A 144,179-nucleotide genomic window follows, 5' to 3' on the forward strand; every position below is an offset into this window, starting at 1 on the left:
ATGTTGGATGAGGCAGTCTGGCACAGGATAGTTAGAGGCCCCTTGATCACATGGGGAATTGCATATTTTCTGTCAGTTTCACTTAAAATTTTTTCTTGTAGTGAGTGAGAGCTGGTAGATATGCATTATGTTGGAATTTGGCAAATTACACTTGTTTAAAATATATGGACATAGCCTCCTAGCTTACCATCTATTGAGACTTGCTTGGATTACTGCTGTAGGCTGCTAATTGGTCTCTCTATTCCATGTCTTGCTCTCTGGCAACCTTGTCTCTGCACTAAAGCCATAGGGAGCATTTGAAAATGCAAACTATGAATATGAATATCTTTCAGTGGCTTGCCAATATCTGAACTCTGTCATATGTGAGGGGCCTGTCATGACCTTGGCTTCTGCCTACATCTCAGCCAAACCTCTGAGATTAACTGAATTCATCCTCATGCTCTCCCATGATGCTCTGAAACAGTGCTGTCTGTTGCGTGTGGGTCACCGGCCAGCAGTGACCACGGAATGCTGTGGATGGCTCGACGATAAACACGCGAGAAAAAACATGCACAGAGACAAACTAGTTTCTGTGGAGAGTAGGGACGAAATGGCCACCCCTTCTAGTGAGGAGCGCGCCGATTTACAGCCCATACCTGCTTTTATTGGGGTCATTTTGCATAATAATTCAGGTTAAGTACAGTACTCATTAGGGGGAAGTAAGGAACCATAGAAAACAAAGAACTCTGCCGGTCTATTGAGTTGGGGGTCAAAGAGTTGTAAGACTGAGGAACAAAATAACTTCCTCCTAAGACCCTTCTCATTCAACTGAGAGCATTCTAAACAAAGAAGGTTTCACAGTAATTTACATATTCTTTCTTAGGCCTGATCACCCTGGGGAGTCCGCACTTCTCAGTACCGAGCTGCACCACCCTGTCATTGTTTCAGGCTTAGGTGGAGCAAGGGAACTAAGGCAACCGAGAGACAAGGAAGTTTTCTCCCAGACACTGAGAACTCAGGCTATGTCAAAGCCGAGGAGCGAGGGTCCATCACCCCCTTTTGCTGCAGCCCCCAAGTCCTTCTTTTGGGGGGCCTCCCAAAGTGATCATGCCTGTCTTAGGTCGTTCCCCCCGTGGGGAATCTTACCCGTCTTTGGCTAACCGACAAAGCTTTTTGGGGTTCAGTTATGAATAAAGCAGCAGAAGCAGCATTCCTGCCAGGAAGATAATCTTTTGTCTCCTTGCTGGCTTACAGTTCCAAGGGCGTTCCCTTAGCTTTAGCCTAGGCGGGGGTTTTAGCCTGTGATACCAGTCAGGGCGGTTCCCAACAGCTGTCTCTCCTGGTGTTTTCACAACCTATTTCTCAACCTGTAGCAATCACCACCACCCAGGCTGCTCTCCTGATTAATTACTTGCATGTTAGTCTTCATCAGAGTTCCATGGTCCTGAAGTCTGGGTTAGGAGCCTTCCCTGTGTCTCCTACACCAGCCCAAGAGCCCTCTGCTTCCTGTGGAACCTTGGTCATTGTACATTCAGCAGTTCTTTCTGCCCAGACGTTCCTCAAGGACAGGTACCATGTCCACTCTGTGTATAGTTATACTTCCAATACCTACTTCAGCAGCAGCAGTATTTGTGGCCAACTCAGTGACTTACTGGATGAGTATTTGGCAGAAAGCTGTCAGAAGCACAAAGACAAACAAGATGCTGTCCCAGGTCTCAGGAACATGAGCTAAGACACGCATGTCAGATAATATAGTGTAGAATGGGTCAGTGCCACAGAGTACTGTGGGAATTCAGAGAAGGGATGAAGTACAACTGTGGGCAATAGAAAGGGCTTCTAGGCAAAGGAAATTTTCCAATTGGTCTTTGGATGGCTTAAACTATTTTGAATGGGGAGGGAATGTATTTGAGGACATGGGAAATGAAAATAAGGCAGAAAGCTAGGGGCAGCAGCAATGTTTGGAGAGAAATGGAATAGAGTTCAGTCTGACCAAAACTTAAGGTGGGTGAAGGGGTTACTGGAGTACTTGCTGGGAAGGCAGGTCATATCAGTCTGTGGGGTTCAAGAGAGCTGGCTCACAAAGAACACAGAGTGTAAGCGGAGTTGGCGATGCTTATAAAAGAACATGGTCCTTCTTTGTTGTGCTGCATCCATCCCCATCATTTAATGACACCTGTGCATGTAAGCACCATTCTTGTTACTTTAACAGGAAGATTTTTAAAATGGTTACTATAGAACTGATGGAAATCATAAAGTTTTGTATTTCTGTTGGAATCATGCCTTGTATATTGCTGACCCATGGTGCATTTTAAATAATCTCACCCAAAATACTGTCCAGAATGAGGTGTAATATAAATAAATGAAATATTTCACATCATGCAATTACTGAATAATAAAAAGGTGAACATAGCTAGAACTTGTTGCTGATTTTTACAGTTAATCCTTGTCCATGGAATTATGGCCATTGAGCTTCTCTGTCTTACTCTACTACCCCCAGCTTCTTACCAGGGGCCTTCTTGCAGTTTGAAACTCTTCATCTGAAATCAGGTGCAGGGTGGAGAGTTGGATAATATTCAGAGAAAGCAGTAAAATGACTAATAACTTGAAAAACAAGACCTCAGAGGGATGTTTAAATAAACTGAGTATCTTAATTGATAGCAAAAGAATGGCTTAAGTGTTTTGAACCACAGGGCAGATGCTTTTATCTTCCTCTTCATGGTGAATATATGGAGAAGTAGTGGGTTTAACTTGCAGCAAGCAAATTCATATTAGACCAAACAGGAACTCCCCTCGACTCCCAAATACAAACATTAGCTTGATACTTGCAGGTACAGACTGAAGCTGTGGATTGGTCACTAGGAGTACAGCAGCAGTTGCCAGGGGTTTGGGGAGTGGACATGGGGAGATGTTGGTCAAAGAGTACACACTTCCAGGTATAAGATGAATCTATTCTAGGGCTCTAATGTGCAGCATTGTAGTTAACAACACTGTATTACATACTTGAAAGTTGCTAAGAGACTAGATTTTATATGTTCTCACCGTAAATAAGAAATGGTAATTATATGAAGCAATGAAAGTGTTAGCTAATGCTGTGGGGGTAATTATTTTATAGTATATAAATGTATCAAATCAACAAGTTGTGCACCTTGAATTTACACAATCATTTTTTAAAATTTAATCTTTATTGTATTTTTTCATTATCATTTAGTTCACTTATATCCCTCCCCCCAGCAATCACCACCCTGTTGCCCATGTCCATGAGTCGTTTTTCCTTTTTGCTTAATTCCTCCATCCCCTCACCTCCCCCACCCCAGCCATAATCCCGCTCTCCATCTATCCAGTCTTTCCCCATTTTCCTTGTTGGTTCAGTTGAGTTTGCAGAATCTTATATGTCAATTATATTTCAATAAAGCTAAGGAAGAAAAAGAATAGAGTAGGTGCCCGCCTGGAATGTTTTAGGCTAAATAACGAAGAACTGCCTTTCTGTTGACTCTTCTATCAGGGTTTGTTGTTATCATTTAATAATGTGAATCTTTTAAAGATTTATGTGCTGTAGTTTGGGTCTCTGGAAGAAGATGCTAGGCAGCTAGAAGTGTAAAGGATGTGTGTTTATTGGGGAGTAATCCTGTTAATGGGAATGAGAGGAATCAGGTTTGGGGAATGGTGTGTCCGTCTGCCACATCGACCTGGAGAAGCCTCTGGCAGCCCAGCAGACCCGCGGGAGCACAGCTTGCTTGATGGGGGGATACCATGGTGGGCGAGAATGGTTGGCCCTGTATCCCTGCTTTGTGCAGTTATTAGCTAGAAGCTTCTGAGACAAGAACTGATCTCAGCTACCACTGTCTGGTCAGTCCTTTGCCTGGGGCCACTCCACAAATGTGACCTGAGCTGGAAAGCTAAGGCAGACAGTCCCTGAAGGCTGACTAACTGGCTGGAGGCTGTGAGCCAGCCACACCCCTCCCCACCAGGCTGTGAGTCTTTTTGCAAGGGAATCTGCATGGTGCATCTCTGGCTCTGCCACATTGTGAATGACACACTTCTCTTTCACTGTAATTAAATACATATAAATAGACAGCTTTGTATGTGCAAATGTAATCACAAATTATTATTCAAATTTTCACTTTGTTTTGGACACAGAGTTACAAGAACTAACTAAACACACCTGAGCGTGGTTTCTGAGATTTACCTAATAAAAGACCACACAGCCTAGGAATAACAGTAGGCATTCAAAATGAGATATTCTTCCCATAATATTTATAACCTTCACAGCAACTTTGAAAGATAGGACTATGATTCACTAACTTGAGGAAGCTGTAGGTCACATTGTCTAGGTTCTTTTCTAGGACATGCAGCTAGTACAGAGAAGAGCTGAGATGTTAGATGTTTGTATTTATTCCTGAGGCACTTCGCATTTTACCAGGGTAACTGATGCAAAAAAAAATCACAGAAAAGTAATATGGCTCCCTAGCTTGTATTTTGTCAAAAATAACTCAATTCTTATGTACTCTGGTCAAGATTCTAGGGATGTTTGATATAGTCTTTATTGTATTAAAATAAACTATTATGGCTTTGGCATACATTCAACAGGGTGGAATTAACTTCTGACTGGCTTCTTTGTAATGCTTGGGTAGTTGTTTCCTGTATATGTTTATATGTTAACTCATCACATTTGCTGAGAGTTATGACTCCTTTCCATAGGACCTTGGGGTTTATAGATTCCCTTTTATTTCTAGCTTTATATATCATTTACCTAATCTATTTTAAAAACAAAATAATATCACAGTCAAAATATAAAGTTCAATAAGACTATGACATCAACTGTAAGAAATTTCTGAATATAAAAAATAATCCTCCCACCTATATCTTTTTCAGTATTTTATACACAAGAACATGTGGTAAGCATTTCCGTAATATTTTCCTTTTTTTTAACTGATGAAGTTCATTTCTCTCTCTGATTTAGAGGTCATTAAAATCAGTTGCATACTCAAACATCTACTTCTAAGGCCAAAAAATGATATTGCCTCTTGTTTAGCTATTTATTGATAGGTAAATTTGACACTGGGGCAGTTTGTCAACTCACACTTAGTTTATTCTGATTTCTGAGAATTAGCTTCAGATCAGGCTTGAATCTGGTTTATTAAATAAAGTAGCCACGGGAACAAGTTGAGAGAGGAATGCTATTTAATTTTTCATAGTTTATTTTTTCTTGTATTTTTTCCATTCCCATTTATCCTCCTTATCCCCTCTTTCACCTCCATTCCCCCTACAATCACCATATTTAATGTTTTAAAAGAACAAATGTTTTCAAAGAACTTTAATAAGTTAAGTTGCTTCACTAATGATGCAACTAAACAGCTGCCATTTTTTATTATGATGGAGAGACCATCTGTGAGATAATGAAACATACTTGTATTGGTCTCTGTCCCTGATTCCTGGCACAGAGCTCCTAAAACCCCTATGATTCCCTAAGGAACAAGAGCCCTAGGAGCAACTTTTGTTGTACTATTTGGTCTTTGACCTCTAATTCCTGATACAAGGCACTTAAATCATAAGTCCTTTGGAATTTCTTGAGTGATGAGAGTGTCTTTTGTTCTAATAAGGTGACTCTTGGTGGCCTCCTGGATGGTGGCTTGTCATCAGAAAGACCAAGCCATGACCAAAAGCTTGGAATTTTCAGCTTCACACCATTCTCCAGAAAAGGGAGAGGGGCTGCAAATGGTGTTGATTAATCACACCTATGTGAAAAATCCTCCATAAAAAATCTCAGCAGTATGGGGGAGTATGGGGTTTGGAGAGTTCCCTGGTTGGTACACACACCTGTGTACAGGGAGGGTGCTGCACCCCAACTTCACAGGACAGAAGCTCCTACAAGGGGGCTATCCTAGGCCTTGCCCTTTGCATCTCTTCATCTGGATGTTCATCTGCATACTTTTTGTGTTCTTCAATAAACTGATGAATTTAAGTGTTTCACTAAACTCTGAGAGCTGCTCTAGCAAATAATCAAATTATGGGAACCTTCAATTTAGAGCCGAGTTGGACAGAAGTTGTGGGCAACCCAGGGACCTACTAGTTACAGTTGATATTTGAAGTGAGAGGTGGTCTCATAGACCTGAGCTCTACACCTGTGGGATCTGACACTGTATCTCCAAATAGCATCAGAATTGAGTTAAACTGTAGGACACAGACCTAGTGTCACTGGGTTGCTTGGTGGGGGAAGTCCCTACATATCTGGTATCAGAAGTGTTGTGAGTGTGGTGGTCATGTGAGGGTAAAGGAGAAGCATGGGAGAAAGTGTGAGTGTTTCCCAGTTTATCACCACATATCTACCTAATTTAATTCAACCTTAGGAAGCAGAATTCAAAAACATTTGTCCCTGAAATAGTTTCCAAAAACCACTACAGTGTGTGTGTGCATATCTGTAAGCAATTCAGTGCACTGTTTTCATACTGATATTCCCTCATCTTTGGAACCAGTGAGAACTAGAGATGAGGCCTGTACTACACTCCCTTAGTACATCAGCTGTAATAGTTACCATACTCTGTTACTTCTTTAGTGAGCTGCATAGTGGTCCCAATAAGATAAGGTACCTCTGTTCTCTAAAAATGTGATCTCATTTGGAGACACTGTCTGTGCAGATGTTATTAAGGATCTTGAGATGAGATCATACTGGTTTTAGGGTGGGCTCTAAATCCAATGAATGATGCCATAATGAAGGAAGAAAAGGAAGCTTTGAGACACAGAGGGGAAGCTCAAGTGAAGACAGAGGCAGAGATTGGAGTGATTTGTCCACAAGACAAAGATTGCCAAGAATTGCCAGCAGCCGCCAAGAAACTAGGAGAGAGGTTTAGAATGGAATGTCCCTCAGTCTCCAGAAGGAACCAGTCCTGTTGGCACCTTGATTTTGGACTTCTAGCCTTCAGAACTGTGAGAGAATACATATCTGTTGTTTGAGTTATCAAGTTTGTGATCATTTATTTTAGTAGCACTAGTGTATCATCTCACTCTCCCTGTCTATTCTTAGTTGAGTGTGTTAGGTAAGAGAGACCATGAGATTTGAGGGCCAACAATTATTGTGAGGTCATGGTCCTATATGTTTCTCTTTGCTTCTCATACTTCCAATATTTTCCTACTAAAAATATAGGAAGTGAGAAATCAGGATATCTTCTGCCTGAAGGGAAGCATTTTAAGGACTCATTTTTGTAAGAAAAGTTCAATTATATATTTAACATTGCTTTCTAATATTCATTCATTCATTCATTCATTTATTCATATTGAACTATCAAATCTTAGTAGCACTATCTCTGCAGTTCAGAGTGTAAACATTTCTACATCATGTAGACATGACATAGAAATAAATGAGCACAAGAATTACTAAATGTGAGAGTCCTCTTGTGTCTCACTTCCTGGACTCAACAGGGTACATTAAGCTTGGAAAGTTCCAGAAGCCCAAGAATCCCCAGCCGTTGCCACAGAACTGGCAGTGAAAAAAGGGCTGCCCAGTCTGATAGGGGACTCAAGACTTGGAAAATTTTAGCTTAAGGTAAAAAGTTATAAGTCTAGCAAGTAATGTGTATGTTAAGCTTTTGTTTTAGAAACTACAGATAAGGCCCATCCAGGCTCCCTGGAAAACAGCCGACCTCCTGGGGCACTGATAGAAGATTACCTTGTGGGGACATCCAAACCTTTTTTCCAGGGAGAGCAGACAGCACCCTTCCCTGGGAACAGCTAACTGCTCAGGACAGGAATGTTATAGCTTCTGAATCTCAAAGCCCTCACCGCACCTTGTTTGTCCTCTCCCACTCCCTTATAAAAGATTTGACCAGGAAAGAGAAGGGAAGATGGTTTGTTAGGGTGTGAACCCGTCATCTTCTCGGATCGCCAGCCATCTGAATAAAGTGCCCATAAAGATTCAATCGCTGTCATTGCTTATTGGATTTGGTAGTGACAGACAACCCGAATGCCAGTGTCTTTTCTGGTTACAAGTCCAGGGCAGTCTTTCTCCCAGAGGATTCTGAATACAGTGAGGTGGCCTCTCATCATTTAGGCTGTGCTCTGATAAATAGTTTTGATTAATTTGACTGAGAAAATACAAGTGTTGAGGCTGGATCTGCTGAAAAAAAAAAAAGAAAGAAAGAAAGAGTACTACCTGAATGGTAAGATACAGGTTTTACAGTAGTTTCAGGTACTTGCAAGGAAATGACTGAGGAACTGCAGGGTAAAGATCAGTAGACCCCTAGGGACTGATGGAATCCCTTAGTATTAGGAGGGGTGTCATCAGCCTCTTTGTAGCCTGTTAGCATTGAACCACAGCTACATAAGGTCTAGCCATAAAAATAATGGCAAGAAATTTGTCATAACCTCAGGGGACTTGAAGGGAAGAAAAAGGTGATTCCCAGTGTGAATGTGTTTCTAGGCAATCCTGTGACCTTGGGATCGGGGAGCTCTGTTGAAGAGTGTCAATAGTGCTCCATGCTCCAGAATCATTCAGCCCAGCAGATTAGGTACATTTGCAAACTGTAATAAAAGTTGGCATGAGGATAAATACTCCACATATTCTCCTCAGTGCCACCCTAGTCAGGGAGCAAAGGTTTCCCTTGATGCCCTTTTCCTTACCCAGGGTAACTAAATCCTCTACCCTTTGCCCAGGAGGCTTATTGGTGTCTATCGCTCCTGAAAAGCAGTTTGGCCACTGGGGGCCCATGAATCGGCTGTGGGAGTGGTAGAGGTGTCCTCTCTCCCAGACACCTGTGGCTCTTTCACTTTGAGAGAGATGGTCCACCTTCTTCCTTCTCTGCCCATGACTATAAAACTGTCTTCCTTTCAGCAACCTTCTTACTTGTTTTTTTTCTCTCCCTTTCCTAGAGACCCAGTCTTTTCTAGAGTCTTTATGGAAAAAAACAACAACTCTGCAGCTCTGCTCCCATGGATGTTTGCTATAACTTTCTAACATCTGTTCTTGCTAGCTGCATACTCTATTTTGCGTGGATATGAATTTCTAACCTAGGCAGATAAGGCTCTGCTGAAGCTTTTCCCCTGCAGAATAAATCTTCGTTATGGAGCAAACTCTGGGTATATTTCAAAATAGTTACCTTTCCCCTCCCCTTGCCAGAGCCATGAAGAGCTCTTTCTTGGCTCTTGCCTGTGAGAAACTGGTGTGCTACTGAAGGAAAATGCCAAGAAAATGTGAAAGTTTCTCCAAGCCCCAGGAGTTACTCATTGTCATGCTAGTCTACACTTAGCCTTGGGCAGTTTGTCAAAATTACCATTTAGGTGTTCCTGTAACAGAGAGGTCTGGCCAGATTTCTGGGGAGCAGGGAAGGGAAACCCCAATCTGGCAGGAAAGGCTGAACTCCTCTGGAGAAGGGAGGGGACACAGAGGAGGCTGCAGACTCAAGCGACAGTAAGCAAGCTAGGAGGTCAGTGTGCATTGCCTCTGCAGCAGTGTGACCTGGCAGGAGAGGGGCAGAGAGACAGCACTGAGGGAGAACCTGTGCTCCAAAGAGGGACCCTTGAGAGGGGTTGGGAACTGCCCCGGATCAAAACCAGAGCAGAGGTGAGGCAACAGTAAACAACTAATGCAACTTGTGACAGCCCTTGCATAGAACCTACGTGGCCTGAGGGTACTGAAAAAGTCACAGCACATGTGTAAAACCCTCCTACCCCCTCCTGGATCATGGGGGCTGGAGGAGGGACAAAGACACTGTGTGAGCTAATGCACAGGGTGAACGCTGGCCCACAATTGGCTGGGCATTTGGACAGTACCATAGCACATTGGATTTGGGGGGAAAGATTTAAAACATAGAAGCTTCCTCTCTCTTCCTCACTGCTCACAGGACCTGGCAGATGCTGGTACACTAGAATACCCTTTTTTTGCATTCCCTTTACTTGTACAGTGAGGAGCCAGCCTGTGGAGGCTGAGTCCTGTGGGCAGGAAGTATGCCCCACCAGCAGCAGGCCCACAGGATGTGGGCCCTGCTGGCAGCTTTTGCCTTGTTCTGCTCTCAAGGTCTGTAGTGGGCTCACATGGGATGTGCATCTCACCAGTGGTAGGCTTGGGTGGGATGCTGTGGCCCTGCATTGCACTGCACAGCATAGGTCCTGTACAACTCCTATCCTCTTACCTTGAGAGTGGTGCACAGACTCAGGTGGAGAATGCTCCTCAGGCTGAGGGCACAAGCAGCCTTGGATGCCAGGCAGGTGGGGAGGTAGGGGCAGTACTCAGCCTACTGAGTCCCTTGCTTGACCAGCTGCAGTGTGTCCTGGCTTCAGGAGAGGAAGAAAGCTGCAGTGAAGCAATGGAGATGCTGACCTCATAAGTGCACCTCTGAGGGGGGGTGGGGGAGAGAGAGAGAGAGAGAGAGAGAGAGAGACTGGAGACTGGAGCTGGGAAAAATGGAGACCCATCCCTGCAGTAGCTTTGCGCTCCAAAAGCACAGACAAGAATGAAGGGAGTTCTATGGCACAGATTTGGATTTCAGTCTTTTGGAGAACAAGGACATTTCCATGCACAAGGGAATGGCTTGGAGCAGGGGAGATGCCAGCTCCCCCAAATGGGCACCTTGTTAGTAAAAGCCTTTTTCCTTCCCCACTAGTCTCTGTATTATGGCCGTGTGTGGTGACACGTGGCTGAATCCCATTCTGCCCTGTAACATCCTACCAGTTTATGGCCTCAGCAGCTTCTGATAGAGATCTTGGCTGTGATGTCTATATTCTCCTATGTCTCCATATTTCAGGGTAGCCCCTTGCCCTGTGACCTCAGTTGTCTGACATGTCCAGGAAAGGTCATCCCTTTGCAGGGGTATTTTTCCCCCATTTGTTCCTGTTGTTAGATGAGAGGGATGATGACCAAGCCCTTTACATGTTGGAGCTGAACCTGGAAGTCTACCCACAGTCTATTTTGACCACAACAGCCTGGAAAGTTTCTGTAATATGTAAGACAGGTCAAGTTGCTCCTCTGCTTCTAGCCTGTCTTTGAATTTTCGTTTCTGTATGGGATGAAGGAAAATTGCCCTAAAGGTGCATGTGAGAGAGAAGAGGGGACACACAGAGACTAAACTTCATGTTTCAAGATTTAAGCCTGATACACACAAAGGTAAATTGCTGCAGTCAGTTTGAATAGCCATCAGTACAGAATGTTTATAATTGCATGCCTTTAAGTACTCAAAATCTTTGGATTTATTTGCCTTAAATTGACCTGCTAATTGATTTAAATTAGATAATTTTAGTAAATCATATCAAACCTAGCCCCATTATGTAAGGATTTACAAAATCTACAATTTCTCCTATAATCTGTTTCTTTTTTAAGATTTTAATTTAAATGACTTTTCACCGGAAGATAGAATCTCAATGATTTGGCCTAGAGTTTCAGATTCTAAATATTTTTCTTTCTTCCCTCCCTTCCTGCTTTCTCTTTTTTTCTTACTTCATTTTGTCCATCCCTTCTCTTCATCATGCCTTTCTCCTCTTCTCTCTTTCTTTTTATTACCCATTGACATCATATTCATTTCAGATTTTTAAAAAGAAAATATTGACGAGCCATTTCTAACAAAACTGAAAACCTGATTTCATTCCCATTTGTCCTTCTTCACAGAGAAACACTATGTTTTGTTGCTTTTCTTTTTTTAATGTGTATTGATTTTAGATAGAGAGGAAGGGAGAGAGAAAAACATCAATGTGAGAAATATCAATTTGTTGCCTCCCATATGGGCCCTGACCGGGATTTGAACCCCCAAACTGTTTGTACAGGGGACAATGGACACTCCAACAACTGAGCCACACTAGCTAGGGCTTCTTGTTTTTCTAAGATGTATTTTATACAAATTCAAACAAATTTCCATTAGTTGTTCCCATAAATAACGTCATATTTTTGCGTGTTTTTGAAATTTACATGCACTTTAACACACTATACTAATGCTTTGCAAATTTTATTTTTAGTCAATGTTATATTTTTTAGATTTAGGTAAATTCAGTCTGTTTATTTTAGCTGTTTCATAGTGTTACATTTTATAAATATATTAAAATATCTCCTCTTAAATTTTAATATATTTGTGTTATTATTGTTTTATTTTCATAAACAATGTTTCACTTAATATTTTTTATTTCTTCTTGTATTCCTGTTGAGAGTTTTTAAAAGATATATAAACAGGAGCCAAATTGCTAGGTGTCAGGCAATGCGCATCTTCAGCCCTTCTAGACATTGCCAAACTGTGTTCCAGAGTAGTTCTTCCAGTTCCATCGGCAGTAAATGAGATTTCCTGCTGCATCACATCTGGCCAATAACAGGTATTTTCAGACTTAAAAACTTGTCAATTTAATAAATGTAAAATGATATATCATTGCTTTTCTTATTACTAATATGGTTAAAAATATTTTCACATATTAAGAGACCATTGGATTTCCTGTTTGGTGAATTGCCCATTTTTATGTTGGGTTATTGACTTCTGCATATGTTCTTTATATGTTCTAGATACTAATTCTCTTATCAGTTATATGTATTGCAAATATCTTCTCCCAGTATGAGGCTTATTTTTCCCTTATTTGTATTTTGTTTTGTTGTAAAAAAAATCTTAATTTTAATATAATGAATTCATTAATCTTCCATGTGTCATTGTGATTTTCTGTGTTTTTTTAAAAACTCCTTCCATACTTTAACATCTGTGGGAGGCCACTCTGTGTGGCGTGGGCCCAGATCCCCCTGGGAGATGCACAGGAGCCACGGCCATGGATAGGTTTTCCCATGGGGAATCAGGAATGTACCTAAGCCACTATGAGTCTTGCTTTTTACTAAAACTCTCTCACCCTGAATTGAGGACATTTACTGCAAAGCAATTTCCTAAAACCCATGCTAAACTTTCCAAGGATGACTGTAACCAGTCCAACTACTTTCGCCTTTTCATTTGCAAATATCCCTCTTCTGTGATGTGATTACCAGCATCCTCTCCTTTGTTTTCTGTATGAGGTAACCACCTAAAGCCAGCCTGTGCACAATTAATGAGGATCTTCTTGTAAAGTGCCCAGTAAGACAATAAAAGCTCATTGGAGCAAGGGCCAAGGCTTTTGCTCCCCTTGAGAGAAAAGCCATGCTGTCCCTTTTCCTCCACAGGACTGGGTAGTCCGTGTGACTTTGTCTCATATTTCATCCATAATGACGCGGACCCCACGAGCGGGGGTCCACATCAAACATCATTTAGTCTTCTTTATTTTTTCTAAAGTTTTGTTTTTCACATTTACGTTTTTAATCTCATTGGAATATTTTTAATGTTTATATAGTATAAAGTGGGGAATCACATGCATATCGTATTTTCCAGTCACCACTAATTTAGTAGCCCATCCTTTCTTCATTGTGATCACACCTCTGTCATATGTCAAGTGTCCACATATGTGGTTGTAATCTAGTTCCACAGATCTGTTTGTCTACCATACTCTCATTACTGTGACTAACGAATGGAGTCATTTTTCTGTATTACACTATTATTACTGGTACATAGATAGTTCATAGTTTTTGTATGATGAGCTTGTGTTTGCCGATCTTGCTGAACTTGCTGAACTCTTTCATTAATTGTTTTATTACTGACTTGAAGATGCCTAGAACCTACTCTCAACTCTTAACTAAAAAGTTCTGTGACTTTGGGAAAGTTACTATTGGCACAAAATTTCATTGTTCTCCCTGGAAAGAAACAGGCCATAATACCTAACTCACAAGGTTGAGTTTTTGTGAAGATAAAATAAGAAGTGGATGTTGACATCCTAACACAAAGGAGACCCCCAAAATGTTAGTTCTTTTAAAAAATTTTATTGTCTGACCAATAGTCTGACAATTAGTAGATGCCTAAAAAGTGAAATAAATGAAATTATACATATACACACAATATACACTTTGAGAACCCTTCTTGCCGTCTAACGCTCCTTTTTACATGAGAGCATTTCTGAAGTAATGAAGTCACAAGCTTCATTTGTGTTCTTCCTTTGAACAGGAACATACTACCCCTTTTATTAAACAAATCCAAAACATTAGTTTGGGGCTAAATATTCTGGGGAGATAACCACTTGGAGAACACAGTTATGTCTTGGTTTCAGGTAAGATATATGTGCTTTACATGATTCATTTTAGATATTAAATCTGTCAGAGAAAAAATGGCCATTACAATTATGTGACTTTAAAGTATTTTCCAAAAGAGCCGTATCTGTCATCAGTTATGAAAGCTGATCAAATGCGCATGCTGACAGACAGACAGCTGGTTCTCATTCACATTAAGTTCCTCTCAAGCAAAAGGAATGTTAAGGCAATCTGGTCTCATATTATGTTGATTCCAAAGTAATTATATTTGTTATTTCCAGGCAATGCAGTAAATCTAGCTGTGGCAAGTAAGTGGATATTTCACACAAAAAATAACTCGGAAAACCATTAAATATGATCATGTGTTGTTATAACCACCCTCCCCCCTTCAGCCTCAGGACAAATAATGTCCAGTCCAGGTTAGGGGGAGGGGAGAGAAAGGGACACATATTATTTCCTTTAGAAGAAAGGAAAACCATGCAGATGTAAAATTTATAAGAAACAAAGGAGTCCAGTTAAGACATGCAGGGGTCAAAAGGATGCCAAAATGTCCCTGTGCAAGAGATTTGTGATCTCTCTGTTCTCAGTCCAAAAGCTGCCTAGTCCAGCTGCTTCCCAGGCAGCCATGTACCTCCCCCAAATACACTTGCTATCCTGGCACTTTATTCTGGTTGGGAAGACTGGTCATTAATTAAAGTCTACAGCATAAAGGTTTATGACTCTTATGATTTCATTGTAGTTAGAAATTCTTTAGAGCTTTCTCTCATTCACATAAAGGCCAAATGCTTTTAGAATCCTTTAATAAACTGATTGCCTAAAGGCTAAATTCAGGAAGGAATCTAATATAGACACTAAGTGATAATTTTGTTGTCTAAAAGTCTCTGTTCACAATGGACATAATTTTTCATTTAGCTTGTGACCTGATCTTCTACTAATACCAGCTTCCTGACACGGTGTCACGATGCAAGAATAAAGAAAGCAAAAACCAACTCAACTTTAAGGGCACACTCACCTGAAACACAGATTTGCCTAAGAATAAAATTAAGACCCAATAACTCCAACACCTTTATCCTGTAGACATCAGAGATTTGGCTAGCAATTGCTCAATGCATGGTTTTTATGTCATTTATTTTATTTTATTTTTTTTCCATTACCATTTACCCCCCTTATACTCCTTCCCTCAATGATCACCACACTGGCTCCATGTATTTTAAAGAACTGGGGAATAAAATATCTGGAGTGCTTTGGAAAACTGTGTGGAGGGCCTAGGAAGAGATGACCTCTAGGAGACTGTCCCATCTCAGCACTGTTCCTTGAGAGAGCACACAAGGTGGATCCATGTGAAAGGCAGGAGAGGGAGCCTTGGCTCTTGACCCATTGAGGGTAGGTTAGTTTCAGCTGCCATGAAATATTACCCCAATGGTGAAGATTTTTACTTTAAATCTCTTCAGAGTAATTGGGCCTTTCATATTGGTTCTATGACATATTGGTTTAAGTTGACTAATGTTTGTCAGTTGTTGAGCTTACAGCCAATTGGATTTAATTCTGGTAACCTCACATAGAAAGTGACCTAAATATATGAGGAGGAAGAAAGGGAATTAGAATTACCAGTCAGGTGGGAAAAAAATTTCTTTTTACTTAGTTTTGCTCCATCCCCCTAATTCATTTACTTCATCTACATGTTACCATAGCAAATATGGGCTAGAGATAGCTTATTAGGGGAAGTTGGTTTTATTTTCCTTATTTTGGAGAGTATTTGAAATTCTAGAACATTCACTAGGTGAAATTAGTTTTAAAGGAAGATTATGTAAATGGAGAGAAAATAAGTATATTAATATGTATATATGGTGCATACAATGTATTATACATGTATGTAAGACAATTTATGCATTGTCTTTAGCAGATCCAGAATACAGATAATGTGGAAAGTTCTGGGGAAAGCAGAACAGTCTGCACAAAATGGCATGGAATGGTGGTGATAACCAGCAAGCACAGTTTTCTTAGTTTATTCATTTCTTTCTACTACTTTATATGTAAAGGTGTCACAAATGTCACAATCTATATTGAGGGTGTAACATCCTGCTCTATGGAACCCACACTCCCAGCCATGACTGGGCTGGATTCTGCATGCTCATTTCCTCATCCTGGGGAACATCATACTCATTGTCTGTGGCAGGAGCCTCAACTGCTCTGGGATCGAGAATCTTATGCTACTGAATTGCCTATGTGAACTTGGAGACTTCATTTCACCTCTTAACCCCCTGTTTCTCCATTTATTTGACATAAAATTAATTTACAGTACATTTTCATTAATTAAAGAATGAATTAATTTGAGTTTGAGTAGTATTTTGGAGACTTATGTCTCCCTTGCCTCATTCAACAATACTGTTAGCATTTTTCACTCCATTTCACTCTGTTACCATTTTTAGTGTCTTGGCTAACAAGATGGTATACAACTGGCAAACTGAGCTTTTTTCGGATATACCAAGAAAGATACCATTGAATATTAGTATGAAATCCTGAATTTACTAGATCTGGCCTTGGGATATTTAACTTTGGGAGTAATAACAAGAACTACTGGTTATTACCCATATGATAGCTTTGCACATTTTTCAAAATGATTTAAACAATGTACCTCTTCCCCCAGGATGATGTAGCCTTCCTCCAAGTACATGGTTTGGGAAGCACAGCACAGCACAGATTAGGTTTCAGACCCATAACATAACAGACCATTTTAACCATTTTTTAATACAATTCATTGACAATATGTGTATTCACAATGTTGTACAGCCATCACTACTACCCACTTCCAGAATATCTTCAATATTCCCAGAGAAACTCTGTGCCCATTAAACATGACTCCCCATTCCCCCCATCCCTCAGCTCATGGAAACCTCTATGCTACTTTCTATCTCTATGAATTTGCCTCTAATAGTACCTTATATAATTGGAATTATACAATAGTTACCCTTTTATTTCTGACTTATTACATTTAGCATAGTGTTTTTATGGTTCATTTATGTTGTGGCATGTATCACAATTTCATTCTTTTTCCCCACTCTATGGGTATACCACATTTGTTTATATATGCATCCACTGATGGACATTCGGGTTGTTTCTGTTTTTTGGCTATTGTGAATAATGCTTCTGTGGACATTGGAGTTCAATATCTGTTTTAGTCCTTGTTTTTACTTCTTTTTGAAGTAGAATTGCTGGATCATATGGTAATTTTATGTTTAACTTTTTGAGGAATGAACAGTTTTCATAGTGACCACCCCATTTTATACACCCACAAACAATGCATGTGTTTTAATATGTCTACATCTTTCCTAACACATTATTTTCTGTTTTTTCTTAAACAATAGTCAGCCTAATGGGTATGAAGTGATATCTCACTGTAGTCTTGATTTGCATTTTCCTAATGATTAGTGATGTTGAACATTTTTTAAAAAAGATTTTAATTATTTATTTTTGGAGTGCCAGGAAGAGAGGGAGAGAAACATCAATGTGTGATTGTCTCTCCCACCTACTGGGGACCTGGCCTGCAACCCAGGCATGTGCCCTGACTGGGAATCAAATTGGCAATCCTTTGGTTTGCATACTGGCACTCAACCTACTGAGCCACACCAACCAGAGGTGATGTTGAAAATTTTTTTATGTGCTTATTGGTCGCTTGTGTATCTTCTTTGGAGAAATATCTGTTCGAGTCTTTTGCCCATTTTGTCATTGTTTTTTGTTGTCGAGTTATAGGAGTTTTTATATATTCTAGATATTAATCCCTTATCAGATATATAATTTGTATATATTTTCTGTGAGTTGTCATTTTACTCTGTTGATAGTGTCCTTTATGCCCAAAAGTTTTCAAATTTTGATGGAGTTCAATTATCTATTTTTTTCTTTGTTGCTCATACAACTAATTTGAATATATGAATTAAAGGTGATAGTCACCCACCACTGGTCTATTTATCAGATGGGGTAGAAGCTATTTTGTAGAAAGAATAGGAGTTCCACAACGTGGAGAGTTGGCACTGATGTCCTCATGTGAATAATGCCAGTGTATTGCAATGCTTTGTGATTCAAGTATGCGCTTAAACATTCTTTTTTTTTGCATCCTGTTATTTATATTATGTACGTATTTTTATTTGTGTATTTTCACTTATATATTTACTAATTTAACCTCTACAATTATGGAACAAATGTGCAATAAAATATCTTGCACAGGAAATTCAAATACGGGACAAAACTAATAATGCCAGCCGAAGGTAATGATAAGAGCACAGTGGAGTTCACACTTCTACTCCTCATAATTTCTCTTTGTCAGCTATATTAAGAGGATCTGACAAGAAGTCAGTAAAATTCACAGATATCAATAAAACTATTTTACGATATGAATTTATCTCTACTGCCATTACTAACACAAATTCTAAGTATATATTGTGTTAACAGATTAGTCAATGGTAGTATGGAGGTATGAAAATTTGTAAGACTTTTAAAAAGATATATTTTGTGTTTATCATATCATTTAAAAATGATTGTATCCACAACATATTTTAGAGTAGATTTATATCCTATAAATACATAAATTAATATTTATAAAACCAACAATTATTGGGTATTGCTTCTCCAATTCTTTTTTCCCCTCCAGTTCTTTTTTATTTTAATGGGAGGGGAATTTCTTTAAAAGTTTTAAGGCTATTAGGTTTTATACAAAGAAATAAACTTATAGACATAATTGTTTGTTAGCTTTGGCAGTTAGGAAACTGGCACATTTTTTATGCCTAAAGGTTCTTCTCCTTTTAAAAATGTATCTTTGACCTGACTCCAATCTGTTTGGCAAAAGTTCACTGATAGGTCACTGAAAAGACAGCAAAGGATTAATACTTTTGGCTTCATTATTTATGTAAAAACATGTGTACCTTTTTTTTTGTCTGTTGGTACAGGGTTTGTGTATATGTAGTTGAGTAATCCTGGGGGCAACACAATGATAACCCCAGGAGGCTGATTTGATGCCAGAAGAAAATACCATAGCTGATATGGGTGATTAAAGTCTTTCTGGGCCTAAGTTGTGTTAACAGAGAAGATGACTTTTCAACAGCAAAATTGTGAATAATCAGTCACATTAAATCTGGGTTTCTCATTGTACCATTCTGTTATCCAAGCTTATAGGGTTGCTTATAGGTTTGTTTACCCAGACATTCTTCCACTGTGGCCCTTCTGCCCAGTTTACTGCTCATTAACATGTATCCATCAATGAGTAAACCAGCAAAGGGGTAGGAATTTTATCTAGTAGTTTTATTCCTTTGTCGTTTACATCAGCATGAAATTTTTGGGTTAGATTTGAGTTTTCTATGTCCATGTTCATTTTGACTTCACAACCATGGACAATCAACTTCAAATAAAATCTATTTTAAAGCAAACATCTTAAAACCAAGAGAAACTTTTATGGTTATGCTTTAGATGGCCATAGCTGTAAAGCCATTTATGAGAAAACCTGAAATTTTGATGTTGTTTTGAAAATAAGCTTGTGTACTTCTTTGAAAACAGAAGGGTGGCAAAGCCAGGCTAGAGGATGAAAATTTTTTTCAGATAAGACCAGCTGAAGTTAATAGAGGAGATAGCTTTCAGTTTGTAGTTACCCAGCCCAGCTAAAATCTGCAAGTTGGGCTGGATTTATGGAGCCATGGAGTAGGAAGGAATTTATAAAGGTACCGTATCTTACTTCCTCTCTGAGATTGTTGCTATTTGAAATCTACAGTAAAAGCTTCCTTTTCCAAAAGGATTGTTAACTCCCTTAACACAGCATTGCCTGCTACAACATCCCTAAGAGACTTCCATTTTCCCTTTTCCAGGTTCCATGTCTTCTTCAGTATTTCAGGTGATGTGGAAACTTCTACATCATGAAGTGGATCAGAAGCACTTTGAATTGCTCAAGTCCAGAACTGATCTTCAGTGGGCTGATTTCTTTCCTTATCACATCAGCATCCCTGGCTCTCTCATTCCTTAGTTGTTGCGCGTGGGTCACCGGCTAGCAGTGACCACGGCACACTGTGGATGGCTCGACAATACGCGAGAAAAAACACACATGCACAGAGACAAACCAGTTTCTGTGGGGAAGTAGGGACAGAATGGCCACCCCCCCTAGTGGGGAGCGCGCCGATCCACCGTCCATACCTGCTTTTATTAGGCTCATTTTGCATAATAACTCAGGTAACGTACAATACTCATTAGGGGAAGTAACAAAGAACTCTGCCGGTCTATTGAGTTGGGGGTCAAAGAGCTGTAAGGCTGAGGAACAAACTAGCTTCCTCCTAAGACCCTCCTCATTCAACTGAGAGCATTCTTGAACAAAGAAGGTTTCACAGTAATTTACATGTTCTTTCTTAGGCCTGATCACCCCGGGAAATCCGCACTTCCCAGTACCGAGCTGTACTTCCCCGTCATTGTTTCAGGCTTAGGTGGAGCGCGGGAACTAAGGCCACCGAGAGATAAGGAGATTTTCTTCCGGACGCTGAGAACTCAGACTTTGTCAAAGCCGAGGAGTGAGGGTCCATCACCCCCTTTTGCTGCAGCCCCCCCAAGTCCTTCTTTTGGGGGGCCTCCCAAAAGTGATCGTGCCTGGCTTGGGTTGTTCCCCCATGGGGAATCTTACCCGTCTTTGGCTAACCGACCAAGCTTTTTGGGGTTCGGCAGCAGAAACAGCATTACTGCCAGGGAGATAAGCTTTTGTCTCCTTGCCGGCTCACGGTTCCAAGGGCGTTCCCTTAGCCTTAGCTAGGCGGGGGTTTCAGCTTCTAATACCAGTCAGGGCGGTTCCCAACACTTAGTCCCAAGGAGTCTGTTCTTTGGCTTTACTGTACCTCTAGGTTTATGATTCTTCCATTTTTTCCAAAGCCTGTGAGCCATCTTCAGTTTCATATACTTCTCTGCTTAACCAAGGTCTCATAAACCATCATCTCATCTTCTCTCTTAACATCTGCTTCAACTTCCCTGATCCCTTTACTGAGTTTACCCTTAAGTTTTCCATGTTCTGTCCTGACCTCATTGAATGATCAGACCCCTGCTATCAGAGGATATTGTTCACTCATAGGCTCCAATAAGACAGATGCTTCTGTTCAACACGCAATCTAGCCCTTTGCCTATACCTCTGGGGACCCCTAGTCATTATCTGAAATCTTGGTCAGTGTGTGACATTGTCCCAAGATATAGCCTCAAAAAGTGAGGTATCTGGACTTTCAGTTTCTACTTGGGGATGTAGAGAGCTGGATAGAGTATTATTCCCATTCTTTCAACAACAAAAAATATAGCCAGGCAAATTTCAACTGCACTACTTTTATTGAACTCAACAGAAAGATGAGGTTTCTGGGCAATCAAGCAGTGTGACATATAGGAATAGACCTGCTCCTGTTAGGTGAGATAGGACATAAATACTTGCTTATCCTGGGGTAGAAACACTCAGATGTTGCTAAGAAGACTTTAGCTGGATTAATTAAGGAATTGTTGGGGGGTGAGTGTGGGCTGGCAAGAGAGTGTAGAATCTTGGGGGCTGCAAATAAGCAGGAGTTCACACACACTCTCCCAGGCTTCAATTCTATGTAGCCATCAAGTGCTCACTAACAAGAATGGAAAGAGCCCTGAAAAGTGTCCCTCATGTTGCAGTGCTCAGGGTTGGGAATAGCAGTCTCTACATGAGGAACGTAACCCTTCTCCTTCAACTCCTTTGTGGAAGAAAAGCCTTAATTCAGTGACAGTAAGAAGAGGTCACCAAACACTACTGTCCTGTTGAAATTCCTTTGCAGCTGGGGAAAGGGAACAGGAAAAACCCCTCTATCTGGGAAGGCCTGTGTACTAGGCCAAGACATTACTTGTGGAAGGGCATGAACGATGAGAAGGCCACACCCCCAAACCCAGGGGCTTGGTGCTTAAGACTGGGACTTAAGCAACTCTTTCCTCCAATCTTCAAGCCAATTAGCAAAAAATAACAAGAAATATTAAAATACACCTGGGAGAGTTTCAAGAGCATGAAGAGAGACTCACTCTGAGACATAGTGCAAAGGAAAAACCTGAAGTGAAAGGGAACAAGCATTGAGAAAAACTCCCTGTTGTACTAGCGCCTACCCTAAACTCAAAGTATTAACTCAACATAAACTCAAAGTATTACTAAGAGAATTTCAAGCCTGTTGTGCACTGAAGGTAACTGTGGCAACAGCAAACCTAAAACCTAGCCCAGGTTCTGACCACATTAACCCAACTCCTTGCACTGAAGACTGAGCAGAAAGACAGTTATGCTAGATCCAGTCATAAAAACTGTTTACCACAGTCTGTACTCTCTTCAATATAATGTCTGACTTTCAACAAAAATTAAAATTTTCTTTCTTGAAAGAAAGAGGTAAGCAAAGATATCACACTGCCAAGAAAGAAAGCAATCATCGGGGCCATACTCAGATGTGACACAGATACTATAACTCCTAAAGAGCACTGAAAATCATGATTAATGTGTTAAAGCCTTCATGATATAAAGACTGAAGAACTTTTTCCTCCAAAGGAATAGATAGTAAATATTTTGAGTTTTCTGGGCCACATATGATATCTGTTAAATATTCTTAAAAACTTTTAAAAACCTTTAAAAAAATAAGGACCATTCTAAATTGCACAGGGCATATATGACACAGGCCACTGGCTGGCTTTTGCCCAGAGGCCACAGTTTTGTGACTGTGACTTAAATAAAGGTGAACAACATGATAGATCAGATGTAGTAATTTTTCAGAGACATGGAAATTGTAAGAAAAAGTCAAATGAAATTATAAAAATAAGGAAAACCCCATAGTAACAGAGAGGAAGAATGCTTTTAATCGGCTTATCAGAAGTCATGACAAGCTCATGAAAGAATCCATGAACTTGAAGACAGGTCAATAGAAATTGTCCAAACTGTAACACAAAGAGAAAAATGAGTAAACAAAACACAAACAAGCAAAAACCAACCCCCACAACCAACCCACCAGTAGCCAAGATATGTAAGGTAATACCATACAGTCTAATGTGTGTAATTGCAATTTCAAAAAGAGAAAAGATAGAGAACAAGGCAGAAAAAGTATTTAAGGAGACAATGGCCAAGAATTTTCCCAATTTGCTAATTGATATGAAACAGATGCAAGAAGCTCAGAGAATACCACGCAGTATGAATATAAAACAAAAATCTCCATGCCTAGATTCAAATTGCTGAGGACCTCAGGGAGCTTACCCACTGCAATCTGTTGATAATTTGGGGAGAGAGCATACAGTATCTGCCCAAACTGGGCAGTGGGAAAGGAGGAGTGGAGTTTTCAAAGAAGGCAGTAGCACATTTAAAGAAAATATGTACTAACTAAGCCATCCTGAGACTTTTTCAGAATAGCTTGCTTAGGTTTCCGTAGGTCACCTAACAGAAAAACTGTGTTTATTATCTATCTAAATACTGAAAATGATGGCCAGACTTGGATGAAGAGTGATAGCATGTCAGAAATGCTGATGCAGGGTGCAAATGTTATGGAAACCCAGGATAAACAGCCACATGTGATGTTCTTCTCACACCCTGTCTCAAATACTTTTTGTTTGACCTAAAAGAGAAAGAGAAAACAAAACTTGAGAAGAACCCCAGAGCTAGGACATAAATCTTCCATAGTCATAACCAAACAGACTTTCTCTGTTTCCTGTTTAGAAGTCGGGCGCTGAGTCAGGAATCTGGCTTCCCAAGACCTGATCATCTTTAATGAATGTTTAGTGTACCTTCGATATAGACCAGACCCTGAGCTGGTTTTTCTTTCCCAGTGGAGGACTGAGCCTGCACTGTGGTTGATAAGAATTTCTCTCAGATGGCTTGTCAACAGGGATAACCCAGACTCCAGGCCAAGCGGGCAGTCTGCTCTTTCTGACCCTACACCAGGGCATCGGCACCCTGCATGACACTGCCCCTTACGTTGTGCGGTCTCCAGCCCAGCTGAACCAGAACACTGCCGGGTACTATTTTACTTGTTATTGTTCATCTTCCTCCACTTTTCTCACAGCACTTGTTCTAATCCTCAGTATCACTCAATTTTATGACTCCACTACATTCCCTTCACTTCACTCTAACAGATAATCTGTTCCACAGAAACCAGGGACCATTGCTGTTCAGATAATGATAAGTCATGTGTATGGTATTTCATGTACAAGATAGTGCTCTTATTCTTTTCACAATGGTCTCATTAATATTAACATCACCTTTTTGTAGACTTATTATTCCCTCCTTTCAAAAAGATATGAAGCCTTAGAGAGGGTTCAAATTTAGGTTTGAGGGACCACTGAGTCTCTGCTCTTTTTATTACTTTATGCTTCCTCTAGAAAAAAAAAACATTGTTTTTACAGGGAGGAAATTAATCCAAATTCCACTTTATTTCTGACCTGTTCTAGATATCTTTTAATGAGAAGAAAGAACTTAAAGTTTAGAAATCCTTTGACAAAGTAAACACTGAATAGAATTTGTACTCAGGTGTATCTGACATGGATATGTTTCTGCAGATTTTAATGAGAGGGAATGTGAAGGTGAGGACCAGGATGGGGAAAGAATGAGATGAAGAGAAGCTCATAAGAAGCCCCCAAAATGGGAAAAGAGGAAACTTGGGGTAACAAAATGCCAACATTGAGGCTTCATAATTTTACTTAGATTGGTTTTCAATGTGCAAAGCTACTTAGAGAAGAAGGGGGAAGAAAGAACCAAGGCATTGCCAAAAAAAATGCAGGTCTGGCTAGGTGGCTCATTGGTTGCAGCATCATCCATACACCAAAAGGCCGTGGACTCGATTTCCAGTCAGGCCACATACCTACCTAAGTTGTGGGTTTGATCCTCTGTTGGGGTGCATACAAGAGGCAACAAATTGATGTTTCTCTCTCCCTTTGATGCTTCTTTTTTTCTCTCTCTCATCCCCTCTCTCTAAAATCAATAAATATATCCTGTGGTGAAGATTAAAAAATAATTTATTTTTTAGACAGAGGGGAAGGGAGAGAGAGAGGGAGAAAAACATGAATGTGTGCCTCTTACGTGTCCCCTACTGGAGACCTGGCCCACAACCCAGGCATGTGCCCGGACTAGGAATCAAACTGGTGACCCTTTGGTTCACAGGCCAGTGCTCAATGCCCTGAGTCACACAAGCCAGGGCAAAAAAATTTTTTTTTTCTTTTTAAAAAAGAGCAATGGCAGAAAAGAGAATGACCATGTTAAAGGTAATATATTAAAGAGTATCTTAATTTTTCTGAATGTGGCCTGTCATCTCAATCAACATCTTTTCCCAAGACTTAGCTAAGATTTTATTATACCAACAAAACCTACCATTCAGTTATGGAACATGGTGGCAGCCACAGGGAGATACCCTCAGCTTTAGATGGCAGCTTGGCCAGATTTAAGAACAATACTGGTTTCCAGTGGAAGCATTCTCTCCCCACTTTTCCCCTCCTTTTTAATTTGATGAATTCTGGAACCATTTATTCTCTAGAAGTTCAACTAAGGAAAGCAAATTATATTTAAATAATATTTGACACCTGGATCACAAACTAATATAACCTGGAATCATTTTAAAACCCCCATTTTTTCTCAGGAGAAGAGGCATCTTTCTGTGGACCAGACCCAGGTTCAATTTCTCATTCAGTTCTTGACTTAAGGAAGTCCCTATTGTAGGTACACTGCTTGGCTGTGTGTCTCCTGGAATTGATCTCCAGGACATAATTGTTCTCAGTTAATGAGATGCCTTCTTGTTATTGCTTATAAGGCCACTAATACTTTTCTGAGAGTCTTGTTAAATTTATGTTAAGTGTGTATTCACCCATAGAATAACTTGAGTAGCTATTTTTCTCATTAAGGCAAGCTCTTACCTAATGTATTATAGTAGGCTTTATTCCAGAAGGTTACTTCTGGTCATTGGAAATCTTAACTTTTTCATATTTAATTTTATATAAACTAATTGGTCATTTATTATAAGTTTGTTTATAGGTTGCTTGTCCTACTAAGTTTAGCTCTAATTAGGAAATATATAAAATCAGTTGTCAGTGAGGTGTGAAATAGTAATTTAGCTCTTTGAGGAGTATAAAAATACAAGAAATGGAGATTTTTAGAGATAACTCTCCTGCTGTTCTCTCAGTAAACACCTGTTTTGCTTTGTGTGACTATTTCTCCTGGCCTTTGTGAAACACAGAACCAAAGCAGAGCAGACTGGAAGGGGCTCAGAGTTAACCCCGTGTCCAGGGAACTTAAGCTAATTGTTGCACCAAGGGTCTGAACTTGTATAAAACTTTCACCAAATGAGCTAACTAATAAGGAAGAAATCTGAGAGAAAAGTGACATCAAGTTCAAAGCAATACATGATATTATGTCACCTCAGCACAACTGTTTCTATTGTTAAAATTAACCAAAGGAAATTTGGAAACCATTTTTAGAAGTTTCTGATATACCTTACAAAGTTAGAAAAATTTTCAGGATTCAACAGCGTGAATTTGGTGTCATGACAGGCTCATAGGGAATGCTCTCTAGACTTAATGAATTAACCACCAGTACTTTCAAAACAAGAGGAAAAATTTCTTTTCTACTTATAGCCACAATGAGAAAATGTCACAAGATATTAAAACTATTATCATCATCATTCAGTTCCAGAAAGAAAGTGAGAATTGGTTTGAATTCCTTATGACTCATCATGTTGGGTATATCAGAAATGTATTATTTATTTATTCATTCACTCTTTTAATAAAAATACATACTGAGTTGCTTTTCTGTGATAGGAATTGTCATTGGGAATGGAATACAGAGATGACCAAGATGGACAAAGCTTTATTTCCACTGAGCCTATATTATAGAAAAGGAATACAGTAAAAAAACATATAAACAAGTGTTGTAAATGAGCAAGAATTGAATATTAAATGCTGATTGTACATGATTTCTCAGACTTCAAAAATACATTCTCCTAGAGGCACAAAGTGTTGAAAATTATAGGTAAGTTGCTGTGGGTGTGGTCTGTTGAATGGAGTGAGATGAAGCTCTCTATAATACCATGACTGAAATACTTGCAGCACTTCCAAAGTTTTTATTAAAGAGTTTGGCTTTGAAATCACACATACTTGCCTTTAATCCTAAATCCTCTGCCTGTTAGTGCTATGAATTTAGGAAAGTTTTAAAATTTTTTTGTCAGTTTCCTAGTCTGCCAAATGATGTAGCTTTGCTGTATTAAATAGTGTAAGTTAAACACATGGCATTTAGCAAGTACTTAGGAAATATTATTTTTCCCTTCTAGTGAAAAAAATGGTGTTCTCTGTTACAATAACCAGGCACAATTTATTTTGGCCATTAGGTATAAAAAGTGTAGAAATACAGCAAGAATTTGAACTATGTTACTTTGTAGAATGATATTATTAAAATACATATAATTCCCCCGATGACATTGTTGCCTTTAAACAAAGGAAGTTCCAATATAACCCTGCTTTTCAAGATAAAATGAACATTTGCTAAATCTCATTCAACTTTTCACGAGTGATTTACAACAGTCTTTCTGTGAAGATATTTTTCTTTCCACTTTTCAGGGTTGAGGAGCAGAGCGGACAATAGATAAGGGAGAACTGCATGCTTAGCCTCAGCATTTTCATCTTGGTGCTCTCATCTCAGCATTCCTTTTCCAGGTAGAGGTTTGGTATTTGAAAATCAGAGGAATCAAGTTTCTTGGCACTCTGTAGCCTGAAACATTTATCAAAATAAACCCCAGGAGCAGGGGGCCAGAATGAGCCTTTGGAGATTATAAGAATGTTGTGCATGTGGCAAGGGGTGTGAGAGAGGGGAGATGATTGTCCCTGAGGGAACTGCTTTCTGGAGGTTTCTAGGCTGCAGCCTGTCTGTCTCTCAAAAAGATTTGCCTTCCTCAGCCGAGGCATCTGGCTTCCTCTCCAGATGCTGCCTTGAGACCAGAGTAAAATGCAGAGGAACTATTGGGTGTTTTAGATCTGACAATACTTAGTATGGCAGTAATGATGATAATAGTAATAATTATATTAGTTATAAAGACAAATATTGTATATTTAATATTTATATATAACAAAATAAATAGTATAAACAATTATATTAAATACAACTATTTTTATAATTATTAATATAGAAATAATATTTTTGGTGTACTCACTGAGAACTTCACATACATTACCTTTTTGAAGCACCAACCCAATATTTTGACTCAGGTGCTATCATTTCCTGATTTCACAGAAGAGGAAACTGAGAAACAGTTACATGAAGTAACTTTCCCCCAAGTCTCCTGACAGGTAAATGAAGGAGCTGAGATATGAACCCAAAATGTAAAACCCTGAAGTTTAAGTTCTCTCTTATACACACTGACCAATCTACATTAAGCTACATTTCCTGTGATTGATTCAATGATGTTATGATCCAATGATATAAAATATCAGCAACACGATCAATTGTGATCAATGATCCCAGCATGGCAACGTATATCTTCCCCAGAAAAAACATAGAGAGAATGTACCTTTCCTTCATCCTAGCTGATGCTGCATGCTTGTATGAGGCTCCAATTGAATTAGCAAATGCAATAAATCAATTGAGTAAAAAGGAGGAAGCATTTGTAATTTAGAGAAAGAATTTATATCTTTAGCATGCTGAAGTCAAAATAGCTATGTTTTATTCTACTTTTTTGAAGTCAAGTCATGTTTTTGTCCCTGTTGTTTTTCCTTCTTTAGGTAAATGATTATTTCGCTTTTGTGCTTCTTGACCCAAAGCCCAGATAATTTCTGACATAACTTTCTCAATCTTTGGTTGTTTTCTTGGCCAATCAGTGAGCTCAACTCTGAAGAAGCCATTCAGGGTCATTTGCTACCAGACTCTGAGGTGAGAGTTTGCACCTTCTGTTTTTTGTTTACAAAAGTTACTTTCATCCAAAATAATGCCCTGTGTTCCAGAAAAACTAAGAGGGGGCTATTGTTTACTTCAAAGGACGGACACCAGGTGGAATTTTCTCCTGAGGTTACATGTAGAGGAAGAGTCGTCCAAAGCTAGTGCTGCTGGTCACCCACTTGGCAGCCTCTTTCGAAGATGTCACCTGAAGCAACAATAGCTTAGTGCTGCTTTTGAAAAAGCAGGACTATGAGGTCTCTTAACCATGAGGATAAATACCCCTCAGCCACCCTTTTTGGTTTATTGTCACCTTCTGTTGGTTTTAATGTATTTTCTACACTTGTTGTGAATCCGAAACTCTGGAAATTCAAAGTCCAAATTGAATTATTGGCTTAATATTTTGGAGTACTCCATGAGAAGAATAAAATCTGAAGTCTGTCCATCTTTACTGGCAGAACTGAAGCAGGAATTGAGGCAATTAAACAGGTGTGAAGACCTCTGACTTTTACACCTAGAATGCCATATTTTACCTCAGTTTTGAACATTAGAGATTAGTGGTGGCTTACTATAACTGAAATTCCCTTGGGGAAGACAAACCAAGACCTTTCCCATTATAATAAAAAGAGGTAATAAGTTTTATTTTGAAATATTAAAATTTTCAAATGTGGCATATTTTTCAAGTTTTTCTCTGGTGTCATTTTCTTGAACAATTCTTTTTTTCTTTCTTATTTAAAATATAGAACCTGATCTTTCCCAGTCACAAAATCTCAGCTTCTCTGAATAAACATGTGCTTATAAACATACATTTACTAATATATACATGGTGCTTATAGATACAGGTATATTAATATATATATGAACAAAATTTATGTACATATCTAAATATGCTTGCAACAGATATAGGAATAGCCTTTGATGTTACTTTAAGTAATTACTTTGAATTCCTTATATTAAAATGTTTTTCTTCTGACATAGGATCTCAGCTTTTAATCAGAATTTCAGTTCCACAGAGCAAGTAAGTTGTATTTTATAAATATGCTGGGAAACCAGGCTTATGAGAATCATAAACCTTCCCTATATCCATTATTGTTGTATATTTTATCTCTTTTAATAATAGAAAGATTTATGGTTATTTTTCCTAATGACTCTTCTCCGTCTTCCTGCTTTATTAATTAATAAATTTTAATTATTGATAATTGCAAAAGAATTAACCCCAATTGATATTCATTGAGCCATTACTGTGTGCCAGACATTCTCTTAGTCACAGTAATCTACAGTTGAGAGAAACCTAGATATTCTTCAGAAGCAGAGCCCAGTGTTTGTAGAAATCAACCACCTTAAATGATGCAGTAAGGAAGGATGGTATTTGCCCAGGCTTTAACAGCTTTGATTCAGTCATGGTAACAACAGAAAGAATTTTAAGAGAACTGCATCAAAAATTGGAAAACCAAACAAAATACATACCCCTTAAGCCTCTTAAGGTGATTTTAAATGAAAAGGAAACAGAGTTTATTTTCTGGTATCAATATAAAGGGGATTCTTCCTTAGGCACTATTAAGAATTTCCCATTTAATGTGGCAACCATTATCTCCTTTTACATATTTGAATTTGACTTATTTTTAAAATTTTATTTAATTATATTTATTTTTATGGAGGTAGCACTGGTTAACAACATTTTGTAAGTTTCTGGTATACAATATTATAATTTAATGTCTGTATACACCACAGCATGCTCACCACCAAAGTCTAGTTTCTATTTGCCACTGTGTATTTGAACCCTTTACCCATGTTGCCCTCCTCCCACCCTCTTCCCCTCTGGTAACCATCAATCTGTTGTCTGTATCTATAAGTCTTCTTTCATTTTTTTGTTTGTTTCTTTTTTGTTTTCTATTCTACATGTGGTGAAATCATGTGTTTTTTGTCCTTTTCTGTCTGACATATTTTACTTAGCATAATACCCTCAAGACTCATCCATGTTGTCACAATGCTAATATTTAATCTTTTTATGGTTGAGCAGTATTCCATTATATACATATACACCTATATACACATATACATACCTATACATATATGTGTATGTAGACATATATACATGTGTATGTGCATATATATACACATATATAGCACATCTTTATTCCTTTGTGCATCAATAGACACTTAGGTAGTTTCCATATCTTAGCTATTGTAAATAATGCTGCAATAAATATAAGGGTGCATATATCTTTTAAAATTGGAGTTTTCATATCCTTTGGATAAATAGCCAGAAGAAGAATTGCTAGGTCCTAGGGTAGTTCTGTTCCTAAATTTTTGAGGGAGCTCCATATTGTTTTCCACAGTGGCTGCACCAATTTACCATCCTACCAACAGTGTGTAAGGGTTCCCTTTCCTCCATGTCCTTGCCAAAACTTATTTCTTGTCTTTTTGATAATAGCCATTCCAGCAGGTGTGAGGTAATGTTTCATTGTGGTTTTGATTTGCATTTCCCTCATAACCAGCAATGGCCATCTTTTCACATGCCTGTTGCCCATCTGTTGTCTTCCTCAGAAAGTGTCTATTCAGATCCTCTGCCCATTTTTAATTGGGTTATTTTTTGTTGTTAGGTTGTATGAGTTTTTGATATATTTTGGATATTAACCTCCCTTATCAGAAATATCATTTGCAAGTATCTTCTCTCATTTGGTTGGTTGCCCTTCTGTTTTGTTGATGGTTTCTTTTATTTATTTTCTACATATGCTTCTGCTCTGGGGAATTAGCCTTTTCCTGCAGTTGTAGGAACACCCATCCTCATTATACATATAAATGTCAGGCTGAGAAGCTTGAGGGGGGCTGATCTTCAACACCCAAGTACTTAAATAGAATGTCTGGCAGCATTAACTAAACCTGTGTTAAGAACTTTCTGTGAATCATTCATAGATACTGTCTGAATCACTTGCAGAAGAATCTTTTTGGAAGAAATATGTAGCATTAATGGCAGTTGCGCCCTTCCTCATGTTAATACTCCCACAGAAACAATTTTACATCCTGCTGCAACCCAGGGGAGTAGAAAATATTCCCTTTCTCATATGTGTGCATGCACTTGGAAACTAAGTTTACTCTGAAATGGAATTTGCATGGAGTTGCCCTGGCTACATCAAAAGCATTTTCAATCAACTATTTGTGCAGTGTTGTTTTAGGCTTTATGAAGCAGTGTTTCTGTCCTCAAGAAGCTTACAATAGAAAACTTCAAATTAAAAACATCTACATATGGCTTCTGTGTGCTGTCAGATTTGGGAGAAAGCCCTGAGCTCCCCTGAATGCACGTGTGTTATCAATGTTTTCAACAGGAGCCACTTTAATTGTTTTTAAATTAGTCCATGAATTTTTCATGGACCAGACTAGTGCTTTGTAAGACTTTGTATCCCCTGTGGCTTTTAGTTCACATTTGTTGATTGATATTTAAGATCTTGGAGAAACTACTTTCCCTTCTCTGTGAATTGTTTTTCCATACTGTCCAGTGTCTTAGAAATTCTTTAAGAGAACAGATGTTTTTTCCTATATTATGGCACAATCCTTTAATAAGTGAGATATCAATTTTTAACCATAATTGATGGTGTGGCATTATCTAATTAAAGACTCTTAGGATGGAAATTAGTTTTGGAGAGTCATTAATTCATCCCTTGTTTTAAAGCATAAGTGTGACATGTTCCCACTTGTTGCCTATTCAAAAGGCTGGTGATATTTTGGTCATGTCTTCAAAAAAGAGCTGCAGAAGAAGGTGGTCTCAGACTTTACTATTCACTGTGGGAAGAGCTAAAGCAAAGATCTCTCTCTGTCAGGGATAAGTCTAAATAATCTGAGCTATTTAAGATTGCATGAACATGAGGGAACCACTCTGGCAAAGCAGTTCATATGAGTAGCCTTTAGTGTTCCAGAGTATCAACAGATGATAAGAAAATAGTAAAGAGAGGAGAGGGACACTGAGGAAAATAAGGAGGCTTAGAAATAAGTTGGAAACAGCCATGAACCAGGGGCCAAGTATCTTCTTGAACAATGGTCATATTTCCCTCCAAGTCCTCCTACCCCTAATTTTTATCTGTTTTCATGACTTCAGAAATGAATGCCAATAAGCTTTCACCATATCAATATTTTTCTATGGTAGGATTTAGGAAACTAGAGTCTCAGAATTAATTAAAAAATTATTTTTATTGTTGTTCAAGTACAGTTTTCTGTCTTTTTTCCACACCCCAGCCCAACACCCCAGCCCTCCCTACCTCCCTCCCCTATTTATACTCTCCTGCTGTTACTGTCCATGTGTCCTTTATAATTGTTCCTGTAAACCCTTCCCATTTTCCCCTGAAATTCCCTCCCCTCTCCCATCTGGTCACTGTCAGCCTGTTTTCAATTTCAGTGTCTTTGGCTATATTTTGCTTATTTGTTTGTTTTGTTGATTAGGTTCCTGTTAAAGGTGAAATCATATAGTATTTGTCTTTCATTACCTGGCTTATTTAACTTAGCATAATGCTTTCCAGTTCCATTCATGCTGTTGCAAAAGGTAGGAGCTCCTTCTTTCTTTCTGCTGCATAGAATTCCTTTGTATAAATGTACCATAGATTTTTGATCCATTCATTTACTGATGGGCATCTAGGTTGCTTCCAGCACTTGGCTATTGTAAATTGTGCTGCTATGAACATTGGGGTGCATAAATTTTTTTGGATTGGTGTTTCAGGATTCTTAGGATATAATCCTAGCAGTGGAATTTCAGAGTGTTGGGAACTGCCATGCCTGGTTTCAGGAGCTGTAACCGCCCCCCAGGGCTAAGGCTGAGTGAGCAACCTTTGGATCATAAGCCACTAAGGAGACAAAGCTTATCTCCCTGGCAGAAGCGCTGCTTCTGCTCCTTTTTTAATAACTGGCCCCCAATGCTTGATCAGTTAGCCAATGACAGCTAAGATTCCCCAAGAGGGGAATGATCTAAGACAGGCATCATCACGTGGAGGCCCCAGGGAAGGACTTGGGAGGCTACAGCAAAAGGAGGTGATTGCCCCTCACCCCTCAGCTTTGACAAAGCCTGAGTCCTCATTCTGCCAGTGAGAAGTCTCCTAATCTCTTGGCTGCCTTGCATCCTCTGCCTGACTTAAGCCTGAAGCAGTGACAAAGGGCGGTGCAGCCCTGAGCTAAAAATGTAAGCTCCCTGGGTGATCAGGCCTGAGAAAGGATATGTAAAATCCTGTGAAAACTGCTTTGCTGAGAATGCTCTTAAAAGGCCCGGGCAGCAAATGAATTTAGTCTCTTAAGTTTTGTAGCCTTTTAGGTGATAGACCCTGAATCAGAATGAGCCCTAATAGTTCTTTGTATGCTATCTATCATTTGATCCTTACTGCCTGACAATGATTAATGAGCTTTACCTGTATTCCTGTGCAAATTGATCCCAATAAAAACCTGTCAAAGGAAGGATCAGGGCACTCTCCTCTTGAGAGAGTTGCCAGGCAGCTCTGAGTCACCCTCCCCTTGAGAGGGTAGCTGTGCCATCCCTTTGCCTCAATCCGTGTGAATTTATCTCATGATTTATCCATAATGCCACAGACACTGTGGGCCAGTGTCTGCATCAGCAGGGTCAAAAGACATTTCCATTTTTAGTTTTCTGAGGAAATTCCATACTGTTTTGCATAGTGGTTGCACCAGTCTGCAATCCCATCCACAGTGCACTAGGGTCCCCTTTTCTCCACACCCTCTCCAGTACTTGTTGTATATTGCTTTGTTTATGATGGACATTCTGACTAGTGTGAAATGGTATCTCACTGTGGTTTTAATTTGCATCTCTCTGATAGCTAGCAATACTGAGCATCTTTTCATATGTTTCTGGACCCTCTGTATGTCCTCCTTGGAGAAGTATCTGTTCAAGTCCTCTGCCCATTTTTTAACTGAGTTGCTTGTCTTAAAGTGGAGTCATGTGAGTTCTTTATATATTTTGGAGATTAAACCCTTGTTTGAGATATCATTGGGAGATATGTTTTTCTTTATGGTTGGTTCTCTTTTTATTTTAATACTGTTTTCTCTAGCTGTGCAGAAGCTTTTTATTTTGATGAGATCCCATTTGTTTATTATTTTCTTTATGTCCCTTGATCTATGGGACATATCAGTGAAAATATTGCTATGTGGAATATCTGAGATTTTTCTGCCCATGTTCTCCTCTAGGACTTTAATGGTATCACAACTTATATTTAAATCTTTTATCCACTTTGAATTTGTTTTTGTGTATGGTGTAAGTTGGTACTCAAGTTTCATTTTGTTGCATGTAGCTGTCCAGCTCTCCCAACACCATTTCTTGAAGAGGCTATTTTTACTCCATTTTATGCTGCTGCCCCCTTTGTTGAAAATTAATTGACTGTAGAGACTTGGATTTATTTCTGGGCTCTCTGTTCCATTCCATTGGTCTATGTGCCTGTTTTTATGCTAGTATCAGGCTGTTTTGATTACAATGGCCTTGTAATAATACATTTTGGTCTGAGGTATTGTGATCCCTCCTGCTTTGTTCTTCTTTCTCAAAGTTGCAGCAGCTATTCAGGGTCATTTATGGTTCCATATACATTTTTGAAATGTTTGTTATATATCTATGAACTATGCTATTGGTACTTTAATAGGTATTGCATTGAATCTATAAATTGCTTTGGGTAGTATGGACATTTTGATGATGTTAATTCTTCTGATTCATGAACACAGTGTATGTTTCTATTTGTTTGTGTCTTCCTTAATTTCTTTCTTCAGTGTTGTGTAGTTTTCTGAGTACAGATCTTTTACCTCCTTGGTTAGGTTTATTCCTAGGTATTTTATTTTTTTGTTGCTATATCAAATGGGATTTTTTCCCTGATTTCTGCTTCTTGATGTTTCATTGTTGGTGTAGAAAAATGCCTTTGATTTCTGGATATTGACTTTGTATCCCGCTGTTTTGCCAAATTCATTTATTAGGTCGAGCAGTTTTTTTGTGGAGTCTATAGGATTTTCTATGTACACTATCATGTCATTTGCAAACAATGACAGTTTTGTTTCCTCCTTTCCAATTTGGATGCCTTTTATTTCCTTTTCTTGTTTGATTGCTGTGGGTGAAACTTCCAGTACTATGTTGAATAGAACTGGTGACAGTGGACAACCTTGTATTGTTCCTGATCTTAATGGAAAAGATTTTAGTTTTTGCCCATTGAGTATGATGTTGGTTGTAGGTCTCTCATATATGGCCTATATTATGCTGAGGAATGCTCCCTCTATTCCCACTTTGCTGAGTGTTTTTATCATGAATGGGTGCTGTACCTTATCAAATGCTTTGTCTGCTTCTATTGATATGATCATGTGATTTTTGTCTTTGATTTTGTTTATGTGATGTATTATATTTATTGATTTGCAAATATTGTACCATCTTTGCATCCCTGGAATAAATCCCACTTGGTCATGGTGTATGATCTTTTAAATGTATTGTTGGGTACAGTTCGCCAATAATTTGTTGAGGATTTTTGCATCTACACTCATCAGTGATATTGGCCTGAAGTTTTCTTTCTTTGTTGTGCCTTTATCTGGTTTTGGGATTAGGATGATGCTGGCTTCATAAAAAGAGTTTGGGAGTCCTCCATCATTTTGGATTTTTTGAAATAGTCTGTGAAAGATAGGAGTTAGCTGTTCCTTAAATGCTTTGTAGAATTCTCCTGTGAAACCATCTGGTCCAGGGCTTTCGTATGTTGGGAGTTTTTTGATTACTGCTTCAATTTCATCTGCTGTTATTGGTCTGTTCAGGCTTTCTGCTTCTTCTTCATTGACTTTTGGAAGATTATATTTTTCATTTGCCCATTTCACCTAGGTTTTCAAATTTCTTGGCATATAGTTCTTCATAGTAATTTCTTACAATCCTTTGTATTTTTGTGGTGTCAGTTGTAATCTCTCCTCTTTCATTTCTGATTGTGTTTATTTGCGTCCTCTCTCTTTTTCTTGATGAGCCTGCTTAAAGGCTTGTCTATTTTGTTTGCCCCTTCAACGAACCAGCTCCTGGATTCATTGATCCTTAGAATTGTATTTTTAGTTTCTATGTTATTTAATTCTGCTCTGATCTTGGTTATTTCCTTCCTTCTACTTGCTCTGGGTTGTCTTTGTTGTTGTTCCTTGAGTTCTTGTAGGCATAGGATTAGGTTGTTTATTTGAAATATTTCTATCTTTTTTAGGTAGGCCTGTATCACTATGAACTTCCCTCTCAGGACTGCCTTTGCTGTGTCCCATTAGTTTTGGGTTGTTGTGAGTTCATTTTCATTTGTTTTCATAGACTTTTTGATTTCTTCTTTAATTTCCTTCTTGACCCATTCATTGTTTAATAGCATGCTATTCAGTCTCCATGATTTTGAGTGTTTTGGGTTGTTTCCCTTGGGGTTGGTTTCTAGTTTCAGTTCTTTGTGGTCAGAGAAAACGCTTGATATGATTTCAATTCTCTTGAATTTGTTGAGGCTTGTTTTGTGTCCTATCATGTGGTCTATCTTTAAAAATGTTCCATGTGCATTTGAAAAGAATGTGTATTTTGCTTCTTTGGGATGAAGGGCTCTATATATATCAGTTAAGTCCATTTCATCTAGGGCCTTGTTCAATGCTGCAATATCTTTGTTGATATTTTGTTTGGAAGATCTATTTTTAACAGTGGGTTGTTAAAATCCCCTACTATAATTGTGTTGCTGTCAATATCTTTCTTGAAGTCCTCCACGATTTTCTTTATGTATTTGGGTGCTCCTATGTTGGGTGCATATATATTTACAATGTTTATGTCTTCTTGGTGGATTCTTCCCTTGAGTATTATGAAGTGACCTTCTGTGTCTCTCTTTAAGGCCCTTTTTTTGAAGTCTATTTGTCTGATATGAGTATTGCTATCCCAGCTTTTTTTTTTCTGTCCATGTTCTTGGAAAATTTGTTTCCAGCCCTTTACTTTTAGCTTCTGTAGGTCTTCTGTCCTGAGGTGGGTCTCTTGTAGGCAGCATATGTGTGGGTCATGCTTTCTTATCCATCCATTTTTTTTTTTGAGAGTTCCAGGGCTTTTAATCAACAGAATGCAGGGCCTGCTCCCTGGTGGATCACAGTCCGAACTCAGGCTGTACTCAGAAGTTCACCGTCCACCCCCATCTCTTCCCATGGTATCTCCAGTGTTCTGCTCCTGAGGCTGGGTCCATTGCTGGGGCTTAGTTTCATGAAGATCTGAATGCCATGGCAGCTCTGCCTCTGGGAACTGCAGCTTACCCTCCAATGTGTAGAGCAATTGGAGGAAGGTCTGGTGCCTCTGCAGCTTATCCCGTTCCTGCTCTGCTTGCTGCTTCAGGGTTCCAAGTTCCTGATTTAGCCGCTCAAGCTCCTGCTGAATTCCTGTCTTGTGCTCCCTCACCTCTGCAGAAACTTCTGCCAAATGCTGTAGACGCTTCTCCTGTTGCAGCTGCCACTGCTTCTGGGCTGCTCTGAGTTTCTCCATGGCCACTTGCTTCTTGGCCTGGAGCTGGTCAAGGGCCTCCTGGAGCTGTGCTTGCTTTCTTTGCGCCTCCTCCATCTTGGGCAGGGCCTGGGTCAGAGCTGTGGTGATGGCCTCCACGTGTTCTTGGTAGGTAGCCTTCAGCTATTTCCATTGCTCCTTGTCTTTTCATTAGAGCATTTAATCCATTTACATTTAAGGTTATTATTGATAGGTGCTTATTCATTGACATTTTTTTGTACCTGTGTTCCTTTCTCTCTCTTTTTCTTCCTTTCCTTAGATAAGTCCCTTTAGCATATCTTGCAGAGCTGGTTTGGTGGAGGTGTATTCTTTTAGACTTCTTTAGTCTGGGAAACTCCTTATTTGGCCTTCCATTTTGATTGAGAACCTTGCGGGTAAAGTAGTCTTGGTTGCAGGCCTCTGGTTCTCATTACTTGGAATATTTTTTGCCATTCTCTTCTGGTTTGGAGCATTTCCATTGAGAAGTCAACTGCTAACCTTATTGGGGCTCCCTTGTATGTTAGTTCCTGTTTCTCCCTTGCTGCCTTTAAGATTCTCTCTTTATCTTGGAATTTTGCCATTTTAATTATGATGTGTCTTAAAGTCAGCCTCTTTGGGTTCCTCTTGATTGGGACTCTCTGTTTCCTGTATTTGTGTGACTTTTTTTTCTCATCAAATTAGGGAAGTTTTCCATCATTACTCTTTCAAATAGGTTTTCTATCCCTTGCTCTTCTTCTTCTCCTTCTTCTTCTATAATATCCATATAATCCCTATTATATGCATATGATTATTTTTCATGTTGTCTTTCATTTCCCTTAATTCCTCTTCATTCTTTCTGAGCCTCTTTTCCTTTTCATGTCTTTTCTGGGTGTTTTTTTTTACCTTGTTCTCCAGCTCACTGATCTGATCCTCTGCTTCATATAGCCTACTTTTGATTCCTTGTACTGTGTTCTTCGGTTCAGAAATTGTATTCTTCATTTTCCCTTGGCCCTTGTTTCTATTTCATTTTTCATGTTGATATAGTTTGTAGTCAGTTCATGGTAGTTTCCCTGTAGTTTCTGGTAATTCTCTGTGAGCTTATTTAGCTTCTTGATAACCATTGCTTTGAAGTGAATATCTGATAGTCGAGTTGCCTCTATTTCATTTAGCATTCTTTCTGAAGCTTCCTCCTTTCCTTTCATTTGAGGATTGTTTCTTTGTCTTCCCATTATTTGCGAGACTCTTTTTGTTAGCCTCTGCTTCTTTAATTGATCTGTTCCTACTCCCTGGGTTTCTGGTGTTAACTGCTATGGTAGAAGATCTGTGAAATTCAGTGGTTCAGTCCCTTTAATCTCCTGAACTCAGTGGTCTTGGGCTATCATTTATGTTGGCTCTCTGTATCTCTTTGGGTTTTGATTGTTTTTGGGTCTTTCTTTGGTGGATCCTTCCCTCCAGCTGGTTAACTGACGGTCACTCTGTCCACCATGTCTTGTATTCTGTTGTGCAGGTGTGGACAGGTTGTGTTGAAGCTGATTCTTCTGTGTGTACAAGGTTTTGAGGTTTCTCTCTCACTGTTGTTCAGTTGTTAGTTCTGGGTAATTTCTCCACTATCTAGTTGTATTTCCAGATCAGTCCTGGATTTAGGGTAGTGTGGCTTCCACTCCCTCCATCACCTTCTTCTGTTGTTATCTGTTGGTGGTTCCTTTGTTGGTGTGTTTCCTCTTCCAGCAGGTTTATTGGTGGTCATAGCTCCCACCTTGCAAGTTATCTGGAGTAGGAAAGTGAAATTAGCCTCACTGTCTCAATTGTTGGGATGACCCCTCTTTGGGTCCAACTCTGGTCTTTTCATAGCCCCAGGTTTTATCGTCTCACCTGTGGGAAAAGACGAAAAAAAAAAGGAAGGAAGGAAGGAAGAATAAAAAAGGAAAAGAAGGAAAGAAAGGAGAAGGGATAAAAAAGATGGAAAGAAAGGGGGAAGGAATTTAAAAAAATTTAAAATTAAAAAAAGAAGGAATAAAAAAGGAAAGGGAAGGATGGAAGGAAGAAAGAAGGCATAAAAAAAGAAAGAAGGAAAGAAAGGAAGAAGGAAAAAAAAAAGCTTTCTGCTGGCTGTAAACCGGTGAAGCCAGTTCTGCTGGACTTCCTGGTTGTGCCAGGCTGAGGAGAGACTGATTTTGCTTCTCTGCCTTCCTGAGCCACACTGTTTGCTGTTTTCCAGCCTGTAGCCCAGTTCCCAGTTCACTGTCAGTCCCCCAGTGCCCTTCTGTGCCCAGCCTACGCCGCTAGTCCACCAGTTGCACTGTCCTTGAGGTGCACCAGTTAGGGGCAACTCACATACCACCTTCTTGCTCTTTGCTGTCCTAGATGTTAGGGACTCTCAGCACCCTTTCAGGGTAGTTCAGCCCCTCACTAGTTAAGTCTTTCTGGGGATTGTTGATACCCTGAACCCTGCAGCTCCTCTCTGTGGGGCATTTCTGCCTTCCTCTTAGAGAGCCAGTCAGTCCTCCAGGGCTCTGGGCATAGGGGCTGGGTGGGAGGTGCTCTGACCTTGGTGCTTTGGGCATGGGTGTTCACAGGCAGCCACCAGGCAGTGGATCGGGTGTGCACCATCTGGGGGCTGAAGGGGTATGGGTGTAGGAGGCAGGCGGCTCCTGAGAATTCCCTAAACAGCTGCAAGTGCCTCTTTTTTCTCTTTTTGAAAAATTCCTCCTATTCAAGTCCATTGGTCCAAACAAGCATCTGGCCTTTCACACAGCCCAGCATGGCTCTCTCCCAAGAGTCCTGCAGTAGACACAGTGGGTGCTGGGCCTGGGGCTGCAGCCACCCTTGTCTCCACGCTGGCCCCAGGGACCTTATTGCCCTGAAGCACTCTCCTTAGCGTCTGATTTTTCAGTGTCTTCTACGATTTTTGGTCTCCAGTCTTCATATATGCTGGGATACCATTGGCTGTTCACTCTGTTCCTTAGAAGATTGTCTAGGTGTTTCACTTGTGCACAGGGGGAAGTGGTCTCTGCTCCCACCTATCTTGCCACCATCTTCTGGACCTCAGAATTAATTTTTTAAATTAGAAGACTTTTATTATAGATTAAGCACACTTGTTTCTATGCAGCCCCTAAATACATGCCAGGATAATATTTTAGCCAATTGGTATTTATACCTTTTAAAATTTGACATAAGCTATGGTAAAATAAGATTCTTTCAAGAAAAATCAGGAAGTAGGTTGTCAGAGAAGTCCTCTTGACTCTATTATAAATTTCTGACTGTATGTGGTCAGCATTAATAGGACATGGGTTGAGCCCATGTGGAAGAAATATATTCTATCAACATCTGTTGAAATACTGTGACCGTTGAAGTTATAGGTTATAAATCAATCATAGGTATATAAGTTGTTGCTCAAATGGTAGATTCATATTTCTGATTTATGAGTTAATAATTTATCCTTCCTCTATATAGGATGAAATAGTAGCTGTTTGAACAGAAAACAAACAAAGAAAACTTAAAATGTCATATGGTATCTCCTGTTTCAGTGTCAGTTAGGAAAAATTTAAAAGTCTGATCTGGGTAAAATATGCCCATGAATAGCCCTATAAATATTACAATGAAAATCTGCTGTCTGAAGGCAACACCAATGGACCATGGAGATGACTCCCAGTCACTGAACAATGACAGGGCTCAGGAGAGGGTGATCAAGTCTTTCATCTTGCCCCTGACTGAGGAGCAAACTCCTGACCTCAGCAAAAAACAGTTTTGTTTTTTCCCAGATGTGGAATAATAGTGTGAGAGGTGAAACTAAAATTCATCTATTTTAGAGCTCTATTCAGGGGCTTTTGATTCTAGTTGATGGAGTAGCTCTTGCCAGGCTAATATGTCTGATAATACTAACTATAAAAACTGGATAAAATAAACAAAAAAGTAATCTAAACAGACAGGACTGAAGAGGCTAAGGTCCCAGAGAAAAAGAAAATAAATTGAGGTGAGTTCTATCTCCATTGCTCTTTTTACTTTTTGGGACATGGCAACTAGGTTTCAAAAAAAGCAGCATTTTTGAGTTCTGGCAGCTTCACTGGGAAAGGATATAAAAACTGGAATTTCAAGCTGCTTAGACATCTAGGACTTGAAAGTCCAATGCTGAAGGGAGAAATGTGCAGAATGTTGAACCCCATATTCTGTGTGCAGTTTCCCCTTGAATCCTTTTACTACTTCTAAGCTGCAGATGCTCAGGATGAGAGATACAGAAACTTAGCAGAATACAGTTGCAAAGAGGCTAAAAAGCTAAGCTGCAGATATTTTACTAAGTTTGATGATGCTGAGGAAAATTGAATTCAGGCTTGCCAAGGAAGTTCCCTTGTAAATAACCTGGACTTTCATTTAAGACTCCTAAAGGGGCATCTCCCTAGGAAAAAAGACAAAAACTTGAAAGAAAAGAAACATCATTTTATAAAGCTAGCATAACCTTAAAATCAAAATCTGGCAACAATAGTACAAAAGGAAAAATTTAAAAACTAATTTCTTATATAAATATAAATTCAAAAATCTTAAATAAAATATTAGCAAATCAAACACATTATGACCAAGTTGAGTTTATCCTAGGAAAGTGTGGTTTATTTAATATTAAAATTCAATCATAATATACCACAAAAAAAGAATATAAGAAAACTACAGGATCATCTTAATAAATACAGAAAAAGCACGTGATAAAATTCAATACCCATTCATGCTGAAATTTTTTAGAAGCTAGAAATAAATAGAAATATTTTTAACTAGAAATAACTATTTTTAACTAGAAATATTTTTAATAGAAATAACTATTAACAGATATTTCTAAGAGCTTATGGCTAAACACTTAATAGGGAGATAGTAAATGCCTTCTCTTACAAAATTGGGAATAACAAAAGGAAATTCAATATCACTGCTTTCATTTAGTATTGTAAAGGAAGTCTTATCAGTGCACTGGAACAAATAAGAAAATTAGCCATATGATTTAGAAAATTTTGAAATTGAATTATTTGGAGGTTTTGTGATTGTGTACATGAGAAATACAAAATAATCTATAAATAAAACATCAGGTATGATAAGTGAATTAGCAAGATCATTGAATATAAGCTAAGATAACTATACAAATACTCTATTGTTTTTCTATATGATAATAATCATGCAGATAAATTCATTTAAAAATTATAGCTCTCTACAATGGCATAAAACATTAAACATCTAAAAATAAATCTATCAAATATTTAAAAAACTACAAAAAGAAAACTATAAAAATTACTGAGGTAAATGAAAGAAGACCTAAATAAAAGAAGAGATATACTGTTTCTAAGGATTAGAAAAGAAATGAAAATAATGTCTCTTTTCCCTAAATTAATTGGTAGATTTAATATAATTCCAAAAAAATTCCACTAGTGCTTCTTTGAATGAAATTTTGCAAGTTATTCTAAAGTTTTAAAGGAAAAGCAAAAGATCTAGAATAGTCAATACAGTGTTGAAGAAGATCAAAGTTTGAGGACTTATGCCACCAGATATCAATACTTACGATAAAACTCTATTAAAGCAGTATGGTACTGGCACAAAGACAGACAAATAGATCATTGATCAGAATAGTGAGTCCAGAAACAGATATATCTATATCTATATATGTCATCACTTAAGTTTCAAAAAAGATACAGCTTTAATGCATTTTGAGAAAAGGATTTTAACAAGTATAATGAATTGGATTAATTGAACTGGATTATCCACATGGGAAAAAATAAGCCTTGACTCCTAGCTCATACCATACACAAAAATTAATTCCTGATAGACTTCATGTGCTTAATTAGATATGAAATGCTTAAATATAATATGCTTAAATGTGGAAAGTAAAACAATAAGGCTTCTAAAGGTTATGTAGGATAAGATTCCCCATGACCACGTGTTAAGCAAAGATTTCTTAAAAGGACACAAAAACATTAACTAAAGAGGAAAATCTTGATAAATTGGGTCGTATTAAAAATTAAAAATTTCTGTTCATCAAAACATACATACTATGAAGAGAGTTAAAATCTCAAGCCATAGAGGGCCAAAGATGTTTGAAATGTATGTACTTAGCAAAGAACTTGCATTAAAATCTTAACAATAAAGAAATAAAAAGCTACTCAAGTAAACAAAACACTTAAATAGGCACTTAAAGAAGAATATATGCAAATTATTCATATGAAAGGACACCATCAAGGTGAAAGGCAACATCATTTGTTAACAGAGAAATGCATGTTATATCCACTAATCACACATCAGAATGACTAAAATGAAATAAAGAAGAGATAACACCAATGGGTATAGAACAACTAACTCTCCCACACTACTGGGGGTATGTAAATTGGTACAATTGTTTTAAAAAAGTACTTGAAATAGCTACTAAAGCTAAACACACACATACTTCATGTCATAGAAATTCTAGTTATAGATATATGCCTAACAGAAATGTATACATATATTCACCAAAAACATGTACAAAATGTTTATGTTAGCATTACTTGTTAGAGTCTCAAACTGCAAATAATGCAAATGCCCATCAATAAATTGTAATGTATTTTACAATGGAATATTTTACAGCACTAAAGAAAGATTAAACTATGGTTACAAGTAAAAAATTTGATAAATCTCATAGATAAAATATTGAGCAAAAATGCTAGACTCAAAAGAGTGAATACTACAGAATAATGCATGATTCCGTTTATATAAATTTCAAGCACAAGCAAAAGTAATCCACGGAGATGAAATTCAGAATACTGGTTACCTTTGGAGGAATAATGATGGAAGATGATTGAGAGAGGATGGAGGGAGCTCTCCAAGTGCTGATAATGCTCTTGATCTTGATCTATATGGTAACCTGGGTGTGTCCAATTAATACAAATTTGTTGAGTTGTGCTCGTTTCTGTATATGCAGTGCTTTTTAATGTATTTATATTATATTTCAATACAAAAATTATCAAAAAATAAAACCCTACTATGTATCTTCAATCATAGATTGAAATCATTTTAAAACATTAGGTTTTTGAGCCTATTTTGAAAGACCATTTTCTAGTGATACATTTTTATAGTTAGCCAGTTGTAAAATTATACTTATTGTGTACCAGTCATAAGATTATATTAGTTGTAAGATTATAGCTATTATGTAGAAAATAGGCCACAATTCTTGGTGTCATATTTATTACAATCTTTCTATTTAAAAAGGTCAAAGTAACTGTTTTATTTCTACTTATAACAGTGAATCATCAGTGATATATTCTATAGGCAGCTATAAACATAACACAAGATTTGCCCTTAGTTCGGTTCTCAACAAACTCGTGGTGATTCTGAACTGGTCTTGGTAGCTTTGGGAATGCTCCATCTTAGTAAGGAAGAGGTTTTGACTTAGATTCAAGGATCTGAGAGAGCATACATTGGCCTTGAGGCATCAAAAAGAGTGTGGTTGAGAACGACCATGGTCATGTGTGTTTTGCTTGCTACTATTTATTTTGAGTGATTGGGAAGCAAAATTTTACCTAAGTTTAGGGTCTTTAAAATATGGCTATTCTAATGACCATAATCATGGATCACATTTTTGAAATAACATTATTAAGGTTTTATAAAAAAATATTAAATTCTGACTTCTGGCCAAGATGGAGGCATAGGTAGACACACTGTGCCTCCTTGCACAACCAAAAGAAGTACAACAACAATTTAAAAACAAAAAACAGCCAGTACTGACAGAGAATTGAACTGTATGGAAGTCCAACAACCAAGGAGTTAAAGAAGGCACATTCATGCAGACAGGTAGTAGGGGTGGAGTCAGGTGGTGGGGGAGGAGAGGGCTCATGGAAAAGTGGTAGCTGGCAGACTCTGGGCAGGCAGGATGGTGGCTGACAGACTTAGCAAGGCAGCATATTGTGGAGGGGCACAATGTGCAAGTCAGTGGGTAGTCCAACATTCACATGCAGATAAACCAGGCGAAACTGGGGAGTGAGACAGACCGCACAACCCAGGGTCCCAGTGCAGGGAAATAAAGCCTCAAGACACCAATTGAAAACACCTGTGGGGGTTGAGGTTCAGGGAGAGACTTCCAACCTCATTGGAGAGTTGGTTGGACACACCCACAGGGTCCTGGAATGTACACAGGCCCACCCACATGGGAATCAGCTCCAGAAGGGCCCAATTTGCTTGGGGGAAGTGGGAGAAGTGACTGAAATCCAGCAGAGAGTGAAGCAAGCACCACTGTTCCACCTTGGACCCCTACCATACATATAGCATCACAACCCAGTAACTAAGATGCCCCACCCTGGTGAACACCTAAGACTCCATCCCTCATGATGTAACAGGCTCATCAAAAAAAAAAAAATGGCCCAAATGAAAGAACAGATCAAAGCTCCAGAACAAATACAACTCAGAGATGAAGAGATAGCCAGCCTATCAGATGTACAGTTCAAAACACTGGTAATCAGGATGCTCACAGAATTGGTTGAGCAACCAATTCCAAATTCTAATTTGAATTTGGTTGCAAATTAGATGAAAAAATGAAGACTATGCTAAATGAAATAAAGGAAAATGTACAGGGAACCAACGGTGATGGGAAGGAAACTGGGACTCAAATTAATGGAGAGGACCAGAAGGAAGAAAGAAATATCCAATCAGAAAAGAATGAAAAAACAAGAATTCAAAAAAATGAGGAGAGGCTTATGAACCTCCAGAACATGTTTAAACATTCCAACATCTGAATTATAGGGGTACCAGAAGGAGAAGAGGAAGAGCAACAAGTGGAAAAGTTATTTGAACAAATAGTAAAGGAGACCTTCCCCATTCTGGCAAAGGAAATAGACTCCCAGGAAGTCCAAGAAGCTAAGAGAGTCCCAAAGAAGTTGGGCCAAAGGAGGAACACACCAAGACACATCATAATTACATTATCCAAGATTAAAAATAAGGAGAGAATATTAGAAGCAGCAAGAGAAAAGAAGACAGTTACCTACAAAGGAGTTCCCATCAGACTGTCAGCTGATTTCTCAAAAGAATCCTTACAGGCAAGAAGGGGCTAGAAAGAAGTATTCCAAGTCATGAAAGGTAAGGGCCTACACCCAAGATTGCTCTATCCAGCAAAGCTTTCATTTAGAATAGAAGGTCAGAAAAAGTACTTCTCAGATAAGGTCAAATTAAAGGAGTTCATCATCACTAAGCCCTTATTATATGAAGTGTTAAAGGGACTTACCTAAGAAAAAGAAGACAAAAAACATGTACAGTAAAATGACAGCAAACTCACAACTATTAACAACCACACCTAAAACAAAACCAAAAACAAACTAAGCAAACAACTAGAACAGGGACAGAACCACAGAGATGAAGATCACATGGAAGATTAGTAGCAGGGGAGTGAAGAGGGAGGGAGGGGGAAGAGGTACAGAGAATAAGTAGCATAGATGGTAAACAGAAAATAGGGGGAGGGTAAGAATAGTAAGGGAAATGTAGAAGCCAGAGAACTTATAAGTATGGCACATGGACATGAACTAAAGGGGGGAATGTGGGTGAGAGGGGGTGTGCAGGGTGGAGGGAAGCGAAGGGGGGAATAGCACAACTGTAATAGCATAATCAATAAAATATATTAAAAAAATGAAAGAAAAATATTAAATTCTTCCAACCATGCTCTTCATACCAGCTAGTGTCAATATGCAATTCACAGATGCAATATGCAACTAACCACATCATATCCTTAAACAAATGTTTAATATCATTTGAGTAAATAGTAAATGAAGAACTCATGCTTTCTGATATAATTATTGATATACTTTTTCACCTGACCCTTTTATTCATAGGTGATAAAATAAACACGATGATTCCTTGGCATTAAAGTATTAAGTCAGTTATCTTAATAATAAAATTAAGATGTGGTAATAGAACAAATGCAATAATGAGTTACCATTATTACAGCTGAAAAAGTGAATCCATCACCAAATTATAAGCCTAAACTGAGTATTTGAAGACTAGACAACAAATAGTATTTCCAGAACAGTGCTACTGTGACTTTCTCAACATCTCCTAGTTAAGTCCCATTAAAAAGATTTAAAAAATAATTTTCATAAACTTCATCAATGATAAAAACCCTAATTTCTGTTTTGGCATTACAATTAATAGAGATCACATATTCTGTAAACATAGATCTTTTTAAAATTATGGAATTAAGAAAATAAATAAAGTAGCAATAACCAGTTTGAATTTTTTTTCAAAGCAGAGCCTGAGTGAAAGTCTGGCTTGAAAGAAGTTTATCTGAAAAATAAACCCATCCCAGGGTGCTGGAATAAAGAGTAAGATAAATTAAATAAGGAAATAGAGAAAGCCAAAACATGAGTGTGCTCTTGAATTGGACTCACCGTGGGTGATTAATGCTTGATTCTGCAGTATCTTCTGAGCAGCCTTGTGAAATGAGCGTAAGAGTCATCCACTCAGGAGAAGACAGAAGGAAGCATTTATCCTTTGGTTTTGATCTCCAATTAATCAATGGCAAGCTAATGGATGATGATTTCCCTGTAGGTGCAGGTTGCATGTACACTGACACCAAGTGGATTTTCATGAATGTTCCATGATATAGCATCGGAGAATCCTAGGAGCTGGTGTGAGGGGTACTTGAAACAGACTCAAGTGAGATGCTGCTGATGGCATCTCTGCCAAACTGCTCACAGGGAAGTAGGACTGGATGCCGCAGCAGTGGCTAGAGTAAGGAGTGGGGATGAAAAGTTTCAGAATGGCCAATGAGAGATGTCTGATAAAATTTTCATTACTAAGACAATGAATCCAGACTTTTAAAAAAGTACAAGTAATTGAAATCAAATTCAAACCACCTTAATTAAAAAGGAAATTGAATACATAAAATTCAGAGTCTAGTCATGGAAAGGCAGCATAGCGTAACCCACCTCTGAATTCTTACTAACCATATAACACAAAATAAATTACTCAGCCATTATGTATTTCTGTTTCTTTATCTACAATATAAAGTTGAGATAATAGGATTAGCCTCATAGGTTTGTTGTGAGGATTAAATGAATTTATACCTGTAAAGTTCTTAGCAGAGTACCTGGTTTATACTATTAATCATGATCACTATTGTCATTATAATCTTCATTATTATCATTGTCATTATTATCATGTCATCATTATCACCATAAGTGTCATCATCCAAGGGTAAAAATAATGTTGCCAGAGATCTTTTTTTCCTCACCTCTTGGGTAGATGACAGATTAATAGGAAGTTAAGCAGCTTGAAACAACACAAGCTAAAAAGGAAGAGCCATTTCTGGTAGCACATCCCCGGGGGAGGACAATAATTGGCTTGCCTAGGGACACATACTAATGGTTGCAGTAGTCATTGTGGTCATGGTGATGGGCCCTCTGATTGGCCAGATTTGAATTATGAATTTATCCTTGTGGCTGGGACATGAAGTTGTAGGAGGATAAGGTCAACACACCCCAACCACAGAGCACATGCTCTCCATTGATAAGAGAAGTTCCGTAATTCAATGATGGTAGCAAGTTTACTGGGCAGGCAAAACAAAAAATATCTACCAAAAACAGCATTTTATATATTTTTTAGTTATTATTGGGTGTTACTGTAGAAATTTGAAGCCCTGAAAGCTCCTTAGCAGACTGAGACCTTCTTGACAGAAGGGAATATAATTTATGTTGTTTTCATGTCTCTGTAATAGGCATGCATTAACTCTTTGCTAATTGTATAATTGAAAATCCCAATGGTCATGGATATGAATACTAGTGGAAAATGTTAGTTGATAGAATATCATTTAATAGAAAATATCTCACAGTTCATCATAAAATTTGTAACTTCATGGGATAATTTTTATTTAGACTTCTTGGCAGTTCACCACTTTCCAAACATAAACAGAACAATTCTCATGACACTTTTTTTTTCAACACAAATATTATACAGGCTCATTATCTTTAAAAATCTATAAAAAGTAAACATTTCTTCTTTACTCCCTCTTCTGATAATTGTCACTGATAATTATTTAGTGGCAAGTACCCAGACTAATATTTTTCTCATTAATTAAAAAACCTTTATATCAGCCCTGGCTGATGTAGCTCAGTGGATTGAGTACTGGCCTACAGACCAAAAGGTTGTAGGTTCGATTCCTAGTCAGGGCACATGCCTGGCTTGCAGGCCAGGTTTCCAGTAGGGGATATGTGACAGGTAACCACACACTGATGTTTCCCTTTCTTTCTCCCTCCCTTCCCTTCTCTCTAAAAATAAATAAATAAAAGCTTTTTTTATTTACATCACATCAAATGTAGGGTAAGATATTTATGAAAATGGTGCTAACAGCTGAATCAACACTCTGTATATTATTATTATAAAATCTTTTTAATAGGGATGAGTCTCAGCTCTCACATATTGTCAGTGTACCCTCTCTTTTCAAATTCTTTGAGGTTATGACATAAATCTAGCCAGAATATCTTCCAGGTCCCATTCAGTCAAGTGTTGATCAGTCATTCTGGGTTCACACAATGTTTATAACCTTCATAATTACAAATAATTTCTATAGTTACTAATTATCTGCTTAGGTTTACAATTGTTTCATGAGCCATTTCTTTCAAGGTAGTAACAGCAATGATCAAATTAGCACTTTTCCTATGCTTTGGAATTTTTGCAGTATATCCACTGCTGCAACTTGTCTACTGTCTTCCCTTATGGGTCTAAGGTCTTCACCAGAATTTGAAATGATAATAGAAAAAGGATGTATGGAATGCTAGTTAATTGTTGTTAATTATATTTTCTATCTCCTTTTAAATCACACTTCTTGCAAAATCCCCACAAAATAGCAGTATATGAATAAAAATGATAAATCCATAGTGTCTTCAAAAATAAGAGAAGAGATGACAGCCAGAAAGATATAACAAAAGCTTATGGGAAAATATATTGGAGGAATGTTAAATTACCTAGCAGACTGGAAAGAAGATAAAACCTAATTGCCACAATGTGCATGTGGGAGAGCTAATAGAAGACAAAGTGGAAATTCTTACCTCAAATACTAAGTAAAATTATTATCTTTATATTGAATTTACTGGGGTAACATTCATTAAATAAAATTATATAAGATTTCAAGTGTACAACTCTATAACACATCTTCTGTATGTTGTGTTGTGTGTTCACCACCCACAGTCAAGTGTCCCCTTTCGTCACTGTTTCTCCTCCTTTTACCCTCTTCTGCCTCTGCACACCTCACTTTCTCTCTGGTTCACTATAATGTTGTCTGTGTCTATGAGGTTTTTTCTTTTTTTTGCTTAATCACTTCACCTTTCTTATTCAGCCCCCACACCCCTCTTTTCTAACAGCCTTCTGTTTGTTTTCTGTATCTATGAGTCTGTTTCTATTTTCACATAATACTCTCCAGGTCCATCCATGCTGTTGTAAAGGTAAGATTTCTTTCTTTTTTATGACTGACTAGTATTCCATTGTCCCCTCATCTATTAATGGGCACTTGGGCTGCTTCCAAACCTTGGCTATTGTAAGTAACACTGCAGTGAGCATAGAGGTGCATATATTCTTCTGAATCAGTGTTTCAGTTTTCTTCAGATAAATTCCCAGAAGTAAAATCACTGGGTTATGAGGCAGTTACATTTTTAATTTTTCAAGGAAACTCTATATTGTTTTCCATGGTGACTGCATCAATCTGCATTCCCACCAATAGTGCACAAGGGTTCCACTTTCTCTACAGCCTCACCAACAGTTGTTGTTTGTTAATTTATTGATGATAGCCATTCTGACAAGTGTGAGGTGACATCTTGTGGTTTTAAGTTGTGTTTTTCTAATGATTAGTGACATTGAGCATCTTTTCATATGCCTATTGGCCATCTGTATGTCCTCTTTGGAGAACTGTCTATTCAGGTCCTTTGTTCACTCTTTAATTTGATTGTTTGTCTTTTTTTGTGTGTGTTGCGTTATAAAAGTTGTTTATAAACTTTGGATGTTAACTCCTTATCAGATGTATAATTGGACAATACATTCTCCCACTTAGTGTCTTGTCTTTTCCTTTTGTTGATAATTTCTTTTGCTGTGCAAAATCTTTTTAGTTTGTTGTAGTCTCATCTGTTTATTTTTTTCTTTGTTTCCCTTGCCCAAAGTGATACATGAGAAAAAATAGTTCTATGAGAAATGTCCAAAATTTTACTGCCTATGTTTTCTTCCAGGATTTTTATGGTTTCAAACCTTACATTTAAGTATTTAATCCAGTTTGGGTTTATTCTTGTGTATGGTGTATGAGTGGTTTAGTTTCATTTTTTTTGCACATATCTGTCCAATTTTCAAACACTATTTATTGAATAGACTATCTCTGCCCTTTGTATGTTCTTGCCTCCTTTGTCAAATATTAATTGACATAAAGATGTGGGTTGATTTCTCCTTTGTTCTCACTGTTAACCCATTCATGTTTAGTAACATGTTATTTAACCTCATGTTTTTGTGTATTTTTCAGTTTTTCATTGTGAATGATTCCTAGTTTCAAACCATGATCAGAGAAGATGCTTGATATGATTTCAATCTTTTTAAATTTATTGAGATTTATTTTGTGTCCTAACATGTGGTCTTAGAAAGTGTCCCATGTGCACTTGAAAATTATGTATATTCTGCTGCTTTGGAGTAAAATGCTCTGAAGATGTCAATTAAATCCATCTGATAGTATGCCCTTTAAGGCCATTGTTTTCTTGCTGATTTTCTTTCTGGAAGATCTATCCATTGATGTAAATGAGGTGTTAAAATCCTCTACTATTACTTCATTACTGTCAATCTCTCTCCCTTTATGTCCATCAAGATTTGATTTATATATTTAGGTGCTCTTATATTGGGTGCATAAATGTTTACAAGGTTTATATTATCTTGTTATATAGCTCCTTTTTTCATTATATAGTGTCTTTCTTTGTCTCTTAATATAATTTTGTTTTAAAGTCTATTTTGTCAGCTATAAGTATTCCTACATCAGTTTTAAAAATTTCCATTTGAATGAAATATCTTTTTTTAATCACTTAATTTTTAATCTGTGTGTATTTTTCATTTTAAGATGGGTGTCCTGTGGACAGCATATATATGGGTCTTGATTTCTTATCCATTCAGTTACCCTATGACTTTTGATCGAAACATTTAAGCCATTTACATTTAAAGTAGTTATTGGTAGGTATGTATTTATTGCCATTTTAAACTTTTAACTATGTTCTCTGTCATCATCTTCTTCTTCTTCTTCTCTTCCTCCTCCTCTTTAAGGCCTTTTAACTATTTTTGTAATAATGGTTTGGTGGTGACAAACTACTTTAGCTTTTTCTTGTCTGGGAAGCTCTTTATATCTCCTTCAGTTTTAAATGATAATCTTGTTGGGTAAATTAGTCTTGGTTGTAAGTCCTTGCTTTCTGTCACTGTGAATATTTTATGCCAATCCATTCTGGCCTGAAATGTTTCTGTTGAGAAATCAACTAACAGACCTATGGGAGCTCTCTTGTAGTTAACTGTTTTTCTCTTCCTGATTTTAAGATTGTCTTGTCATCTTTAACCTTTCCCATTTTAATTATGATATTTCTTGCTGTGGACCTCTTTGTGTTGAACGTGTTTGGGGCTCTGTGCTTCCTAGACTTGTATGTCTTTTTCTGTCACCAGGTTATGAAAGTTTGTGGTCATTATTTCTTCAAATGTGTTCTTGATTCCTTGCTCTCTCTTTTCTTCTGGTATCCCTATGATACAGATATTGTTATGCTTCATGTTGTCCCAAAAGTCCCTTAAACTATCCTAATTTTTAAAAATATTATTTTTTTCTTTGCTGCTCTTATTGGGTGCTTTTTCATACCTTTTCTTCTAAATTGTAGGTTTAATCCTCTGCTTTATCCAACCTACTGTTTATTTCTTCCAGTGTATTCTTTACTTCATGTGTTGTATTTTTCATTTCTGACTTGTTGTGGTTCTTTTTTATGGTTTCTATATTTATTTTTTTCATGCTGCTGTAGTTCTCACTAAGTTCCATGAGTATCCTTATAACCATTTTTTTAACTCTATATCTAATAAATTGCTTGTTCCCATTTCATTTAGCTCTTTTTTTTGGAGATTTCTCCTGATCTTTCATTTAGGGCATGTTTCTTTGTCTCCCCATTTTGGCTGCTTCTTTTTATTTGTTCTTTGTACTAGGTAGATCTGCTATGGCTCTCAGTCTTGACAGAGTGGCTTTACATAGTAGGTGTCTTGTGGGACCCAGTGGCACAGTCTCCTTGATCAACTGACCTGGATGCTTTAGTAATGTCCCTTGTGTAGGTTATGTTGGCCCACTGATTGTAATTGAAACTTGACTGCTATTGGCCCATTTATGCATGTGCCACTCTGTCTGGCTGAGCTGTGCATCAACCTTGACCATAGTGTACAAGCTGATGTGTAGGTGCTGACAACGTGAAGTGGAATTCACCTGTGCAGAGTCTGTGCCTGTAGAAATCTTCCTTTGGACATGCCACTTGTGAAGCTAATTGGATCCTGCTTTGATGTTGTCTGAAGTTGGCCACTGAATATGTTGGTTATGGGGCATCCTGGGAGGAACTCTCATTGAGACCAATGTCAGATGCTGTCTGTGATAGGCCCTGGGCAACCTGTTTGGAGCTATAAAGTAATCCACAGTTTGTGGCTGTCTCTGCTGGGCCTGGGTGTGCATGGGAAGGACCAACCTGTGCAGCAAGGTCAGTTTTTATGAACACTGGGCCTGGGGCAGGTCAGAAAAATTACCAGGTACCCTGTGATCTGCCTCTACTTATCTCCACCTGTCAGCTGCCTGTTTGGCTTAGTCACTAAAAGCACTTCTGGCAGTATTTGAGTTGCATGAGGCAGGTTCTCAGTGAATCACCAGGTAGGGATGAGTGGTTTCACCAGCTTGATACAAGGTCAAAATCAGTGCCAATGCTGTGTCTGAGGACACTCAGCAAATGTCCATTATACACTGAGTCTAGCTGCCCCTTGCTGGCAGCTCACATTCTTTGTGGTGAGTTGAGGTCTCAGAGAGTCATCTGGGTGAGGCCAGCAGAGTTTCTCAGGGTCAAAGAAATGAAAATTTGGTAGTTTGGAGGGAGGGCTCTGCACCAGTCAGGAATCTGAGGGAAAAATGGCCCCTGGTCTAGAGCCACAGAACTCAGTCTGTCCAAGTTTCTTCCCAGAACTTGACAAGGTGGGGTTATGAGGAGTTAGGATGATGAGGCTGCTGGGAGTCTGGAGGGTAGGACTAGCTGATCTCCCAGTGAGGGGAAGGCACCAGTCAGGTTCACAGGAAAGTAGGAGGAATGACCCTTTCTTCTAAGCCACACCACTCAGTCACTGACACCCCCGGCCCAGACCTCTACACCCTGGCCCAGGCAACTGACTCCCTCACAGAGCATGAACTCCTCAGGGTAGGGCAACAGGGACCCCAGAGGTTGGGCTTCTTATATTTCCCCAGGCTGATGTTGTACAGAGGGGAGTACTCCATCCAAGAAAAATGGTGTCTGCAATCTGGGAGAGGGCCACACCACCGGGATCCTCCACAGAGCCACAAACCTTAGCCTCTCCTCGTGTGACTCTAGTCCTCTCTGCCCTCCCTTTGCTGGAGCCCAGAGTGAGTGACTGTGAATGAGATTTTGTGCATTTGCCCTTTAAGAGGGCACATGTATCTGTAGCAGAGTCCTGTCTGGCTGACAGAATCTCCTCTGATTTTCACAGCCAGATATTATATGCGCAGCTCTTCCCAGCTCTGGGCTATAGGATGAGGAGATCAGCATGGGTTTGAAACCCCACATTCCTCAGATGGAACATTTGTAGCTGAGACATCCTTCTGAAATCTCAGTTGCTGCCTGTGAGGGTGGTGCCTGCCCTTTTCATGTTTTTGCCTTTTTTACTAGTCTCAATGTGGCTTCTTCTGTAAAACTTTGGTTATAAGATATCTGTTCAACTAGTCTTCATTTGGTTATTCAGGTAGATTTTTGAAATGTCTATTTCATCTAAGTTGTCAAATTTATCAGCATGAAGTTCATAATATTCCCTTTTTTATTTTTAATATTTGTAGACTGTATCATTTCTGATATCGTTAACTTATGTTTCTTCTTTTTTCCTGACCAGAGATTTATCAATTTTTTTTTTTTAATTTCAAAGAACCAGGTTTTGCTTCATTGATCTTCTTACTGTTTTCCAAATTTCTGTTTCACTGATTTCTACTGTGGCATTTGTTATTTCTTTTCTTCTTTTTACTGTGGGTTTATATTGCTTTTTTATTTTTCAGTTTTTTAAGGTAGAACCTTATTTGAGACCTTTCTTCTTCCGAGATAGACATTTAGTGCTTATAGTAGACATACATAGTATACCTACTTTTTTCTTATTCATTGTTTTGCATTTTAATACTAGAGATTTTCTGACTGTCAGAGATCTGGTTCAACTTGAACCAAACTCCAGCCCCAAAGTCTGTGGCAGTTCAGTTTCCCCATGAATCAGCCCTTTACATTCATCACAATACCTTATCTGTGCAAAGTTTATTTCTCTTTCAGTGTTTTCATCCAAAAAGCCAATCATACTTCAAATTCCTGATCTTTGACTCCTTGAAGGGAATAGTAGTCATAATAAATGACATCATCATTCCCTACTCCTTCCTTAGTCTTCTACCCTCTCACTGGCCCACTTCTGTTCCACTGCTTACAAAGGCCAGCCGTCATCCATTGGATGGTCCTTATGGCCTGGATGTCACTTTCAATGTGTTGTACAGTTTCTCTAGACAACTGCTTCTCTTGGGGGTGTGTGGGGTATGTGGTGCTTCCCAGGTTGGCCTGCTTTCTTAACCTCCTTGGAATTCTGGTACATATAATTTTCCCATCTTTACACACACACACATTCACACACAAATGCTACTTATTTACTTATACCTCTAATGTATGAGATTGAAGATTTCCTCACTCTTACTGATGCTTTATATCAGTTTAATTAATTTTCTTACCAATTCAAAGGGTAAAGATTTGTATCTTGCTGCTTCAATGTACATCTTTTATATTTAGTAAAGCTGAACATCTTTTAAAACATATTTATTGTCCATTTGCATTTCTTCATCTGAATTTCTCCTTTATAATCTGTGCTCACGTTTCTATTGGGTTGTTTTCTTTTTCTTACTTAAATATAGAAATAGAAACTCTTTATAGATTTTGAATATTAAACTTTTCCTATTGTAAATGTTGCAAATATATATATTTTCTTTCTGCCATTTATTTTTTATTTTTATTTTTTTATTTTTTTGATTTTGAAAGTATATATATATTTTTTAATTTTATTTTAATCATTGTTCAAATACAGTTTTCTCCCTTTTATTCCCAATCCAGCCCCACCAAACTCCCCACTATTTTTTATTATAAAGTCTTTTCTTGAATAGAAGTTTTAAACTTGTAAGTAATTATTTTTGGTGGTCTTTACTTCTATATTTGTTGGCTTTCTTTCAATAATCTTGCTAACTCCATGATGATGACAAAAGTCATATTACATTTAATGCTGCTAATTTTATGGTTTTAAAGTTTATACTTTTAATTTACCTGAAACATTTATTTATTCACATTTCTATACTGTAAAGTAAGAATAACTTTTTGGCCAGATGTTTAGTCAGTTGACTCAATGGATTTTTACTAAGTAGTTAATCCTTCCCCCTTGATTTGAAATGTCCTCTACATCATGTATTAAATTTCTATGAGTGTGTATGTGTTAGTTTACACACATCTGTTTCTGTACTTTCTATTTCACCCATTAATCTCGCAGGAGTTTGGTGGAACTAGAGAAATGGAAATCACCTATAGATCCTTAGCAGATGGAAGACAGGAGTGAGGATAGGGGAGATGTTTCAGTGTAGACATTAAACATTTTTGAATGATGTGAATGTGTTACAAATTAAAAATGTTAAATTGAAAATATAAACTGCACAATCTATTGAAGTTCCACTGTTGCTTTGGCTACTTTTCCTATTTTCCCAATATTTACTTTTATTCTTCATTTCTTTTTGATTGTTTGAGAATTATTCCTTTAAAATACTTGTGTGCGTGTGGGTTATGGCATTGCATTTGAAAGTAGAGAGTTGAGTACAAATATACATTTTCAAAAGTTATTGTTTAAATTTTGATGTTCATCCATTAACTTTCCAATTTTGAAGAAGCAGAATATTTTTAGGGTGATTTGCTTGACATAGTTGAAAAAATGTTGCTGGAATTATTCACTGTGGTTTTGGCTTTCCAAATATGCTCTCTTTTATTTGCATATTGCCTTGAGGGAATTAATATTTGATGACTCCAAGTTTGACCCAGCCCACATGGCCATCTGGGAGAGGAATTTCACTAGTCAGTCACTCAGTGACTGAAATGTGAGAAAAGATGGAAAGCCAAGGATAGATTTCCTGAGCCTCTTACATGAATCAAACTTAGACTAAAGAAAATAAAAATATACAATGAAATCTGTTATTATAAAAATAAAGGTTTTACTAGTCTCAGAATCACCTTTTGGTTTTGTATGTAGTTCATAATATTCTGCTTTATAATGTTTTATATTTAACAATATTTTTGTTCAGGAACAGGAAATTATATAGTTATTATCCCATGACTTCACATCACTTGTCTAGATGCTGCTTCTCATACAGTAAATATTAGTTTTAGATAGGCAGATGATCTGTACTGTGGCTGTTCATAAAAAAATATATTGTCTATCAAATTAGAACTTTGTCGCTTCAGTAAAATTGAACTAGAAAATGTGGTTTGTGGGAGTGTTCAAAAGAGAAAAAAGAATACATCAAAAAGACTAGGAATTTCTATGAAAATTTAAGAAAAAGAGTTTATATAATATTTTATTTTAAATCTCTCTGATTTCAATAATGTTTAATGAATATTCTTCTATACCAACTAGTATATGGGTGTGAGTCTTGAAATTTTTTTAGATGTATTTGTCCAACTAAAAGCCTCAGGTGTTGGCTACGATCTTTTTATGACTGGTGCATATTTATAGAAATCATTTATCTTTCTACTTCATTTTATCGTTTTCTAACTATTTTATTGATAATGTACATTGCAAACAATTAAAATTCTAATATATAGGAAGAAAGTAGTTCTAGGATTACTATAATTTGTTTTAACTACCTCAACATTTATGCAATATCAATATAGTGGTAGAACTGCCTAATGTTTGATATATTTTTTATTGCTGTTTCTAACCCTTTTTCACATGAAAATTTATTTTTGTTTATGGTTCCCTTTTATTCAACACTTTACTAGAACTATTGGTAACTTCCTGCCCTTTTCCTTATCTTAAGTAGGCCCAATACTCCTGGGCGATAGGAAGGGCAGACCGCTTCCTAGAGGACACTTTTTCTCAGACTCAGGCAGTGCTGCTGAGGAGTGGACAGGTGGGGTGAATGTGGAGCTACATAATTGATTACACAACTGACTGGTCAATAGTTATGGGAGAATTTCTATATCATAGGACCCAGACACCCTCTCAAATGTGCAGGCTTGTAGTAATAACCCTCTGGTACGTAACCAGAATTATTTCTGTCAGTACTTCTTCATCTGCCTCACGAAGCCCTCCAGACTCTTCCTGTCTGATAATTAGAACACTTGAAATTCTTTCTCTAATTACCATTTGCTGTGTTTGTATGTGGATTATTTACTTTTATTAGCATTGGTGGTGGGGGGGGGGTCCCACTGCCAGGAAATCTGGGAGTAGAACTTCCACCATTCCACTTATGATTTGACTCTTCTCTTTGGTTGAACTCCAAATTTGGTTGACCTCACTTGTGGAAATGTATCTTGGTGCACTTTCCTCATTCTTATTTTGTTTGTCTTTCCATAGTTATAGATGAACTCCTTGCTCACTGTCCTCTAAAACCACTGGCTACCACCACTGTATTTATACTCCATCCTGACACTTCCTCCAGGGCCTGTATTCTGCCCCTGAGTGACACTGTCCACGCAGCACCACAGCCCTAGCCCAATCTCAGCTCCTCCTAAGAACTATTGCCGTTGCCCTCACAGTGTTCTCCTTTCTTCACTCTCTTCTTTCTTGCACTGTCCCAATAAATTTTTTTTTCTTAAAATACTTCTTTCATTATGTCACTTTTCCAGGACCTAAATTGTTCTCTGCTACTTATTAAATAAAAACAATTTTTAAAATTCTTTTCTTTTTCTGTAGTTTTTAAAAAAATTATTTGTTTATTTTTAGACAGAGAGAAAGAGAGAGAAACATCAATGTGTGGTTGCCTCTCGCATGCCCCCTACTGGGGACCTGGCCTGCATCCCAGGCATGTGCCCTAACTGGGAATCAAACCAGTGACCCTTTAGTTCGCAGGCCGGTGCTCAATCCACTGAACCAAACCAGCCAGGGCAAATTTTTTACTCTTCAATTACAGTTTACTTTCAATATTATTTTGTATCAAGTTTCAAGTATACAGGATAGTGGTTAGATAATCATATATTTACAAAGTGTTCCCCCTGATATTTCCAGTACCCACCTGGCACCATACATAGTAATCTCAATATTATTGACTATATTCCCTGGGCTGTACTTTACAACCCTGTGACTATTTTGTAACTACCAATTTGTACTTCTTAATCCCTTCAGCTCTTTCATCTCACCCCCCCAATGTCCCTCTCCTCTAACAACCACCTTGTCTGCGCTCTATGTCTATGAGTCTGTTTCAGTTTTATTTGTTGGAAAACCAAATGCTTGTGTGTCAATCTTGATGTAATTTGTGTGGTCCAGTCATTCCAACCTCTCATCATTCACCTGTAATTTTAAACTGTACTCATACTTTTTATTAAGATCAATCACAGATCCATTCAAGTTTTAGCCTATTTGTACCTCCTCCAGGTAATCTTCTTGAATAATTAAATCTTTGTTCCATAGCTTTTCCATAGTTGCCCCGACACCTCAATTCTAAAAGCATTGAAACTCTGTAACACATAGTTTACCTTCCTATGGTTATTTCATGCTGAATCTGTTAGGAAGTGCATTTGGGGGCATGTAAGAGACCTAAATATAGTGACTTGAAGATGACAGATATTTATTTATTTTTGGTGTAATGAGCTGCCAGGAGGTAGGGGTTTCACAGTTACCACAGCGACTCCTTGCAACTCTCCATTCTTCAGTCCCTTGGATCTATTCCTCAACTTCATACTATAAAATAATGCAGTAGCTCCAGCAATTAGGAAGGATATAAATGGCTAGCCTATTTTAAAAAGCTTTTCTGGAAGCGCTGCCCAATGAAAAGCCACCATTTTCTGCAAAGGAAGCTAGAAACGTGATGTTTAAGACATTAACATCATTGCTCCTCCAAATCTAGGGATTCTGTTAGTAGAGAGAAAGAGAGGATGGATGTCATGGGGTATCTTTCAGCCTCTGTGACACTCACATCAATGCATCAGTGCAAAGCCTCTGCTTCTTTTGTAGCTGCAGGGATGAGGCAAGTGTCTGCTTTGCTTTTCTGAGCAGTGGGGAGGGGAGTCAACTATAAACATCTGACAAAGCAGGGTGTACCCCTTAGCTCAGGAAGAATATTTCCTTTTCACTTTGTCTTATACTTTACTCTTTTCCCACAAATATATAGAAAAGAGATTTAAAAAAACATGAAAGATAAACATAGATGTGAAAAACCTTTTTCATTTATGAGCACTATGTTTTGTGCTGCTGAAAAGAATTATACAGGAGCATCTGGATTTCAGCGCTAGACTGTGGTTATAACATTCAGCATAATGTCTCATAAATACTCCTCAGCATGGCACATGATTCTGGCTCTATGTGACACACAGATTTTTTTTAACATTAATCTTCAATGTGCACATTTTAAGGGCAACTAATGCAGTGGTTTGTTAACCCAAGTAAACTGGGCTCTGCATTCTTGTCAGAATTTAAACGAAGAATGTGCATGATAAATATTTACTATTATTTGTAGTGCTGTTGTGGATAGTCATGAGGAGCATGCCTGCTTCCAATGAAGGGTGTTTTCCTTCTTTTGTCAGACAAAAAGCAAAGCTCCTTTTGTTTCCTGATCACAGCTCTAATTTTCCCAGCTGGATGAATTCACCAAGTTGAGGATCTGAGAGCCCTTAACATTAGTACAATAGAATCTACAAAGCACCAGAGGGGCATAAAACCTGTGCAGGACACGTTGCTCTCTAGGCTCGTTGGTGTGGTTGCCACAGCTACCAAAGCTGCTGATTTCTCTGCTTTGTGTTCCCTTAGGCAGAGGAGCTCTAAAGGTGACAGGGGCTTCATTACACAACTGACATTGCAGTTTGCTTGCTTTCCATTTGTATTGCAATCTATGGTGCTAAACAGGACTTTTCTTTGTGACTACTCAGCCTAGTGGGGGATGGGTAGAAAAAGTTTTGTACAATCGAAATGACACATAGAAATCTGTAATTATGATTTCTCCCTGAACTTTGCTCCCATTCATACCTTGGCTTGAACCAGTGTTAGAGGGCTCTCCCACAAAGAATGCTTTCCTCCCTCTTATAGAACCATATATAAGAGGGGGAACCTCCCCCAAATTGGAATTTATTCATAAAGAACTGTATATTTATTCTTACATGTTTAAACTTCAGTCACCGTCAAAGTCCTCTCCATCTTATGCACTATACAGATTGAGACATTTTTCCTAATGCTCAAAACAGTTGTCGAACTTGTTGATTTTGATGCCTTTTAGTGCTTCTGCCATTTTGTTTTCCCCACCTCTTCCATGTTGACAAAACTTTTTCTTTTGAGGACTTTTACCATCCAGAGAAACAAAAAGTTACTTAGGAGAGATTGGGTGAGTAGGGAGGGCGAGGCACGGGGGTCATACTGTTTTTGATCGGAAACTGCTGAACACTCAGTGCAGTGTGGGCAGGTGCGCTTACAAACCACCCATCATGAAATGGGCAAACCTGTTGAAAGAGATTTCAAAAAACATTTACTAACACTGAACACAGACTCTCACGACAACACCAGCTGGTACACTGATACAGATGGGTTCCTAGAACACTCACCTAACAGGGGAAGCCTGTGCTACAATGGGCCTGCTCTCCAGAAAATAATTATGTTTTTTTTCAGCCCCTTCTCATATTTTATATATATACACATACACACACTATATGGACTAATATCAAAATAGCAATTAACATGAAGTCACATCAGCTTGTCCTTGGTGGAGTTTAAGTATATACCTATGTATAAAGAATTTTGAATTATTTTGAAGCCATAAAGTTCTGTACTTTATTTAGTGATCTTTAAGTACTATGTATAACATATTAACTGCAGATGAATAGGTTTTGCTTAAAACCAAATTATGTACATAATATAATTGACACATGGTCTTCTCTAGGGAAAGTTGCATAGTGATAGCTATATAAGAATATGTTAATAGTGGGTTTACAGTTTGTATATTTTCATTTCTTTTTATAAATATGTATTTAGCAATAATAAAAAGCTCTGCAAATTCCCTTGTACACTTTTCTTGCTCCTAATCTCAGTTTTGTGAAGAATGTGATGCATGTTGAAACTTCTCATTGATGGTATTGCATTATCAAGAGCAAAATACTGTTTTATTTTTAAAGATAAAAACCGCCAATGGAGCACTGTTCTCCAAAATTTAGTAATTTGTCTTTGTTACAGGAGGGCGGGCTTGGCCACCACCGCAGTTCTCTAACAGCCGCTGTCAGGCCTGGGGGGGAAGCGGACAAGTTTTTAGAGCACTGTCACATTTTTCTCTCACTTTGTACACATCGTCTCATCTACTACAACACTGTGAAGTATTATTAATTTCATATTCACAATCACAAAGCCGATAATAAGACTAGTGGTCTTTCTGGCAGAAATTTTTATCAATCACTAAATTGCTTCCGAGAAATTTGATGTAGACATTGTTAAATATAATCTATATTGTACTGGATGTTAGGTTTCATCCCCAGCAATCATTTCTCCTGTCTTTCCTCAGAGATCTTCAGTTTGCTTTGGGGGATCCCTGTGCATCCAGAGAAGCTAAATTTAACTCCAGTTTCAAGGATATATTATGTAACTCAGGCTAAGATGAGCTTTCTGTTCCTCTGGCCAAAAATGAGTTTAGAACATTAGTTCACATAATCAATATGAATCTCAAGACTTCTTTTGAAATGCTGGAACAAAGGTGCTTCCGTTCATTCAGATAATGTAGATTTGTATTTCCCAGATCCACTGACTTCATAGTAGGCCCACGTGACTTAGTTTTGCCAATGATATATAAAAGGAAGTGTGCCACTTCTGAGTAGGAGCTTTAAGGACCCTCATGCATTTCCATTTTCCCCCCACTGCCAGGGCTGCTGTATCAACCTGGGTCCTCAAATAAAGACTGTAAGAAACAGAGCCATAGTTGACCTAAAAGAAAATAATTTTTTGGTGTAAGCCATTAAAATGTGGGAGTTGTTTTTTTTTTTGCACAAGTGGTAAGTTTGTTTTTTATAGCACAAGTGGTAAGGTGTGGAGGTGAGGCTGGGACTGCTGTAGCCATTTTTGCAACATGAAGTCAGTTAATGACAAAGGTGACATGAGAAAGAAGCGCAGTCAAGAAAATCATAGAGAAAAACAGTTGAAACTGATGATGCTTATGGCTATAGTCATACAGTCATAGCTAAAAGTTTTATTGAAGGGAGTCAATATATTTGCATAAGCCAATTTTAGTTCAGTTTTATGTACTTGAAACCAAACAAAAAAATTGCTTTATGTATTGTATCATGAATTTCACTTCAGTTTCCCAAAACAGGCATCTGAAATAACCTTGAAACCAGCCCAAGTGGTTTAAGTTATAAGGTCCTGAAAGTCAATAGCTAGATCAGTGTTGGTTGACAAAGGAAGGAAGCCCCTCAATAGGCAAATTTAATATAAAAGTAGATGGATGCCAAGCAAGAACTGCAGTAAGATTACTATAATAGTAATAAGATGCAAGCTATTTCTTTAAGGATAAGTGAAAAATTTAAACCTTTCAAAATAGCGTCTGCTTAAAATGTATGAACACAGATTTCTGAAGAGAAGGCCGTGGGGGAAGGCATGCAGTGTCATGGAGTGAGGTTTTGAAGGACCCTTGGTCAAATTACCACAAAGAATCAAAAATCATTGGATTTTTTTCTGACCAATCATTAGATTTTTTTTTCCATTAAAAAAATTACTGTGATGACTAAATTGCAAATGAACAACAAACAGAACATGGAACACTCACAAAGTTGTCGTGAGAGTTTACTTGTGAGTGATACCTTGTTCTCAATGCTGTTCCTCAAGAGTAGAGAGGACATTTCATAGTGAACTGCCTGACGTGGCCAAAGGGAGTCAAAACTGGCTCCACTGGGGCCAGTGCTTTACTCTGGGAGAGGTCGGAACACTTTCCTCTTTGAAATAGTCACCAGCTTATGGGAAAAACTTTCTGTGTCTACCTCTTCCTCCCGAATGTGAATGGACATTTGAAAGCAATAGATTGTACAAGTAGAGGATTAAAACCCAAAAACTAAGCAGTGATTTTCTTACTTAAACACAACATGGCGGTAAAACAGAAACAAAAGTGTAAAACACAGTACCTTTGAATAGGCTCTGTGTACTGAAGCTTTATTTAATTTTTTATTTTATTAAAAAATTTTGGAATAGAAAGTACTTTTACCTGATTAAACACACAGCAGGAAGTGGCATGCAGTAAAAAGTTTTGCTCCCACCTCTGCCCTCATCAACTCCTTCCTTCTGTCACCAACAGGTAAATGTATTATTCATTACTGAGCACCCCCAGTATTTCCTTATGCAAAACCAAGGAAATAAACATATGTATTGTTATTTCCCCTCTTTCTTACATTTAATGTAGCACAGCATAGGCCGATCTGTAGTCTGCTCTTTTCACCTAATAATATCTGTTGGCAATCTTTCATTATCGGTACATCAAGAGCCTTGTCATTTTTCTAGCAGTTGCACAGGATTTACCATGGCATGCATGTGCCATAATTTATTTAACCAGCTTCCTACTGATGGGATGCTGGATTATTTCCTTTATTTTTCACTATTACACACAGTACTTTTGATAAATAACTTTTATATATTGCCTCTGCTTATTTTCAGAGAATGAAAATAAAGTCAAGCTCTAAAAACAGTCATTCTCAATTTTGGCAAGCTTTTAGATCAGAGACCTTGCTTGGGTAATTTTTATTACTTAAAGTTATTAATTTACTTCTTCACTATCCAGCTCATTTAGCCAAGAAAGGTGGCTTTCACTTATAAATAAATCCAAGCTTCCTAGATACTTGGAAAGAAGGAGCAATGTCTTATACATACCCAAAGGGCTAACCTATGACCTCTGCAGAACTATTGATTTATGTCAAGAATGACATAAGAAATAGCTATTTCCATAAGAGCCATGTAAAGGACATATTAGAACTCTCAAAAATCTTGGCTTCCTCATCTTGACCTCCTTTTTGAATCACCTCAGAATCATTACTTTCTTACACTCCTTTTCCTGTCAACTACGTTTCCCAAAATGTTCTTTTATTCCATCTTATGTGCATTCTGTTGCTTTAAAATATGCAATTTGTTACATAATACCTATATCAATGCTTCTTTGCTGTTACTGTTATTGATTTCTCAAAGAATTCTTTTGGGTAATTCCTTTAACGAAATTTTGGTTTTTGATGATTTATCCCTTTCCCATCAATACTCAATGGGAAATTTAAAACGGGTAAGATTTTGTTTCCCTCTTTTTCCCTTTTTAATCACAAATGACCTAAATATGAATTAACTCAACATTTTAAACCAACATTATATTTTTATAAGTCACTATTTCCAACTGCACCCTACTTCTCTCTATTCCTCTCACTTGATCATGACTTGTAGGGAAGTTCCCTAACTTGCATTCCTGGTTTCAGTTGAAAGTATCATCATCAACTCTTCTCAGTGACTCTGCCATCCAGGAAGCAATTTCTACTAGTCCTGCAGCTCCCTGGACTTTTTTTTTTTTTTTTTAAGAACCTGAAGCTCATTCCTTCAATATTGCTCCAAAGAGAAAAATGTGGGGGATGGGAGGGACACTCTACTTTCTTTCTTCAGTAATGCTATTTATTTTATTGCTTGATTCATTACCATCTTTCTCCATCTCTCTTTCTCCCTATATTTTTGTTCCCTAGTGCATAAATGCCTGACCTGCATGGGCCTCTGTGAAGTAGTTTCTTCTTCCACTGTCTCTGTCTGCCTTCCAGAGTTCTGAAAACAAGAGTTCTCCAAAATGTAAAAGATCCATTAGTATGGTGGTAACAATTTACTGGTTTCTTTTCTTTAATTAAACCAGAGGTAAGTCAACATTATTAAAATTCCTATTGAAAAAATATATTACTACTTCAGTTGGTTTAGGATGGTTCTAAATAGTTCTTTGGTCATTTTCTAGTTTGTTTGTTTTAAATTGAGATATAATTGACATAGAACATTATATTAGTCTCAGGTGCAAGCATAATGATTCCACATTTGTAAATTCTGCAGAAGGATTACTACAATAAGTCATCATCCATCACCACAGAGCTACACATTTTTTTTCTTGTAAAGAAGAATGTTAAGATCTACTTTCTTAGCTAACTCATTTTTAATAAGAATTGAGAGGTCTGGTTTTGTATATGTGCAGTTTTGCATAGATATTTACACAACAGTCACAACATACAGTCACCCAAACGTATAGAGTTTATGGAGCTGCAAAAGATAACTCCACTGGTTTATGAATTCAAACTCATTTTCTAGTATAAATGAGAGAAAAACAAAAACATGATTTTTCCAGTGGTTATGTTTACTTCATGAAGATTAATCCAGCAAAATGATACCATTTGGGCAATGGGATTTGGAAGAGAAGAACAAAAGACAGAAAAAAATAGAAAATGTTCAGCAACAAAGAGAGGAAATTATGTTCAACCAGATTGCAATAGTCAAATTGTGGTGAAACTGATGGTCTGCCGATATTCTAAGGCTGATTACTCCCTCCCCGGGGGAATGTTATAAACAAGGATTTACTATCAAAATATTTTTTTATTTGTCTGAAAACTAATTTGCCAAGCCTGGAGATCAGAGGTATGGAGCAGATGGGAGAAACAACCTGTTCGTCTGCCTTTAAGCAATCAGCTGTGGAGAGAACACGGCAAGTGGGATGGAAACGTCACATGAGCCCTGAAGCTCCACAAATATCAGGAAAGAAGACAATACCAGTTGCCCAGCCCACAGCTCACAAAGCCACTCTCTCTTCCAGCAGGTATTAAACATTAATGACCATTTCTATAATGAGGGGCAAGAATGGCTCTTGGCGGTAGAGCTGCCCAATCATGGGGGTTGTCTTGGATTTTCAACAGCAGCACATTTCACAAGGTTTTTTTTTTCCTGTTCCTTTTATCCCTCTGAGAATCTTCAGCCTGAATGTAATGAAGTGCTTCCTTTATCACTCTGTGCATTGAAATATTTATCTGATTATTTGAATAAAAGATTACTGCCACAACTGTAACTCTGTCTCTACAAATACTCAGACTTCAAAAGGCAAAAAGGAAGCCTAATGAATAAAATAATACCAAGACATTTGGCAATAAACTTTATAAATTAAAAAAAATGCTACAATAAGTTACAGCTTGTTTACAGAATGTGAACTTATGTACAATACTCAGCTTGGGACCAACCTAAGCAACAGTGGGCCTTTGGGATAATAATTTAGACAGCAATATGTTTGAAAGGCTTTTACTTTGGCTTTGGGTGGTGGGCACACAATGTAACACACAGATCATGTGTCATAGAAATGCTCACTTAAAACCTATATATCCTTAGTAACCAATGTCCCCTCAATGAATTTAATTAAAAAGGAAGGGAAAAAAGGTGTTTTCACCATTTGAATATTTGTAAATACATTCTTGCCAACCTTGTTGATTCAAAGTGGAGTCACTGAAGATAATGTGGATTTATTAAGGCAATTTTCTCAGGATCCATTTTACTCCATCCTTGTGTCTCAGGTTTTATTACCTGGAGAGTACAAAGCACATAAAAGTCTAAATATAGGTGACCCCTAATGTCCCCTGCCTGATTGCAGGGAGGTTGTCTTTTGCAGAGGAACTCTCTCCAAGCACTTCTTGGATTAAACACAAGTGCCAGTGTGAGTCCACAGATGAGCCCTTGCCATCACTAATGGCCATGGAAGGTCACCTGGAGACCTCACTATCAAGTCCCAACAGGGCCATAGGCTCGGAGCTAACATTCTGTTTTGTTTGCAGTACTATTGTCTCAACACCCTTGCAACAGGACAATCAGCAGCCAGCCTCAGAAATCCAGTGAGAGGGAGGGAGAGCACTCCTTTTGTGCTCCCCACACTGATGAGTGAGGGCAGGGAAATGCCTTAGCAAGGCTGGCTGAGCTTGTAATCATTTCAGAGCTTAGTGAGGAGCAGCACTCCCAGGACACACACAGCCCCTGCTGTGGCCGTGTGCACGTGTCCCAGGATGGCTAGGGTGGGGCAAGCACCTGTCCAATCCATGCTGAAGCATTGAGTATCTCTCACTAAACTTAGGTTGTTGCAGCCTTAAGTTCACACTGCAATTTCATCTTTCTCATAAATCTTCTTTCAAGGATCCCCATCACTCATCCTTTAATCTCTCTTTTACCAGGGTCTCCTTAGACTACTAAATGGGGCTCAACATCAATTACGCACAATCTTCACTGTTTATTCTGGAAGGCTTTGTAGCACCTATTGCAACTGTCAGTAGAGATGTGAAGGGTTAGGAAGCCTTGCCTCCGTCTGCTGGTCAGAGAACTTACTTTTAAAACAAATTCTGTGATTGCTTCTTTATTACTAAAGGCACAGAAAAAAGAAGAAGATAATTTTGGCCTTCCACAGGTTCTATGTACCAAAAGGATATATACTTTTTTGTTTTAATTTGTATTACTTTAATAGACTTTATATAGCAGTTTTAGGTTCACAGCAAAATTGAGTGGAAGGTACAGAGCTTTTTCATATGTACAATGTATGTAATAAGAAATGTGCAATGGCACCTATCCACCATTATCACACAGAGTAGTTTCACTGCCCCCCAAATCCTCTGTGCTCTGCCTATCATCCTTCCCTCACTCCTACCCCTGGCAACCATGGATTTTTTTTATTGTCTCCACAGTTTTTCCTTTTTAGAATGTCTTACAGTGGAATTAGGCATTGCTTAGCCTTTCAGATTGGCTTCTTTCATTTAGTAATATGCATTTAAATTTCCTCCATGTCCTTTCATGTCTTGACAGCTCATTTCTTTTTAGGACTGAGTAATAGTCCATTGTCTAGATGTACCTCAACTTATTAATCCACTCATCTCTCATAAAGAATATTTATATTAATAAATTAATAAGTTATTGTTAATTTGAAGTAGAGTTACAGAAGGTAACATAGATTTTACAATGCAGTGTTCTCTATTTCTACTGTACTTGCCCAAATAACACTTTTATTTTTGTCCTTTTTCCCCCCTTATTGGTGATTGCATGAGATTGTTATATAACCAACATTGTATTGAGAGTGAATAGAAATAGGCTAAATCTGTGTCAAAGTTGTTTCCACTTTTTTTGTCCAATATTACTGTTATCCATGTTAGTCTGAGGTGGAACCTAAAGTAAATAGATACAGTGGCATGTAGCTGTGCCAGCAGGCACTAAAGTGTTCCTTACAACTCTGTCTACTTTAGACTTGAGAGAGGGAGGTAGATGAGGAGGAAAAGAAGAAAGGATGAGGACATCACCATATCATTTTGGCCCTTTTGATATTGGCAAAAAAACAAATGCCCTCTGAGTAATAAGAGATATTACTGAGAGTATTTAGGCTGATGGGAAGATGAACAGATAGCAGATCTACTCCTTGTGGAATTCTGGCATGGAGAATGGGTTGTGTCATTGTTTCATCTCGGAAAGCTTACATGAAGTGTTTCTTATCATATTTGTGACATGAGACAGAGATATTAGAAGCTGGCATGATGAGTTCCAGCTGGTACCCTCTATCCAAGATGAGGTTTCTAGATTCAGTCTACTCCATGGAGATACCTCACTTACCTTCAATGCAGTTTGGCATCCTGCTTTGAGATATAAATTTTGCTCAGTATTAAAGATACTTTTCTTCCAGGCACACACTTTTAATTTAAGCTCTAACACTTTAAGCTCAACTTGTTTTGCTTATTCTAAATGTTTTTTAAAGGGGGAAGAAGATTTATATTTTCATTAAATAATATTTTGATTAATGAACAGCTCTTCATTCTTTATAATCTTCAGACAGTAATGCATAATTACATTTACCAATTTTATAACAATCTTGAATCAGATGTGAAATCATCAGAGAGCATCATAGGCTGGTAAAGGGGAGAGCTCTCTGGTGAATGAGCCTTATCCTCAACACACTCCTTCTCCCCCCCTGCCGCCTCTTTGCCCCCACCTCAAATAGGATTAGAGATTTCAACTGTTCCTCTTGCTGCTTTGCTATTTAATTGTTATATGCACAATTACATGGGGATTATAATAATACTTCCTTAAGTAAAATCCTATTAAAAAATGAATGGCAGTACAGGGGTCCTGGCTAACCAGTGCTCCCTTATGAAATGCCAAATTCACCTTATAGGAACATTTTTTACTACATGCATATTTGTGATCAGTCCCACTTTTTCCCCAAGGGTAGAATTAATACTCTATATGGTTTTTTTTCCTGATTTTTTTTTTGCAAACCTAGATATTAGTCAGTTTCCTAACCAATGTTCATTGTGACATGCATCCACTAGGAGTCCCACTTAAACATCAATCAAATGCTCTATGGTACACGGGCCCTAGTTTCTTAATATTGTCTTTCTTATTATGGATATAGCTATAATTTTTGAATAAATTATGAGCTTATACGATTGTACCCAAAAACAAGATGTCTAGCTCTATCTTTTAAGTTAATAAGTATCTTTAAGGATTGACCTAAAGAAATTTATTAAGGGTCTTTAAAATCCTTAGCAATTTAAATCCTTAGCAACTTGCCCTTAACTTACCATATAAAATTTAACTTTCTTAGTTTAGCTTCCTCATCAACAAAACTGGTGGAATATGTAAATAGCCAGAATGCAAGATAAATTTATCTATCATTATATCCCTCTCTACCACCCAAGGTTATCCAACCTTGGCAAAAAAATAAAGGAAAAAAGAGTACTTTATGTAGAAAATATTTCTGTAATGACTAAGTAAATAATTTCACAATTTTGTTTAATCAGTATTAGAAATATAAAATTCATTCATTCATTAAACATTTACTATGTGCCAAGCTCTGTTCTAGATGCTTGAAGTAGGGTGCAGATCTCATGGAGGTTACTGCCTGGGAGATTGTAGATTATAATAAAATGTAAATAATATGAGGTCAAAGCCGTGCATAAAAATAGAGCAGAATAAATAGCTGAGGCTGCAGATAGCTGAAGGTGCAGAGATCACCACTGGCCCTTCAGTCTGATTATAGGGGCATGTAACTGTAGTTGTCTGGGGATTGGAGAGTCGCTGTTGGGAAGGCTGGCCACAGCATCAGGGATGACCAAACAAGGAATTCTCACAGATTTAGGTTTATGAAAGGGGATGACTTGATTAGGAATTAGGCAGGTCGTTGGGAAGGGTAAACAATAGAGCATAGAGATGAGACCAATTCTTGGACAGACTTGGGTTTGACACCATTGACTATTGCCAGGATCAGTAAAGGGAGACAAAGAGCAGTTTTCCATTAAGTTAATTACCCAGGGCACTTGTGCAGGACTACTGTGAGAGGGATGCCACACTGCCAATAAATTATACTAATTAGATTTACTGGGATACTTTGGTGGTCGGGACTGTTGTCTTAGTAGGGTTCCTCCAGAAAAGGGATGCAGGTGGACTTTGTGTGGCAAGTGATAGGGGAGGATACATGGTGTACGTGGTGTATGTAAGTTGAAATCTTGGGATACTTGGAGATGCTTCTAGCAATTTGAGCAAACTGGAATTGCAGGGGGAACTCCTACCTTGCAAAGCAAAAAGCAGGAAAGCAGGAAAAAGGGCACGTGGCTCTTGTTTAGTGCAGTTGCTTGAACAACTGTGGTCACTGGAGGCTGAATTAATCAAGAAAGGAGAAAACAATCAAGATAGGCGTTGCACAGAGTGGTGTCCAATCAGAGCACAGTTTTCTCTGGAGTTAGTGAAACATTTTACCACTAGTGAGCTGTGAAACATTTTACCACTTGGAAACTGAATGTTTTAAAGTAGGAACAGCAGATGGATCTGTTCACAAATTGTGCCTTCAGTCACCTGGGTACTTAAATAAATCTAAGAAAATCTATGGCAGGTTCACTACATTCATTATGAATGTGGTTAACACCACTAAATAGTACCTGTAAAAGTAGTTTAAATGGCAAATTTTATGTCATCTGTATTAATATAATATACTTTTAATTGAATTAATTTAAAAATTAAAAAATAATGTGCACAAAAAAGCCAATTTTTAAATAGTTAAGTTTTTAAAAAGAGTTATGGAGACTACTTTGTTTTTACAGTTTAAAAAAATGGTTTAGTTTTTCTGTAGTTTTCTAAAGGGTATGTCATGTAGGCTGCCCAGTAAACACCAAGAATTTGATATAATGGGAACCACATTGATTTTAAGGTTGTAGGTAACTATGCAAACATAGATGAATATGCCATTTCTAGCACTTTTTGGCAATGTAATCAGTTGAGGTAGAAAAATAATTGACTGAAATATGGGACATATGTGTTTATTAATGATATTCTTATTTTCTTATTCTTCAATAGCCAATGACTATGTGCTACTCCGTACCCAGACGAACAAAGATGCACTTGTAAAAATCTCATCAATACAGAATCTGACAGAATCAGACAATAGACTTTTGCTAATTAATATTTAATGGGCCTATGGATTTTTCTTCAGCAGCTGGAGTGCTAAATAATAGTCAATTAGCAAATGTGTTAATTAACTCTAATTACACAGCACATGAGCTTCTCCAAGGATTTCTCCTTTATAGATTTACATGTGAGTGTTCCACTACTCTTCTTGGACACAACAGACCACTAATTAATTGATAAGTAATAAATCTTTCTTTTCTCTAAAACATGTATTTAAAAATAATAGCCAGTTTAATGCTTGATGACTTTAAAAATGACATTTTAGTGTGTAAGCTGCATCTGATATCTGCTTTTTAAATTGGCTTCTCTTAATCGCTAGCCACTTTTTCATTTATGTGTGAATGAGAAAGAGGGAAAGAGCAGTTTGAGTTTTCTGTATAGGTGTATGAGTTTTGCATGAAAGAAACAGAGGGAAAAGATAACAGAAGGAAGGAAGGGAGAGAGAGAGCAAGAGTGGAAGGAAAGAAGAAATAGGAATAAGATACAGAGGAGAGAGAGAGTGATAAGGAAGGAGGGAGTGAGGACGAGAAGGGAAGAGAGAAATAGAGAAGGAAGTGGGGAGGGGAAGAAGGAAGCAAGGAAGGAGGGAAGGAAGAACTGAAAAATATAAAGGAGGCTGACTCTTTGAGAGGAATCAGGATATGCCTGGTTTGATTTGCAATATGCAAAATTATGAACTCCAGGAGAAAGGGTAATTAATATGTGCCGTGAAATTAACAGTAATCTTCAGAACTTTGTGTGCCAGTTAAAGAAAACATTTCTGAACATTGTATGGGGCCTGCCATTGGGGACAGAGAATGTGCGGAGGAAAAAAATTAGCATAGCAGCTTTGGTCTGGCAGGAGTTGCTAGATAAAAGGCTGTGGATGGCAGCAGCCCACTCCAGGGGAGCCAGCAGCCCGCCACCAAGTCAGTGCTGAAGGATGCTGCTCAAGGCATCTGTACTGAAACCCCTGAAGGACACTCTGAGGGAACAAAGTTGTGTTTCTTTCATTCTTCCTTTTTAAAAAAATAAGGTGATGGCCATGGAACTCAGTTTAAATGACTACTCATTCGAGGAACTCTAGATCACCAAGCTTCTATTCTTTAGTTCACTGCTGTTAGCCTCTGCTGAGACCCTTGAGTATTGGTTAGCTACCAAGAATGTTTTGAAAAAAATGTTGAAATTGATTCTTTGAATTGGACATGTTTTGTCATTTCAGTAAGGCTCAGAGGAGCTGCCAGCTGGGGCAAGGACACAATGCCTTTTTACTCTTTCTTGTGGCATCAAAGTTACCAAATTCTCATTAAGAACACAATAAAGGAACAGAGTGAAAAATACAATGTTGTGGAAGTGCACATTGAAAAATGCCAAGCTTTATTTATCTGTATTGTGTTGAGACACAATGATATTTATCCTTTTCGAGGTTTACGGAAAGTGGGTGCCTTAGAAGAACATGAATCTGTTCTTGAGAGTTAGCAACAATTTGGAATTACTGGCATACAGTATATTTGATTCTGAAGGTCTGAGACCCTGTCTCCTGGGTTTTGTTGAGTTTTGGGGACCTCATGGAGAGCCACGTTTAGGGAAGGCTTTGAGGCCATGCATGGCGACAGAGCTGAAAACCCAGTCTGGGAGCCTGATATGGGACAGCTGGGCAACATGAAAGGCAAAGGTTGGGTGATCAGCAGTCATGAAGCTGCAGGCTCACGGCAGCACCTTGCATCTTCTTAGCTTTCCTCTTTACTCCAACCATTGCTGCAATAACCAGCTGCAAGCAGGTATGATTTGCATCTCAGTAGTATCGCTGGTCAGGTTACATTGTTTTCAGGGCTTGTCTGTTAACTGGTGGGACTGCTGCAGGGCCCAGGCGACCTGCACAAATCTTGGAGGGCATGGGAGTTCACAACCCCAGGAGCAACTTCAGTCTTTGAGTCCTTGTGGGGACTCTGGCTCAGCTGTTCAGAGGGATGATCAGCTGGGTGCTACACCCATGCATTGACTGTCCTGCCTTCCCTGTTTCGCTGCCCTTGGGCTCCAACTCCCGTTTCCTGGGATCATTTCCTGCATTCAGCTCTTGTCTCAGGCTGGCATTTTGTGGGGAAACCTCAGCTATGGCCATTCCATTCCAGAAGTCAAGTTGAAGTAATGACTGAAAGTGCAGATAGGGCTAAGGAGCCAGGAAATATAGACTTCCAGACCACAAGAAACCAGCTAACTAGTGCATGCTATGCAGCTGGTACCCTGGGCCTGAAGGAATGAAGAAATGCAGAGGGGCTCATGGGGACCTTTCAGTCTCCAAGCTACAGAGTTTGCAGCCATGACTTGGGTGGGAGCAAAGCCTATGGCTGGGAAATTCTGCAGAGACATTATTTAGTCCATCCACCTGGAAAAGTCTTAGCATTACCAAAGAAAAGGCAAATACAGTGTTTACCCATGTAGCTTCTATTTCAGTGGGAAGTATGTTTGGGACAAAAGAGAGGAAACTTAAAAATGATAGAACACTTTTGCTTCTCTATTCCTCTTCTCTGAACAAGTATAAATCCTGCCCAAGTGGCATTGCAAGGAAGACATGACTGTTATTTAAGTTAATAAGTAGCAGTAGAGTCCTAAATTAGTTTTCTCTTGCTGCTGTAACAAATTACCACAAGTCTAGAGGCTTAAAACCACATACATTTATCATCTTATAGTTGTGTAGGTCAGAAGTCTGCCATGGATCTCACTAGGCTAAAATCAAGCATTCACCAGATCTACATTTCTTTCTACATTTCTTTCTGGAAGCTCTAGGGGGGATTTTTTTATGCTTTTCTAGCTTCTATGGGGCTCTCCCTTAGCTTGTTTTCTTCTATCTTCAAAATCAGCAATGGCAAGCTGCATCTCCCTTACATGGTACCACTCTGATATCTTCTGATTCTCCCTTCCATTTTTAAGGACACTTGTAATTACACTGGGCCCACCAGGCAATTGAGGATAATATTCCCCATAATCAGCTGATTAGCAACCTTACTTCCTGTCTGCCATATAACATAACACATTTACAGGTTCTGAGGATTAAAATGTGGACATCTTTGGGGTGGCCATTACTTTCCCTTCTACACATCCTTCCTGAAATTTAATGTACAGACTGAAAACTTTGTCTACCTAGAAAATCTCAACCTGGCGTTGACAAGGTCTGACTTATCTTGCAAGGATCAACTCAACTATTTTCCGTTTAAATCCTATCTTGGACCCAAATAGGTAGAAATAATTTTTCTTTTGACACTGCCCCTAAAAATACTTTGTATGTCCATTAATATAGTACATGGGCATATACACAGACACTTAATATACTGCAAACTGGTCTGCCCTCTCTTAATATACTGACAGACCAGGAGAAAGGAACTGCGATGGTCATGTTTGTATCCCCAGCTCACAGGTAGAAAAGTGCAGGATCGTCAACTTCCACAACTCTTTCTTTAACTAAGTCATGATAGAAATTCAAGGAAAGATCCTGTAGTGCATCTGTCATATTGATACTTGATAAGTGGAGCACAGAGTACTGGGTGATGAGTCACCATTCAACAACAGACCATAGGAAATTGAAATGGAGACGTTTGTTGCTCACAGGTCCTGTAGGAAGTACCTGACATGTCTTGAGGGGCCGCATGGGGAGGTCAAGGCAGAGTGCAGACAGAGAGAGAGTCAGGACCTGGCAGGCATTTATTGGAGTCCTTGGATGGAGTGCATTGGAATTCTTGGACCCCAAATTGGTCAGTTCAAACCAAAAGAATAGAGCTTTGGTAAGCCCCACAGGAGTCTTATCTAAGAAGTGCACAAAGGAAAGACACTGGGTGGTGGGGGAGACTTTTGATCAAAAGGGCTGTTAGGAAAGTCATATCAGGGACTTAAATTTGCTTATAATCCTGTGAACTGTTATCTTGGGCAAGCACTTGAGTGAGAGACTAGTTTAAGGTCCTTGCTCGCCACTTGTTCCTCACCTCCCCTGCAAAATAGATGTCAAGGCAGCAGTACCATGGAGTAGCTTAGCTAAACTCTTAAGAGACCCAACTCTTCAGACCTAAAGCTTCTGTATGGGAGAAACTGTGTTTTTCTCATCTTCCTGTTTGCACTGAGCATAATGCTTTCCTGAATAGGTTATCCAGAGACCTTTCCCACTAGTGCATGGTGAGAGGCAGGAACACTAATTTGATCTTTTAGGCTTCATATTTCTCATTTATAAAATGAAGATATTTCTCCAGACATTCTGTAGGGTTCCTGCCAGCTCTAACATTCAGGGACTTAATTAAATATTGAACCTAACAGAAATGAACTAAATTGCAACCTAGTCAAGAAATATTGCATTTATATCTTACCTTGAGAGATGGAAGTTTTCTACCAACTACTCCCTGAGAGTAAGCTTATCCTCATTTAACTGAGGAATCACGGAGTTTCAGAAGGGCTGTGTATATCTTATGTGAACAACCAGTTACTGGCAGCCAACCTTGTTATCCTCAGCTTAAGCTATGCCTCCAAATCAGCTTATGTGAGTGAGCAGCGGTGCAGGGTGAAGTGCTCAGTGCAGATGAGACTTTTCACCAAAGGTTTCTCAGATGGGGGCGTCTACCCACCTGGACAGAAGAAGGGAAATACATGGATTGGCGGAGAAGAGGGTAGCGATATTGGGGCAATGGTTTTTCCTTTTTTCTTGTGTGACCTAAAGAAAAAAGCACTGGGGTTGTGATATCTCTATTGCTGAACCTTTTTGTTGACTGAACTCCAAGAATTTCAATGGATATGAACTGAAGTTGATGATACTTGAAAGAAAATTATGTACATAAGGGTAAATTATTATTGCCTTTTAATAACCTGACAGCCACTGGGATTCTGGATCTGACTAGGAAAAATTTTGTTCCCATCAGACACGGGGATTCCATTGCTGTTTGGGCTCGTGTCTCATGTAGACAAGCATCGCAGAGGAACCAGAGTCACTTGAATCTATTCTCACTGCATTTGAGAAGCTTTGTAAGGTTTCGATAATCAAGCTCCAGTAGAACTAGGGAAATGTGGGAGGCCATGATAGTGAAAAAGTAAAGTAGACAGACTGAGAAGTGTTACTGCCTCAATGCTGCGTATCTCTCACACACTGTGGGGTATAATCTGGGACTAAACTAAGTGGAGTCGTAGCTGCTATAAAATATGTTTTCAGAATTACCAAAATGCAATTAATTAGAAGAGGGAAGATGGTGGCTTTACTCTAGGCAGCGTTTTTCTCAGCTTCTGTGAATAGCGGGGAAACTCGCGGATCCATGGAGAAGCAGAGCAAGTGGGCTGGGTTGCTGAATCACTTTTGAAAGCAGGACATCAGAAATTATTGCACTCACTGGAAAACCAGACGGTAAGGAGTCTGATACAGGACAAAAGGGTCCCAGGGGTCAGTGCAGGGTCTGGGGGTGCGCAGACCCCAGGCCCACCCGGTGCTCCGGGCTCTGCCCCAGGGCTCCCGGGAGAGGGAAGTCGCTGCTCCCTCCCTCCCCCGAATACGGGGGTGAGCAACTCCAGAGGAGAACGGGTTGCTAGAAGGAACAGATTGGCCAGTTGGACTGAGAAAAAATTGCCCAGGGAATATGAACATCCTCCCAGAGACCGGGGAGAAGTGAGAGCCTCTAGCCGACAGGACGAGGGGCACCTCTAGTCCGGTGGAAGTGCAGGTCGGTGGAGAGTACAACCTGGGCTGCGCTTGGCTCGCGCCCCATAGGGAGGCCGGAATCGTGCGCTGCGATCCTGGAATCTTGAGCTGCGATCCCGGGAGGGACTTGGTGCTGGGTGCGTTCCTGCAGTGGTGGCTCAGAGATTTCCAGCCAGCCCCACTGGGAGAGCCGAGAAAGGCACCAACACCCGGTCGGACTGCGGTTCGGCGGGGAACACGGAGCTGGAAACGGCTGGGCTTGAGCACCGTCGTCGTCGGGAAGACTGACTCTAGCGCGCCAGTGTGTTCTGGAGCGCCCAGGGTACCTGACAACTTGCTGAAACCTGGCTGGGAGAGAGAGAAGCATTTCAAAGGCCCCTCAGCCAGCTGAAGCTAGCAAGATCAGAAAAACTGGTCTGGCCAGTTAGAAACCAAGAAGAGGTTTTTTTTTATTTGTTTGTTTGTTTGTTTGTTTGTTTGTTTTGGTTTTGTTTGGTTTCTCTGGCTGTTGTTGGTTGATTGATTTTATCTTGTGTTTTATGTGACTTTTTTTCAATTCTTATTATTTTTATCTCACAATCCCTTATGTTTCTCTTCCATTCAACCTAATATTATTCTTTCCATTCCAAATTTATCTCTCCTGCACTACATCTTCTGCTTTTCTTTCCTTTTTTTAAAATCTTGCAAGTTACTGTAAATTTGTATTATCTTTTTCTCACTTTTCCGACATTTTTTATTTTAATAGTATTTTGGTATTCTTTTTCTTTCTGTATAATCTTCTTTGCTTGGCTGGTTATACTGTCATTTGGTAGGTTCCCCCCTGGTATCTCAGTCACAAGGTGTTGATAATTTACTATCCTTCATCTGTGTTCCATTAATACACCTCTCAAGGTTCTATACTCTTTATTCTTGTTATCTAGACCTCATTGATTCTGCCACAAGACTGTCACTTTACTATTACTGCTAGTAATAGTAAAGTCTATAGTAAATAGTAAATAGTAAAGTCTATACAATTGTAAATGCTTCTCAATACCCCTACCTGATCTCAGCCCACTTTGCAATTTTCTGAACTATACTATTGTGCGGGTTGTCTCTATTCTTTTACTCACTACTCCTATATACTAATCTTTAGTCCAACCCTACCTTAGAAGTTGATCTCCCACAGCCTCACAGCTTTCTAGATCCAACTAACAATACTCTTGGCCCCAATAAGAGTCTTACCTTCTTTCCATCCTTTCTAAAACGTGGATAGTGGGGTGGAGGATCATGATTAACACTATAAGGAGCCAAAGGATAACCCATCTCTTCTCTATTGGCTGCTAAAGTAAATATCATAGTATACTGTCTTGCTGTTTTAAACCATTTTGCCTTACTCCTCCAACTGATCCCAAAAAAGAGTAGGGGGAAGCTGTGAACACCAGGATACACGAAGGAGATTGCACCAATAAAGACATAAATATTCTACCACAGAAGTTCACACCATAATTACAGGGAATCAGAACAGTTCAAATTAACAAACAAGAAGAAACAAGAAGAAACCCACGAACAATGAGAAAACAAAGAAACAACCCCCAATTGAAGGGAAACGAGGAAGCCTCAGGAAAAATGCTAAAGGAAATAGAGGCAACTCAACTATCAGATAGTGAGTTCAAAACAATGATTACCAGGAAGTTCAATGAACTCACAATGAGCTTTCAGAAATTAGAGGGAAACTACATCAATCTCACTGCAAACTATACAAACATGAAAAAGGAAATAGAAACTCTCAACAAAGGTCAAGTGGAAATGAAGAATACAATTTCTGAACTGAAGAACACAGTAGAAGGAATGAAAAGCAGGATTGATGAAGCAGAAGATCGGATTAGCGAGCTGGAGGACAAAGTAGAAAACAGCATCCAGAAAGAGCAAGAAAAGGAAAAAAGGCTCAGAAAGAATGAAGAGGGATTAAGAGAAATGCAAGACAATATCAAACGTAATAATATCCATATAATAGGGATACCAGAAAGAGAAGAAGAAGAGCAAGGGATTGAAAATCTAGTTGAACAAGTAATGAAGGAGAACTTTCCTAATTTTATGAGAGAAAAAGTCACACAAATCCAGGAAACACAGAGAGTCCCAATCAAGAGGAACCCAAAGAGACCCACCCCAAGGCACATCATAATTAAAATGACAAAATTTCAAGACAAAGAGAGAATCTTAAAGGCAGCAAGGGAGAAGAAGGAAGTAACATACAAGGGAGCCCCCAATAAGGCTAACAGCTGACTTCTCAATGGAAACACTTCAAGCCAGAAGTGAATGGCAAGAAATACTCCAGGTAATGAGAACCAGAGGTCTGCAACCAAGGCTACTATATCCAGCAAGGCTCTCAATCAAGATAGAAGGCCAAATAAGAAGCTTCCCAGACAAAAGAAGTCTAAAAGAATACACCTCGACCAAACCAGCTCTGCAAGACATTCTAAAAGGACTGCTTTAAGGAGGAGAGAAGAAGAGAGAGAGAGAGAGAAGAACACATGTACATAAAAGACAATGAATAAGTACCTATCAATAATAACCTTAAACGTAAATGGATTAAATGCTCTAATCAGAAGACATAGAATAGCTGAATGGATAAGAAAAAATGACCCACATATCGGCTGTTTACAAGAGACCCACTTCAGGACAGAAGACCTACACAGGCTGAAAGTGAAGGGCTGGAAACAAATCTTCCAAGCAAATGGACAGGAAAAAAAAGCCAGGGTACCAATACTCATCTCAGACAAAGTAGACTTCCAAAAAAGGTCCATAAAGAGAGACCCAGAAGGTCACTTCATAATACTCAAGGGAAGAATCCACCAAGAAGACATAAATATTGTAAATATATATGCACCCAACATAGGAGCACTGAAATACATACAGAAAATCTTAGAGGACTTCAAGAAAGATATGGACAGCAACACAATTATAGTGGGAGATTTTAACACCCCACTATCAAAAATGGACAGATCTTCTAAACACAATATCAACAAAGATATTGTGGCATTGAACAATACCCTTGAAGAAATGGACTTTACTGATATATACCGAGCCCTCCATCCAAAAGAAGCTAAATACACATTCTTTTCAAATGTACACGGAACATTCTCAAAGATAGACCACATGATAGGACACAAAACAAGCCTCAAAGAAATTTCAAGAAAATTGAAATCATACCAAACATTTTCTCAGACCACAAGGGACTGAAGCTAGAAACCAACCCAAAGGAAAAAAAACAAAAACACTCAAAATCATGGAGATTAAATAGCATGCTATTAAACAATGAATGGGTCATGAATGATATTAGGGAAGAAATCAAAAGGTTTCTGGAAACAAATGAAAACGAACTCACAACAACCCGAAACTTATGGGACACAGCCAAGGCAGTTCTGAGAGGGAAGTTCATAGTGATACAGGCCCACCTAAAAAAGTTAGAAACATTCCAAACAAACAACCTAACCCTACGTCTACAAGAACTCGAGGAACAACAACAAAGGCAGCCCAGAGCAAACAGAAGGAAGGAAATAACCAAGATCAGATCAGAATTAAATGACATAGAGACTAAAAGCACAATTCTAAGGATCAATGAATCCAAGAGCTGGTTCTTTGAAAAGATAAACAAAATCGACAAGCCTTTAAGCAGACTCATCAAGAAAAAAAAGAGAAGACCCAAATAAACACAATCAGAAATGAAAGAGGAGAGATTACAACAGATACCACAGAAATACAAAGGATTGTTAGAAATTACTACAAAGAGCTGTATGCCAAGAAATTTGAAAACCTAGATGAAATGGACAAATTTCTAGAAAAATATAATCTTCCAAAACTCAATGCAAAAGAAGCAGAAAGCCTGAACAGACCAATAACAACAAAAGAAATTGAAGCAGTAATCAAAGAACTCCCAACACACAAAAGCCCGGGGCAAGATGGTTTCACAGGAGAATTCTACAAAGCATTTAAGGAAGAGCTAACCCCTATCCTTCAGAGACTATTTCAAAAAATCCAAAAAGATGAGAGTCTCCCAAACTCTTTTTATGAGGCCAACATCATCCTAATTCCAAAACCAAATTAAGACCCAAAAAAGAAAGAAAACTTCAGGCCAATATCACTGATGAACATTGACGCTAAAATCCTCAACAAAATACTGGCAAACTGCATCCAACAATACATTAAAAAGATTTTACACCATGACCAAGTGGGATTCATTCCAGGGATGCAAGGATGGTTCAATATTTGCAAGTCAGTAAATGTAATACATCACATAAACAAAAGCAAAGACAAAAAACCACATGATCATATCAATTGATGCAGAAAAAAGCATTTGATAAGGTATAGCACCCATTCATGATAAAAACACTCAGCAAAGTGGGAATAGAGGGAGCATTCCTCAACATAATAAAGGCCATATATGAGAGACCTTCAGCCAACATCATTCTCAATGGGCAAAAAATTAAAACCTTTTCCATTAAGATCAGGAACAAGACAAGGCTGTCCACTTTCACCACTTCTATTCAATATAGTACTGGAAGTTTTAGCCACAGCAATCAGACAAGAAAAAGAAATAAAAGGCATCCAAATCGGAAAGGAGGAAACAAAACTGTCACTGTTTGGAGATGACATGATACTATACATAGAAAATCCTATAGACTCTACCAAAAAAACTGCTTGACCTAATAAATGAATTTGGCAAAACAGCGGGATACAAAGTCAATATCCAGAAATCAAAGGCATTTCTGTACACCAACAATGAAACAGCAGAAGCAGAGATCAAGGAAAAAATCCCATTTGAAATAGCAAAAAGAAAAATAAAATATCTAGGAATAAACCTAACCAAAGAGGTAAAAGACCTGTATTCAGAAAACTACATAACACTCAGGGAAGAAATCAAGGAAGACACAAACAAATGGAAACATATATTGTGTTCATGGATTGGAAGAATTAATATCATCAAAATGTCCCATACTACCCAAAGCAATTTACACATTCAATGCAATTCCTATTAAAGTACCAATGGCATATTTCACAGACATAGAACAAACACTTCAAAAATTCATACGGAAGTATAAACGACCCCGAATAGCTATTGCAATTTTGAGAAAGAAGAGTAAAGTAGGAGGGATCACAATACCCGACACTAAACTATACTACAAGGCTACTGTAATCAAAACAGCCTGGTCCTGGCATAAAAACAGGCACATAGACCAATGGAACTGAACAGAGAGCCCAGAAATAAGCCCAAGTCTCTAGGGTCAATTAATATTTGACAAAGGAGGCAGCAACATAAAATGGAGTAAAAATAGCCTCTTCAACAAATGGTGTTGGGAGAACTGGACAGCCACGTGCAAAAAAATGAAACTTGAGCACCAACTTACACCATATACAAAAATAAATTCAAGGTGGATAAAAGACTTGAATATAAAACGTGACACCATTAAAGTCCTAGAGGAGAACGTAGGTAGAAAAATCTCAGATAGTTCACGCAGAAACTTTTTTACTGACGTGTCCCCTAGAACAAGGGACATAAACGAAAGAACAAACAAATGGGACCTCATCAAAATAAAAAGCTTTTGCACAGCTAAAGAAAACAGTATCAAAATTAAAAGAGAACCAACTTTATGGACGAACATATTTGCCAATGACACCTCAGACAAGGGTTTAATCTCCAAAATATATAAAGAACTTACACGACTCTACCCTAAGAAGACAAGTAACCCAGTTAAAAATGGGCAAAGGACTTGAACAGACACTTCTCCAAGGAGGACATACAGAAAATCCAAAGACACATGAAACGATGTTCAATATCGCTAGCTATCAGAGAGATGCAAATTAAAACCACAATGAGATACCACTTCACACCAGTCAGAATGGCCATCATAAACAAAGCAACAAACAACAAGTGTTGGAGAGGTTGTGGAGAAAAGGGGTCCCTAGTGCACTGTTGGTGGGACTGCAGACTGGTACAACCACTATGGAAAGCAGTATGGATCTTCCTCAGAAAACTCAAAATGGATCTGCCTTTTTGACCCTGCAATTCCACTGCTGGGATTCTATCCTAAGAACACTAAAACACCAATCCAAAAGAACCTATGCATCCTAATGTTCATAGCAGCACAATTTACAATAGCTAGCTGCTGGAAGCAACCAAGATGCCCATCAGTAAATGAATGGATCAAAAAACTATAGTACATTTACACAATGGAATTCTATGCAGCAGAAAGAAAGAAGGAGCTCCTACCCTTTGCAACAGCTTGGATGGAGCTGGAAAACATTATGCTAAGTGAAACAAGCCAGGCAGTGAAAGACAAATACCATATGATCTCACCTTTAACAGGAACCTAAATAAGAAAACAAAGAAACAAGCAAAATATAACCAAAGACACTGAAATAGAGGACAGGCTGATGGTGACTGGAGGGGAGAGAAGAGGGAATTTAAGGGGACAGTGGGAAGGGTTCACAGGAACAAACTTAAAGGACACATGGTCATAGACTAAGGGGAGGGTGGTAATGAGAGGGAAGTGGGGAGGGTGGTAGGGGGGACTGGATTGGGAGTAAAAAGGAGAAAACTGTATTTGAACATGATTAAAATAATAATAATAATAAAAAAGAAGTAATTAACAACAACAAAAAAAGAATTACCAAAATGCCCACTTTATAATCTCGGTATGAAAATTTCTGCCTTTTAGGCTATTTCATCTAAAACTCCTTGTAAGCTCAAGTTAAATAAAAACAGAAAAAATTTCCTTGGTTTAGTACATATTCTTAAATAAATCTTTATATAAAATATTGTAAATTAGTTTAACAGGTTTATTTTTATTTAATAAATCTTGTATATCATTTACTATGGGTTAGGAACTGTTCTAATGCTTTAGTTTGCTTTATTATCTACAGTAACTCTAAGGCAATAATTTACAGCCATAGGAAAAGCATTATTGTGGCTATTAGAAGATAAAAGTGTGGTATTTGTTATGGAGACAAAAGCCTAGGTGGGTCACTGAAATAGTAGGAACCAAAATGAAGCATGAGGAGAGAATCAGGATTAGGAAAGGCACCTAAAACACATTCGGTTTGCATTACCATGTGGCCAAATGGTCAACCTCTGGTTACAACCTTTGGAGGTTGTAACCCACAGGCTGAAATAGAGAAGCCATACAAACTGTTTGGAATGGGAAAAGAAAACTAATGTGTATGCCAGCAAATTCCCAGGGTCTTTTAGGCACAACCAGAAGAGACCACAGGGTGCACAGTTCTAACTGAGCACTAGCAAAACATCCAAATCCAGAGTGAGCTGTACAACAGCAAAATGTCTAATGCATTCAGCAAAGTCATTACTAACAATAACTAAATGGATTGGTGGTCTCAGAGGTTTCTAAAAAGAAGTATACGCATGCCAGAGCCATCCGTACATTTCCCAGAGGAAGAACAAAAGTCTATGAATAAAATTAGGCCCATGTTACAATAGGTGACCGCACAATTAGCATACATGAAAAGAACACAATTATGAGCCACAACAGGGCACCACCACAATTTATTTTCTGCAGCTGATTTATTAGATTCCATATTTCATTAATACTGATATGTGCTTTCAAACCTCTAAAATATGAGACTTGTAAAACTCCCTTCTGAATGAAGTTATTGAAAAGATCATCATCTTATTTTTGAGCAGAGGTTACTATGGTGACAATTTTGGATATATCACAGGGACACAAAATTCTTTTTTAACTGTTCATTTGGTAGTTTGTAAGTTTTAGGGCAATGGGTGAGGTTCAGGTATGAATCATTAAAAACAATTATTTCTTGATAAATCAGCAGGATATTGGGGGAAAATGTATGCAGCGTTTATAATCTTAGGTCTTGGTCCTGAGTTTCTCTTGTGTGACCTGGATAAATCATTGAGTGTCTTTGTCCTCAGTTTTCTCTGCTATAAAATAAGACTGTTGTATTAGATATGAAAAGTAATAATTAACATCTAAGTATGTAGTATTTGTCAGTGATATTCTAAGCATTTTATACATATTGACTTATTTAATCCTTACAAAAGCCCTGTGAGATAGGTAGCATAGTTTTTTCCACAGTACAGCCAGGAAACTAAGACATAGAGAGGTCCCTGGCCTATGCCCTCTGGAGACACAGCCAACATTTGAAAGGCAAACATGTCCCTGAGCCTGAGTTCTAGACACTGGGTAATACTGGTTAACAGTCAAAGTGCTCTAATGTGCTATGTAGCCTTGCAATTCTGATTCAATAATTCCCTCTCAAAGATACACTTTCTAGAAGAATATATTTTTAAATTATTTATGAAATAATTGCTTTTTAAAAAATGAGAGTAATGTTACAATGCCATATATATTAACTTTCCTTCACCAAAATTGGTAAAAGTTGATGTTTTTCTGCTGGCTGGTCTTGATTGTGTGTGTGGTGGCAGATGGTGGTGGTGGTTGGGATGGAGGCAACTGGTTTCTGATTGGTGAAACTCTTCTCCAATAATTTCAGAGAATGTTTTGGTGTACTCTTGAGTTCATACCAGCTATTCTGTAAATAATTCACAGTGCCTATTTTGAATGCATCCTATCCACTGACATTTTGTAAACAGCCCTCACTTTGAATCTGCTGTAGCAAATAATGCAATATTTACTAAAAAGATTTTAGTTCAAACTTGTTCTAGGTAAAGATGTCTCAGAGTTTCCCAAAATTTAGGTTGTATAAATATCACTTAGAAATAAATCTAAAAGTGGTTAATTCGGGATCACCACTGTATCTCTCCTAATTCTGCAATGGGAAAAAGAGATGATGAGTCCCAGGAAATGTCATTCTTAACAAGTGGACTTAAGTGACTGTTTCAAGAGGACCAAGGATGAAACTGAGAGGTTTTTATGTAATTGTTCAGGTTAAAAAAATCCTTTTAGTTATCTATCAATTGCACAGGTACATTTATCTTGCAGAAGAGATGTCAATTCTAGTCACATAGTCAAATGCTGTTTCCTTTTATAAAAACATTTTCATAATAGCAAAAATAGTAATAATTAGCATATATCTTATTTTTACTATGTATCAGATATGTAACACCATTCATACAGTCCTCAAAATAACCCTATTTCATAGGTACTGTACTGTGTCCTTTGTATATTTGAGGAAACTGCAGGTTGTGAGGACTGTGGAAGACAAGAGTACAGCTGACCCTTGAACAACACAGGTTGGAACAGCAAAGGTTCACTTACATATACAGGTCTTTTTCCCAATAAACAGAGTTGGCTATTCTGACAGAAAACAGCATTTTCACATGTCCAACCATAGATTCCCACCCGTGTTTCACAACTGCGGTTTGAAAATACTGATTTGGATCTGCTGTTGAATCTGCTGATGTGAAGGGCTGTCTGTAGAGTCAAAAGTTACTTGCTGATTTTTGACTGCTCTGGGCTGGCCCGCTAACCCCCACATTGCTCAAGGTAACACAGAAAGTAAGTTCTGGAGTCATGGCTGGCATTTGTTTACTTCATTTTTCCGTGGTTTCCTCATCTCCCCCTCTCCTTTCCTTTCCATACTTCATTTACTGTCTTTCTCTTTTCTTTTGTGGTAAAGGAAAATGTTTTCCTGCATCTTCTTAGAGCACCTGGCTACATTTGAAAACTAAACTGAGAAAACTAGATTAACAGAGGAAAAGCATACAAATTTATTTAATATAAAATTTATGTGAATCAGGAAGAAACTTAGTAAGGCCTTAGTAAGGATTTTTCTTGGCTCCTCCTTTTTTTTTTGGAGATAAGGATGCTCCTTTCTTACAGGTATAGGAAGAGCATCTCTCAGCTGAGGGCACCCCTCACCAGCTGTAGGGAAGAAGTGGGATGGGGAGAAGGCCAGAGTGCTCTTTCTGTTTCTGCCATTTTTTCAAACTTTTCAGCTTAAAATAGTTAATATGTCAGGGTGCCATATTTTAGGGTAGCCCCTCCCTCTCTCCCTTCCTTCTATCTATCCATGCATCCTTCCTTCCTTCTAGCCTGTCATCTAGCAATTTGTTTGTTTGTTTGTTATTTTTACCATTTTCTGTACTCCATGCCTTAAACCTTAAAACACTGTTTACTACACAGCTTTGGACTACCTTCAAGAAGATGGAGCAAATTAGCTCCCCAGGGCAGATAGCAGATATGAACTAGCTGTCTGCCCTATGCCTCCTTCCTGCCATCTGCATTATATCTACAATCATAAATGTCAGAGGTGGGCCTCAACAGACATTATACAGATGCCAAGGCAAGAGAAGTTAACAAAAAATGACTGTATCTTGGTAGCTTAGAAAAAGAAAGCACTTGAAAAAAAAGAGTTGACATTCCATTTTTCTATTTTTCTACCTTTCACTAAAAACATTGCACAAAAATAATGACATTTTCTGTTCTTTTAAAATGGATTGTTTTGCATTATAGTAATTTTTGAAGGATGATAAAATATACACAGTGAAGTATTAATCAGTAAGATGACTTTAAGAGTAATTTTAAATATATAAGATAATATTTATTACAATTAATGAAAAAAGGAGCAAATGTGGCAAAATAAAATTTTAAAAGAAAATACATAAAGCTTACTGTGATTTTCTCAAAGTTGGATTGCAAGGGATTATTTTATTTTTTATTGTACTCTGTGTTTTCCATGCTTTTCTCAATAATTAGGTATTGCTCTTACAATCTGAAAAAAGTCATTTTTTAATTATATACTTTTACATTGATAGGGTGAGACAGGAGCTATTTCAATCACCTGCAAACCAATGTCTTTTCAAATCAGAAATATATATTGAACTTGCTTGCACAACAAACTTGGGTGAAGACTGAAAAATTCAAAAATGGGACAGATACACAATGGATAGCCAAGAGGGATGGGGTTGGGTGAGATGAGGTAGTCAGGGGGGCAGGAACTAATGAATCGCGTGGTTCCTAAAACTGGAAAGGGTATGTTCTGTCTTACCCACCACTGCTTTGCCAGTGCCCAGCACAGGTGTCCAATAATTGTGACTCCTAATAAGGAAGTATGTGGCAGGTTTGGTCAAGTGTGGGCAGCTGCCATTTCCACTTTGTAGTAAGACAAGCCATTTTTCTTGTTACTTTTAATTTAATCTTTACTGTATTTTTCTCCATTACCATTTAGTCCCATTATACCTCCCACCACCCAGCAATCACCACACTGTTGTCTATGTCCCTGAGTCTTTTTGCCTTTTTGCTCAAATCTCTACCCCTCAACCCCCACTAGCTGTCATCTGCTCTCCATCTTTGAGTCTCTCTCCATTTTCCTTGCTAGTTTGGTTTGTTCATCAGATTCCACATATGAGTGAAATCATATTTCACTTGGCATAATTTTCCCCAGGTCCATCCAAACTGTTAAAAAGGGTAAAACTTTCTATTTTTTTATATGGCTGAGTAGTATTCCATTGTGTAAATGCCCCATAGTTGCTGTATCCACTCATTGACTGATGGACACTTGGGCTGTTTCCATATATTGATGATTAAAAATAATGCCACAATGAACATAGAGATGCTTATGTTCTTTTAAGTTAGTGTTTTGTATTCCTTCAGATATTTTCCCAGGAGTGGGATCATTGGATCAAAATGCAGATCCATTTTTAATTTTTTTGATGTATCTCCATATTGTTTTTCACAGTGTCTGCCCCAATCTGCATTCCCACCAACAGTGCAAGAGGATTCCCCTTTCTCCACATCTTCACCAGCATTTGTTGTTTTTGATTTATTGATGATAGCCATTCTGACAGGTGTGAGATGGTATCTCATTGTGGTTGTGATTTGTATTTCTCTGATGATTAGTGATGTTGAGCATCTTTTCATATGTCTATTGGCCATCTGTATGTCCTCTTTGCAGAGTATCTATTCAGGTTCTGTGATTATTTTTTAATTGGATTATTTGTTTTTTTTTGGTATTGAGCTTTGTAAGTACTTTATAAATTTTGGATACTAACCCCTTATCAGGTGTATCAGCAATACATTTGATACATTCCCCAATTCTGTGAGTTTTTGATTTGGTTGATGATTTCCTTTGCTGTGCAGAAACTTTTTAGTTCGATGTAGTTCCATTTGTTTATTTTATTCTTTTGTTTCCCTTGCCTGGGAAGATATATAAAAAAACATATAGCTGCAAGCAATGTCAAAATCTTTGATGCATTTTGCATTTATTCTTATGTGTGGGGTAGGGTGGTCTAATTTCCTTTTTCTGCACATTTCTGTCCAATTTTCCCAACATCATTTATTATAAACTATCTTTAGCCCATTGTATGTGCTTGCTTCGCCTGTCAAATATTAATTGATTATAAAGATGTGACTTTATTTCTAGGCCTTCTATTCTTTTCCATTGATCTGTTTGCTGGTTTTTATGCCAGTACCATGCTGTTTTGATTACTATGGCCTTATAATATAGTTTGATATTAGGTAGCATGATTCGTCTAACTTTGTTCTTCTATCTCAGGATTGCTGTTGCTATGTGGGACTCTGTGGTTCCATATAAATTTTTGAAATATTTGTTTTAGCTTTGTGAAATATGTCATTGGAATTTTGATAGGAATTTTGTTGAATCTACAGATTGTTTTTGGCAGTATGGACATTTTAATGATGTAATATTTCAATGAACATTGTATGTGTTTCCACTTATTTGTCTCCTCTTCAATTTGTTTCTTCAGTGTCTTATAATTTTCTGAGTACAGGTCTTTTACATCCTTGCTTAGTTTATCCCTAGGTATTTTATTCTTTCTGAAGCAACTGTGGATGATATTGCTTTTTTAAATTTTTTTTTAAAGATTTTATTTATTTATTTTTAGAGAGGGAAGGGAGGGAGAAAGAGAGAGAGAGAAACATCAATGTGTGGTTGCTGGGGGCAATGGCCTGCAACCCAGGCATGTGCCCTGACTGAGAATCGAACCTGCGATGCTTTGGTTCGCAGCCCGCACTCAATCCACTGAGCTACGCCAGCCAGGGCGATGATATTGTTTTTTTAATTTCCCTTTCTGTTAGTTCATTGTTGACATATAAAAATGAACCAATTTCTGGATATTAATTTTGTATCCTGTTATTTTGCTGAATTTATTTATTGGTTATAGTAGTTTCCTGGTGGTATCTTTGGGATTCTCTATGTGCAGTATCATGTTATTTGCAAATAAAGACAATTTTACTTCTTCCTTTCCAATTTGGATGCCTTTTATTTCTTCTTCTTGTCTGATTGCTATGGCTAGGACTTCTGGTACTATGTTGAATTAGAAAGGTGAGAGCAGACATCCCTGTCTTGTTCCCAACCTTATGGGAATGCTTGTAGTTTTTCCCATTGAGTATGTTGCTGGCAGTAGGTTTGTCATATGTGGCCCTTTTTATGTTTAGGGATGTTCTCTCCAATCCCACTTTGCTGAGAGTTTTTATCATACATGGGTGCTAGATTCTAGAAAATATTTTTTCTGTATCTATTGATATGAATGTGTGTTTTTTATCCTCCACTTTGTTTATGTGGCAAATTACATTTTTTGATTTGTGCATGTTGTACCAACCTTGCATTCCTGGATCAAATTCTTCTTGGTCATGGTGCATGATCCTTTTGATGCATTGCTGTGTTCAGTTTGGAATATTTTGTTGATGGTTTCAGTGTCTATATTCATCAGAGATATTGGCCTACAATTTTCCTTCTTTGTAGTGTCTATCTGTTTTTGGAATTAGGATAATGTTTGTCTCATAAAATGCGTTTGGGAGGCTTCCCTCAGTGTGAATTTTATGAAAGAGTTTGAAAAGGAAAGGTGTTTGTTCTTCTCAGAATGTTTGGTAAAATTCTCCTGTGCAGCCATCCAGTCCAGGGCATGTGTTTGTTGTGAATTTTTTTGTTAACTGCATCATTTCATTAGGTGTAATCTGTCTATTCAGATTCTCTGATTCTTCCTAATTTAGTTTTGGAAGATTGTATGTTTCTAGGAATTTCTCCATTTTATCCAAGTTGTCAGTTTGTTACCACATTATTGTTCAAAATATTTTCTTACAATCCTTTGTATTTCTTTGATGTCAGTTGTTATTTCTCCTCTTTCATTTCTGATTTTATTTATTTGAAGCTTCTTTTTTTCTTGATGAATCTGCTTAAAGGTTTGTCAATCTTCTTTATCTTTAAAAAAACAGCTCTTTGATTCTTTGATTTTTTTGTATAATTTTTTAGACTAGGGTCTAATTTTTTAGATTTTGTTTATTTTTGTTGTGCTGTTTATTCTTTCCTTCTACTCAGTTTGGGTTTTGTTTGTTGTCTTTATTCAAGTTCCTTTAAGTGTGAAATTATATTGTTTATTTGAGCTTTTTCTTATTTTTCAGATAGGCAGGTAATGCTATGAATTTCCCTTTTAGGATTGTTTTCGCAGTGTCCCACAGATTTTGGATTGTTGTGTCTCATTTTCAGTTGTTTCTATGTATCTTTTGATTTCTTCTTCGATCCTGTGTCCCATTCATTGTATAATATCATGTTATTTAGCTTCTACGTATTTGTGTGCTTTTCAGTGTTCTTCTTGTGATTGATTTCTACTTTCATAGCTTTGTGGTCAGAAAAGATGTTTGATATGATTTCAATCTTCTTAAATTTATTGAGACTTGTTCTGTCTGCTAACATGTAGTCTTTCCTAGAAAACATTCCATGTGCACTTGAAAAATGTGTATATTCTGCTGCTTTGAGTTGAAATGCTCTGAATATATCAATTAAATCCATTTGATGTAGTGTGTCATTTAAGGGTGCTGTCTCCTTATTGATTTTCTGCCTGGAAGATCCATCCATTGAAGTCATTTGAGTGTTAAAATCCTGTACTGTGACTGTATTTTCTTCAGTCTCTTCCTTTATGTCCATCAAGATTTGCTTCATATATTTAGGTGCTCCTATGCTGAGTGTGTAAATATTTACTAGGGTTATACCCTCTTGTTGGGTTGTTCCCTTCATCATTATGTAGTGTCCTTCTTTGTTTCTTACTATAGCCTTTGTTATAAAGTCTATTTTTTTGGACATAGTACTGGTACCCCAGCTTTTTTTTCTTTTCCTTTCACATGAAAAATATCTTTTTCCATCCCTTTACCTTTAGTCTGTGTATATCTTTTGAACTGAGATGGATCTCTCTCAGCTATCTTGGTCTTTTGGTTGGGGCATTTAAGCCATTTACATTTAAGGTGATTTTTGGTAGATATGCGTTTAGTGTTATTTTATTGTCAGGCTATTTTCTTCTTTCTCTTCTTATCCTCCTCCCTCTCCTTCTCCTTCTCCACACTGTTCCTTCAGTTTTCTCTCCAGAGTCACCAAGCCCATAATATCCTCAATTGTCTCTAGTCTACTCTTTCCTCTCTTTGCCAGAGCCCAGGATAAGTGGCTTCAAATGAAATTTTGTGTGTTGGTCCTTTAAAGGCTCTCTCTGTTTCCAGCTGTCTCATCCTGACAGACAGGAACCCTGCTGCTGAGTTCCTTTTTGGCCCTGTTGCTGTAGGCTGGGTAGCCCAGCTCAGGATTTAGACTGCACACTTCTCAGGGAAAATCTTCTGAAATATCTCTCCAGAACCTCAGCTGCCACCTGGGGGAGACCAGCCAGCCCTCTTGTGCATCCTTCATACTCCTTATGAGCTCTGTTGTGGTGAAGTGTTTTCTTCTGTCTGTTTTTGGTTATAAGGCACATTTCCAGCTAGTGTTTAGTTGGTTATTCATGATGATTTCTCTACAGTTTAGTTGTAATTCCAGATTGGTTCTTGGGGTTAGTGTAGCATCCACTTACTCCTCTACCATCATGGATATGTGTGCGAAGTCATTTTTCATAATATAATTTTTCTTAGTGATGTCAAGAACTATTAGATGTCTGTAGAATTCTGGCTGACTCAACCATGGTATAATAAGTTATCACATAACATCACCAATAGGTTCTGTAACTTCAAGCAAAATGACATATAACAAAACCAACTTTACCATAAGCTAATTAATATAAATAAGAGTTAATTTCCTATGGCATCTTGTCAATGTTATAAAAGAATGATATTGAATGAAACAATGAATGAAGATCTGCTATACATCATTTTGGGATACTCATGCAATAAAACCTCCAAGAGAGATTTCCTCTACCTTGTGAGCCTGTTTCTCAAACATCAGATGGTGGGGGCAGTGGTAAAGAAAAGCAGTGTTAACAATATTCTAGATCAAATAATTATGGGGGGACTCCTATGCATTATGCATTTAAATGAGTTTTTGATCACTGACAAAATTATCCATAAGAGTTAATCACACATCACTTTAGAACAATTCACTTTGGGAGTTTCAGGAGGGAAACAAATTGAATTACAGTGTAAACAGAAAGCAGTAGATAGAAAACCAATAAATCACATCCATATAATTATAGCTGATCCAGAACACAAATTCAAGTCAGCCTGCAGCCATGTTCTTTCCCTTTTGGTGATATGCAATGAGTGGTGTTGCCCCAAGCCATTAGAAGGTTGAAGTGACACAGTCAATTTCATTGTCATATTAAAAGCAGAGCCTCCTAGCTAAGGACACACCTAATTGCTTAAGCATATCACCATGTGTAAAATTTCTAATTGAGTGCCCACTCATTGAAGTCATTATGCTTTCTCAAGGCCAGGTCGCTGCTGGCTGTGCATACTTGAGTGCTGATGACCAAGGGAACCATCTTCAGAATCTACAGATTCCAAGATGCAGGAATCTAATCAAAGTTGATATAAAGTAAGTTAAATGAATCATAGAAAACAAAATATAAAGCCAGTAGAAGTAATTTAGGTGTATTTTCTTTGTGTGGTATTCTTTGTATATTATATGTGGCAATCAAATATCTTACTCTAAATTTTCATAAAGACATTTTAAAAAAGCTATTCAATGCCTTTGTATATGACCAAACATCTTAGTCCTTCTCTTGCTGTTGTATTTACTTCTCTGTTTAAGCTCACAGAGTGCCTTTCTTAGTTCACATTTTTTTTATAGATTTTACTACATATAAACTTAAAATCTCTCATTAATTTGATTATGAAAGTAAAAACAAAATAATTCTATTATATGAGAATTTACTCATTTCTCATATAATACTTAGGCCAGGATTATCTAAATATATATTTTATATTATACAGTGTATATTCTTACATAATTTTTTGTTAAAAGTTGTACAAATGCATATAAAGACAAGCATGAAATTTATTTTGGTCTGGAATTTTAGCTATGTTTTCCCTTCACTTATTTCTTTCTTTTCACTAAAAAGCTAGCAATGCTAGTTAGATAGGAAATGCTGTTCTTTTGATTTTTTAAGAAGTATATTTTATTGATTATGCTATTACAGTTGCCCCATTTTTTTCCTCCCCTTGATTCCCTTCCATCCTGCAACTCCCTCACACCAGGATTCCTTCCACCCTTTAGTTAATGTCTATAGGTCATATATATACATTCTTTGGCTTCTCCATTTCCTAAACTATTCTTCACCTCCCCCTGTCTATTTTGTACCTACCATTTATGCTTCTTATTCCCTGTACTTTTTCCCGCATTCCCCTCTCCCCCCTTCCTAATGATAATGCTCCACATGATCCCCATTTCTGTGATTCTATTCCTGTTCTAGTTGTTTGCTTTGTTCATTTTTGTTTTTGTTTTTTTTAGGCTCAGTTGTTGATAGTCATGAGTTTGTTGCCATTTTACTGTTTGTATTTTTTGTCTTTTTTTTTCTTAGATAAGTCCCTTTAACATTTCATATAATAAGGGCTTGGTGATGATGAACTCCTTTAACTTGTCCTTATCTGGGGAGCACTGTATCTGCCCTTCCATTCTAAATGATAGCCTTGCTGGATAGAGTAATCTTGAATGAAGGTCTTTGCTTTTCATGACTTGGAATACTTCTTTCCAGCCCTTTCTTGCCTATAAGGTTTCTTTTGAGAAATCAGCTGATAGTCTTATGGGAGGTAACTCTTTTGAAAGTAACTGTCTCCTTTTCCTTTTGTTGCTTTTAAGATTCTCTCATTATCTTTCATCATGGGTAATGTAATTATGATGTACCTTTCTGTGTGCTTCCTTGGCTCCAACTTCTTTGGGACTCTCTGAGCTTCCTGGACTTCCCAGAAGTCTATTTCCTTTGCAGATTAGCTAAGTTCTCTTTCATATTTGTTCAAATAAGTTGTCAATTTCTTGCTCTTTCTCTTCTTCTGGCACCCCTATGATTCAGATGTTAGAAAATTTAAGGTTGTCCCAGAGTTTCCTAAGCCTCTCTTCATTTTTTTTTGAATTCTTTTTTCTTCATTCTGTTCTGGTTGAATGTTTATTTATTCCTTCTGCTCCAAACTGCTGATTTGAGTCATTTCCTTCCCTTCATTGTTGGTTCCCTATTCATTTTCCTTTATTTCATTTTTTATAGCCTTCACGTTTTGCTCTATTTTGTGACCATGGTCAACCTGTGAAGCACCCTGTGAGCTATTCTGTGAGAACCCTGATTACCAGTGTTTTGTACTGTGCATCTGACAGGTTGGCTATCTCTTCATTGCTTAGTTGTTTTTTTTCTGGAGCTTTAATTTGTTCTTTCACTTGGGACATATTTTTTCATCTGGGCACACCTGTTATGTAGTGAGGCGGGGAGCCTTAGGTATTTGCCAGGGTGGGGCAAACCACAAGTCTGTGTTGTAGCACTGTATATGGGGGAGGGGTTTGAGAAGGAACGATGCTGCTTGCTTGGCTCTCCCCTGGTTTTCAGTCACTTCTTCCAATGCCCACAAGCAAATTGGGCCCTTTTGTTGCTGATTCCCAGGTGGGTGGATATGCATATGTTCTAGGACCCTGTGGATTTCTTTAATGAATTCTCCTGTGAGGCTGAGAGCTTCTCCTGACATCTCAACCCCCACAAGTATTTTCAGTCAGAGGTTTTGAGGCTTTATTTCACTGCACTGAAACTCTGGGTTGTGCAGTCTGTCTCTTTTCCCAGTTGTTCCTCCAGGCTTATCTGCACGTGAGTGTGGGACCATCCACTTCACTAGCTGCCACCTTACCCACGCAGGTTCTCCAGCCACCACCTTACCATGAGTCCTCTCCACCCTGGTTGCCCGTCTCCACCCCTTCTAGAGTTCTGGGTGAATATTTATTCTTTAACCCCTTGGTTCTCGGATGTCCATATAGTTTGATTTTCTGGCAGTTCTGGTTGTTTTTTGTTTTTAAATTTGTTATTGTCATTCTTTTGGTTGTGTGAGGAGGCAAAGTGTATCTACTTATGCCTCCATATTGGCCACAAGTCTCTGATTTTTTTCCTTGTTGTTGTTGCTATTGTACACTCAGTGAAGTTGAAAAACATCATGAGTAGTGATGTTTCTATTTGATTTTACTATTATTGTGTTTCTTCTTTGGTCAAACAAATTTGGCCCAAATGTTTGGCAGCAAAATACAAGTTCTTGAGCTCTTCACCCTTTGTATTCTCAAGAGTAATCAGTTAGACTTGCTTTGGGGATTCTTAGGAGAACCCTATATTGAGCAAAGATAGACTAATAACATCTGAATGATCTACATTTAAATGATACAGATACAAAATTTTGCATCTTTCCATATTCAAAGAACAAACATACATCTTTATTTTTACATTAAAGGCAAATTTTACTTTGGTAAAATTCCTTCATCTTAGCCTCTGTAATGTGTTGCCAACTACTGCTGTGCATCATTGAATTCTGATGCAGTCCTGACACAACCTGGACAATGAAGTAACTTGGAGTAAGGTGAGCCCTCTACCAAGTCTTGTCCCCCTGACCACAGTGATTGATTTAGGGCAGTTATTTGACCTGAATTGGTTCATTCACTTTGATGCCCAAAACTTTTGTATTCATGTTTGAAGGAAGAAAGTGAAGTTCTGCCTGTAGCCTATATTAATAGCTAGATAGCAGCAGCCATCCTGGATCAGGAGCCAGCCAGAGGATGAGGCAGGCGCCATGCAAGACAGCCTCTGGTGATAGATCGACACTGGGTTCTTCATGACATTGCTGGGTCAACTCTTGCTGGAAACCCAAACCTTCTGTTCTGATTATTCAAGTACTTGAGGGAATATATTCCTTTATTGTTAAAGGTGGTTTGAGTTGCAATTTTTTTTATAAGTAAAATAAATTCTAAATGATATAACAAACTTTTATATTTCTCAGCTGTTCAATTAGTTGAATGAGTAAGTTGTTGCTCGCTTCCATTAGGACTCCCAAATGTACATTTAAATTCTTATAATAAAATTTTCTTATAATAGAATACCTACACATGAAACTATATTAGAAACAGGTAACAACTGAAGAAAAAAAGAACACCCCAGATCAAACTTTTATTTCTATTAGGAAAGAGAGATCAGAAACGAGACTTGGCAATTAGATTTTTAGTCCTCAAACATTGGCTCCCTTGGCTTCTGTCACACACTGTGGGTAAAACAGGGGCCACATATTAAAGCTGACAAGTTTGGGACAGTCTTGCATCATGGGCAAGATACTTAGAGATCTAAAGCCTGATGATTGAAATTAAAACTTCCGAACTAAAAGTGAGTCATGGCAGGTCGTCATGTCCTAGGCCAGTATCTTCCTTAACAAAGATCAATCTTTACCCTAACTTAGCCTTTCCATTGCTTTTTTGCATGTACAATAACATACCATTGGTAATATACTCATATCAGAGTAATATCCCCTTTACAGACCCCTCAGAGCACAATCTTTCACTAGAGGGCAAGACAAGAGAACCTCTTGTTGTTACCTTGTTCTCTACATACTACTCTCTGTGCTGTAAATGTTAACATTAACTATCCTATACACAACAATGTAAAAGAGGTATGTGTCTATCCATTTTACTTTTTCTTCAGTCTCAGAGATTTCCCAGCTTTGCCTGCTCCCACCTCCTTAATCTATCACCAGTGGATTTCATGCAACTCCATTACATCTTTCCCTTTGATTCTGATGTATAAAACAAAGTGCAAAGCTGTCATTCTCTGGAGCATTTTCTAAATCTATTGAGATTTTGCTTCCCCACAATTGTCATCAGTTTGGCTCAAATAAACTAATAAAAATTCTCTATAATTCTGGATGTTTTTTAGGTCAACAAATGTGTGTACATGTGCACACATACACATGAATTCTAACATTGCACTGTTAAGAAGTTACAGGAAGGGGCTGGTGTAAAATTAACCTAGAGTTAACCATTTGTGGCTTATATGATCAAGGAAGGCATAAAATGCATCATTTTATGAAAGTTTTTTGAATCCTAGTGAGGAGAGCTGGGGGACTCAGTTAAGCTGGTAAATAAGAGGAATGTTTAACTATGGCCTTTTGAGTTGGGTTTTGTCAGAAATAGGAACCCCGCCCCTTCCTGCCTAGTGCAGAAAAAACACCAGTGTAAGGATTAATAAAATTCATATGTTGCTGGTCTTACTTTTTTGTTCTTTGGAGTTTTGTTAGCAGTGGGGCACCAGAGTTGCTTGCCAGCCTACAACCTGTGGGCTGACTATGGCTCTCATGGTGACCGGAGGGTCATACCCCAGAGGAGAGGTCTTCTTACATGCTGTTATTTTTCTTGCATAGCACACCTTAGGCAACCAGGACAGTGTGAAAACATACCCCACGGATTCCTTCAAAAACATTTCCCTCACTCCAAATTACTCCATCCTACTCTCCTTTGCTTTACTGTTTTGTTTTTTTTTCATTGACTGAGGGCCAAGTCATATGCTTTGACTTTTTGTTTGACCTTAAGTTTGCTCCAGTCTTTTTTCTTTTGTCTTTTCTTCTTTCCATCAAGCAAGTGCTTTCTTAATTTACTAGCAGTATGCTTGCTGATGCATTTTGCACAATATCTGCCCATGAGATAATGATGTTAAGAGCACAGCTCAGGGACTAAAATATAACAGGCTCATGATGAATGTGAGCTGCTATACATTAGTATTATTAATATTGCTTTGTACATCAGTTTTTCATTTCAAATGTTGCTTCAAGGATAAAATATCCATATCTAGCCAATCTCTCTTTTTTAATTGTATTCACAGAATGTTATTTTTATTTCTAAATGCAGGCGGGTTTCCACTATAAAGCATATCCAGTATAAGACATAGAATCTAGATTTACACAGTTTTAGTAGGTTTCTTTAAAAAAGCTGCTTTTCCTTTTAAAATTTAAATATGATTTAATCACTTTAGTGTTTTTTTAAAAACAAATTTGCTGATTGTATTAAGGGAGTTCATTTGCATGGTCCTCATGGCAGCCCAAACAAAAAGGTATTTACTATGAACTAGTATCCTCAGTGGTTTTCTGGACTGAGCAGATGTGACCTGACACAAAACAATTCCACTGTGGTTTCATCCACTAGGATTTGTTTCCATTGTTATGCCAGTCTAATTTTTCATTCAGACAGTGAAATTGGTTTTCCATGCAAATTTCCTGGCTATCTATTCCTTACTCTATTTTTCAAGTTCCATAATTTAGTCACATTATTTTCATTTGCCTCTACTAGCTTTGGTTTGTCTAAGTTTAAAAAACAAACAAATGAATGAACAACAACAAAACCCCTTTAGTTCCTGATTCCTACAATAAAACTCTACTTCAAATATTTATTTACAAATATTTCTGTTGTGATAGTTTTGGGGTGATTTTTTTCCCACTTTCATTTTCCAACTAGAAGAGAAATTTATTGAAATACTCACAGTTCTCTGGCAATTCAATCAGTTGACGCACCTCTGCTAAATGTGTTTGGCAATTGTCAGGACTGACATCATTAGCTTCTGTCTTCTCATCTGCTGTAATTGGTGATTGATGATGAAGGTGTCTAATTGCAGGCATGATGACTTTCCAGCCAGCCTATACCATGCATGAGGCTGATTGAATACTTCCTTTAAAGTCTTTCATTCTTCAGCTTACAAATGCTAAAATAATTTCTAGGAGTATGCAACTGCCAGAATCTTTAGGGAGTCTTATTTTTGTCTTATCCTTTAAAACACCACCACATGTGAATCTTCATACACATGTACCGTATGCCGTTTACTTGGCAATTGAAACAACATATCGTGAAATGGCAAACAATAACAATAAATGTAAAAGTTTTAGGTAGACTTGATCAATTGATTTAGTTAAAAGTTTGGTTTCAATAATAAATGGGTACATATAAATTTGGAGTGAATAATTTATGTAAAATTAATAAAAATTGAATAAATTTTATAAAAATCCACTCCAAAATGTGACATCATGAACCATATTTTATAGAAAGGGAATAGGGAATGAGGTTAAACACTAGCCTTTGGGTAGGAAAAGTGATTAGATATCAGAATTACAGTAATAGACTACTTTTGTGAACAGTTTGGCAAAACTCATTGGAATCACTGGAGAAAGGTTTTATAAAAATGTGTGCTGGCAGATGGTTGCCTAAATGACAACCACTGTTAAAATAAAACAAATATTGCTTTATTTGAAAAAAGCATAGGAAACTTAATGAGTGTGAAGTGTCTTACTGTGAACAGTAAAAACACAGGAAACATTCACTTATGTAACCTTTTTCAGTTACTTTTTGTTGTAAGGCAAATCAAATTAGACCAAACCAATGAGGCACTCTAAAACCTCCAATAATGGCCCTGGCCGGGCTGTTCAATTGGTTAGAGTGTCATTTCAATACAGCCAGGGTTGTGGATTCTATCTATAGTCAAGGCACATATAAGAATTGATCAATGAATGCACAACTAAGAGGAACAGCAAATCAAAGTTTCTCTCTCTTTCTCTCGCTAAATCAATAATAATAAAAAGAAACCTCCAGAAATATGTTCTTTCTTAACCACTGAAATTATAGCCAGTGCTAGGAGGAAAATGAATACTGTTTTAATAAGAATAATTCATGTAGTATATATTTAATATCATAAACAGATTATGAGTTTGATAGGTGGAACCCAGGTGTTGTGTTTATAATTTGAGCTCAGCCTTGAATTCATCCACTAAGTACGAGGGATCATTAATAATTGCCACAAGATGTCATCATTTACTGTTTGCCTACCAAGTGTGAAATTCTGAATTAGGGACTGTAGCAATGCAAGGCATTTTAAGCCATCATCCCGTTCATCACTCAGTCTAGTTGTAGAGGTACACTTTTGCACAAGGTAAGGTAATGAAACAAACCCAAACAGCACATGCTTAGTAGTGAGTGAATGGTGATGGCAATGAATGTCATCAAAATGCCAAGGACAGACATATAATTTTTCAACTCATTTGATTAGAGAAAGCATCATAAAGAATGGCTTTGGACTGGGCCAAGGAAGTCAGGTAGAGTAGGAACTTAGAAAAGAATATATGACCTTCAAGCAGGCAAGACAGGACGATAAACACTAAAACATGTAGGATATATTTTGGTAGACAGTTTGGCTTCCTGGCAGTTTTCTATCCAGGAACAGACACATAAAGCAAGGAATATAGATCGAGGCCAGATTCTGGGGGATTGGTTGTAGACAGAGGGCTGTTGAGTAGGGTAGCATCCTGAAAAGTGTCACCAAAGACACTGTTTCACCCTTTCCTTTCATCCTTCTGCCACTCTGTACCCCTGAGTCCTTGACCCTATCCATACTCTTGTCCAGCCCGTGCAGTTCTCCATGCTTTATACCTCTCATTCCACATCTATGGAGGTGCATTGAAATGCATTCAAATTTCATTTTGCTGCACAGTTTTCTGAGCAAACACAAAAGACTTGAAAACATGATGAAATTTTTATCAAGAAAATTTCTTTGGGAACAGAATGTAAACTTAATGTCAAAGGTACATGGGAGAAGCAATGACAAGAGATTTACCATATCTCCCCCTTAATCCCCAAACTTCTGTTCTTAAGTTGAATTCCATCAGTTGTTTTTTTCCCTGCCAGGTGATATAAAACTCATCTCATTAATTTAGCTCTGGTTCCCCTATTACCAATGCAAACTTCTGAAATTTATTTTTAAATTACAGTGGACATGCAATATTATGTTAGTTTAGGTGTACAACATAGTGATTAGACATTTATACACCTTATGAAGTGATCTCCACAATAAGTCTAGTACCCATTTGACACCGTGCATAGTTATTATAATATTATTCACTACATTCCCTAGGCTGTACTGTACATTCCTGTGACTATTTTTATAATTGGCAGTTTGTGCTTCTTAGTGTCCTTCACCTTTTTTCTCATCCACCCGCTCCCCGAACCTGGCAGTCATCAGTTTGTTGTCTACCTATTATTTTGTTTCTCTCTTGTTTTGTTTCTTTATTTTATTTTTTAGATTCCACCCATAAGTGAAATCATACAGTGTTTGTCTTCCTCTGTCTAACTTATTTCATTCCATAGTATCTTTTGGGCTCATCCTTTTTGTGAAAAATGGCAATATTTCATTATTTATATGTGCAAATTTATTGAGCACCTATACTATGTTGAGAACTATGTCCTGGAACCCAAAGATGAACAAAACCGAAACAAGCTCCCATACAGATCTCACTTTAAAAAATTGACTGTAAGTGAACAATGGCCAGATTATATAAAAATATAATGCTGACCTGCTACCTGCCCTAAACCAACCCCCTTATTTATAATAAAAGCCTAGGAAGCCTGCCTGCTATGAGTCAGACTTGCAATAAGCCTGATTGCTAGCTTTAATAAAAATTTAAGAACCTAAACAATAACTTCTTCAACAATTGGTATAAAATGGCCAGGGCTTGGTTAAAACTGACAGCTTCCTTAATTCTTGTCCTCATTTCAAACTTAGGGCCAACTAGAGAAAGCCAAATATGCACCCTTAACAGGTCACGTAGGATGTCCTGCTTCTTGTTGTCCTGCCTATAGTTTCCCCCAGCCAACAGCTTTCAATAAAAGCATATCCCTTTTTTCCACTATAAAGCTTTCCTACTCCTCTGCCTGCCTTTGAGCCTCTGCCAAAAAGCAAGGAATGGTAGCCGACTCTATTGTGTAGTAAGCTCTGAATAAATTGCCTTTGCCTTTCCTATTTGCTTCTTCTTTGTTTATTTTTACATTTTAATGTCACAGCATTGCTTTTGGCAGTTCAGGCACTGTGGTAGAGATAAGTTGCAAATCTGGAAAACAGTAAAAAGCTGTAATAACACCAGTATCCTCACCCAAATCTGGAGAGGACTGGCCCAAATTCCTACCCAGAGAAGCTACAGGTAAGTTAGTTATTGCGTGAGGAAGTTAGTGGAGTGCAAAGCAGAAAAACAACTTCTTTATTTTAATTCCACTATCCTTGAACCAGCTTTACTATGACAAAAAGGGACAAAGTGGTTTGGTAGCAGTCTTAATTTTAGGTACTATAGAAAAGAAGGATTTGAATAAAAACTTTGCCTTCTCATTCAATTAAATGATCTACCCCTCACATCACAAGGGTGTAAAGGAAACATACAGGGAGAGAAAAGGGAGAGATTGTCTTCTTTGCTGTTTCTCCAGCTAACCATCCCTCACTGTTTTTTTCACCAGGCTGCTGCTGGCTCCGCTAGGATTGGATCAGTGGGTGGATGCAACTTGACCAGAGCTGTTGTAAGTTGTGGTAGGAGCCCTTCTCACCACATAAAATATTTTAGTGCAGCACCAGGGGTACTGGGTATGGCAGTATTGACCTTCCAAAGGACTCCAGAGAAGAGAATATGCTCTTGTCTGTGACTTTGGATCTCCTCCAGCCCAGCTAGTTTAGTCCTGGTAAGAGGAGGAAAGCAGAAATTTCAAGTTATCTTAAATTCAGACCTGAGCCAGCAAAGGCCCTAAACCAGGATAAGCAGAATTTTTCTGTAAAGAACCAAATAATAAATATATTAGGCTTTTCAGATGATGTGTTCACTATTTAACACTACCATTATGGCATGAAAACAGACATAAAACAATATGTAAATTGTGCAAATAAGTATGACTATGTTCCAATAAAACTTTATTTTGGCCATTAAAATTTGAATTTTATATACTTTTCGTATATCATGAAAAGTATTCTTTAGAAAATTTTTCAATCATTTAACAATATAAAAACCATTCTTATTTTGCAGGCCACACAAAGACAGTAGGCCAAATTCAGTTCATAGTTCATTGTTTAAGGACCACAGCCTAATACCAAGAGAAAGGCACTGTGTGTGGGAGCAGAATAGTGGAAGACAAAGATATGTTTCTCAAAGCTGGATATAGAGATGATCATTAGAGAGATCAAGGCATATTTTGTCTAAGGAAGCCTAAAAAAAGACAGCTGTAATTCTGGAAATGGAGAGGATGGGAGTTTCTAATCCAGTAGCTAGGCCAAAACAGGGTATTTGAGGTGGAGCTCAATATAAGATGAAGAGGAGACTGTCCCTGTCATAGAGTGGCTATGCATGTAGCAACTCAGCAGGCTGGGGGGTGAGGGCCAGGTCCTGAACAATAGGTAGGATGTTATTAGAGTGCCAAGTTATGGGCTGCAGTCCAGGTTTGGGCTCAAGTTCCATATGGTGTCTAATCAGAACAAAGGCAAGTGATCCAGGAAGAAATTATTCTTATAGCCTGTGCCAGAATCTGCTGGGATAGGGTCTGGAGACAGTGAGTAATGGTTAAGGCAAACTCTGATGTCAGACTACTGGGCACCAATTTCATCAGTGGCACTTTTCAACTTAGAGACTTTGGGCAAGTTGCTGGGCAATAATGAGTAGTACTCCCCAGTTCAGTGTTGCTGAGGAAATCATTGCTGTGATTTCAAAGCCATCTACACAATTTACTACATTAAACAGATTTTATGATTCCATTGTTTTCATCATTATTACTTTACTATTCCAGGAAACTCTTGCTTGGAAGATACAAATTGCAAATAATTCTATTATTTATTCTAAGAAATTTCTGAGCAACCAAGTAACTCTTCAGTAGAAAGCATCAGATCATCCCAAGACTCTTGGACTTCTTGCCTCTAAATCCCCCCTTTTTTGTGCCTAGTAGTTCTAAATTACTATGTCAGGATCTTCATCCAATCTTACTAAAGCCCCCTGTATTGAAAGACTAACCTTAAACTAGGCTTCAAAGTTTCACTAATCCCAACAATTTTCTTGCCTCTCTGAGGTAATGCTAAGACTCTATCAAGGTAGTGCTCTCCTTGTGGTAATAAGAAACTCAGCTTTGTCCTATTCCACAACTTGTTTTGGTGATACATTTGGGAGTCAGCATATATAGAGCTGTATCATATATCACATGTATCACATGTATATATGATATACATATATACATACATATACATATAATATATCTATTATCTATCTATATATAATCTTGCAGCATTATTCACAAGACACTCCTTACTTAAGCAGATGGCTATCATTTAAAAGCTAAAGGGCTTGAAGAGAACAAAAAAGATGAAGAAAAGGCAGATTCCACTCTGCTTGAGCTGGAACTTTCATCTTTTCTTATTCTGTCATTAGTGCCTTTGAACTTAGACTGGGACTCACATCATTGGCTCCCAGGCCTTCAGGTTTGAACTGGAACCTCCCCACCAGCCTCCAGTTTGCAGATGGAAGGTTATGGGACTTCTTATTCTGCTTAACTGTGTGAGCCAATCTCTCATAATGTGTCTCTTTTCATATATCTCTATACATCCTATGAGTTCTGTTTCTCTGGAGATCCCTAACAAATGAAAGGACTGAACAGAAGTCTTGCCTTTGAAGTTTTGGCTTAAAACAGTAACCAATATAAAAAAAAGTCATCAAGAAGTCATCATATGTTAACTTAGATTCGCCACGCTCAATGAAATAAAAATAAATAAATAAACAGGGAAATGTATGCCTACCTACTAGTATGGCAAGATTTATTTTAGAAATATTTAAAGTATGAAAACTTTGGCGTTTAAAGCAGATATCTTTGATTATTTAAAAAGTTATTTAAGGGGTAGAGTAGTAATGACTCAGTAATGACAAATAAGTGAGGTATAAAGAATTATGCTAAAGGCTGGTCCATCTTTAAATCTTTGAAAAGCATCAAAAGTAAACATAATGGCATCACAATCTCTTTCACTGAATCCAGAGTTCTGAATGAATTAACAACCTGGATAAGGGGCAGCATTTTCCCAGTGGGCATCAGTTGGATCCAGTGCTTTTTGTTCTCATGCCCAGTGGTGAAAAGATAATCCAAACAGGTGGATGCATCTTTTTTTTTTTTTGGTACAGTAGCTAGCATTCATTATTTTGCCGAGAATGGGGTAAAAAACCTTTTTGTGTTATTCATGTACTACTTTTCATGGTCCAAAGGAACAGTCACTTAATGGCTAGAGAAGGCAAATTAATAATAATGGACCAGACTCTCATCCCATGCAATCAAATAGATGTTATATGGTATAAGAGTCTCACTTAATAACAGTAATAAATAATGGGGTAATTTCCATGCCAGCTGCTAATGGTTCTCTTGCTTCTAACCAGGGTTTTACATCATTGTATTTCTACCTTCAGGAAACAATGACATTCTCAGACCTATTTTAAGTGTCTGCACATTTTGCTTTTTATTGGTACAGTTTTTATCGGTTGTCTCAAAGCTCAGGGTTGAATTTTTAGGTCCCTAAGAGGGAAATATGATCAACACAGTACTATTAACAAACTTTCTGTGATTATTATGGTCAAGAGTTCAGTATTTCTCTCCCAAAGATATGGGGGACTTTAGGATTTGGGAGACTTTGAATACAAGTCTGTTTCAAGGTGATTTGTATAATATTTGGGGAAGGACATGTACTTTTCCAATAATGGTTAGTTTGCTATTGGTTTGCATCTGTCTTTGGTGGTATGGATTGAGTGACTAATGAAGTTTTAGTAGAGTAGCATTACCTGGGTTCTGAATTGGAGAGTACATCATAAGTTATCCAACTTATGGGATATCTCTTATGGGATATTCTATTCTTCTGAGATATCCTTATGGGATATCTCAGAAGAATAGAAGTACAATAGAGTCTATGTTTATGGACCTATTAATATTCCGATTTCATCTTTAGGCTCCATTTCAGTGTCATCTTGGGCAATCACTGTGCTACATTTGTTTTATCTTCACTCTTGTGTTCTAGATGTAAATGTGCCTTAACATCCATCGTCTTGGAATTTATGAGTACTTGCTTTCTATTTCTATTTTAACATGTCATTGTTTGGAAGCTAATTGGGTTGGTTGTATAACTGTTTTCTTTGGTAGACTGTTAGCTCCCTAATGCTCTTTTCTACATCACAAAGCAAATTATTACTCCCAACTGATTTGGGTAGAAGTGGAAACACAGACACATCTATGTGCCCAAGGTTGCAGAGCTGGCAGGTGCAGAGCCAAGATTTGACCCCAGGCAGACTAGCTCCAGAGTCCGTAATCTTAATCACACTCTACTGCCTCTATTGTAAACAGCTAGTACAGTGCTGTAAGTATGATTTGTTGAATGAATCACTTTGCTCACAAAGGTGGTATGAAAGCATAAGATGATATTATTATGAACAAAGACTGTTTCTTAAGTAATGGGGCAGATGTGTTCCAGGCTACTCTTGCAGTTCTTACCTTTCTGCAGGTGTGTCATGTTTTGATCCTTTTACCCTCGAGATGCTACTCTGTGTCTCTGGATCTCTCTAAAAGGAAGAGGGAATATCCAACTGAACCTTCATCTATGTACTTGGGAAAATTCCTGACATAGAACCCCAGGCTCTAAACCCAAGCAGCTCCCCTTGTTGGTAACTTCTGTGGGTCTCCCCTGACAATGAGATTATTCTTATCCATCAACATAGGGTAAGAACACCTACAATGTTGTTAATACTCCTGAGAGTAAGGAAAATAACATGAAATTAGATATTTCTCTTACAGTTAATAATCCATTTTGCTGAAAAGAACATTTACTATAATACTTCATTCCCATATCCTCACAGTCTCTTTCTAAGACTGAAAGTTTTTAAAATACAAGAGAACACTTGGAAAAATACTCTGATACATTCCTCCAGAATGTCTTACTCCTGGCAACACATATGGAGAATAAGAAACAATTTTGGAGCCAGACAGACTCTCTTTTTGTTCTCTGAATGGCATTTTCCTAAACAAACTGCAGAACCTTCATAAATAAAACCTGTGATGTCTAGCACAGGTTGTGCAGAACACACATAAGAGAGATGCCAGCGTTCACTGTCAGATGGATTCTGATACGCCCTGGCTGATGGAAGGGTGTGTACTTGTAAGGTCAACTAAAGTAAAGTTGGAAAATATTTAAATTCTTTTATTTGTATCTCCACTCATGCATTTAAATAAATAAACATTTTCAAATAAACAAATGCTATACATCTGGGAAGGATTTGGATGGCAAGTGCTCAAATGGCAAATTTTAATCAAAAGTACAATAAAATGCATGTACTCAAAATAATTGCTATAGGAGTTCTCATAATTATTTCTTAGTTATTTTTTTTAAAGAATATCTTTTTATTAGGATAGGAAGGAAAGTCTTGTGGCCTAGGGACATCTTAACAGAAAGCTGAATGTACAAGTGTAAGTGGTCTTCTGTAGAGCTCTGAGATTTAGTCCATCTCACCATTACTCCTAGGTTCTCCTATGAGTGAGATACACACAGCTTCATTGTGAGAGTTGTCTGGTTATTTGTTTTGGGTATATGTGGGTATGTGTATGTGGAGTTAATTAAAGGAAAGTAACCATGGAAATCAGGAACAGAAGCAAGTCTTGCAATGGAGAACAAAACATAACACAACAGCATAAGAGAAATCTGATCCAGACAGGATCTAGAGAATAGTAAGACTCCATTCATTTTTAAAAAATTCTTGAGTAGAACATTGAATTATCTGCTGAATGTGAGATGGAATTTTGAGTCAATTTTACTTGGATTTTAAGGGCTAGAATGATCCCTGGTGGCATGTGACTTGAAATTAATTCAACAATGTTTATTAAACACTTCTTCTGTGCCATGTAGTCTTCTAGGTCCTGAGGGTATGTCAGTGAAGAAAACCATGGTACCCATGACCTATACCATACTCTTACCATAGCATGGTTAGGGACCATGTCAAGTGCTTAAAGCATCATTGAATTTAACCTTCACTGATCAGCAAAGACAGAAGATCCAGAGAATAAGTGACTCACCCAAGGCTACACAAAGTAGCCTTGGTAATTTGTACTACAAAGATCATACACTTAATGTCTTCACTGGATAATGTAGTTCAGCTCCTTAATTTGAGAGGAGTAAAATACTAACCTCATTTTACTGATAAGCCAACATGGACTGGAGAGATAACATGACTGGCCTAAAATATGTTTATGCTAAGTGGTAGATAGTGATTGTTCATTTTACCTTGTTGCATTTACACCTGCAAAACTAGATATGAAATGCAATTTGTATGTATTTACACTTCCATAAAATATCATTTAATAGTTGAAATTTTGGAAATAGAATATGAGTATATTCATGAGATGGAATTGATATGTCATAATGAATGTAGAATAGTCATGATTTAAAAAAAATGAGTATTGAATAGTTATAATTGAGCCTTTATTTTCAAGATAGACCTAAGAGTTTCCAAAATATATGCTATGTTTGAACAGGGCATTTTGCTATTATTATTAATCTTTTAAAAAACTATTTTTTTCAAATTTGAAATGCTATTCCAGGTATTTATAGCATTTAGCACATTAGGGAAAAACAGACAAATAAAACAAATATGTTATTAAGGTGTCAATAACATGCTAATTATTAGCATGGATGAGAGAATTTAAGAATAACCACAATGTGAAAAATTCATATAATTCTCTTTAAGTGGTTCATAATTTCCTTGTCCTCATTACTTCTTCCATCCCTGCAAGTTAATAGAAAACAGGAATGTGTGAGTGTGTGTTTGCATGTGTAGGCAACAGGATATTACATTTGTGATCCATGGATTGGTTATTTTATTCAGTTTATTTGGAATTCAAGAAAGCAGGAAACATATTTAACTCTTAAGCATCATGGGAATAGGTCACATAACACAGTCAGGAACCTCTCATAACAAATTAAATATAGCCAGGTGTGAGGGAAAATAAATTCCATATGTTTAAGAATTATTTGAGCAGATAGAATTTCACAGGAAAATACAAGTGGAATCTGGAGGCCTTTTCATTAAAATGTTTATTAAACTGTAACATGTCTGATGGCTATTGTTTATCTCTCAGAATAGGGTAATGTTACAATCGTGGGTATTCATTCAAGGTACATTGTTCAAAGATCTATGACTTTACTTACTCAAAGTAGACTTCTCTTTCTTCATAGGTTAGAATATTTTGTGAGTCTTTACAAAATGTCTGGAACCATAATGAATTTTCTAGAAACTTCCAAATTCTTAAGAGATGGTGACATGTCCAGGATCTGAAAAGCAAAGTGGACTCTTACTGCAGCTGAGGAAGAGCTTTTACAGGCCTGACCCTTTATTAAGTATTTTACACACATAAGTATATTCCATGCTCACTGCTAGCCTATGAAGGTCTATTATTCTCTTTGGATAGACATGGGCATAGAGAAATTTAGCAACTCGATTAACCTTCTCCAGTCTATAAGGACTGGGACTTGAATCCAGATCTGTCTGGTTGCAAAGCGTTTCTACTGGGTCATGCCACCCTTCAAGAGGGAATGATAAGGAGAATGCCTAGATAAAAAGAAGGGAGAGTAGAGCAAGATTATGGATTGGTGACATTGGTGGTGCAGGTGTAGGAAAAGGGTACTCAGCTACCTCCTATTTGGCTAGGTGCTTTCTCGTTGCTTGACCACAAACATCCTCCATCCATGGCCATACTTGACCGCCAATTCCGAAACTCTGTTCCTGGATATTGGCCTCTGTCATCTTACATTCATCAGGGACCTGATATTGTACTCTGTTCCTTCCATCATGGTGCTCCCTCTAATGACTTCATGCATGGGCCTGGCTGACCTTGACCTGACATTATTAAAACACCTTCCTTTTTCTCATAAGGTACAAGCAATCACTTGTTTTTAAGATACTCCTGGATTTGTAGTGACTGTCTAAGACACTGTGTTGAGGTTAATTTAGTCTCATTGGGAGGACTGATTGATCAATTGATTGATTATGTCTGTGATTACAGAGAAGAAGGTATGTAGGCAGGCATGCTATATATTTGCCATTCTTGTATAGGCAGACTTGTTTCTGCTTTTTAATGTATCCTCTAACCAATCTTATTTTTAAAATCATTATTTATGTATCTTGAATGCATAATGAGCATCTGAGCAGACACTGTACTAGTTATTGAGGATACAGAGGTGAAAATGGCATTGTCGTTGTTGTACAAATCACCACTTTTTTTAGTGCTTCACAATTTTCAAAACATACTCAAAGACTCCCCATTGGTCATCTCAATGAGTGAGGGAGTCAGAATGTGGCAAATATTGTTATGTGTCTGTACTACAAAGAAACTAATCTAATGAAAAATTCTGGCTAGGTAAAAAGAATGCTATGTCATCTTGGGAATGCTTTCAGAGGGAAACCCAAGTCACAAAGGCTTGAGCCAATCAGGGCAGTCCTCCCAGGTGCAGTAGCTCAAGAATGTTGACACCATGAGTGATGCCATTCCTCTGGCCTTTCCCTTCTCTTGTCAAGACGGCTGCTGCTGCTCAGCCGTCAGGTCAGCAGGAGAAAACCACAAGGAAAATGAGATGGCACCTCTATCAGGACTGCAACATTTTCTGAGTAATCCTCAGAAGGTTTCTGTCCACTCTGGTTAGAATTGTGTCACATGGTCATCTGCAGTTGCAAGGGAGGTTAGAAAATGTTTATCTAGGTGCCTCAAATAAAATTCAAGGTTATATTAACATGGAAAAGGAATGTAATATATATTAGGCAGGCAGCTAATCTCCTAATATGCTACAGGTACACCTCCAAGCCAATAGATCGGTCATTTGGAGACCTCATGTTGGGCAGGGGTTAGGAAGGTATTACCATAGACAAAAGTATAGTTGAAACCTTGCTTCATAAAGTTGTCTACTATTAGGTACTATTAATTTAAGGTAATCTCATTTGGCTTCTAGATTCCAGAAGCATCAGTGCCCATAGCAACTCTTTCCACTAATAGGCTATGGACTGTTTTCTCTCTCTCTCTCTCTCTCTCTCTCTCTCTCTCTCTCTCTCTCTCTCTCTCTGTGTGTGTGTGTGTGTGTGAATACTTTTACAAAGAACTGCACCTCTGTGCATTTTCTAAAATATAATTTAGCAATCCAAAGATAGTGAGCACCTTATAGTGTGAATCCCTTTCTTTTCACAGGATGTCCTTGCACTAGCTATGTAATAAGGTTAATGAATACTGTTGTTACAACCATCTACTTCAGTGTGAAATGTCTCCGTATCACTGAAGTGAAAGAATATATGAAGGTACAGACCCTTAGGATATCAAGAAGTTTCCTGTTGGTTTGTTTCCTGTTAAAGAAGCCATGTGATTCAGCAGGGTAAGAAGTGAAAATCAGTAGATATAAAATTTTGGTACCAAGAACACATGTTGAGGACTAGTAGGGTTTAAATTCAGGAACTTAGGGTTTAAAAGGCAATGTGCTTCCCATCTCATAATTCTTCATTTGCAGAAAGACTATAGTATTGTAACAGATACAGAGCATGGGTCCCTGAAAGTAGGAGGACCCCACACCTCCACAATCCTACAAAAGGTAGGGGGTGAGGAACAGCAGAAAGTACAGTGTTTGAAGCACATTGCATAACAAATGCAGATTAACAGTCCATGGCTTCCTGAAGGAAGAAGGCTGTGCTGCCCAGGGTGAATTGTGTACATGATTGTAAGAATGTGCCCTGGCAGAGTGACTCAGCAGAGAAACTTGTGACATAGTCAGGGGAAGATCATACAGTGCCTGTGTGAGCTGGGGAGATGTCCACCTTGGATACCTGTGTGTGGCTGAGAACTCTTGCCCTGACTAAAGATGGCAGCTGAAATAGGGTCAAAGACCTTGAGAAGCTGACAAAAATGGCAGACACTAATGCATTATAGGAAGAAATGGATGTTCAGCCATGCAGGAAGTTCTGGGCTGAGCATTTAAGATTGGAGCAGGCCAAGAAACAGGAGAGGACTGGGTCTGGAGGTCTGCAGAGAAGTCTACCATGAGGTCAGGAGGTCTTCTTTGGGGTCAGGAAGTCTTCCTGGATGTCTGCCGGTAGAAGGTGACAGCAGAGCTGGTAGAGCTGCAAGGAACCTGCCTGTCTAAGCACATGGACACACTGGTGAGCTGACGATTGGAGCCACGGCAGAGCTGGAGGAGAGAAAATGAACGTGCTAGAAGAACTCAGGCCAGAGCACACAGACTCCTGAGAGGTGCTTGGAGCTGAACTGTGACTGGGAATGCTGAACTGCAGACTTCTGTGTTTCTAAAGGATGGTATCTTTGAGTGGCCTATTCTGAAACTGGTCTGGCTTAGTAGAGGGAAGTAAGGTTATTCATTTTGGGTGTTTTAAAAGGGTGTGGGACTTAATGGCAGAAACCCTTGCTCTCTTTCTCTCTCGCTCATTGATCCAGGAGATGCTGGGCCTACCAGGGGCTTAGACCCCACGTGGAAGGAAATCAACTCCAGGAGTCAGAGTCCCACACTTGGATGTGTGCCTCCTGGGCCTCAATTTCTGGTACACCATGATCCAGTACAGGAAGGTGTATGGTTCTGGGTCAGCTACATGGAGGTTGAGAGCAGTGCACCCCAGATCCTAAAGGAGAGAGCTGCTGCCTTGAGAAGATGGCAACTCTGAAACCCACAAGTGCACATTCTGGAGAGGATGGAGATCTGTTTACATGACCAGCTTAAGGACAGGTAAGGATGTGGGGAACTTCTGGGCATGGTTTTGGCTTGTAACCTTTTGGGGAGCAAGGGAAGTTCTGGGTCTCATGGGAGAGATGAACTCAGAGTAGGAGTGCTTTCAGCTCCCCCAAAGTTGGAAACTAGTTAATAAAAACATGTTTCCTTCAACACAAATCATTGGGTCCTGTAAATTCAAGGAACCAGGCAGCTGAAACCTAGTTTGCACAGTTAAAGTATTAACTTTCTGGGAGGAGAAGTTGCATCTTCTTGGTAATCCTCTTGGTAAGAGTGAAGAGTCCTTCATTCTTCTTCCAGGAAAAGTGAAGGACTGAGACCAAAAGAAAGAGATTGGAGAAGGGCAGACACATTTATTAAGTGTTAGCTACAGATGAGGAAATATGCTTGAGGTTTTGAATATATTGACTCACTAGAGCCAATGAACGATCCTATAAGCAAATATTTATATTCCAGTTTTATAGAAAGGAAATATGAACTTTAGAGGGATTAAGTGAATTTCCGAAAGTCACATAGCTAGTAAGTTGGAAGGTTGAACTGTGCTAATTCCAGAATCTGTACTTTTTTCCCTGCTCAGCTTTGTATAACTGGTAAAAATATCTGAAAAAAAAATACTATACTAGCTCTTATTCTGAAAAAATGCACCAGACACACCCAAATCTACCAGCTCCAAACATTTTATTTGCAACTCTGACCAGTTCTTACTCTATTTTATTTCACTCCACTTTAGTCTACTAGAACATAATCAGAATGTCTCCAAATGGCTCCTCTAGGGATTAAACACACGGGAATGAGAAGAAGGCATGGCTAGTATCAAATCTTTCCAGACCACCTCTCTTATCTACTTTAGTTCCAGGACAATATCTTTTAGGCCCAGCACATGGGAATCAGTTCATAAACATATTGCAATAGATTAGCTCTTTGCATTACAAACATTTGCAATGTGAATATACATAATACAATTTTAGAATGATATTAAATTGACATTAAATCTGAACAAATCAGATGCTTCTCTTTCAGTGTGGCAATCTGGGTTTATACTAATTTCCACTAAGTAGGCAAAGAATCCCTGAGGGTGGCTGAGCAGACTGCTCAGGAGGAGTTCAAGGGATCAAATTCCAGTTACTTAAGACTTTCCATATCTTACCCCACATTATGATCATGCTGTGGGAATTTTCCTAACACAGATTACTTACATAGTGCAGGTCACAGGCTCTTCGTGTGCTCACGACCTGGAAGGAGGTTCCACAATTTGTGTATATGTTTTTAATTTAATGAATAAATAAATGGACTACACAAAAATGCACTGAGCAGTGAATGAAGGTTTGGATTCCTGCAGCTTCTGCCTTCTCAGGTTGTTTCTTGGGCCAGCCAATTTGTAGGTAAATTAAGGTTCAGGTTAGGGTTAAGGCCTTCTTTGCTTCTCCTTTGTCTTTTCTTTCTTCACTCCATGACATCAGAGGTCTCAGTTCAGGGACAGAAGTGATGGAGATCCCTTTCTCTCTGAAGTTAAGATTTTGGTTCACTATTGATCCTCACCCAAAACCTTTCATTGAAGTGCCATGGAGAATCTAGTTCAAAGTTAGTACACCTCTATTTCCCCCTGGGAGCATGATTAGTTTAATTAATTTATATCCTAGACAGCTGATATATCTATCCATCATTTTGTTTTCAAACAAGAATTGTCACTCACTTTTGCTAACAGTATTTGCCACTGCTCCCTCTGGCTCCCTATGGTCAACTCATCTGCTTAATGGTAGACTGCTAGTGATAGGTACAAAACGGGAGGATTCGGGTTGGTATGATTTTGTCAGACAAGAAAATAGGCATTTCCTTTATTTAAAAAAATGTTACAGGGTATTATTGAATAAGTTTAGGCTTCCTCTTTCTCTCCCAGCCTCTGCACCACCTATAATACAACTTAGCTCAGCTGTTTTGCATTAAAGACAAGTTTCAAAGCCATCTTTATGGATGTGCGATCTGTGTAGTCCCACCAGATTCTGTGCTCAGAAGGGCCCCATACCTGGTTTAATGTTCTGTACTCACTGTCTTGAAACCCTAACAAGTTTTGGCAAGGGGCCCCATATTTTTATTTTGCAGTGGGCCTTGAAAATTATATAGCTGGTCCATCCTAGATTATCTACTTTCAAATCACTAAGAGGAAATGGCTAGAGAGAGTGAGAAGGTGGCAATTTTATAATCCCAGATTTGTATACTACAATCAGATGCAGACACAAGAAAAATGGTTAGTGAGAACTGAACCAGGGAGCAGAACATGGAAGTAGTTTGCCCTTTCAAGTCACATTTTTGCATCAGGCATTATGTGGTTTATCAATATAATGTGACTTCCCTGAATAGAGATAGACTTGTAGTCATGTCATTTGAAAAATGCTTTCCAAAGCCAAAGATCAATGCTTTTCACAATTTTGGGTTCTTCATCCCTTCTCTGCATAAGCTCAAATAATCACAGGTTGATAGCTGACCCACAGTGCAAGAGCCAGAGTAGCTGGAGGCATGGATCTCACCATCCCAGTGTGAATGGACTCTACTTTTTACCAAACATCCTTCTCATTTGCCTACTTACTGTACAGTGAACATGAAGCAAACTAACAGGATCGATTGAAGAGAAAGTCAAAAACGGGAGTTTGCTTCATTTCCCCTTTTGGGATCTACCTCAAAGTGTGCTTCAACACCTCTGTGGGCAGCCGTATCAGGGAAAACAGACTGCAAATTCACCAGTCACATATGCCAATGTGGTAAGCAAACAAATGACACAATAAGTAGGCAAGAATACAACCATTGAAGATGACAGAGAGGAGAAGGAGCAGGGACCACCACTGTGGAGGATCAAACATTTATTTGAAAGAGACAGATGTACACTGAGTTATTGGTGAACCAGGTTAGATTTCCCTGCTGCCCTAGGGAATAGTGCATGAGGAAGTTGTAAGAATATAGATGGCAATGCTGATAAACCTACAACACGCAGATTTTTTCATTTACAGATTAGCCATAGGAATGGAGAATAGAAGGAAAATAAATATTACATCAAATTAAAATAAACTCATTTTAGAATCACCTCATAATTAACTTGATATTCTGTTTTATATGCATGAGAAGACCTGGTTTGAGGTGTTTTGCTTTTTTTTTCCCCTTTCATGTGCAAAGTGGTTTTTTGGTGACTGCTCTTTGAAAATCTCCTTACTATTAATATCTAGAAGGAATGAGTCTCAGTGGAAAGTACTAGGGGATAGGCACAAAAATTACTGTTCTTTCCACCACTGCCACAAACTATCACTGAAGAAAATAGGCTAATAAACTGAAGAACAGCACTGGCCACTTCACTGAATCCTGATAGGTGTAGTTACACTGAGTTGATGGGAGAATTTTAAGAATTATTGAGAGTGCTCCGACTGCAGAGTGGACAACGGCCTCAGGAGGAGGTGAGAAAGAGACTATACCATGTTCTGTGACGCATGAATGATCAGGAACATCCTCTTCTCTCTTGTCGAGGTAAGGAACAGAGGCTGCAGCCCTTTATCACCAGATAGTCTTTCATCATGCCACGTCAACTGAAGGAACTGGTAGGACTGGTACTAATGTCCTTCCACGTTAATCAATGTTTCTCAGAAAAAGAAAAGATTTGTTTAACTACCTTTGGTGAATCTGAGTTGGTAACACGGAGCACTACACGGAATAGAAAGTCTGTAATGTTTCAAGTCCTTATTAAGTTATTATGAAGAAGGAGAAATTTTTTGGAAAAAAAAGTCACCCTCTCCCATTTTCTTCCTATTATGCATTCAACTGTGAATCAGGCTTGTCAGATGTGCAGGGCTGTTAGCATGGTTCTGAGCTCTAGCATGGGATAGAGTATTTGTTTACATAGCAAATATTTCTTGGACATCTATGTTTTAGGCACTCTTAAAAATACTTCAATATAATAGATGTGCAGAAAAACAATTCCATTCTCTCTCCCTTCTGATATTTTCCCAACACACCAGGCCCTTTTGCCTCACTTCCAAATAGTTAAAATGATACAAAAAGGCTAAGAAAGAAGATAGGAACAGGCCTAGTGCCCAAGGTTCCTCTCTAAATGAAGGACCACTGTGCAAGACGATCGCTTCTGAGAGAAACTCATTAGACATCAGGTTGTCATCTTGTCTTGTCATTAATCCAAAGTAAAAAAAAACCCATTTTCTGACACTTTTCCTTGAGTTTATATTTATAGTTAAGTCACGGTCCTTGGGGTATTTAAACTGTGGGTTGTGTGTGTGGCATGGGTGTCAGCCCTGGGGAAGAGGTAGTGTGAGTGTAACAGGCTGAGAACCATGATCTTAACTTAATAATTGAGGGGATGTAGAATGAGATGGAATGACTAGGAGAAGGAAGGTATGAAAATGTGGCTAAGGCTCATACATTTCCTATACGCTATTAGATAGTCCATACTTACCTCTTCCAAGTTCTTTTCAGGTAAAAGATGAATCTATGTGCGGTGCCTCCTAGTTTGCTTTAAAATCACTCAGAAGGAATTCTGACCATTATATCATTTGCATCCTGTGAAATGATAGTAACTTTACTGCTTATTCTGACTATGCTTTTCACTACTATAAAATAGTATTGTACCAAACATCCTCATATATAGATATTTGCATACTTTTCTGATGACCTTTCTTAGAACAGATTTTCACAGGTACAGGGCCTGGCAGAAGTAACACCTGCTTGAATATGGTGGGTAGGATAATAATATGGGTGTAATCATTTATACTTTTAATTTGAACATTTCACCTAAGCTGTCATATGGTGTGCTTTAGGGTGATATTGTTCTATTACAGAATTATATGCTTATGGCTTTGTAATAAAAAGGGGGGTATTATTTGTGCCAGATCCTGTAGCAAGAGCTCCTTGGATAAAGGTTAATGCCATTAAACTGTATTCATCTGAAAAATGTCTCCCTTTACTTTTAGGCTAAATTATGTAAGAAATTCATTTCCCACCAATTTCTTAAAAACATTATCAGTTTTTATTTGCATTTCTTTAATCACTAAAGAAGTTATTATTTATATGTGTTTATTGGATGCTAATATTTTTACATTATAAATTGCCATATTTAAAAAATTATCTATTTTCTTTTTAGGTTTATAGTATCATTAAAAAGGAACATACTGAAAGCCTTTTTAAAAATCCATCAAATTCTTTTTGAACCTTTGACTGGGCCTCTGAAATGATGAAGAGAAATTGTACTGTATTTATTAAAAATAAAAGCTAGAGAAGCCTAGAGAATGCTAGGGAAGATGATACTGCTTTCTCATCGTAACAAGCTAATGGTGGAAGCAATCACAGAACTCTGGTCTCATCCACTCCCTTTTGCTTCTCCCTGTGCCCTGTCAGACCAGGTCGCACATTAGCAATAGCTGTAATTGAACGTGAAGAGTTTCCCATAAAACAAGATGAGCTGATATGGGTGACATCAAATGAAAAGTGACCCAATTCTTAGAGATGCAGCTCACTGGGATGCCGTGAAGCATCAAAGGGGACAGGAGACTTAAAAAGAGAATGGAAGAAATCAACTCTTCCAAACATCATCTGATAAACTAGGCATCTCCTTGGTCTGAGTTAATACCCATACTTTATAATGTCACATATGACCTACTCAGGTAAATTCCAAAGCCAAAGAAACAGAAATGAAAAGGGTCTAGATATAAATACACAACTATGTCAATCTGCAAAAAAAATTTTATGTAATGAGATGGGTTAAAGTCCTCATTTCTAAATAATATGGAATAGTTGAGGTGCCCAAAGTTGTATATATTTTGAAGAATTTGACAGCGGGGCAAGATAATTCTAATTTAAACTACATTTGATCCCATTGGGCAAATACATTTATTGTTAAATGTAAAGAAGAAAGAGAAACATAGAGAAAGTTATGGCTTTGTTTACATTAAATAATTTCATAGTTAATACTAAATATTGAAAAAGTGCTTATTTCCTAACTTTTCTTTAAATATATCTTTACATTAAAATGTAACAAATGGTCAGAGGAAGACCTTACTGTTTTTAAATTAGTATAAACCCAAAAGCAAAACAATACCATAGCATTTTAGAAAGACCACTTTATATATATGCTAGCAATAAACTTAAGGAAATTTCCTTTGGGAAAGAGAGAGTAATGCCAGAAATAATTGTTAAATATAAAGTAGTTTCAGGAAAAGATTAACTCACAATTGCCCTACAGACATACATAAATACTGAGGAAGCCTGAATCCATTGGGATTTTCATCACTTAGTCCATAGTGTTAGCAAAGAAATCTAAAATCTCCCTATTAGCCTTCAGAGTGGGGCTCAAAGGAAATGTAAACCAGATGAGGTCTGTTTCCTGAGACCCAGAGCCGAAGCTCTCAGTGAGGTCCCAGGCAGGAGGGGAAGGGAGCATTCACAGCTACACTCGGAATGGTCTAAATTTACCAATCCTGACACGCAGAGAAATGAGTGTTATTTACTCTGGCGACCACTTGGCTGATAAAAGAAATAAGGTCAACCAGCTGGTTTTGAAACTTAATTTACTATCTTCTAGATGCACATTGTATTTATTTGAGAAGGAAAAGTAGCCAAAGGCTCTTATTTACTTTGCTCTGACCAAAGCTAAAGGAAGCTAAAGTGGATTTTTGAAGCATCTATTACCTGTTAAATGCACATTACCCATTACATTATGGGGTGTGTTCCGGACCCAAGTCATTTTGCTGGCAAGTCAGATTAGAGTGAAATTTATTACAGATGAAAGAGGATGTCAATTTCCAGTGAGGTGTCTCCTTGGAAGTCCTTCAACAAGGAAGGGAAAGGAGGGCATGATATGAAGGGAAGAGGTAATATGTGTGTGTCATGCTTAAGAATGTGTCCTTCTAAATAATCAAAACCTCACTCATTAAGCATGTGCTGGGTATCTGCTCTTGCCAGGCACTGCTGTCTTTATGATGGGGAAAAGATGAGCAATGTGCACCGGTGAGAAACATTCCCAATCGAGTGGTGCAACCCTTAAAAATAGAAAGTTACATTACCTATTTGAGCTGGGTAAATTCTTTTTAATCCTCACCTGAGGGTATGTTTACTGATTTTAAAGAGCAAGGAAGGGAGAGCAAGATTGACAGAGAAAGAGTGAGCGAGAGAGAGACTTTGAGGTGAGAGAGAAACATTGATTGGTTATCTTACATATGTGCCCCAACCAGGGATTGAACCTGCAACCTAGGCATGTGCCTTGACCTGGAATTGAACCCACAACGTTTTGGTGTACGGGACGACACTCCAACCCACTGGCCAGGGCAAACAGGGTGAAGTTTTGAAAATTAATGTAATGGAATATGAAAATGTGACCATCAGGTGCTTTGAAGAAGCAGACTTGGGGAATAGGAGATGTAGGACTGAGTTTTATCCACATGAAAGATAGAATATTTGTGTGTGTGTGTGTTCAAAAGATTTAAACTCTACTGTGCTTGACAATAAAATTTTAATTCCCATAGTAATGGATACTTGACAGAGTGGACAGGGCATAGTGGTGGGCACGGAAGGGGCTGCAGGGCCAAGTACCCCCTGAACTGCAGAAACCGGTGCTTGAGTATGATACCCTGTGTCCCATGCCTGGGCAATGTGGAGAGGACAGATGTCAAATGGAGCATGCCTGCACCAGTGTCTGTGGAAGGTGACAGAGTGGGGTGAAGGCCCCTGTTGTTGTGAAGGTCATGTTGGCACGGGGAAGTAAAGTCACTAAGGGAGCCACAGGCCACTCCAGGGACTATGCTGACCAAGGCAAGGTCTGGGTAAGCAAGACGAGCTGCAGATCAAGCCACACTGAAAGTGGAGCCCAGCTCCTACTTTGAGTATTTTCCTTACCCACACCACCCCAGAAGATAAAAAAAGAGAACAACATAGTAATAAAACCCAGAAAGGCTCCTTGGTAGTGTCTATCTCCAGCTTAGACAGACCAATATTAGACATGCAAATTCACAGTTACATATTAATGGGAAAATATTATTTTAACAGGGTAATTTATTCAAGTTTTAATGTAGTTGGATATGAAAACCCAATCACGGTTAGGGTTGAGAGCTACAGAATCTCCATATCATTTTGTTGCTCCCTGGTAACACTCATCTCTGTGACATTCAAGTAAAGGGATATTTTCCAATAGTCAGAAACTTGCCATGACTAACTTCTCAGAGGGTACCTCCCTTGGTGTCAGCTGGAGGCTGTATAGCAAAGACTTCTTGCAGAGTATGTCACCTTCTTTGCTACATATCTGCCAAAGTGGCAGTAGTGGAACTGCCTTGAGGAAGACCTCCTGATTTCTAGTTGCTTTGCTTGGGGGAGCTGTCTCCCAGTTAAATGAGAAACATGCAGACAGGGCAGGAGGGCTTGACAAAGCTGGGAGGATTTCCACTCTGTTAGCCTAATCCAGTTTATTTTGAATACAGCCACAGCCTATTCATCTAATTCTATTTTACAGATGCATATTAACCAAGAGAGAAACTGTGATTTAGTTGACCATACTGTCATTTATGTCAGTGTTTAAGCTGCTGAGGGTACATGAATAATGAGATCTGTGTCACCACCGGGTTTGGAGCAGACCTGCTGGAGTCAGATGTTACAATACAACTGCATTCCAGGTAGTCAGATGAACTACAGACCTTGGGACCACTTTCATCTCCAGTTGACTTTAGATTAAGTGTAAGATGTCGAGGGGTTATATGTAACACTTAAATTCTAAAAACAAGAGTGTGCCCATGTGTGTGAGCGTGTGTGAGTTTCTGGGAAGAGTCCATGGCCTTGATAACTTTATGATGGTCATAGCTAAGAAAGTAGTGATATCCAAGGACTGTTTATTCTCTTGTCTATAGTAATGTCTTTTTTTACCCAAAAATTGTTATTATTTTGTGCAATATTGAATAACCCTTGACCCTTTGCTGTGTTAATGTCTCTACATTATCACTGTTTCTTTTTGCAAGGAACATTTCTGCTGCAGAATTTGTAACATTGTGCAACATTGAATGAGTTATCAGCAAACACTAAAGATAAAAAAGAACTTTGATTGAATTTCATAAGCTGTTTAAGATTCCTGTGTTCTTCAGATTGCAATGAATGTTTATACTTCTTTAATAAAATTTTGTCAAGCAGATGACAGAAACTAATTGACAGCAAATGCAAAGCATACTCACTATATAATCACTGAAGCAGAATCTTTAAACACTGGTCTGCAAAAACCTTACCTGGCATGGAATATCTTTAATCTTCAGCAACTTCTTTATCCTGTGGGTTTTCTGCCATTCCAATGCAGGCGAGCCAGAGGAGATAGAAATTGATTTTTGGTGTTTGCTGAAGTGTGGAGAAACGTGAAGTGTTGTTCAAGCTGCTCAAACAGGACATACCTATCTTAGCTGGAAGTCTGGGCTGTGGCAACAAATACATCCCCATATATAATGGCTTAGATACAGTAACATTTATTTCTTACTTGCCTAAACTCTTAGCAGGTACTTCTGGTTAGAGATCGGCTCTCACCCCGGTGGAGTCATTAGGACCCGGGCACCTTCCACTTTGTGGCCTTACTGTCACTGTCACCTTTCGTTCCAGTGTGCAGGTCCACTTCGTTTTGTGTGGGAGAGAGACTATTTTTATTTTATTTTATTTTTAATTAAAATTTTAATTTTTCAATTACAACTAACATTCAACATTATATTAGTTTCAGATGTTCAGCATCATTGTTAGACATTCATATAACTTACAAATTGATCACCCTGATAAATCTAGTACCCATCTGACAGGTCCACTGCTTGAAACAGAAACGATGCGTGTCATTTCTGCTCATGTTCCATTGATGGGCACATCTGATGCATAGAGCTGGAAAATATAACTGTGCCAAGATTCTAGAAAAGCAAAAAAAGAAAAAAGTAATTTAATGAATAACTAGGTGTTAACCCAATGCTCAAGTATGATTCCTATGAGATAATTTCATGTGGAGGACATTTGCAAAGGGCTTGCCTATGGTTCTGCTTGGGGACCATTATGTCTGGGGTGGAGTTCACTGTATGTCCCAAGAAAAGGAAGTAACAACAATTGCTGCTAGTTTCCTGAGGACAAATTTTAGTTTAGACCCTCTCCTGCCAGTCTAGCATGCTCCATTAGCTCTATATTCTCATGAGAACTGAGAACCAAGCTGCTTCTGTACTGGGGGCCAATCACATGTTCTCTGAATGAGTATATTTGGTTAACAATGTATTTTTATTTTATATAAGTGTTAATATGTTATTATACATATTTGTATAATATAGTGTATAAACACACACACATATATATATAATTTCCCTTTATTTTTATTGTTGACACTTATACAGATGTCCCCATCCCCCCCCCACCCCCGCTTTGGCCATCTCTGCCGATCCCTTCCCCTCCCTTCTTGTTGGCCCACACCACACTCTTGTCCATATCTTTAAGTTTTGCATATACATTCTTTGGCCAGTCCTTTTGCCATCTATCATCCAGTTCCCTCTTCCCCACTCCCCTCTGACAGCTGTCAGTCTGTTGCATGTATCCATGCCTCTGTTTCTACTTTGTTCGTCAGTTTATTTTGTTCATTAGGTTCCACATATGAGTGAGATCATATGGTATTTGTCTTTCTCTGACTGGCTTATTTCACTTAGCATAATAATCTCCAGGTTCATCCATGCTGTCACAAAGGATAAGATTTCCTTCTTTTTATAGCTGCATAGTATTCCATTGTGTAAATCTACCACAGTTTTTTAATCCATTCATCTTCTGAGGAGCACTTAGGCTGTTTCCAATACTTGGCTATTATAAATAATACTGCTATTGTAAATAATGCTGCAATAGGGATGCATAAATTCTTTTGAATTGGTGTTTCAGGATTCTTAGAATATATTTCCAGAAGTGGGATTGCTGGTTCAAAAGGCAGACGCATTTTAAATTTTCTGAGGGAATTCCATTATGCTTTTCACAGTGGCTGCATCAGTCTGCATTCCCACCAATAATGCACTAGGATTCCTCTCTTTCCACATCCTCACCAGTACTTGTTGTTTGTTGATTTATTGATGGTAACCATTCTGGCAGATGTAAGGTGTTATCACATTGTGATTTTACTTTGCATTTCTCTGATCATTAGTGATGTTGAGCATCTTTTCATATGTCTATTGGTCACCTGTGTCCCCTTTGGAGAAATGTCTATTCAGATCCTTTGCCCATTTTTTAATTGGACTGTTTTTCTTTCTAGTGTTGAATTGTATGAGTTTTTTGATATATTTTGAAAATTAACCCCTTATGTGACGTATCATGGGCAATATGTTCTCCCATACAGAGGGTGCCCTTTTCACGTTGTTGATGTTTTCTTTTGCTGTGCAGCTTTTTAGTTTGATGTAGTCCCATCTTTATTTTTCTTCCTTGCCCTAGGAAACATATTATCAAAAATATCGCTATGAGAGATATCTGATATTTTACTGCCTATGCTTTCTTATAGAATTTTTATGGTTTCATGGCTTTCATTTAAGCCTGTTGCTCATTTTGAGTTTTTTCTTGTGTATGTTGTAATTTGGTGATCTAGTTTTATTTTCATTTTTTGCATGTGTCTGTCCAATAATATATATTTCTTTTTTTAATTTTATTTTAATCATTGTTCAAATACAGTTTTCTCCTTTTTACTCCCAATCCCACCCCCTCCCAACCCTCCCCACTTCCCTCCCATTACCACCCTCCCCCTACTTTTTGACCATGTGTCCTTTAAGTTTGTTCCCGTAAACCCTTCCCACTGTCCCCTGAAATTCCCTCTACTCTCCTCTGTGGTCAATGTCAGCTTGGCCTCTATTTCAGTGTCTTTGGTTACAATTTGCTTGTTTCTTTGTTTTGTTGTTTAGGTTCCTGTTAAAGGTGAGATCATATGGTATTTGTCTTTCACTGCCTGGCTTGTTTCACTTAGCATAATGTTTTCCAGCTCCATCCAAGCTGTTGCAAAGGGTAGGAGCTCCTTCTTTCTTTCTGCTGCATAGAATTTCATTGTGTAAATGTACTATAGTTTTTTGATCCATTCATTTACTGATGGGCATCTTGGTTGCTTCCAGCATCTAGCTATTGTAAATTGTGCTGCTATGAACATTGGGATGCATAGGTTCTTTTGAACTGGTGTTTTAGTATTCTTAGGATAGAGTCCCAACAGTGGAATTGCTGGGTCAAAAGGCAGATCCATTTTGAGTTTTCTGAGGAAGATCCATACTGCTTTCCATAGTGGTTGTACCAGTCTGCAGTCCCACCAACAGTGCACTAGGGACCCCTTTTCTCCACAACCTCTCCAACACTTGTTGTTTGTTGCTTTGTTTATGATGGCCATTCTGACTGGTGTGAAGTGGTATCTCATTGTGGTTTTAATTTGCATCTCTCTGATAGCTAGCGATATTGAACATCGTTTCATGTGTCTTTGGATTTTCTGTATGTCCTCCTTGGAGAAGTGTCTGTTCAAGTCCTTTGCCCACTTTTTAATTGGATTCCTTGTCTTCTTAGAGTGCAGTCTTGTAAGTTCTTTATATATTTTGGAGATTAAACCCTTGTCTGAGGTGTCATTGGCAAATATGTTCGTCCATACAGTTGGTTCTCTTTTAATTTTGATACTGTTTTCTTTAGCTGTGCAGAAGCTTTTAATTTTGATGAGGTCCCATTTGTTTATTCTTTCCTTTATGTCCCTTGCTCTGGAGGACACGTCAGTAAAAAAGTTTCTGCGTGAACTATCTGAGATTTTTCCTACCTACGTTCTCCTCTAGGACTTTAATGGTGTCACGTTTTATATTTAAGTCTTTTATCCACCTTGAATTTATTTTTGTATATGGTGTAAGTTGGTGCTCAAGTTTCATTTTTTTTGCACGTGGCTGTCCAGTTCTCCCAACACCATTTGTTGAAGAGGCTATTTTTACTGCATTTTATGTTGCTGCCTCCTTTGTCAAATATTAATTGACCCTAGAGACTTGGGCTTATTTCTGGGCTCTCTGTTCTGTTCCATTGGTCTGTGTGCCTGTTTTTATGCCAGGACCAGGCTGTTATGATTAGAGTGGCCTTGTAGTATAGTTTAGTGTCAGGTATTGTGATGCCTCCTACTTTACTCTTCTTTCTCAAAATTGCAATAGCTATTCGGGGTCGTTTATACTTCCGTATAAATTTTTGAAGTGTTTGTTCTATGTCTGTGAAATAAGCCATTGGTACTTTAATAGGAATTGCATTGAATGTGTAAATTGCTTTGGGTAGTATGGACATTTTGATGATATTAATTCTTCCAATCCATGAACACGGTATATGTTTCCATTTGTTTGTGTCTTCCTTGATTTCTTTCCTGAGTGTTATGTAGTTTTCTGAATACAGGTCTTTTACCTCTTTGGTTAGGTTTATTCCTAGATATTTTATTTTCTTCTTTTTGCTATTTCAAATGGGATTTTTTTCCTTGATCTCTGCTTCTGCTGTTTCATTGTTGGTGTACAGAAATGCCTTTGATTTCTGGATATTGACTTTGTATCCCGCTGTTTTGCCAAATTCATTTATTAGGTCAAGCAGTTTTTTGGTGGAGTCTATAGGATTTTCTATGTATAGTATCATGTCATCTGCAAACAGTGACAGTTTTGTTTCCTCCTTTCCGATTTGGATGCCTTTTATTTCTTTTTCTTATCTGATTGCTGTGGCTAAAACTTCCAGTACTATATTGAATAGAAGTGGTGAAAGTGGACAGCCTTGTCTTGTTCCTGATCTTAGTGGAAAAGATTTTAATTTTTGCCCACTGAGAATAATGTTGGCTGTAGGTCTCTCATATATGGCCTTTATTATGTTGAGGAATGCTCCCTCTATTCCTACTTTGCCGAGTGTTTTTATCATGAATGGGTGCTGTACCTTATCAAATGCTTTTTCTGCATCAATTGATATGATCATGGTTTTTGTGTTTGCTTTTGTTTATGTGATGTATTACATTACTGACTTGCGAATATTGAACCATCCTTGCATCCCTGGAATGAATCCCACTTGGTCATGGTGTATGATCTTTTTAATGTATTGTTGGATGCGGTTTGCCAGTATTTTGTTGAGGATTTTAGCGTCAATGTTCATCAATGATATTGGCCTGAAGTTTTCTTTCTTTGTTGTGTCTTTATCTGGTTTTGGGATTAGGATGATGTTGGCCTCATAAAAAGAGTTTGGGAGACTCTCATCTTTTGGGATTTTTTGGAATAGTCTGTGAAGGATAGGGGTTAGCTCTTCCTTAAATGCTTTGTAGAATTCTCCTGTGAAACCATCTGGTCCAGGGCTTTTGTGTGTTGGGAATTTTTTTGATTACTGCTTCAATTTCTTTTGTTGTTATTGGTCTGTTCAGGCTTTCTGCTTCTTTTGCATTGAGTTTTGGAAGATTATATTTTTCTAGAAATTTGTCCATTTCACCTAGGTTATCAAATTTCTTGGCATACAGTTCTTTAGTAGTAATTTCTAACAATCCTTTGTATTTCTGTGGTATCTGTTGTAATCTCTCCTCTTTCATTTCTGATTGTGTTTATTTGGGTCTTTCTTTTTTTCTTGATGAGTCTGCTTAAAGGCTTGTTGATTTTGTTTATCTTTTCAAAGAACCAGCTCTTGGATTCATTGATCTTTAGAATTGTGCTTTTAGTCTCTATGTCATTTAATTCTGCTCTGATCTTGGTTATTTCCTTCCTTCTGTTTGCTCTGGGCTGTCTTTGTTGTTGTTCCTCGAGTTCTTGTAGACGTAGGGTTAGATTGTTTGTTTGGAATGTTTCTAACTTTTTTAGTTGGGCCTGTATTGCTATGAACTTCCCTCTCAGGACTGCCTTGGCTGTGTCCCATAAGTTTTGTGTTGTTGTGAGTTCATTTTCATTTGTTTCCAGAAACCTTTTAATTTCTCCCTAATATCATTCTTGACCCATTCATTATTTAATAGCATGCTATTTAATGTCCATGATTTTGAGTGTTTTTGGTTTTTTCCCTTGGGGTTGGTTTCTAGCTTCAATCTCTTGTGGTTTGAGAAAATGCTTGGTATGACTTCAATTTTCTTGAAATTCTTGAGGCTTGTTTTGTGTCCTATCATGTGGTCTATCTTTGAGAATGTTCCGTGTACATTTGAAAAGAATGTGTATTTAGCTTCTTTTGGATGGAGGGCTCGGTATATATCAGTAAAGTCCATTTCTTCAAGGGTATTGTTCAATGCCACAATATCTGTGTTGATATTGTGTTTAGAAGATCTGTCCATTTTTGATAGTGGGGTGTTAAAATCTCCCACTATAATTGTGTTGCTGTCCATATCTTTCTTGAAGTCCTCTAAGATTTTCTGTATGTATTTCGGTGCTCCTATGTTGGGTGCATATATATTTACAATATTAATGTCTTCTTGGTGGATTCTTTCCTTGAGCATTATGAAGTGACATCCTGGGTCTCTCTTTATGGACCTTTTTTGGAAGTCTATTTTGTCTGATATGAGTATTGCTACCCCGGCTTTTTTTTCCTGTCCATTTGCTTGGAAGATTTGTTTCCAGCCCTTCACTTTCAGCCTGTGTAGGCCTTTTATCCTGAAGTGGGTCTCTTGTAGGCAGCCGATATGTGGGTCATTTTTTCTTATCCATTCAGCTATTCTATGTCTTTTGATTGGAGCATTTAATCCATTTACATTTAAGGTTATTATTGATAGGTACTTATTCATTGTCTTTTATGTACGTGTGTTCTTCTCTCTCTCTCTCTTTTCCTTCTCTTCCTTAAAGCAGTCCCTTTAGAATGTCTTGCAGAGCTGGTTTTGTGGAGGTGTATTCTTTTAGAGTTCTTTTGTCTGGGAAGCTTCTTATTTGGCCTTCTATCTTGATTGAGAGCCTTGCTGGATATAGTAGCCTTGGTTGCAGACCTCTGGTTCTCATTACCTGGAGTATTTCTTGCCATTCACTTCTGGCTTGAAGTGTTTCCATTGAGAAGTCAGCTGTTAGCCTTATTGGGGCTCCCTTGTATGTTACTTCCTGTTTCTCCCTCGCTGCCTGTAAGATTCTCTCTTTGTCTTGAAATTTTGCCATTTTAATTGTGATGTGTCTTGCGCTGGGCCTCTTTGGGTTCCTCTTGTTTGAGACTCTCTGTTTTTCCTGGATTTGTGTGACTTTTTCTCTCATCAAATTAGGGAAGTTCTCCTTCATTACTTGTTCAACTAGGTTTTCAATCCCTTGCTCTTCTTCTTCTCCTTCTGGTATCCCTATTATACGGATATTATTACATTTGATATTGTCTTGCATTTCTCTTAATCCCTCTTCATTCTTTCTGAGCCTCTTTTCCTTTTCTTGCTCTTTCTGGATGCTGTTTTCTACTTTGTTCTCTAGCTCGCTAATCTGATCTTCTGCTTCATCAATCCTGCTTTTCATTCCTTCTACTGTGTTCTTCAGTTCAGAAATTGTATTCTTCATTTCCTCTCGACCTTTGTTGAGAGTTTCTATTTCCTTTTTCATGTTTATATAGTTTGCAGTGAGATTGATGTAGTTTCCCTCTAATTTCTGATAGCTCATTGTGAGTTCATTGAACTTCCTGGTAATCATTGTTTTGAACTCACTATCTGATAGTTGAGTTGCCTCTATTTCCTTTAGCATTTTTCCTGAGGCTTCCTCGTTTCCCTTCAATTGGGGGTTGTTTCTTTGTTTTCTCATTGTTCGTGGGTTTCTTCTTGTTTCTTCTTGTTTCTTAAATTGATCTGTTCTGGTTCCCTGTAATTATGGTGTGAACTTCTGTGGTAGAATACTTGTGTGATTCAGTGGTGCAATCTCCTTTGTGTATCCTGGTGTTCACAGCTTCCCCCTACCCTTTTTTTGTGATCAGTTGGAGGAGTAGGGGGAAATAGTTTAAGACAGCAATACAATCTACTATGATATTTACATTAGCAGCCAGTAGAGAAGAGATGGGTTATCCTTTGGCTCCTTATAGTGTTAACCATGATCCTGCACCCCACTATCCACGTTTTAGAAAGGATGGAAAGAGGGTAAGACTCTTATTGGGGACAAGGGTATTGTTAGTTGGATGTAGAAAGCTGTGAGGCTGTGGGAGGTCAGATTCTAAGGTAGGGTTTGACTAAAGATTAGTATATAGGAGTAGTGTGTAAAAGAATAGAGACAACCCCCACAATAGTATAGTTCAGGAAATTGCAAAGTGGCCTGAGATCAGGTAGGGGTATTGAGTAGTATTTACAATTGTATGGAGTAGGTCTTATTAATAGTATTAGTAAAGTGACAGTCTTGTGGCAGAATCAATGAGATCTAGATAACAAGAATAAAGAGTATAGAACCTTGAGAGGTGTATTAATGGAACACAGATGAAGGATAGTAAGTTATCAACACCTTGTGACTGAGATACCAGGGGGAACCTATCAAATGACAGTATAACCAGCCAAGCAAAGAAGATTATACAGAAAGAAAAAGAATACCAAAATATTATTAAAATAAAAAATGTCAGAAAAGTGAGAAAAAGATAATACAAATTTACAGTAACTTGCAAGAATAAAACAAAAAAAGGAAAGAAAAGCAGAAGATGTAGTGCAGGAGAGATAAATTTGGAGTCGAAAGAATAATATTAGGATGAATGGAAGAGAAAGGTAAAAGATTGTGAGATATAAAAATAAGAATTGAAAAATAAAATGTCACATAAAACACAAGATAAAATCAATCAACCAACAACAGCCACAAAAACCAAACCAAAACAAAACAAAATAAAAAACAACCTCTTGTTTGTTTTTAACTGGCCAGACCAGTTTTTCTGATCTTGCTGGCTTCAGCTGGTTGAGGGACCTTTGAAATGTTTCTCTCTCTTCCCAGCCAGATCTCAGCAAGTCTCTCAGGTACCCTGGGTGCTCCCGAGCACACTGGCTCTCTGGAGCTCACTGCCACATTCTTCTGGACTCCGGGGTCCCTGCAGGGTTCCAGCTCTATGATCTCAGAAGGCACCCGCGATGTTTTGGAATACACTGTGCCCTCCCTGGGAATTGTAAAAGGACGTGCCCCTCCACCAAACTTTTGAGATTCGGGCTCTAGGATCTCCCTAAGTGCCGCGACCCTTCCGGGTTCACAGCGCGCAAGTCAGGATTCCTGATGGGGCGCGAGCCGAGCCCTTCCCGGCTCCGAGTCTTCCACCGATCCGCACTCCCACTGGGCCAGGGGTGCGGGTGCACCAGGGATGTTGGTGCACCTCCCGGCCGCCCCTGGTCATGCCGGCTGGAGGCCCTCACCTCTCCCAGGTCTCTGGGTGGGTGTTCATAGTCCCTGGACGATTTTTTCCCAGTCCAGCTGGCCAATCTGTTCATTCAAGCAACACGTTCTCCCCTGGAGTTGCTCAACCCCCGCATTCAGGGGAGGGAGCAGTGGCTCCCCTCTCCAGGGATCCCTGAGGCAGACCCGAGAGCACCGGGCCTGGGGACTGCACACCCCTAGACCCCGCACTGATCCCTGGGTCCCTTTTGTCCTGAAGCAGTCTCCTTACCATCTGGTTTTTCAATGATCGCAATAATTTTTGATGTCCTGCTTTCAAAAGTGATTCGGTAACCTAGTCCACTTGCTCTGTTTCTCCACCGATCTGCGAGTTTCCCTCCTCTTCACAGAAGTTGAGAAACATGCTGCCTAGAGTAAAGCCGCCACCTTCCCGGTCCCCCAATAATATATATTTCATACAAATCAATAAAGTACAGAATAAAGAAATGTCACAATGCCCTTCACAACTTATTTCAGTCAAACATTTGATAGACTATCCTACTTTCAAAGTCTTGTAGGTGTTTAAATCAACCTTGGAGATTCATCCTAATGTTCAACAACATATGAATTTTGGGAATCTCTATCAGTAGCTGAAGACTCTGTTTCTGTGAGCGTTATGACGTACTCTCTCTGAATCCAGAAGGCAGGCACTCACATGAGATGGACTCATTTGCCTGGCAAAGAGCCCCAGCCAAGGAAGTTTTGTATGAACCTGTGGTTGGTGAGAGGGGTGAGAATGGAGTGTGGAAAGAGCTGACTTCCAAGCCTGCTTCCCTAAACTTGTGCCTGAGCTCTATGCAGTAGGGCAGAGAGCTGAGCACATTGTGTTCAAAAGGTGCTCTGGATACACAGAGCCATGGGTGACAGCAGTGAGGAGGAAGAACCTTCCATGATTATGGCAATTAGATCTTCAGGCAATACTTCAAGGACTTCTCTAGGACTCTGGGAAGAGAGCTTCTTCCACCCAGACCACTGTTCTAAAATGTACATGGGATGTTCTTTTTACTCTGGTGAAGTGAGGCCAACAGATTAGATGATTGCTTTGGGGGAAAAATAGCTTGTCAACTCGCAGGAGCCTGAAAAAGAAGGTGAGTTGGTTAGTTTGCATATGAAAGGTGTGTTCCTAAGCAAGCTCATTTGCTCTCCCTAAGGCAGCAATTTTCAACTGATTTATCACAAGAATTTTTAAAATGTGCAATATCTGACTATTTAGTCAGGAGTACTGACTTCTTTTCCTTTAGATTGTTAAATAAAAAAAAATTACAATAGCCCACACAACAATGGCAGTCTGGTGTGAATGAATCAAAATTATTCCTACTTTGCAGGTCAGGTTGGCTAAAAAATATATTTTGTGTGTGTATATCAGGATCTTAGTAATTAGATTAGGTGTGCTATGAGATGAAAAAGGTTGAAAATTGCTGTTCCAGAGAAAAGCTAATTCAGAGAGGGGAAGTTCCTTCCAGTTTCACAGTCTTAAGATGTCAAAGCATCATAAAATTATTGAAAAATTTAAAAAAGCATTATTAATACAACATCTATGCTTTCTTGGAAGGCGTTGGCCCTGAAGATATACCACTCTCAATTATCTTTAGCAGCAGTAGATGGAAGCTTAAGGCGACCCAAGAGCGCCTTGGAACTGGGTGTGTGATGCTTAGACCAGTCACTGGGAGCTTTCCATTGAGAGGAGGTGCACATTTATGATGTCTGTGTTATCATCGGTCTTAATGTGATCTCTCTGGTGTACTAGGCTCAAGAGGCCTATTTCTACAGGTGTCCAATATTGGTCCTGCAATCAATTGACTATTTCCTTCTGGATACAGGCTTAATGGAGATAGAGAACTAGCTGCTAACATTTATTTTAACATTCTGTACATTTGTAGACTTATTTGTGTCTCAGAAAGCTTTTTTTCAAGATGCTTAATCCTAATTTTCTCAGTTTTTACTCCTGAGCCATGTTTGCCTGAACTTTATAAAAATGCTATTGGTTTCCTTATAGAGAGGGGAGTAAAAAATACAACTTTAAGTGCTAGTAATAAAATATCACTTTAAGAGTGATCTCTCTTCATTTAAGAGCATATTGTATATTGTAGGTGAGGGTTTTGGGGAAACCTGGTGGGTCTGGTATTAGTTAGCTCCAAACTGTTCTGCACTAAGAAATATATAGAAGTTTGTGGGGCTGGGACAGATGAGCTGAGATTAGGGGCAGAGATAGGGCCCAGAAACTCGTCAGGAAGCTGAATCCATGGGACAGGAGATGAACAGGAGATGAGCAGGACTGAAATACTTCCATGACTTTCTGAGGTAAGAGCCACCTCCCTTTGTACCTCTGAATATTCAGGTACTGTGTCTAGTGTTTGAGTCAATGAAAAAGGAGAGAGAGGAGTGAGTCTGAGAATGCAGCCAAAACAGTAGCTTCAAGCTTAAGGTGAATACAATACATGTGCCCTCTCTCTCTCAGGGATCTCCAGATATGTTGAACAGCGAGTTACCCCTTCCTAGGGCTTCCAGATTTAACAAACAAAATACAGATATCCAATTAAATGTGGATTTATATTAATAATCAGTAATTTTTAAATATAAATATGTCCCAGACAATATTTAGGGCAATTCTGTGTTTTATCTGGCAACCCTCCTCCCTCTCTATCTGCATATATGGGCTTGAAGTGTTATTTCTATAAACTTAAAAGGTCAACGTGATTCCAGGTAACTAAAAGTTTGGAGGCATGCTCTGAAATCTAAGTCACACCTCCATTCTGCAATTCTCATTTAAATTGAAGAACTCAGTGCAAAATTTCTTTGCCATTATAATTTTTCTTTCTGACTACACAGAAAAAGTTGGCAAAGGGAAAGTAAGAAGATATAACATGGCCCTCTCACTTATAGTTAGGATCTCTTGGAGACAAGGGAAATGTTAAAAGTTTTGCATAAATAAAACATTAAGGTGACCCATGCTTTTCTTTGAAAAACATCTTAAGATATTAGTTAAAATATGGCATTGTAAGAGCATTTTCTATGAACACATAAGTACTTGGGATAGAAAGGCTAAATATTAATCTGGAAGACCCTGTATATAGTAACTTTGAGAAAACAATTGGCAAAAAAGTTCAGGGCCTTATTTTTCCAAACCCAGGGGAAATAAGTGGTATCATTTCTTCTTTAGCACAAAGTTATTACATGGGGTGAACACAGCTTGGCCTTGATAATCCTCATCATACCCTCAGCAGCATTTTACAGTCATCAGGGAAATAATGAAGTCACAAACAATAGTTTCTGGGTAAAACTGGGTGTTATGCTCTTCCAAATGAAGTTGCTGAGAGTGGGTGGGAAAGCTGTGAGAGTCAGACTGGGGTCTGTTATGAATTCCAGAGCCGAGGGGCCCAGGAAGGGCTCCTTCCTTCCGGGGCTGTGTGGAGAATCTGAGCTCCTCTTATAGAACACAGATGCTCTATTGGAAGGAAGCTATTCAGATTAGAACCTGGGCAGCATCCAAGGTCATGAACTTACGGTTTAAAATATCTGTCTGTGACCCCACCAGCCCACTGAGATTTCCTGCTGACCCTAGAAATTCAAAGGATTCTAAGTTGGCACAAAGTTTGCCTCTTCCTCACACTCCAGATGTCTAACTAAGAGTTTCCAGGCTTGGAAACAGGTAGCAAATGTTTTGAGGTTTTGCTGTTGTTAATTAAAGGCTGAGGTCAACACCCTGAATAATAGAAATGGCCAAAATATACCCCTAAATAATACAACTTGAAAGGAGCAAATATGAATTCACTGAGTTACATAAATGATGACAGTAAAGAAGGATTTAAAAAGTAAGAGCAGCTGTGTTATTGTTAAATGAAAGAGGCAGCTGGAATCCATAGGATCCCAGTCTGGTCGGTGGCCCAGTAGACTAAATTTTAAAACTGATTGTTAAGTGTTGGGAAATGCAGAAACCATAATCCATTTCTACTGGAAGAAGACATTCATTTGTTTGCAATGAAAACAGTATCAACAAAAATGAAATTCCAAACTTGGTAGTTATTTTTAAGCAAAAGTATCCATTAAGGGATAATGCTTTAGAGGGTATAATCACGACTCATGGGAGCATAAAATAAACATGTGCCAATGATTTTATCTAACTTGTTAATTAAGGAAATCCATACAATGTGACAAGTAGTTCAAAGAAAAATTCAGAGAGCCACTATACACACACACACACACACACACACACACACACACACCACAAAGAATAATGAAAATGAATAAATGTCAAAGTTGTTTTATACGGAGGGGTCAAAGCGGAGGGCAGGGTAATGAAATCAGTTGTACTTCCATTTGGACAGAATTAAGCTACCTGTCTAAGGACGAGAATCCTTTTCATTGATATTCATTATCTACAAATTACAGAGGTCTAAAATAGCTCAAAGACAATGAAAGGTGCAAACCCCCAGGATTCAGAAAATCTGGAATTAGATAAATCCTAGTTTTCCACTGAAGATATCCTATAATCTTGTTGGTCTATTTCAAAGCCTTTCATAATTTACCCTAAGATATGTGGCACTTGAAAGTATGTCAGAAATATTGCTGTGGGCCTTTTTAATGTCAGCCTAGAGCTGTGGTTCTCAAAGTGTGGTCCCGAGTCCAGCAACCGGGGTATCACCGATTCAATAGGAATGCCGATTCTGCTGAATTGGAAACTCTGGGGTGGGGCCCAGCAATGTGGTGTAACAAGTCCTCTGGTTGATTCTGATGCACACAAGTTTCTGATGTCCTGTCAGATGCTCCATCATAGCCTTGTTATTGATTAGGAGCATAGCTCAGCAAAGCTAAATGTTACCTTGTAGAAGATTAAAAAGTTGCAAACGATTTTTGTTCGGTAGAGATGCAAATGATTTCTGCCTTGTAGACAAGATATTGTTAACAGCAAAAGCTGTGATTTTTGCATCTTTTTCTAGCCATTGTTTTTCAGCATTCTTTCTTTCATTGACTCTATACAGCAGCTCCCTTTTCTTTGCATGAGCTTTGTCATCCTGCTGTTTGTCTTGTTAATGAGACAAATAAATTTTGACAAGTGCTCAAATATTTGTTTGAGCATAATGTCTTTATCTTTATGAAAATTATATTTGGACATAATGCAATTCAAGTAGGAGATGCTTTGGTCTATTAAAGGGAATGTACCGCAATTGAGGCAATTAAAATGGTCAGGTCAGGATATGGGACTGGACCTGTTTGGAACTACCATAAATCATGCCTATCCCTAAGATGTTCAGAAAAGTGTGAGTTATGTGAATATTATCCAGTCCTTCCCACAGTTAGCTAGATGGATTTTCACACCACCTATTTCTTTCTTCCCATCTCGACTTTCTACCCCTCTCCCCTGCTGCTGCAGACAACACATTTTGTTTTGTCTCTATGTCAGTCCTCACCCATACCAGCTGAAAATATCAGTGATAAAAAACATATTAGGGACTAGAGAAAAAAACTGAGATAAATTTTTGTGGTAAAATAAAAAGTAAACCTGAATGATTTTAATTATGCTCTGCATGAAGCTTCCAAAAAATACTCCAAGGATGCATGTTAATTTTATTTGCCTTTGTGAGTAGGTTGGTGAAAAATAGTTTATGACAGATTTTTGCAAAACCTGTCAGGGAAACTTGCACTGTGTTTAAGGTAGCTTTCTAGGCTGGGAAAACTTACCCAGGATGAGGAAGTCTTCTGCTTTGCTTTCAGGTGGGAGGACTTCTCACTAAATTACAAAATGTTTTCTTTAAAAAAAACTTTAAATTTTAATTTTCAGTTACAGTTTACATTCAATATTATTTTGTATTTGTTTCAGGTGTACAGCATAGTGGTTAGACAATCATGTACTTTACAAAGTGTTCCCCCTGAAATTTTAGTACACACCACAGAATTTTCTGTTTGCTTAGGTGAAATTGGTCATTGAGGGGAGTCAGTAGAGAGCCATAGACATATTTAAAGGGTATAGCATAATGACGATAATGGAAGGTCTTAGAGCTGAAATTGGACTGCAGGAACATAAGATTCAATGTCATTACTACAAACGTCTTTTAAAATGTGTACTTTCCAGCTCCTATTGTAACAGAAAAGAGATGATGGAACCCAATTATAGATAACAGTATGGACAAAAAATCCCTTTAGATTTACCAACATTTCCTTGTGACTTTCTCCACATGCTCTCTGCTGTGGTCCATTGTTTCTACAACTATTGACTCATTAAACATGGTGTCACCTGTACACAGTTTTGTTTTGGCCAGTATGGTGTTTAAAACAATTAGATTTTGAGTGTCTTTAAATTCTAATTTCCCTATCCTATATGATATATGAATTTGTCATTCTTTATTAGACTTCGAGATCCTCCCAACTGCAGATTCAGAGTATACTTTTTTATACTTAATGTAAGAAAATTGTTTATTAAATAAACATAGAGATATCATTAAACTCTTACAAGGAGAGAAAGACAGGGAAAATGTGGCAAAATAAAACTTCATAAAAACCATAGAATTGGAATAAACCAAGAGACTGCTAGCCTCTGCAAACTTGAACATTCCCAGGAACCAGAAACTGTCATATGTGATGATCCCTGCATACATAATGCAAACTTGGTTTATTCTTTGCTGTATATCTGCCATGGTGGTAATAGCATAGGTAGTATGACTCAATGCACAAAATTCTTTCATCTCTGTGCACCATCCTATAATGTAAACCAGAGTGGTTACTCCACTTCTCTCAGTCATTGTGATACGATAACATACTAGGTCAACAAGGAAAAAGCCACCCCACCCCCCCACGGTGCACAGCTCTCAACAGTAATGAACTTCAAAGACATTTGAAGTATTCCATTCACAACTATTTCTAATTTGTGGCAGATGCACATATGCAAAACAACTTAGTCAGTTGTTAGTGATATTTATTTTGTGCCTAAGCACTGCTCTCTTCCTTCCCCCAATTGTAATTTGTGTAGAGAAAGAATCTTGGAGGTAGGCACAGTGAGTGGCAGTGGTAGCCTTGGGGCTGGCAGGCTGGATGTGCGTGGCCTTGGGGAAAGTCTGCTTTGAATGAAAATGCTGATTGGATTTTCTTTGCTAGAAAGAATGAGCTTAAGGGAGACTATCCACATATGATTTCCTTTTTGGAAATCGAGAGGGGGAAGAATTTTCAGAGAGGCCCTGGAGGATGCCTTTGTCTCTTAAAATGCTTTAATAGTAACTGTACCTCTGCACAGACAGAACTCAATGCTTCTCTTCAACACACCCAAGTTACAAAGTACAGTATTTTCTTTGTCTAAATCCATTCCTTCCTTATCAACAGTTTGGGAGATGGGAGAGGCAAACATCTATGAATGAAAGCCTCTTTTCTTATCTTTGACACTGACTTTTAATGAACATTTTTTCTTACTCTTGTTTTATTCAACCAAATTTTATCAATTTATTTATTAAAATTAACTCTTATTTGTTTCTTTCTGTCCATGTCACTCACATTGCTGTCATTGTACTTCAGGTAGTATCTTATTGTGCCTAGAAGACTAGGGAACTGCCTCCTTCTGCACTCTTTCTTCACTGGAGGACTGGTTTAAGTCTTTCTAAAATTTCAAATGATCAGATCACTTTCTTTCTCAAACCTGGCACTCCTGCACTTCAGTGAAAAAATTCTTGAGTGTCTACAGTATTGCAAATGTAGCTCTGTTAGCATAGGCAGCTAGGGGTTACCAAAAGAGAAGGGAGCTAGACTGATTGGATCGGATCATGAGTCTGGAAATTACACCTTCAGACACCCCAGAGGAATATCACCACCAAAGGGATTAGCATCACCACCAAGGGGATTAACACTCCTCCTTCCCTCTGTGCAGGGAGGAAACAGGGCTTTCCAATCTCCCCAGGGTACAATTGGTCCACTTGCCTGGTCTGTGGTGGGGAGGAATAAACAATAAAGGGGAAATTATTTTGCTAAATGCATAAGCAATTGAAGCCAAGATGGTGCAAGGGGAAGTCTTTCTACTTTGAGGCATGAGCAGTAGGAGCCAAGATTGTGACCATAAGAGGAAGTGCCTAGCCTGGGAAAAGAACCCAATTGGACAAGAGACACAGAACCCCAGGAGATCTAGGGAAAGGATTGGTTAGAGGGAGGACCCATCAAAGTGCCAGGAAATGATAGGGGACTTGGAAAATTTTAGCTTAAGGTAAAAAGTTATAAGTCTAGCAAGTATTGTGCATGTTAAAGCTTTTGTTTCAGAAACTGCAGATAAGGCCCATCCTAGCTCCTAGGAAAAAACGGCAGACCTCCTGGGGCACTGATAGAAGATTACCCCCTGGGGACATCCGAACCTTTGCTCCAGGGAGAGCAGACATCACCCTCCCCTGGGGACAGCTAACTGCTCAGGACAGGAATGCTGCAGCTCTGCTCACCTAATCCTCCCTGAATTTCAAAGCCCTCACCACACCTTGTTTATCCACCCACCCCCACCTCATAAAAGGTCTGGCCTGGAAAGAAAAGACAAGAAGATTTGTTAGGGTATAAACCCACCATCTTCTTGGATCGCCAGCCATCTGAATATAAAGTGCCTATAAAAGATTCAACTGCTGTCATTGCTTATTGGATTTGGTAGTGACAGGCATCCCGAACACCAGTGTCTTTTCCAGTTACAGAAAGAGATTGGTTAGTTTGAAAGAAACTACTTTTTCTCAAACCCAAGAAGATATCATTGAAGCTTAACAAAGACCCTTTTCTGTAGCATGTGTTTGCCTCTTCCTTTGAGTGTTCTTTCTCCGCAGCAGCTATGCAGACCAGCCGCCAGGCACTCCCTTATTCAGACCTGGGTGCAGTAGTGCACCACTGACCAGAGCACAACCAAGAACAAAGACTAAGCTAGATGGATTGGGACAGACACTGAGCTAGACTAAGCTTTGGCATGGATCAAGCTGAACTATGGCAGCTTCAGATGCTTTGCTGATCCCGGGTAATGGCATAGTATCTCTGGACCCTGGCCTTTCTTCTGGGCTTGGTGAAGACAGGGCTGGACTTCTTTCATGAAAGGACAAAGCCAGGCTACCTGGTTGTGGATGAGACACTGGTCATCTGGGGACAGTCCTTTGTGTTTGTTCTAGCTCTAATAAATCTCACCATAACACCTCATCCTCAATGTGTGGATCCTTGAAATACTTTTCTTGTGATCCTATGGAAGAGTCCTTTTTTCTACTGGTAATAGTTCCAGAACCTGAAGCATTGTTCCTAT

General features: G+C 38.2%; 1 pseudogene; it reads right to left on the reverse strand.

The window, feature by feature from the left end:
- Positions 1-37,933: 37,933 nt before the first annotated feature.
- LOC123824757 lies at positions 37,934-102,714 on the reverse strand (annotated as a pseudogene).
- Between the last annotated feature and the right edge of the window lie 41,465 nt (positions 102,715-144,179).

Source organism: Phyllostomus hastatus, unplaced genomic scaffold (assembly GCF_019186645.2).
Source record: "Phyllostomus hastatus isolate PE091 unplaced genomic scaffold, TTU_PhHast_1.1 phas_contig_1, whole genome shotgun sequence".
Lineage (NCBI taxonomy): Eukaryota > Metazoa > Chordata > Mammalia > Chiroptera > Phyllostomidae > Phyllostomus > Phyllostomus hastatus.